The sequence below is a fragment of the Danio aesculapii genome, chromosome 10 (assembly GCF_903798145.1).
Source record: "Danio aesculapii chromosome 10, fDanAes4.1, whole genome shotgun sequence".
NCBI classification, from domain to species: domain Eukaryota; kingdom Metazoa; phylum Chordata; class Actinopteri; order Cypriniformes; family Danionidae; genus Danio; species Danio aesculapii.
The window spans coordinates 17,880,059-18,024,237 of record NC_079444.1 but is presented as its reverse complement, the minus strand read 5'-3'; the positions used below and the strand labels follow the sequence as shown (position 1 = coordinate 18,024,237).

Below are 144,179 nucleotides of genomic sequence, written 5' to 3'. Positions count from 1 at the left end.
ACTTTAAATGTCTGAATAAACAAAAATAAATCTATGCAAACAATCTAGCCTTTATAAACAAATTATTTAACACAAAAAATGATTTGCATGACGTGTACAAGATGGAGATTGTATAAAAAGTGAATTTGTTTGGAAGTTTGTGAGACGGAAGTTGTACAATAATAAACCCAAAACGCAAGTGGTTGTAATGCGGCGTTCTCAGCCAATCATGTGTAATATCTGTGTCATCATCACAGCTCCTGCAGTCACTTTTCAGATGCTGCACCGACTGAATCAGTTGTCTGATCTCAGAGCACTGTCGCAATACTTTGATGCCACATGTGACGGTCATGTGGCGTTGGACAAAATATTGAACCGTCATGCACCGCTTTAAGACAGATTCCGATTGATCTGCGAAGAGATGCATGAAGTCGAACGCACCTAATAGGACGTTCTGAAGCACAAGTTTTTAATCCCGTGAACCAAATCACCAAACATTTAAACTTTTTTTTTTTTTTTTTCAAACTTTCATGTATTTATACATTAAACATAAATGAACATAGACAGGTAGCGTACAGAACAATCTAGCAAACTGGGAAAACATGCAAACTCCACACAGAAATGCCAAATGACCCAGCTGAGGTTCAAACCAGCGACCTTCTTGCTGTGAGGCGATCGTGCTACTCACTGCGTCACATATGTAGACAACATAAATGATTAAAAAGTAATATGTTAAAAAATGTATTTTGTTATTCAAACATCCAGTTTTTATATTGTACATCAAGCCCATTTTCATGCCATGCTCAGTGTCTCAATGTCTAACCAAGCTCCAATACTGTGCTTACAGTACCAGTGCACAAATTTGTGAGTTAGGGAGCTGATTGAGACTCTATGGGCTCTTTAATAATTCTATGGGCTTTTTAATGATACTTTAAGGATCTATGTGCATGGTGCAGGTGCTCTTGTGCCTGTCCAAATAGGATGGAAAAATTGGATGGCAAAAGTGATTGGGTTGCCCACCACATGGTCTGAAAAGATTCTCTCAAATAATTATCGGTGTGTTTTGGATATAACATGCCTTAAACCAATCAGAGTCGTGTCTCCCATTCCCTTTAAGAGCAAGTGGCTGGTGCAAATGGGCACAAATGAATTTCCTATTTTAACAACATGGCACAGGATGTGAAAATTATACCTGCACTGGGCTGAAATTAGCCAAAAACACTTGTATCGCACCTGGTGCAGCATTAAGCCGGGTGCTTGATAGGGTCCTATGTGGTTATTACCAATTTGTAATTTGGGTCACACTTTATTTTGATGGTCAGTTTGTTGAATTTAGGTTACATTGCATCTACATGCCAACTAATTCTCATTAGATTATAAGTAGACTGTTAGGTTGGTGTTATGGTTAGTGTAAGTTGACATGTACTTGCAAAGTCTCTTATAGTCTGTTAAATGTCTGTCTGTTTAGCAGCAGTATCAACAGATATTAAGCAGACAGTCTACTCATACTCTACTGGACCATCAAAATAAAGTGTTACTGTAATTTGCAGTCACACTAAGAAGAATTCCATCAATTTACTGGTCATTTTACAGCTTTTCATTCCAGAAAATAGGCAGAATACATTTTTGTGTGTTTTAAATAGGACCTGTTCACAAATTGTCTCTTTGTGACAATGTACTTTTAATTTTCCAGAAAACTGGGGAAATGTAAAAGGGGCTAAAGTCATGATAAAACAGCATTACTGTTCTGTTATCATTGAGTTTACATGTGCTGAGGAAGAGCTGAATTTCAGGTACAGTATGGTCCAGGGTTTGGCTTTAAACAGTCCCTGTAATGCCTACATTGTAAAAAAATCTGTAATTTTACAAATTACGAATAGTTTTTTTTTACAGTGTAGTTTACACTTTTGGTTTTTAAGGCCGGTGTCAGTCCAATTCACAAGTTTACAAGCTTACCATCAGATTGGGCTGTGATCATGAGAAAATCTGTGGAAGCTCGGTCCTCTGCAGTCTGTATGTGCGAACTACCAACTAATCCAGACCAGTTGGATGACTCAACCCCACGTGAGGTTGGATGTAGTATGAGTAACAGCCAATGAGAGAGTAAGTCATGGGCTGAATGGCTGTTGTGTTCAGGAACTTAACAGAAATGTCTGTAATTGACCAGAATGGTTTCAAAACCTCCCTTGAATGCTTTTAGAAAGACTTGAACGCTGCATTTCAAGGATTTCATCAGCACACAAGCAACCAGTAGTGTTCTCATTTACGTAGTGTTGATAAGTGTGAAATACCACATTGATTTAAAGAAGCAAAATCAAGTCATGTAGCCTGAATGCCACAGCGATCTGCTGATGTTTAAAGTCATGTAGTGTGCATTGGTTTTCATGGTATACCAGTCAAAACAAACCGGACAATCTGACCAATCAGGGCAGAGTAAATTCTTCAAAAGGTGGGTTTACAGAGACCAAATCCTTGGAATATATTGTATTGTATTGCTGGATACGTTCAACACTAATTTTGAAGCCTTTAAATTGATTTAAGTTGAACACAGTCAGTTTTAATTTAATTAGAACTACACCAGCATTCTATTACTACATTATTATTCAGCACTATTCCTGTCTGACTGATGGAATGTTCAATCTGAAATATTGTGGATTTTTATTCTCTTTTCTTAATTTATATTAAGCTAGTTTGGTGGAATTTACATTGTGAAAAGTGCTATAGAAATAAAAAATGAATTGAATTGAAAACAGCTCTTTAGGGGCACATTCACATTCAAAGACACTTTAAGGGAGTGTCTTTGTTCTCCCAAGGTCTGAATCACATCAGTATTCATGGACATTGACACTCCCTCATACAGTATATGGCCTTTCCAACAAAAAAGCTGTCTCATAAAAGTTAAATCAATATATTGCTTTATGTAAATAAGTGTGCATGATGATTTACTCTTCAATTTGAAAAAAGAAAAGCCTACAGTCTGCCAAATCCAGTACTCAAAAGCAATATGAACAAATTTTAGCATGTGGTTTATGGTTACTTCATGTTATTTTGTCTGATTTTACACAAGCACAAAAAACAGATCTAAATTTTATGCACACATGTAAATAAACCCAGATTTTTTTTTCCAGAAACTTTTCAGATCTGGTCTTAAATCAGAAATCAGTGTTAAAAATCTAAAATAGCTGGGCCTAAACACTCTTATCTGATTTCCCTTGGAATTTTGAACTATTGCAAAGGAAGAGCGACACGTTTGCATGCAAAGATAGTTATTGTTGTTGTGTTATGAATACTGTATTATGAAGCAGATATGCTTCTGTATTACAGCTATTGAGTGGGAAAATATGTTGGCAGACGCAAAGGATAATTCAGGAGCAAAGAACATTCTAACCTTTGCTCTATGAATTGTCGGAAAAAAGCTTCTCTACTGAAAGCTGCATTATATTTCTCATCGATTAAGTTATAACTTCTCTTTTATTCAATTCTTTACAGCTTTGTAACAAATAGATGATTTAGATGCAGGTATTTCATACACAGAATCTCTCTCTCTCCCTCTTGTTTTATTTTACTTCAGAATTCTTGATCTGAAGTAGCTATAAAGTAATTAAAAAATCACTGTTCACTAAAAATTAACCTTGCTAATAAGTAATCACTCTACCACTCAATATTCAATGTATAAATAATTATATTAATTTTAAAATGTATTGCACCCTTTTAACTATAAAGTGATCACCAACAAAATAATTTTAGACAGGAATTGTATGTACACAGATATCCGAAAGATATGCAATCTCGAATGTAAGCTGCTGAGACAAACAATCAAATGTATTCACAGTATCATTTGTGCATTAAAACACTCAATGTAACTTTTTAAGTGTAGTCTTAGTTCCAGGTAGATAAATCTGCACATTTTAAAATACAAACTTGTACATGCAAAATGATGCTGTTTTAACTGTTAACACACCTCTGATCAGTTATTCATTAGTCAAGAAAATTAAAGCGATAGTTCACGCAAAAATGGTGTAGGAATGGGTTTTAAAACCACAGCGGTTCGAACTGTAGTTCTGCCGAATGACTAAAAAGTTCTCAGTATTGATGGTAAAAAACTGTACATTCTAGTCAAACCATTCTTCTGCAATCTTATACCAGTATTAATAGCTATAAATGTGGGAGAGCGTTGATATTATGTGATTGTATTGTATTGCAATATGGAGCAATTAAGTGTTGATGTTAAATCAAAAGTAATTCACAAATACTTGAAAATGAAATGATTTAATGACAATAGTTCTCTATGGTTACAACTCAATTAGTTACAAAATAACTGTATAAAATGATCAAATGTGAAATGATAAAACATATGATATAAATTTTACCCAGCTTAAATGTAAAATTAAAGTTACCAGAGGTAGAAGGAGAGACACAGGGGGAGGGAGAGAGAGACAAAGAGAGCAGGCCCAGAAGTTAGCCTGACTGCAGTAGAGTCAGAGAAGATTCAGAGGGGGAGAGGAGCAGAGGAGGAAAGCAGACCAGGAAAGACAGGCCAGGAAAAGAAAAGAGACAGAGCAGCATTTTACCACCTATTTTGTATCTTTCTTGACCATGTGACTAAAGCCCAAATGTTGAGACTATCAAACTGACCAATCAACATGTGACCACATCGTAAAACCCCCAAAGTCCACATACCAAGCCCTGATCTTATCAGTATCTGCCTTTGGAGTCAGTATGGACCTTCTTGAGTCAAAAATATATGTTTTGTCATGTAAACAAACGCATATACAATGGTTTGTATACAAACGCAAACTCTTACAATGGTTTGAAATAAGTAAAGGGTAAGTAAATGATGACAGAATTTGTATTTTTGGGTGAACTGTCCCTTTAACTAAACTATATAGCAAAATAAACATAAGAGCCCCAAATCTCATGTGTATGCATCACTATGGATTATAAAGAAAGAATGAGAATATCTATTAATTTTCCATTAATCACAGGAGATCTGAAAGCTTTATCCTGAATATTCTGTATTCCTTTGCCTACACCGTTATACTGTTATCCTAGTAGCCACAAGTACAGTAGCTCAGCCACATTTTTTCTGTAGCTTGACAGTAGCTACTTAAGTTGAAGGTTTTCTGGTAGCTAACTACTTTTTCATGCAAGTACAGAAGCAGAGTAGCTTGACAACAACTGCTTTCCATTCAGTGAACCTGCAATGATCTAAAGCAGCACAGTGTCATTTTACAAGATCACATACTACCAGTGTATTACAGAACACTAGAACTACCGAGGTGACCATTTTGACCGTTTTTAACTTTTGCACATTATTAACTTTGTTAAAATAAAATGCATATCTATAAATCTCAGACTTTTCCTAAGTATGTGTATATTTCTTTCTAACTTTGTTATTTTGGTAAAGTTGCAAAACACAAAAGAGCTATGAGTATTTCTTCCTCTTAATTATCAGTCAAAATGGCTGCATACATTTCATTGTCTGCTATTTACCCCAGTGACTTTAAGTATGCATGCCTCTGTTGCCTGGCAACTTCGTGCTAACAAAAACATAATTTTCTGTAGGTAAAAACATAACTTTACTTCAGATATGTCTTTCAGAACAGCATAATCAGTGCCATGAAAACGCCTTCTCCCCTGCTTGTGAACTTGAAAGACTAAGGTGCAGACATTCACGGGTGGTCTAGTACAGGGGTTCTCAACCTTTTTCACTTCAGGACCCGCTTACTGTATTTTTCCAATCAATTTTTGAAGGCCTAACTGTCTGACATTTTCTCTAAAAATGTTTGTATGAAATGCTTATTTAAATCTTTATTTATTAATGTTTTATTATGCGCGTCCATTATAAAACACTCACAGGACATTAATTTGGACAACTATGGGAATATATTAAATAGAGACTTTTACTTTACACAGTTTGTGAATAAACAGACTGATGTGGACTACTTGCAGATGCAGTCATGAGGCTGTTTTTGCGCCGAGTTTGAAGCAATCAATCAAAGAACAGGAGAAAGTGCATTACTTCGATCATTTTAATATCGCAATGTTATTAATGAAATCCAAAATTATAGTATAATATTGAGAGTTAATTTTAAGCTATCTCGCTGCCCACCGGTTGAGAATCCCTGGTTTAGTAGCCTAACTATACATTTTTAAGCTGTATTACCAAAAAGATTTTCAAGGTGATGACTTAATTAAATATGACGACATATTCATTCAAAGTGTAACAATATAGAATGTGCTGGCAATGTAGAGTTCCAAGTGCAGCTTGATATAAAGAGAATGGTCAGGCAGGCAGAGGTCAAAACTGGACCAAACAACAATATCAGAATAATCCACAGAGCGTAATCCAGATAAAAGGTGACCGGTACGAGGCAGGAAGCTAACAAACATATACAGGAAACCAGTGCAAGAATCACAACACGAACAGGACAGGGAAACCAAGAACGCTCAGATTTGCATACTTTACAGATAAACAAGAAATAGTAGTAAGTAAGTAGTAAGACTTCGCAAATAGAGAAAGTCGCTGAAGGGTTTATATAGTCTGAGTAACCATTGAACGTTTGTTTCAACAGTGCGTGTGCGTGATTGTCTGGATTGTTGTGGATCGAAGCATTCTGGTAATTGTAGTTCATGTGGTGGCATGTGTGTAATTCTCCAGCAATCTGCAAATGCTCAATCAATGGTGACTGCACCAAAGGCTCATTCTGAAAAACGTAACTATATACATTTCTGGAGATGGTGAATTATGTAGCAAGAAGTGCATATGGCTGCATTTCATTTTTTAAATGAACGCTACATGGCGGTATGACGCCGTTCCTTTTCAGCTGGCCGCTTACCTCCATATGGACGGCTGTCTCGCTGTTACCAGTTTGTCCAGTTAGTTCACAATGTATGTCGGTGGACTAGAGACACAGAGAGGAGATGACCACGACGACAGGGTTCGAGTCCTGTGAAGAACGGTTCCACTAAGCAGGTAAAACAAAAACAAAAACTAACAAGTAGACGAGAACGTGGTAGGGTGAGAACGTGGTACAAATCAGGTGAGGGCTTTTCTTTTCTGAATTGCTTTTTAAATTTGTCGATTTGGGTTTAGGGAAGTGGGTAGGTGGGTCAATCTGTGCTTTTTAAAATATTATTGGTTGGGTTTAGGGAAGGGGGATGGTGGGTCAGTCGATCGGTCACTCAGTAGGTCAATCAGTCAGTCAACTGCGGCCTCTGGTGGATTTATTAGAGAACAGCAGGTGCAAATGGCACTCACGAGAGAAATTTGAAATCTCAAAAAGCATACACAGCAGCCTCTAGTGGATTCGCAAAAACTGCAAAAAAAGTATCTCCTGGGATGTATTTGGTGGTCTCCAGAAATGTATATAGGAGTACATTTTCAGAATGAGCCTGGGTTGGGTGATTGTGACACAAAAATTACACAAAGCTTAATTTTAATATCTCAATAGAAGCTTTGAATATCAATTTGACATCTTATATAAGAACTGTCAGAATGACCTCTATAGAATTCTAGTAATTCCAATGTTAAATGTTAACGTTAGCTGCTAGACCAATATGAAGGAACATGAGAAGCACTGCCTAATGTCTTCTAATGCGGATAAATTTTACCAGTGTCTATGTCTATTTAGCCTCGGCTGTATTTGATGAGCCAAAAACCCCTGGTCGTTGGTCCCCAGGAAGCCCAGACCAGGTCTGAATAAATCCTGAAAGTGACAGTGGACACAAGACTGGTTCTGGCACACTCACTTTAGGCCCGACAGTGCAAATGGAGATATTGTTTACAAGTAAATGAAAAATGTCCCAAAACCCTCTTCAGACCTCAAATGATTAATGCATTTTGATGAGCATTTCATTGCGTACAAGCAAGTCTATCGAGGGGGGGAGGGGGGTGAAAGTTAAACTTACTCAAAGTGAAGATTTTGCTTTGGTAGTTTCCCCAACACTGGACCATAACAGTAAAGGAATATGATTAGATTTAGCAACAGACACAAGACAAAACAAGCCTCTTTCAAAGCTCCTGCATTTCCGTTATGACCCAGAGGTCTGGAATAAATGAGGCCTTATGGGGCAACCAAACTCCACATATTCATTTTTATTCCGTCGAACACACACTGCCTCCCAAAAGCGTCTCCCTTTCTTCTTCTTTGACTGCAGCCTGTGCCATAGTAAAAACATAGTAAACACTCGAATGACCTTCGAGCTACTTCTTCACAAAATGCATTGGGGAACTGAAATGAGTTTAATTGTTTCATCTTCTGCCAGCTGGGTAGTCATTTCACTCTCGTACCAATAGAAAAACATCATCCCTCACCCTTTTCCTTGGTGTTTGACTCTGCTTTTTATGGTCTTGGTCATGAGGAACTTTAAAGGTTGCTTAGTGCTGTATGATGATGGTATGACTTGACTGCTCTTTAAGCCAAAGCCATGTAGTTTTAATGAGCAGTGTGCTGAATCTATAGCCTGTGGCGAAGTGCTAAATGTCAAGTAAGTGCAAATCAAAATTAATTGATACAGGAACTTATCCATGTCCATGGCACTCTTGGTTTTGTCAAGTATATTCAGAAGCCTAAAGGAGGAAAATGTGATAACGAGAAGGCCATTTTTAATCAAAATAAATATTGCTAGTACAAAATTTAACCTAATTATGGGCCTCTCACCCACACGAAAGGGAATGCCAAATTGCTTGCATCCAAGTTCGGTTTATGGGGCCGTCTTATAGCAATGAGAAGGTTCAACTAAGGTCTTGTTCATTCCTTATTTATTTCTTGATCCTGAGAGCCTCACATCAGTGCAGACGAGTTGTTTTGGTCTCTAGATTTACACCGAAAATCTGTGAAGAACCACGTTTTCTTTGCATTCTCAAAGCTCTCAGATGTAATTGATTTCATACCTTAAAGCAAGACATTACACACAAAAATACTGTTTTTTCATGCCCTTCACCATTGATTTTGCTTCCATAGCATGTTTTATTTCAGACTAGTGGAAAGAAAAAGCACTGGAAATACACATTTAAGTTCATATTAATAGTGTATCTTCGTTACTGTATATGCTGTCTTGTTTTCAGAACAACTATCTATTTACTTTAAAAAAAAAAATAAGTAGAAAAGAAGAAAAAAAATCTGCCAGTCAGGTAGGAAAAATATTCATGCATTTATTCATTTTCTTTTCAGCTTAGTCGCTTTATTAATCAGGGGTCGCCACAGCGGAATGAACCGCCAACTTATCCAGCATAGGTTTTATGCAGCAAATGCCCTTCCAGCTGCAACCCATCACTGAGAAACACCCATACACTCTCATTCACACAATACACTATAGACAATTTAGCCTACCCAATTCACCTATAGCACATGTCTTTGGACTTGTGGGGGAAACTGGAGCACCCGGAGGAAACCCATGCGAACGCAGGGAGAACATGCAAGCTCCACACAGAAATGCCAACTGACCCAGATGAGGCTCGAACTAGTGACCTTCTGGAAAAATAAGTTTATCATAATTTTTATCCTGTCTGTTTTACACACAATACCATTTTTATTATCTAACGCTAATTTAAAATAAATCCTTAAAACACCTAATATTTTAATGTAACATTAATGCCACTTTATTATATACAACTTATTGGTACCGGATTGGACCCCCAAGTGTCTTCAGAACTGCTTTAATCCTTTGTGGCATATCTTCAACAAGGTACTGGAAATATTCCTTAGAGATTTTGGTCTGTATTGACATGATAGCATCACGCAGATTTGTTGGCTGCACATTCATGATGCAAATCTCCCATTCCACCACATGCCAATGGTGATCTATTGGATTGAGATCTGTGGACTGTGGAGGCCATATAAGTAAAGTGAACTCATTGTTATGTTCAAGAAACCATGTCTGAGATGATTTGCTCTTCATGACATGGCGCGTTATCCTGCTGGAAGTAGCCATCAGAAGATGGGCACACTGTGGTCATAAAGGGATGGACATGGTGAGCAACAATACTCGGGTAGGCTGTGCTGTTGACACAATGCTCAATTGGTACTAATGGGCCCAAAGTGTGCAAGAAAATATCCCCCACATCATTACACCACCACCACTAGCCTGAACCGTTGATACAAGGTAGGATGGATCCCTGCTTTCATGTTGTTGACAACAAATTCTGACCATACCAACCGAACGTCGCAGCAGAAATTGAGACTTATCAGACCAGGCAATGTTTCTCCAATATTCTATAGTCCAATTTTGGTGAGCCTGTGTGAATTGTAGCCTCAGTTCTTATCTGACAGGAGTGACACCTGGTGCGGTCTTCTGCTACTGTAGCCCATCCTCAAGGTTCGACGTGTTGTACATTCAGAGATGCTCTTCTGCATATGCTGGTTGTAACGAGTGGTTATTTGAGTTACTGTTGCCTTTCTATCAGCTCAAACCAGTCTGGCCATTCTCCTCTGACCTCCGGCGCATCAACAAGGCATTTGCACTCAAAGAACAGCCGCTCACTGGATATTTTCTCTTTTTTTACCTCTTTAAACCCTAGAGATGGTTGTGCGTGAAAATACCATTAGATTAGCAGTTTCTGAAATACTCAGATCAGCTTGTCTGGCACCAACAAACATGCCTCGTTCAAAGTCACTTAAATCACCTTTCTTTCCCATTCTGATGTTCTTCAGCATATCGTCTTGACCATGTCTACATGCCTAAATGCATTGAGTTGCTGTGATGTGATTGGCTGATTAGAAATTTGTGCTAACGAGCAGTTGGACAGGTGTACCTAATAAAGTGGCCGGCGAGTTTACCTATGTATCCATTCCATCTGTTATTAGTATTCAAATATGCCAGAATTTGACCCTGTTTACAAGTAGCATCTTGCTTTAATCAATAACTACACTTCTGTCATTCCAAAAAGGATGGTTGTATGTAACATCTTGTGGACATCTTGAAATGTGACTAGAGGTAATGAATGTGCAATGCCAGGAGAAACCCTTGAGAATGCCCTGTTCTCTCCCAGATAAACACCCCGGCTGAATCAGCGAGCGCAGATGTTGTTGCATAACTGATCTGTTTCTTAATAGCCGTGTAATGGATGTGACATGTTTTCGAATCAAAACACGGACTTTCTGATTATCTTAACACTGCAGGCTTGTGCGCCATCTGCACCATCAAGCTTTAAGGCAAGACACTGCAGTTAAAAAGGGTAAAACAAACAAATAAATAAATAAACTAATATTTTATCCTCCGGTTGATTGTTTGCGTTTGGATTCCAGTTCTTCTTAAATATGTTTTATTTTTGAAAATGATGCATTATTTCATGTAATAATTTCTAATGTGAACATTGGATGAACTGGGAATCCCTTTTTTACTCTGTGATTCAGAAAATACTCTGAACAGACATTAAAAAAAGAGCATGTTGCTCCTTTGGGTTTGCAAAAAATGTTGTATTTAAGAAAACACAGCATGCCAAGAAGGTGTATTGCTTTCCAAGATTGGTTGAGGAAATTAACACAAGATGATTTGAAATTCAAATATGGAAATGGTTCTGATGTAAAGATGTTTGATCTTAACAGCGTGAGATTTAAGGGGCGCAACAACAAATTGAAAATGTGTGTGAGGAGCATTTCAAATATACGGTGGGATGTGAAGGTGAACAATCATGAGAGTGATGCAAATGACTAGACTGCAAATATGTCTCCTTTCTAATTAAATCTGTTTTTATTGATAGTTTTGGTATTTTATGTTCATTTTAATTTATTCTTAATTCAAGATTGTTCTTGCCATTTTTTCATATTCATTTTTAATATATACACTAACTGACAAGTCTTGTCGTCTATTCAAGTATTAGGAACAACGCATAATAACTTCACTTTTAGTTGATCATTTGGTATCAGAAGTGGCCTATATGAAAGGCAAAGGCCTCTAGATTACGCTTATTTTACCAAAATAAAAAATGATCATACCTTAATTTTTAGTTATTTAATTGTGGTCAGTAAGGTCTGACTTTGCATATAAAAAAGTCTTGTCACTTAACATTAATAATGTATAGAATAGAATATAAAGTCATGGGGCAGTGGAAAAATAACTAATATTGTGTATGACTCCCATGAGCTTGGAGGACTGCATCCATACATCTCTGCAATGACCCAAATAACTCATTAATAAAGTCATCTGAAATGGTAAAGACAGCATTCTTGTAGGACTCCCAGAGTACATCAAGATTCTTTGGATTCATCTTCAATGCCTCCTCATTCATCTTACCGCAAACATGCTCAATAATGTTCTTGTTTGGTGACTGGGCTGGTCAATCCTGGAGCACTTTGACTTTCTTTGCTTTCAGGAATTTTTGCTTTAAGGAACTTTGCTTTTAGGAATTTTGATTAAGTACTATTATAATCTTCTATGTAAAGCTGCTTTGACACAATCTACATTGTAAAAGCGCTATAGAAATAAAGTGAATTGAATTGAATTGAATGAAGTATGAGAAGGGGTGCTATCATGCTGAAGAATTTGCCATCTCCTGTGGTTTGTAATGTAATGGGCAGCACAAATCTCTTGAGACCTCTGTTGATGTTGCCATCCACTCTGCAGATCTCTTACATGCCCCCATACTGAATGTAACCCCAAACCATGATTTTTTCTTTACCAAACCTGACTGATTTCTGTGAGAATCTTGGGTTCATATGGGTTCCAATAGGTCTTCTGTAGCATTTGTCATGATTGGAATGCAGTTCAACAGATGATTCATCGGAAATCTACCTTCTGCCACTTTTCCCAATGATCAACTAGAAGTCAAGTTATTATTTGTTGCTCTTACAACTGAGATAGACGACAAGACTTTTGTCAGGGAGTGTATTTAAGTTGTCATTTGATGTCTTTTTAGCTAAAATAACATGTGTTTATGTAAAATAAAGTAGCATTTTAATCTGTAGTCACATTAGCAGAGATTATATGAGTTCAAAATATGAAAAATATGTCTGAAATAACAGTGTTTGATCCTAAAACTGCATGCGTGACAGCCATTTTAAAATGAACAGTGGGATCCGGAAGTCTGAGATCTTTTATACTGAGTATAAGTTGACATCTTTATTGTCAAGTCAACTCATCTTTATTTCTAGCTCTTTACAATGTAGATTGTGTCAAAGCAGCTTTGCATGAAGAAAGAAAAGAATAAAAAAGCCTTAATATTTCAGATTATGGAAGAATTTACCATATCAGACAGCAAACAGAGCTGCTTGTTTTTATACCTTGTGTTTATATATTAAATCTCGCTATTCCAACTTTATATTGCAATTCCCCTCATATATCCCTGTTTATTCATTTTGTTTTATTTTCTGAACTCTGAATCAAATCTGTCCAACATTTGGCGATCCCATAAACATTTCTGACCATGCCATGTTTTCTGATCTTCTGTACTTTCTTTTTCAGTTGTTGTATGCCTAGGCCAGTGACACTTTTAATGGTGTCGAGCCAGTACATATTTTTTGCAGTCTTCTTTTCTGGTACCAGCATTGTGCTCAGCATTATTGCAGTTTCCAATGCAGCTGTGGCTAAACACATGGCTAAAGCAGCTGAAGCATAGTTTGGCTATATTTTTCCTTCATGTAGAACAATTTGTACCAAAAGTGAATATTTTTAGTGTTTTATATATTATTTATTGATGTTGGTGTCTTTTTCGTTGTTATAAGCATATATTTTTCTCTCCTTTTCTGGGTAAGAATCATTGAAATATTCATTCATTCATTCATTTTCTTTTCGGCTTAGTCCCTTTATTAATCTGGGGTCGCCACAGCAGAATGAACCGCCAACTCATCCAGCATTTGTTTTATGCAGTGGATGCCCTTCTGGCTGCAACCCATCACTGGAAAACTCATTGAAATATATATATATATATATATATATATAAATATATATATATATATATATATATATATATATATATATATATATATATATATATATATATATATATATATATATATATATATATATATATATATATATATATATATATATATATATATATATATATATATATATACAGTACTGTGCAAAAGTTTTAGGCCACTAGAATCTTCACTCTCCCCAAAAAAGTTTTAAAGTTGGTTATTTCTATATTTTTCTGTAGCATGTCAGTTTGAAATATCAATTTCCAAACATTATTTTTGTCATTAATTGTAATTATACAGTGAGATTATTGTCTGCACAAGGAGTCTGACAACAGCCAGTGCTCCACGCAGAAATCTGATCTGATCATCATTCAGTTTGTCTTGAATGACATGAAGAAACAGAACAAACTGAGACAAACTAAATGCAGAAGAACTTTGGCCACATCTCTAAGATGCTTTAAAAACCTGCCTGCAAAGCTGAAAAACTTTGGGCAAGCATACCAAGTGTTTAAATGCAAAGTGTGACCGTACCAAGTGTTGAGTTAATTTATCATTCATTCATTTTCTTTTCGGCTTAGACCCTTTATTAATCTGGGGTCGCCACAGCAGAATGAACCACCAACTTATCCAGCACATGTTTTACGCAGCGGATGCCCTTCCAGCCACAACCATCACTGGGAATAATTTGATTTAGTTAATATAATTTAATTAATAAATATAATGTATCTGTGCATTATTTAAAAAGCATTCTCTGTTTACAGCATTTTTACACAAGTACCTAAAACTTTTAACAGCATCTTAGAGATTTGGCCAAAGTTCCTCTGCATTTAGTTTTTCTCAGTTTGTTCTGTTTCTTCATGCCATTCCATATATGTAAACGGCACATATAATGGCATATGTTTCCTTCACCAATATTATTGAGTATATTCCATATTCTATTTTAAATCATAAAACCACTTACAAAAAGCTAACATTTATTCTAATCTCATATATAAATCCTCACGTTAACGGTTATAATTTATAGTAGGGTATTCATTAAGGAATAAAAAACAATAAAAAATAGGTGTAGTTGCAAGCGTACAAGTTTTCTATGCATTTTGTGACAGATTTGGGAAATGCCAAATCAACAAACTATGTTTGTAACAACGGAACTTTCGTACCTAAGTTGGCTAGCAATGATTTTCGGTTATTCAAAAAAAAAATAAATAAATAATATAAATATATATATATATATATATATATATATATATATATATATATATATATATATATATATATATATATATATATATATATATATATATATATATATATATATATATATATATATATATATATATATATATAAATATATAAAACATATTTCGAACTGACATGCAACAGAAAAATATAGAAATAACCAAGTTTAAACCTTTTTTTTGCTGTGAAAATACTAATAGCCTAAGACTTTTACACAGTACTTTATATAGTGAGGGATGGCATGGTGGCTCAGTGGTTAGCACTGTTTCTGTGTGTAGCACATTTCTGTGTGGAGTCTGCATGTTCTTCCCGTGTTCGTGTGGGTTTGCTCCGGTTTTCCGCACAGTCCAAAGACATGCGCTAAAAGTGAATTTTAGCGCATGTTTCTGTGTAACACTGTTTCTGTAGCACTGTAGCACTAGTAGCACTGTTACTAGTGCTACTATGACAGCACTAGTAGCACTGTTTCTGTAGCACTAGTAGCACTGTTTCTGTGTGTAGCACATTTCTGTGTGGAGTCTGCATGTTCTTCCCATGTTCGTGTGGGTTTGCTCTGGTTTCCCGCACAGTCCAAAGACATGCGCTAAAAGTGAATTGAATAAACTAAATTGGTCATAGTATATGAGTGTGTGTGTGTGTGAATGTGAGTATGGATATTTCCCAGTACTGGGTTGCGGCTGAAAGAGCATCTGCAGCGTAAACCACATTTGCTGAAATAGTTAGTGGTTCATTCCGCTGTGGTGACTCCTGATAAATAATGGACTAAGCTAAAGGAAAATGAATGAATGTATATAGTGAAAACTGGGTGAAGAGGTTTGTTTGCCCTTACGCTTTATTTGTATCTACCATGAAAATATCATACTTTCTATTTTAATAATCATTAGTATCACAAGCACATCTGTGGGCAAATCTCACTTTTTTTTTTTGTTCCTTCAGATCATTTTCAGTACACGGTACAACAATATTCAGCACGTCTGTAATATTGCTTCGGAAAGACTTGTTTTGAGTTCTTAAGGGTTATTCATGGTCTACTGAAAGTCATTCGTTAATTCTAATAAGTAGCCTTTTAATATTGGATGGATGAACTGTGAGGAGAATAACAGCACATCATTAGACTCGGTTTTTAAAACACATCACTGATCACTGTTCACAGTTTAACAGAAGCTACTCCCATCATTTGCGTGATGCATCATGCATGGGACGGGTCGTAGGTAAATTGGGTTATATACAGTACAGTTAGCCACTATGAAACCATACTATACACAGCTGTCTGTGTACTTGAAATATATTTAAGAGCTCAACCCTTTGATGTTGACTAAGCTGCAGAACTGTGTAAAGCGGTTATGCGCAGCACGTGTGGGGCTGATTCTGAGTCAGTGTGAGAGTGGGTGGACATCAGCCTACCTGCGGCCCAGGATCTTGGCTCCGTGCTGAGCAGATCTGTAGACGCTCTGAACGGTTTGCCAGTCATCAGTGTTGAAGTTAGTGCATCATTATCCCTTCAAACAGCGCTGCTAATGCGAAGCAAAGTGGGGCCTCTCCCACACTGCCTGTTACGCCACAACAGAGCTAAAGCTAACGGCTGGCTGGGAAGAGGATTTGGGGTCTCGCTGGCTCGGTTTGACACAGTGATCAGGATGAAAGACAAAGAAACACTTAGTCACATAACCCATTAAATGAAAACCAGTGCAGAGAGAGCTGTGCCTTTGAGATATAAAGAGAGGGAGATTGCGAGAGTTGTAGAGTGAGGCAGGAAGGAGATTTATTCATTATCAGACTTGATTTTTTTTTTTTTTTTTCCTCAACTTGTAGTGCAAAATTAATTATTCATGTTGGAAATGGAGTTCTGAATAATAATGTTATGTTTCGAATAGATGTTTTTTTCATTGTAGGGTTCATTTGGACTAAAATTCCTAATCTGCATATTGTCAATAAGTTTACTTCTGACAATTCCAAGTTTGCCTTTTAAAATTCCAAGATTACAACTCACAATTTCAGGCTTGAATCTCACAATTCTGAGTTCTTGTAATTCTGAGTTTACATTTCACAATTCCAAATTTACATTTTGCAATCCTGAATTTAAATCTCACTATTCCAAAATTAAATCTCACTGTTGCAATTAAGTTTAATCTTACTATCCAAAGTTTACGTCACAATTCCGATTTTAAATCTCACAATTCTGACTTTGAATCCCAATATTTCAAGTTTAATCTCACAATTCCAACTTTACATCTCACAATTCTAAAATTAAATCTCACAATTCCAAGTTTTAATACCACTATTCCACTTTTAATCTGAGTTTACCTCTCACAATTTCAAATTTAAATCTTGCAATTGCAAGTTTTGATCTCACTATTCCATGTTTAATCTGAGTTTACGTCACACAATTGACAAGTTTCAATCTCACAATTCCAAACTTAATCTCACACTTCTAAATTTGCATGTTACTGTAACGAGGAGACTGACACGGAGGGATCCATTATGCAGTATTTAGTAGTCACAGTCAAACACAAACATCCAATACGCACAGGCATAGATCAGTGGCAGGCGGAGTGGTTCAGAATCCGTTAGACAGGCTTGGGTCGAGGGCAGGCAGCGTGGTTCAGAGTCCGTGTATAAAGCAAGGGTCGTGGGCAGGCAGAAGACAACTCGGAGTCAGAAACAGTCCGGGGTTATACTCAGAAGATCAGACAGGAACGACCGCTCAGTAATGCTGGCCAGGGCTAAACAAGACTTCGCAATGAACTGGTGTTTGAGTGTGGCTTAAATGGGAAGCGTGGGTCGTTAACTAGATTCAGTTCAGGTGTGTGCACAATCAGTTTAGATGGATGATGTAATGCTTAAAAGTCCGGGGATGGTGACCTCTGCTGGCCAGTGAGGGGAATGACTGGGACCGAGTCGGTAACAGTTACACTTCCAAATTTACATCTCACAATTCCAAGTTGAAATTCCACTATTTTAAATTTAATCTCACAACTCCAAGTTTGCCTCTCACAATTGCAAGATATCAACTCACAATTTCAGGTTTAAGTCTCACTATTCTGAGTTTACATCTTACAATTCCAAATTTACATCTTGCTATCCTGAATTTAAATCACAGTTCCAAGTTTAAATTTCACAGTTCCAAGCTTGAATCGCACTATTTCAAGTTTAATCACACAATTCTTAGTTTACATCTCACAATTCTGTTTACATCTCACAAATCCATTTTAGTTTTAATCTCACAATTCCAAATTTAAATCTTGCAATTCCAAGTTTAAACCTCATAATTCCAAGTTTCAATCTCACTATTCCAATTTTGAAAATCACTATTTAAATCTCACAATTCAAAGTTTAAATCTCACAATTTCAAGATTAATCTGAGTTAACATCTCAATTCCAAATCTAAACATTACAATTCCGAGTTTGAATCTCACTATTCCTATGTTTCAATCTCACTATTCCTAGTTTAATCTCACAATTCCAAGTTTACATTTCTCAATTCTGAGTTTACATCTCACAATTCTGCATTTAAATCTCACTATTCCAAGTTTACCTGTCACAATTTTAAATTTACATCTTATGGTTCCAAATTTAATTTCACAATACCAAATTTACAGCTCACTATTCCAAGTTTAAATATCCCAATTCCAAGTTGAAATCCCATTATTTCAATTTTAATCGCACAATTCCACGTTTACATTTCAAAATTCTGAGCTTACATCTCACAATTCCAAATTTAGATCTCAATATTCTAAGTTTACATGTCACAATTCCAAACTTACACCTCACAATTTAAAATTTACATCTCATAATTTAAAATTTACATGTCACAATTCCAAATTTACATCTCACAATTTAAAATTTACATCTCACAATTTCAGGTTTAAATCCCAAATTTAAATTTCACACTTCCAAGTTTAAATCTTAGAATTCCAAGTTTAAATCTCACAATTTCAAGTTGAAATCTCACAATGCCAAGTTTAAATCTCACAATTCAAAATTTAATCTCACAATTCCAAGTTTAATCTCACAATTTCAAGTTGAAATGTCACATATCTGAGTTTATTATGGTATTACATCTCGCCATTCAAAGTTTACATCTCACAATTCCACACTGTATTTACTTTAGTTCCGAGTTTAAATCTCATAGTGCTGATTTAAACCGTTCAAGTCTGACCTTGTTTCTCAGAAAAGTTAGATAAAAACTCACTTTAAATAAAGTTTGAATTATAAGTTGCAATTACCTTTTTCTTTTCTTTTTTAACATTTCTGTGCCGGAAACAAGCTTCCATATGGAGCAAACTAAAAACCATATGGAGCAAACAAAATATCACTGAAGTTTATCCAACCCAGGCTCATTGGAATATGTGCCTGTAGAAACAGTTCTGCAAAATCACTGCCAAGTTAAAATATCTATCTACTCTTTAAGCCTTATTTACCAGGCTCCATGTAGGACATGTAGTGGCCCCTGAAGACCTCACCTGGCTTTATTTCAACATATAACACGGTGACATCAAGACATGTGTGGGTCAGCTGTCTGAATGCTTTTTTACAGACACCTTGTATCCTAAAAACGTGTATGAAACGCGAGCACACTGAGACTTGCTGGCATGAATCCTGGAAAGATCACTTCTCATTAAATTATGATATGGTTTAAGGCAGGAGTCTAGCTGACTTCATGCCCACATGGGTTTAAAATAGCTGTCAGGGAATAAAGAGTAAAGAATAATGTTGTTATATTCGAGCCGTTTAAATTGCGCGTGCCTTTTCATACTAGCACGTTTGAATGACATAGAACTGATGATTCATTATCGCACTAATGTATTAATTTCAAAGAGAATTATGAAATCAAGTTGCTCAGTCTTTTTAATTTGTTGCAAACAGATGCCAACCATGTTGTTTAATGAACTGCAAAAAATAATTCAGTCCGCAACTGCTCAAATTATCATCCAGCTGCTGCTGTTGCTTATTTCAAACTTTGGAACATATTAAGCATTTGTTATAAAGTGTTTTTGGTTTTCTTCTTTGAGCTCTCCTTTCTTTCCCTTCACCTTCAGAAGAAGAAAGTGCTGAATTTATAAAACTGTAACTTGATTGAAAACCACTGGGTTGTATTGTAAGTGCTGAATTGCATATTGTAAAGCGGAGTATAGAGATCACAATGGCCTATTGTGCGCCGGAACATCAGGGTTGTCTCTAAAATATCTGTAGGTGGTCTAAATGATTTTTCTGTAACTGGGGCTTTCGATCGTTGATAATGAAAGAAATGAAAGTAAATGAACGAAAAATGTCTCCTTCTGAGGGATCAGCTTCTTAAAATATAAAAACAGCTCTGTATTATTAAGTTTAAACTGTTAAAAGTTGAAAAACGTTAATATATTATTATTTGAATTATTGTTGGGTAACACTTTATAATAACTACACAAAATAAATCATTTATTAAGCATTAGAAAATGAATTCATCTGTTAATCATTACCTCTACATTAATAGAAGCAGTTTATACAGTAACTGCAAATACAAATGCTCTATTCTTGACTTACAATCATGTATAATATGCTTGATTGGGTTTTTCATTTTGCTTCATTTACCATTATTTGAGCAAAGTTGCTGGTTTTTAAAGATTATTCAGTGTGTAAGTAAATTATTATATATCATATTATTCAGGCATATACTAGTAGTTAATTTGAATGTTAATAAATGCATTATTAACTCAATTTTATCCAGTTTTGTGGCTTAATCTATAGTGAGGACTGCAGGTATGTGCCAAAAAAGGTATGTGCCAAAATCGAGGGAAAGTCCATTTATTTAAAAAATTTGATTCAAAAAGTGAAACTTGTGTGTTATATTAGTTCACTACACACAAATGGAAATAATTTAAGCCTTCATTTGCTTCGATCTGAATGATTACGGATTAAAGGTGAAAAACAACTCAAATCCAGTATTTCACAAAATTAGAATATTTTATGTGACCAATAAAAAGAATCTTAAACACATGTTGGCCGTCTGAAAAGTGTGTTTATGTACTGTATTATGTCCTCAGTACTTTGTTGGGCCTCCTTTAGCATTAATTAATTCAATTCAATTCACCTTTATTTCTATAGCGCTTTTACAGTGTAGATTGTGTCAAAGCAGCTTCACATAGAAGATCATAGTAAATTACTGTACAACATCAAGGTGGTGTGGCATGGACGCCATCAGCCTTTGACACAGTTGAGTTGTTATAGTACTCCAAGTTGCTTTGATATCAGCCTTCAGCTCATCTGCATTTCAGGGTCTCTTCCTCCTGACAATAGCCCATAGATATTCAATGGGGCTTAAGTCAGTTGAGTTTCCTTTGACTAACTAAAAGCAGGAATACCATGGACCTTTGGTAGCTTTGGCACTGTGTCCAGTTTCCAGGTGCTGCTGAAAATAAATTCATCATCTCCAAAAAGCTTGTCGGCAGAAGGAAGCATGAAGTGCTCTAAAATGTCCTGGTATAGAGCTGTGTTGACTGTAGACTTTAATGTCAATGGACCCACACCAGCATATGACAAGGCTCTCCAAACCAGAACTGACTGTGGAAACTTCACACTGGACTTTAAGCAGCTTGACTTTTGTGTCTCTCCGCTCTTCCTCCAGACTCTGGGAACTTGGTTTCCAAATGAAATACAAAATTTGCTTTCATCTGAAGAGAGGACTTGGGACCACTGCGCATCAGACCAGTACTTTTCTCTTTAGCTCAGCATAGACACTTCTAACGTTGTTTTTGGATTGGGAGTGGCTTGACACATGGAATTCTACAACTGTAGCCCATGTCATGCAGAGGTCTGTAAGTGGTGGTTCTTGATGCTCTGACACCAGCCTCAGTCACCCTTGCTTGACAATCCTCTCAAGGCTGCGGTCAAACTTGTGCACCTTTTGCAGTCACATTTTTCCCTTCTTCTTAACACTCTATTAATATACTTAGATACTGCACTCTGAGAGCATCCAGTTTCTTTTACAATTGCCTTTTGAGACCTTTCCTCCTTATGGAGGGTTCCAATGATGATCTTCTGCACAACTGTCAAGTCAGCATTCTTCCCTATGATTCTGAAGCCTACTAAGCCAATCTGAGACAATTTCAAGGCTTTGCATTAACTAGTTGACTAGATTGAGACACCGCGAGCCTACAGTGTTGAACTTTGTCATGATATTCTAATTTTGTGAATACTGGATTTGAGTTTTTTTTTCATCTTTAGTCCATAGTCATGCAAATTGTAACAAATGAAGACTTGACATATTTCACTTTGTGTGTAGTGAACTAATATAACATACAAGTTTCACTTTTTAAAACAAATTATTGAAATAAATGGACTTTCTCTCGATATTCACATTTTTGGCATATACCTGTATTTATGCTTTAGAACAGTGTTTCCCAACCCTTTTCCTTGAGGCACACCAACAGTACATATTTTGGATGTCTCCCTTACCTGACTAATTAACTTCAGGTTTTGGAGTCTCTTTGTATGTTCTAATTAGGTGATTCAGGTGTGTTTGATTAGGGAGACATTGAAAATGTGTACTGTTGGTGTGCCTTCAGGAACAGGGTTGGGAAACACTGCTTTAGAAATCCCTTATAAATGACAATTAAAGGCTCAGTTAAATTCTAAACATAGAAAATAAATCATTTCAAGATACATCAATTAAACTGTATTTAAAGAAAAATACATCTTTGCAATCTTGACTAAAGTAAAATTACTGTGCATTTGTAATATTGCTAAATGACATTGAAATGTTGTATCATAATATATTTATTTAATAATAATAATAATAATAATAATAATAATAATAATAATAATAATAATATAAATTATTACATTGTTGTTGTTTTATCCAATTTTATGTAATATTTTGACACTTTTGTTATTCGGCAATGTTTAAACTTTACAGCAATTTTACTTTTCAAGATAAGATGGCAAAAATATATTGTTCATTTGATACTGAGCCTTTAAATGTCATTTATTAGGGATTTATAAAGCATAAATAGTCCTCACTATAGATGTTATAGTTGAGTTAATAAAGCATTTATTAACAGAAACAATTAACTATTAGCATATGCCTGAATAATAATGTATAAATGTTGATTTGAATAGTTTTCTAATCATTTACTAACTCATTCTGAATGATTTTAAAACCACCAACTACTCTTAAATATAAATGATTTGTAAATAATGTGATACCTAATTTAGCCATGGAAATTTAATCAGTAACAAAGTGTGAAAGTACAATTATTAAGCATATTTTAAATGTACTTACAGTATAAGTCCAGATTAGAGCATTTGTATCTGCAGTTATAAACTGCTTACTAATGTAGAGCTAATGCTTAACAAATAATGAATTCACTATTCGTTAATGCTTAATAGATGATTCATAGTGTGTAGTTATTAAATGACATGTATATTAATATAGATATTAATATATTATTGTGATATATGGTTAAAAGTATTAAAATAATAACATAAAAATCGGTGGTATTGATAAATATGTGTATGCATGTACAGCAATTTATCATATTTAATGATAAGTGCTAATATTATGAATAAATTGAAATTAAGAATTTCCATCAAAGTATTAAATAAAACTGTATTATTGTAGATATTGCGATATTGTAACATTAAATATTGTTTATATTATTATTATTTAAAATTTATTATATTGAAATAATCAAAACAACTCCTAAAATACATAATTGGATTTAAAGTGAATCATTTGAAATGTTAATAAATTATTTTGCAATTATGTATATTCATATTAAACATGATTCATATTTTAAATAAACAACAACGTTTAAAAACAGATAACTATAAATTATAATAATAATAATAATAATAATAATGATAATAATAATGATAATAATAATAATAATAACATTTTATCAAAGAGTATACTTATTTATTTATCCTAAATTCTTTCTGTAACCTACAGCTCAAATAAAACAAATCTCCAGCTTGCACAATCTGTATGTACTTGATCACTTTTCCTTTTCTACAAAAAGGCAGCTGCTATTTGTCAGCAAGTCCTGTAGTAAATATACAATTTCAGATAATAATGCTTTTTGGTGAACAGTGTGTTATTTTCATTTACACACTGAGAAAAATTGCTATCCTGTCCAAGAAAATGGCCACACACTCATAGTCAAACACACTTATGCCTATAGACTAACTTGAAACTTTTTACAAACACTGGACTTAATAGAATATCACATTATTTCTCAGCAGTGAAGAAGCACTTTATGTCCCAGAGCTCGCTATAAGCGTTAACAAACATGAAACCCTGTGATTGAATTTGCCATCCTGATGCTCATGAAAGCACTGACTATATGTATAGGCTTGTGTCTAGAGCTCTTAAACTGATTTGTTTGTTTTCTGCTACAATTGCTGTACTGATTCCGCTAGGAGCAAGTGTAAAATTAAATAAATAAACAAATAAATAAAGGGAATGGAGAAAGATGAAATTCCAGCCATACGTTTCTCAAAAGGCTTGCATGAATATTCAAGCACTGGTGCGGAGGTCACCCTATAGTGCGCTTTTCTGCATATAAAGCTTTATTGATCTCATGATCTCAGTCATCTCGTATTCAGTATGATGTTTGCCTACATTTCCACAAAAAGCAATTTTACAGCACAACTCGAAATCAACTTAGAAAACTTTACTCTCATCATAATTACAATCGCAGAATTTAATCAGTTTAATCACCTTCATCTTGCTTGAATACATTTATTACCTGCTTTATTGTATTGTCATTTCTGCAAAATGTACTTTGCAGAATATCTTATTGACGTAATAACCTCTAATAATAACCACATTTTTAGAGTGTCCACATAATCCTAAGTATAATAATAAATCTTTGATTTAATCATTGTTTTCATGATTTTTATGATTTTAAATAAAATAAACTTCAAATGTATCCAGAACTCATTGTTTCTTATCTGATCTGATTTGATCTGATGGTGTCTGTAGAGCTTGCTGCTCATGGCCTCTGTACTGCTTTGTTCATTCTGCCTCTGGACTACTTTGCTCCTTTTGCCTCTGGACTGCTTTGCTCTTTCTGCCTCTGTATTGCTTTGCTTTTTCTGCCTCTGTACTGTTTGTTCATTTTGCCTCTGCACTGCTTTGCTAATTCTGCCTCTGGACTGCTTTGTTAATTTTGCCTCTGTACTTCTTTGCTCTTTCTGCCTCTGGACTGCTTTGTTCATTTTCCCTCTGTACTACTTTGCTCTTTATGCCTCTGAACTGCTTTGTTCATACTGCCTCTGGACTGCTTTGCTCCTTCTGCTTTTGGACTGCTTTGTTCATTTTGCCTCTGGATTGCTGTGTTCATTCTGCTTCTGGACTGCTTTGTTAAATTTGCCTCTGGACTGCTTTGCTCTTTCTGCTCTGGACTGCTTTGTTCATTTTGCCTCTGGACTGCTTTGCTCTTTATGTCTCTGTACTGCTTTGCTCTTTCTGCTTCTGTACTGCTTTGCTTATTCTGCCTCTGGACTGCTTTGTTCATTTAGCCTCTGGACTGCTTTGTTCATTCTATCTCTGGACTGCTGTGTTCATTCTACCTCTGGACTGCTTTGTTCATTCTGCCTCTGGACTGCTTTGTTCAATTTGCCTCTGAATTGCTTTGGTCATTCTGCCTCTGGACTGCTTTGTTCATTCAGCCTCTGGATTGTTTTGTTCACTCTGCCTCTGGACTGCATTGTTCATTTTGCCTCTGGACCGCTTTGTTCATTTGCCTCTGGACTGCTTTGCTCATACTGCCTCTGCACTGCTTTGTTCATTCTGCCTCTGGACTTCTTTGCTCATACTGCCTCTGGACTGCTTTGTTCATTCTGCCTCTGGACTGTTTTGTTCATTCTGCCTCTGGACTGTTTTGCTCTTTCTGCCTCTGGACTGCTTTGCTCATTCTACCTGTTGATTGCGTGGCCCTATTATTGCTGCTTGCAACTATATTTATTATTGTTGTTATTATTATAGTGAATAGTACTCAATTAACTTTGCTGTGGTCACATTGAACCCTAGTTTGGCACTATTCACAGCCACTGTATGCATAATATCAATCACTGTGCCAGCTCTAGCCATGGTACTGCAGCAATGCTCTTTAATTATTACTCTGGAATGAGAGTTGTTCCTAGGCTTATTGGCTTATAGCAACATGTAACGTTCCATCATTTTTAGTTTATTCATTCATTCTTTTTTTTTTTTTGTGCAGTCCCTTTATTAATCAGGGGTCGCCACAGCGGAATGAACCACCAACTTATCCAGCATAAGTTTTACACAGCGATTGCTCTTCCATCTGCAACCCAACACTGGGAAACACCCACACTCTAGCATTCACACACATACACTACGACCCATTTAGCTTATTCAATTCACCTATAGCGCATGTCTTTGGACCGTGGGGGAAACTGAAGCACCTGGAGGAAACCCACTCGAACATGGGGAGAACACATTGCAGATCAGTTGAACTTTTGTCATATCAACTTTATCTCTGTCAAACAACGCCGTCTTTGATATTTAGCTTAGTGGTATTTGCTGTGGTGGCATGTGGAAGACAGTGGAGAGCTTCAGCTTCAGACATCCTAAAGCAGGTTGCACACCGGAAGCGCCGCTCGGAGCCGCAACACGGCGCGCACATGACAGTTAAAAGTATCACACACCAGACGCGCACATTCGTATGATATTTAACATGAAACTAATCAGATGTCGCTCTGTGGCGCAGCAGAAAAATGAACAGTGTCCTGAGTCGTGGCTGGGCGCCGCGGACAACCTCTGACAGCCGCCGACTTGTGGGTCTGGTGTGTGTTCCCTGTTGAAAAATCCAGCTTAAACCAGCCTAGGGTGGTTGGCTGGTTTTAGCTGGTTGACCAGCCTGGTTTTAGAGGGGTTTTGGCCGTTTCCAGGCTGGTTTCCAGCCATTTCCATCCTGGTCTTAGCTGGTCATGCTGGAAAGTGACCAGCTAAATCCAGCTAAAACCAGCTTGACCAGCCTGGTTTAAGATGGACATAGCTGGTTTTGGCTGGGCTCCCAGCCTGGCTAGGCTGGTCAAGCTGGTTTTAGCTGGTCATTTTCCAGCCTGACCTGCTACGACCAGGCTGGAAATGGCTGGAAACCAGCCTGGAAATGGCCAAAACCCCTCTAAAACCAGGCTGGTCAACCAGCTAAAACCAGCCAACCAGCCTAGGCTGGTTTAAGCTGGATTTTTCAGTAGGGTACCCTGATAGAAACATATGTTTAGAATTCTGAAATATATGCCGCCGTGTTGCGCTGCGTGGGCGCTGCGTGGCGCTGTGTGGCACAACATGGCGCGCCACCGAGCGGCACTTCTGGTGTGTGACCTCCTTTAGAATGGCAAGCCCTGGATAATGATAAATATTAGCTTAATAATGAGTGTGTATGTTTTCTGACTACCTCTAGACAAAGCTAATGGGCAAATCATTGCTTGTGTGTTTTGGTTGATCTGTTGCAATCACTAACCAGCATTTTGGACTGTATTTGAGTCTCTGCTAAAAGCCATGTGTGATCAGTTTAAGACCAAAACCTAGTATGGTAAAACCTAAAATTATTCCGACACATTTCTTAAAACATTTCTAACATTATCAACATTTTTGCACTATAACGTAGAAAATAGTAACAAAATATGATGAACTCTGAGTTAAACTGTCACAGTTTTGTTAAATTCACACTAATAATGTCAGATAACATGCAATAAAATGCAGAGTATATAATGAATTAGTCAACCAAAAATAATTCAGAAAGCTCTTAGTATGACAATAATTACTGAAATATCAGTATTTTTGTTGATTCACCCTTAGCCTTGATGACAGTCTGTAGGCATTGCTGTCAGCCAGCTTTATGCAAAACTGAGCTTCAATATTTTCCTGTTGAATTTCAGTAGATGATTTATTTATTTATTTATTTATTTATTTATTTATTTATTTATTTATTTATCTACTTATTTTTTGGTTGGTTTGTTTGTTTGTTTACTTACGTTATTATAATATGTCACTGTTACTTTATTTTGCTATCCTTGTTTACATAAATGAACTATAGTGACAATGTAACAATCATCTTTATCCACTAGCTCTTGCAGAATCCTATTGCATATAAAGGTAATGATCAGACCTGTTTTGTGAATCCTGTGGGTGTAAACCAGACATTCACAGCAGCCTTCTGGCGGTTTCATCATCATGTCAGCAGTGTGTGTGTGTGTTTACTGTGTTTTAGCGATCTTCTCATAAGACAATCCCACTACATGCTGCAAAGATTAATATCTGTGGGTGTTTGTAATAATGGTGGCTTGTACTTGGGGTTGTCAAATAGAGACATTTTTGGCTTATGTGGTTACAAGATAGTTGTTGATACTTGTTTTATTTATTTATTTATTTATTTATTTATTTTTACAGCATTTACAGTTATGGTGATTTTGGGTATTTTAGCCAGATTTTTGTTAATTATAAAGATTAAGTATATAGTGTTTATTTATTTATTGTTACAAAATATTACAGATTTTATATATATATATATATATATATATATATATATATATATATATATATATATATATATATATATATTATATATATATATATATATATATATATATATATATACACATACATACATACATACAACTGTCTGGTTCTTATGATCGGCTGATAGCCATGCAATATTCTTCACCCTTGCGTATTACTTCGCCCACATACAGCAAGGACACTATACAGTTTGACAAATATTGCAGCTGTTGGACAACATAATGTACTTTTGGGGCTTTTTTAGTCAAGAATGTAGTTCAGATTGTTTTCAGTTTAGATTGCAGTTATGCAGTTTATTTATAAGGATAGTGACTATTTTAAATATTTATAATTTCGAAGCATCGGATGCAGTGCATCAGCCACAATCAGCCTGTCTGAGCAGACCGAAGAAAGTGACACTTGACATTCCGCCATAAGGTGGCAACAGAGACCGCATAGTAAGTCTTTAGAGGGAGATAAAAACAGCATTTTCTCAGCAAACTACAGTTGAACAAACCATTATAAAGGTAAGTGACGTTCTGAATCGATCTCTCTCTTTTGTATTTTGTATTGCTGTATTTATACCACAGAAAGTGGTTGTGTTTGCTTTACTCTGGCTTTTTCAGGGTTAAATGTGATCTCTTGATTGCAACAGAGAAATACTGGGAAATCTCTGCAGGCTGATGGCATTTCATGCAGTTCAGCCTTATAATCTTACAATGTCAGCAAAATCACCTGTTTTGTCTTTACTTTAGACATTACGCTAGAGAATCATTCAATTACTAGCTCTAAAGTAACATTTGTAAACTGGCAACAGTTTTTGCTGTTCTTACGTCAGCTGCAGATGTGAATGAATGGCGGAAGAAAGTAGTTCCTCATACAAAAGGGTTTTTAAGACTGCGTGTTTGATTTTCTTTTTTATACACACGATTATGCTGTCGAACTGTTGTATAAACGCAGGATCACACTCGTAGCATTTCTATGTGGCTGTATATCGGCACTGGTGGGGGGCACTAAGGCACTCAGCCTGTGGCCTCAACACAACGCACACCTCACACCAAAACCGATATACAGCCACATAGCACTAGTACTCATGTGATATTGCTCATATACATACATACAGTGCATCCGGAAAGTATTCATAGTGCTTCACTTTTTCCACATTTTTTTATGTTACAGCCTTATTCCAAAATGGATTAAATTCATTTATTTCCTCAAAATTCTACACAAAATACCCCATAATGACAATCCAGTCTTTATGAATATGATGCCACAAGCTTGGCACACCTGTCTTTGAGAATATTTGTCCATTCCTCTTTGCAGTACTTCTCAAGCTCTTTTAAGTTGGATGGGAATCAATGGTGTACAGCAATTTTCAGATGTTCAATAGGATTTAGGTCTGGGCTCTGGCTGGGCCACTCCAGGACATTCACCGAGTTGTTGTGAAGCCACTCCATTGATATTTTGGCGGTGCGCTTTGGGTCTGAGGTCAAGAGTACTCTGAAGCAGGTTTTCATTCAGGATGTCTCTGTACATTGCTGCATTCTTCTTTCCCTCTATCCTGACACAGCATGATGCTGCCATCACTATGCTTCACTGTAGGGATGGTGTTAGTCTGGAGATGAGCGGTGCCTGGTTTTCTTCAAATGTAACGTCTGGCATTTACTCCAAAGTGTTCAATTTTAGTCTCATCAGAGCAGAGAATTTTGTTTCTTGTGGTCTGAGAGTCCTTCAGATGCCTTTTGGCAAATTCCAGGCGGGTAGTGGCTTCCGTCTGGCCACTCTACCATGCAGGCCTGATTGGTGGATTGCTGCACAGATGGTTGTCCTTCTGTAAGGTTCTCCTCTCTCCACAGAAGAACGCTGGAGCTCAGACAGAGTGACCATTGGGTTATTGATCACCTCCCTGACTAAGGCCCTTCTCACCTGATCACTCAGCTTAAATGGCCGGCCAGCTCTAGCAAGAGTCCTGGTGGTTCCAAACATCTTCCACTTACTGATGATGGAGGCCACTGTGCTCATTGGAACTTTCAGAGCAGCAGAAAGTTTTCTGTAACCTCTGCAACCTAGACAGGTGTATGCCTTTTCAAATCATGTCCAATCAACTGAATTTACCACAGGTGAACTCCAACTAAGCTGCTGAAACATCTCAACTATGATCAGTGGAAACAGCATGTACTGTACCTGAGCTCAATTTAGAGATTCACTGCAAAGGCTGTCAATACTTATGTACATGTGATTTTTTTTTTAGGTTTTTTATTGTTTAATGAATTTGCAACAATTAAAAAAAATCTTCTTTTCGTTCTACATTGTCATTATGGGGTATTGCGTGTAGAATTTTGAGGAAGTAAATTAATTTAAAGCTGTAACATAAAAACTGTGAAAAAAGTGAAGCGCTATGAATACTTTCCGCATGCACTGTACATCCATTACCTGAAGGTTAAGGAGCACAGCTGACATCATAATGTGATTTTTATTATTTATTTTTTGTTCATAGCTATCATTAAAGTAGCAAAGCCAAGATAAACCCATACTTGATGTAGCAGGAAAATTGGAATCTAATATGATATAACAAATATAATATGACTAATGAAATAAATAAATGATTTGGCTGTAGGATACTAATGAAATCAACATTCTGTATGCTTTATAAGCTTTTACACACACACACACACACACGCACACACACACACACACACACACACGCACACACACACACACACACACACACACACACACAAACACAATGATTAATCTACCCTATATGCTTTATCCTGAAATGGCTAACAAAGGAGCAATACAAAAATAAGATATTGATATAAAATAAATATTAAATAGCACCATAAAATAGCACATTAAACAATACAAAAATACATTCTCAACATAGTCACTGTGAACAAATTGTCAAACAGATAATCTGTGTTCTATAAAGGAAAATTCACAATTCATTCCTCTTGTAAATATAAAGCAAGTTTGCTGTGGCTTGTAATGTGAGCAATTCATTATCGTAAACAACACAATGTGGCTTTTTTACCCAACGGGATACAGTAACAAATGAAGCAAGCCCATATAAAGCAGTTTTTTCAGCAATACTTCTAAATTATAAATGCTGTTCAGAGTCTCGTATACATTAGCAGCACATGCGGAACGTTCACCGCAAACCTATAATGTATTTCCACGGTTTCCAGATCCCCTTTAGACCTCAATCCATTCACCCCTGCCCTTCACCGAGGACGAAATGTGTCGTGTAACAACAGTTAGGCCATTTATTAGACATTATTTTTGGACCTGCCACCTTTGAATGTTAGCAGCACTGTATATGGAAATATTGAATGGCCCTCTGCAGAGTTTGAAGATTGTGCTCTCAAACGGAGAGGTCGAAGGATCTGAGAAAGTCGCCTCAAGGGGAGCGTCTGATGGCAAACACTGTCTCTTCCATAGTCATTAAAGTAAAAGAGCGCTGCTGTGGGTAATGTTAAGCACAGGAAAGAGCCCACAGGAGAATAGTCTCACATTGTGCCACACTCTCAAGACACCCTCTGATAACCCCCAGCATGTTATCTATAAACAGTGTTTATCCAAGTGTCAGCAAGGCAAGGAATCAGAAGCAGGCATCATTTTCCCTGTCATCCATTATCTGGCTGCCAGGCATTGTCAAAAGCTGAGAAATCAATTAGTACGGAGCATCTTGACAGCAGGCTCCTCTGGCCCTCATGATCGGCCTGCTGATGGAGGGAGACAAAGTGTAAGTAATGAAGACAGCCACCCACGACCCTTCCGTGCCTAGAAATATCTGTTTGCAGGCCAGCGGAGCTACAGGAGGCTGGATCAGCGGACTGGATTTACAATCAAAATCTAGCTGCGTAGCAAATTTAATTGTTTTTTTTTTGAGTGTGTGTGTTTGACATGGAAAAATAAGCATGTTTTACTAGAAATGAAAAGTTTTTGCAAAAAGTTTGTGAAAATTGTATCTGATTTTTTTTTCTTTTAAGAACTATTTACTAAAAGGTTCTTTAGCTAAACATTTTAATAATTGTTAACCAAATTGAATGTAACTAGCAAGTTCTTAGTGAAAAATGTTTCTCTACCATCTTACACTAAAACATTATTAGTTGACTTTACTTAAAGTGCCATGAAACCCCCCTCTTTTGGTTAAAATCTACCCCAGAATTTTTTCAAAAAATCTTTCATAATAGGTGTGGAGCACTGTGAGCAGAGGGAGGAGTGGGCGTGGCTGCAGAGCAGGGTAAAAAGAGGGGAGACTGCAACTGTTGTTAGTTGGCTCACAAATTGAGAGACAAACCATGAGGAGATGCTTGATTTTATAGTTTACAAAGTAAAATGCAAAGAAATAAACAGTAAGTAATTTAATATCCTGCTACATATGTTAATAATTTCATTTACACATAACCACAATTTGTTGCATCATTATGAAGATAATGACACTATAAATGAGGAGGCCTTCTCTCCTCTTGAATCCCCGTGTCTGAATGCAAACACAGTGGATAGCAGTATAGCAGGTCTCTTTTCCTGTCTATTTCAACCATTAGTTCTGCCAGTAATCCAGAGAATTTAAAAAAATAGGTGAACACAGCAGCACGGCAATGTGTCTGAAGGGTAACAAACTCAACTGATAAAAGACAAAGTCCACCATTCTCCAATTCTCATACAGCTCTCTCGACAAAAAATGTTTGCTGCAAACCAACAGATTTGCTGTATCGGTCCTGACAGAATCACACGGAAAAACATGCAACAAACCCTGTAAATCATGGAAACAAAAACATAAGACCCTTCCTGAATGGCTAAATACTGCTTGCTGGGTGCAGGTCTCAAAGTTTGACAGGACTGCCTTGCCTTTGGATAGCATGTGCTCTCATGAATAATTAAGAAGCAGGGTCTTCTCATAGGATAAGAAACCGACGTGTCATCACTCCACTGGCAGATTCACTCTACGTCACTGATTTTGATCCTGTCCCAAAAATTAGTTTAAACCCGGATGATGAAATGATCCGACAAAAGCTCAAAATAATCCAGTTTTTTTTTTCCCACAATTAAAGCAGACAGGTGCTAACGTTGTCTTTATTGATGCTCAACACACACAAATCTGTTAAAATTTCTAAAAAAAGGTTCAAAAATGTCTGTGAGAAGTGAGAAAACCCATTGCTTTTTATTGTGGGAAAATATACAATTACAGTAGCTAAATTTTAACCAATAGCCCCATCAAACAACTCTTACGTACGTTTGCCTGCAGTTTCTGGCTAAAACGAAGACTACAGGCTGCTATGGTGTTGACAGCTCCTTTTCACACTACAATGTGAAATATTTACAGGGCCACATTATAAACAAATAAAGGACTGTTTTCACATGGTTGTATGTTCGGCATGAATAAATGCCAGACAACAACATTAATGCATCTGTGATCCCTAATTGTCTCTCCTCACCCACTTTTCCGGAGTGGTCAATTTGCTCTTTAGCTCACCTTGTACTTGAAATGCAGAGCCAGAAACTAGGTGAAAAAAAAATGATAAAAGTGCATGGCTCGTGTTTGATTCTCATGCTTCACATTTGATTTTGGGTTTAGGGAAGGGTGTGGATTAGTCTCTGAAAAAATAAATGGAAAACAATGTATATATGAGAAAACATAGCCCAGTAACATATTTGAGATTCTGAAAAAAATATAAAGAGTGGCTACTAGTAGATTTGTAAACAAACAAGCTGCAAGCAAATGTTGTCAGAGGAATGCCAGAGTTTACAAAAAAAAAAAAATGTAGCCCTGGGTCCAAAGAGCCTAGGTTGTTTTTAAGCCAGTAAAATGAATCTAACTACACTGAAGCAAAGGCCAGTTTCTAATATTAATGCTGAATTGCTGAATCCTCAACCCCAACTAATATGAAATTATAAAACGTTACAAAATCAATGAATTTACATATCAATGCAGATCAAGAACAGCAAACTGTGGTGAAAATTCATACAGGCTCACCAAAACTGTACAACAGAAGATTGGAAAAATGTTGCCTGGTGTCACAGCCTACTGGTCTTGTCAAGCTTGTTATGGCTACAGTGTATACATCTTGTGATGCTTCTTCCCCGCAGGACAATGTGCTATGACACACAGATCAAAACATCTCAATCTAGATTGCTGAACATGACAGTGATTCTAATAATGTAAATGTGCTCGATAGTCATCAGAACTCAATCCAATAGAGCACCTTTAGGATGTGTTGAAACAGGACGATCACATCGTGGATCTATCTAAACAGCAAACTCATAAATGAATACTGAAATATCCAAGGAATGTTTCCAGCTCCTTGTTGAATTTGTGCCATAAAGACTTAAAGGAGACCTGTTATACCCCATTTTACAAGATGTAAAATAAGTTTGATGTCTCAAAGTACCACGCAAATAATGTTTTATAACAATTCCCTTTTTGCCTTTGATCCTAATTATGGAATTTTGGTGACCGTCACTTTAAATTTAAATGAGATTGTGTTTCCAACCCCTTTTAAATGAGAGCAGAGCTACAAATGCATGTGTGTCAGCATAGTGGCAAATTCAGAAACAAGACTAACGTTATACAGTATGCTAATAAGGGAGAGATTGTCAGTAATGTAAGGGACTTTCTCCCTCCTATGACATGCACAAAGGGAGAAAGTGAGATAAATACAATTAATACATTTTTACCATTATAAGCTGGTTAAATTCACAGACTGTTGCCCCACAACTTTGTTTAAACCCCTTATGGAAGGGATTTTTTGCATAATAGGTGCCCTTCATGGCATTTCCGAAGACAAAAGAGAATCTAACCAGGTACTAGCAAAGTGCAGTGACCATTTTTGACTGAATCTATATTATTTAAGGGAAAAAAAAAAGTTTATTCCACGCTACTATAAATAGTGTTACTGTACATCCTGAATATGATCAGAGAAGAAGGATTAAACATTTCCTCCAAAGATTGCAAAGACAAAACATTTCTATCTTTACTTTACAACACCGGCTGATAAATGATGCACAATAAGACCAGAAACGTGCATTAGGGAAGTGGAGCAGGTCAATTTTGATGTCATGTTGACATCAAATCTCATGAGTATGAGTGCAGGTTTCTTTTTTAGACACGTGAACTGAGGCTCCTTAGAGTTAACGTCTTTATTACACATGCGCCTGGTTAGATCCATATCTATAATTAAGTCCTTTAGCCACATAAAAGGTCGAGTCACGGCACTGTTATTCTTTGTGCACCTGCCGTGACTTTAGAGTTGAAGACGGCCATAAAGTCCTGTGTGTGTAGTAGATCACAGTAGCTGGTCCCTAGGGTATTAATGTAATAGCGGAGAGTGCAGACTGTATTTGTGTGTGTGTGCGCGCATGTTACTCAGTGTTTGTGAAGACACAATCTCAGCATGATGTGCTTTTTAAAAATTCCTCCTCCAGCTTCATGCCTACCTTTTCTGTTGCCTTTTAATAAGCTGTCTTTTTCAAACTCAAGGACGAGCACTATATATTGTTACATTACTGGCACTGAACAAAACCAATAGAGTTTATGGTGTTTTTAATTTATTACACTGATAGAATTTATCAGTAATAACCTTCCTCTATTCTTGACTGTGATAAATTGGTGTGATTTGTTGTGTAAAAATCTGAACAAGATGTGTCTTGCTTACAGGACTGAGAGGCTTTTTTTTTAAAACATGCAAAAGGAGTTCAATCTATCTATAAATACAACTAAAGCTGACTAGATTAGCATCCACAATATACTGCTGTGTTTATTATGAGCATGTGCTGCATTTTTTTTTCATTAACTGCTGTAAATCCTGAAGTGCTTTAAAGAATGATGGATTCTGATTGGCTGCCAATGTTTTTTATAGTTATTTAGCTGGGAAAAGTGATTCAGACAATATTGTTCCTTCAAGCCGAGTGACGCAGTGGCGCAGTGGGTAGCGCTCTCGCCTCGCTGGGTCAGTTGGCATTTCTGTGTGGAGTTTGCATGTTCTTCCTGCGTTCGCATGGGTTTCCTTCAGGTGCTCCGGTTTTCCCCACAAGTCCAAAGACGTGGTACAGGTGAATTGGGTAAGCTAAATTGTCGGTAGTGTATGTGTGTGAATGAGAATGTATGGGTGTTTCCTAGTGATGGGTTGCAGCTGGAGGGCATCAGCTGCTTAAAACATATGCTGGATAAGTTGGCGGTTCCCAGATTGATAAAGGGACTAAGCCGAAAAGAAAATGAATGAATGAATGAATGTTCCTCCAAGCCATAAACATTAGTTACACCGTGGAGTCGGATATTCCTTTAAATTTAGAATGAAAAACCCCAAAAAACAAGGTTACCCCAAAAAACAATTTAGTATTGTGACAAGTCTAACTTGAGTTTGATAAATGGCATCTAAAACGTGTGTTTGGGAAAGTTAACTAGTGCAATTTCCCTTAACTTAGCTAAAAAAAACAGGTCTGATATCCCTTTTTATTTTTATTATCCATTTGGAATGGACCTTCGGGTCATTCAGAAAGGGGTGAAATTATAAGTTTCACTTTCTCTTCGCTGATAAGATATACAGCAAGGTACACAACATTCCTGTGTGACTCCAGGCGATACTTCTGGGTTTCTTTTCACCGCAGCCTCAATTTTGCTTTTGAAATGGTGGCCACGTGAAATCAGTCCAGACAGTTCTGTCCAAACAGCTTATAAAAGTTGATTTTCATCATAGGTAACCTTTAAAGTCTATGTGAACCTGAAGTTGCTCAAACTTTTCTTTCAATATGTTGATGTACCTCCAATGGAAACGGAATATTAATTAGGGGGCATGGCTTTCTTTTTGGCGCATATTCAGTCGAGAAAGGGGCGTGGTTAAGTATATTGTGGCTGAAGTCGTCAAACTGACATCATCAGAGAAGCAGCCAATCCAACACACAGAAGTAAATAAGGGTAGCAACCTCTCCCTCATTCAATATGTAGACAAAAAAAAATTCAGCAGATCATTACAAACTTATTTTTTTAGCTTAAATATGGTTCTTTTCTGTCTCTTCGTGGTCCATTTGTGAACACTTGGGGTATAAATGGTGAAGTTCTACCCTCAACGGTTCAGAGTAGCACTTACTCATAGTACCATGTAAGGGTAAAAAAGTACAAATAGGTTCCCAACTGTCAAAGGGTCCATGTTTGGACCATTTAAGGCACAAACAAAGGTACAATCACTTGTATGAATAAATGAGCAAGTCAACGTGTATGAAACGGTCATTCATTTATATCAAGATAATAATTGTCATGAGTTGTTGGTTATTTGAATGAAATACACAAAAAACTGTACATTAACAATAAAATGATTTAAAGGGGTGGTCCAGAATGTAATTTTAAGGCTTGTTTGTGTTAATAAGATGCAAAGCAATGTGTGCTCATGTTTCACTTGAAGGAAATCACGATATTTTTTCATAAATCTCTCTCTCTCTATATTACTCAGCTAACATGAAAACGACTGATATATTTCCTTGTTCCCCTGAGAGGCCCGCCCTCAAGTGACCTCTGATGGTCATAATGTGCTGTGATTCGCGGATAGGCTCCACGTCACGCCCGTACAAGCACACGCGTTTTGTGTAAACAGTCAGTCAACCTCCTGCTCGCTCTCTAAATTAACATCTGACAAGTGTCTGTAATGAGTGAAAAATGGAGGGTGCGGCTCCTTTAAGAGAGTGTGTGTGTGGCATTGTGTGTGTGTTTATGTGTGTGCGTGTGTATACTATGAATCTGTAGACCCGTGTAACACGAGAAGCGCATGTTCACCGGAACCGATTTTTATTTTTGTCTGATGCTTGGATTAAGGTATTTTCTGTAATATACAGTAGAGTAAAGCACAAGATGTGGATTCGACCTGTGTGAGCCTTGATTATTTTCTGCTGCTACATGAGTTAGGCCGAGCTCTCCTGTATTTTTTTAACTCAACACGTTACACGACGTCTTTCACGTATATTCGGAATATGCATGTGTAAGTAACATGAATCATTCACATATCTTTTTGCGAGTTCATTATCTGAGATGTAAACTCATGAAAAAGCTGCCTATAGAGAAACACTGCAGTCGCACACACATAGAGTAGACACGCACACGCGCTGGTGAAGTGTGTGTGTTCACAGCAGTTTGACTGATAAAATTCCTTTAGCCAAAATTTGGTAGCTAAATCGTTAGCGGTGTCGAACATCATTTCCCATTGGTTAACATCTTTGCTACAACATACCGTTAAGGCTAGACACTGTACATGTCATGATCAATTTTAACAAATAAAAACACTTACAGGTCGTGGCTCAGAGTTCACAGCGTCTGCTTGTTGTAGGCTGCTCCAACTTGAGGAGATTTTTAAACCGAATCCTGCACTGAACTGGGAGAGGATTCTGGAAGCTGTGCTTTGTCAAATCATGCTTGCTGTGTATTTTATAATTCTCTGGAACATATTCATATTGAACTGTAAGCACTTTCTGTCTCTGTGTCGTGTCCTTTGGAAGCCCCAAATACAGAAACAGAGAAGCTCTGTGGAAATAGCAGGATAGCATTTTCCTCCCTCTGCTGTAACGTTACAGCGCCTCCAACCACGGCCCTTAGCTGCGCATGTGTGTGCGCGGTAAAAAGTACGTTTGTGATCTCACAAGGCCTAGAAGTATTTTTTTTGTAGTCCCCAAAAATTCGTTCATTGTAGGCTTTGCTAAGCTAACTCTGTAAAAACCAAGGTCTCCTTTTGCATTAAACTTTGAGCATTTACATTCAGAGATGCTGTTAATGTTCACACAGCTACATTACACATCAACTAAAGTATAAAATATGATATTGTAGAGGGACCACCACCTTTAATTATATAAAGCATGGCCTTATAATTAATATTATAAATTATTATTTTTAATTTAAGAAAATGTAAACATAAATCACCATAAATGTGAATTAAAATGGGTTATTACACACAAACCTCAGTCTTTGATTGTCAGATTTAATAAACTACTACAATGTGTATAAAGTACAGGATGTATACATTCATTCATTCATTTTCTTTTCGGCTTTGTCTCTTTTATTAATCAGGGGTTAATAGATGCCCTTCCAGCCGCAACCCAACACTGGGAAATCCCCACAGAGTCTTACATTCACACACAGAAACCCATGCGAAGAACATGCAAACTCCACACAGAAATGCCAACTGACATAGCCCCGGGCTCGGACCAGCGACCCTCTTGCTGTGAGGAGATTGTGCTTCCCACTGCACCACCATGATGCTCACAAAATGGTATACACTAGGAAATAAAGATAAGCAGATTGGTAAACAAAAACAGAGTACAACAGGGCAACCTAATAAATAATTTAACTAATAAGACAAATATAAAACGCAACAAAATAACACTGCCAAAATAATACACCTGAGTACAAATAATAGGTTTAAAAGACCAAAATCTGGTCGTTAGATATACACAGGATGTATTAAATATCATGTGTTAACTAGATGAAATCCAGTGGCAGATCCGAGTAAAGCTGCAGAATGAGTCTGCATTCACTGAAGCACATCATCAAAGACGCACTATCTTTGTAAATAAATTGCAGATTCTCGCCTTAAATTCTCGCACTACATTCTCACCTTAAATATTCATAAAACTACATTTTGTTACACATTAGATGAAAATTAAAAAAAAAAAACTTGTGGGTCTGCAGCTGGACAACCTGACATGGTACAAATTTTGCACTTTTTTTTCTGACAGTGTTGGTAATTTATAAATCGATGGCTTCTGACACTTTGAAAAAAATCCATATACAGGCAAAACAAAGCCAATAAGATGATTTCTGATGATATACTGAGGTCTTAATTTAACTGAGTAAATTAATTGCAAGAATCTCAGCAAAAGTATGTAATTTAAACCGCAAACTTTAAACAAGATGTAAATTGGGTGACACCATTTAGAGTAAAAAAAATCTTTAAATTAGATAAAATTTTTAGTACAAGTAATTGGATTCAATGTTGATGTCCTACCATGGTTTCTACCTCTTAACTATTCTAGTCACTGTTTTCTTTTTTGCTTAATAACTGTAAACCACAAAATGGCTATGGAATGATTTGAACCAAATTCATTAGTCTGAACCAAAATAAATCATCAGCTCTTGGATTAATTGGCTCTCTTAAAAAATGCATTTAGCTCAGATATCCAAATGCCAAAAGTGGTCATTCGGCTCAGACCTTGCAGAAATGATATTTCCGTGAGGTCATATTGATCCCTTTAGAAAATATAGCTCAGTTTTAAGAATAAATTGGAAAGTTGAACTGTACCCAGGGAAAGTGGCTGTTGTTGAGGTGCGACTTTGCATAATGTAAGATTAATGGAACCAAAAATATACTAAACAAGTTGTGAACTGTTTAGGCTCTGAATGTCCTGAACAATAAATCTCCATGACTGTTCCATGATATATCTAGTTCGTGCATGCATTCAAATGTAAATTAAAACAAATTAAATAATATTAATTTCCTGCTGAAGACATTTATTTCAAAGACATTTAATTATAATTTTTTACTATTATTAATTTAATTATTTTAATTTTATGGATTTACAAAACATTTGCAGACCTGGATGTCACACTTTTAAAAGTGTCTGATACTTCCGAGATCCAGTGACATCTGACAAATAAAAAACTATAAATCAATGATGTATTTCAGCAAATATGTTTTGAAAGGCTGCATTACATTATAATGGATGGATGGATGGATTGATTAGAGATTGTCCCAATCAGGTTTTTTTGTTCTTGAGTCAGAGTCAGGTACTTTTGAGTACCAAAACTCAATCCGATACTTAAGAAACCCATGGTTCTCTACAAAGGTGAATGGCAGGTCACTCGCTGTGATCATTTGTGCTATCTTGGCTGTGATGTCCTGTGCCATTTTTTTCTCTCTTTTTTAAACTCTCCAGCAGTGTGAACTGCCTCGTCTTTGGTTGGGTTGCCTGGGTAAACATGCTGTATTTTGTTGGGTGTTTGTTTTCGAGGTGCTTTATCAGGTTTGGTTGTGTTAATTGTAGATTTTTCCTTTCCACCTCTTGCAATTCCAAGTTTACATATCTCACAGTTTGCTATGGCAATGTTGTCATCATCAACTTAATAATACCTCCAGACCGCAGACATACTAACACTTTCCGCTTCAGGCTGCTTCCGTGTTCTACTTTGTCGGCATTTAACAAAGTGATGTCATGCCGCACACATTATAGATCTTTTGCTGCATGGAGGGCTTCATGGTGACCAGCGCTTTCCGGTAGGATGCTTAGAACTTCCGTTATGTATTGTCATCAGCCAGAGCAGTGTTTATCAACTGGGGGTCAATACTGTTTTCAGTGGCTTACGTGTGTTTAAGCCACTGAAAACTTTAATTTTGAAAAAGAAAGACATGCGTTAAAGCTGTTATACTTCTGTCAGACGCTGAATACTTCTCTCTTAAGTGCGAGAGACAAACGCTCCCCTAATTCAGTGTCTACCGTCAGATCAGATGCTGAAATATAGCGTCAAAATTCCCGACCTGTCAGCTGTTATAAATGTACTCCGCGGCACTTCAATGCACACACGCACAGACACACACAAACAATACCTCAATGCATTATAAAGAGCAAGCCATAGTACTGGCATGAAACTAGCAGGTATTTACGACATGCAGTTTTTCAAAAAAAAGACCAATAAAAGTATGTTACTGATACTGTGTTGGCTGATTTGCATGTGATTCTAACTGGGAGCAGTAATGTTTCATTGAGTTAGTTTGTGTTGTGTAGTATTTACCAGGGTATATGCTTTCTGTCATTGTCATTTATTTTCACTTTGTGCCACTTATTCAATCAATGTGTTAGTGGGACAGTACAGTATGTGTGTGTCAAACATTTTGGATAATTACATTTGTTTGGGTTGGTTATATATATGAAAATAGAGAAAATGTTGACTTTAGCAATGACAAGGCTTCATTTAAACACCACAACATGCCGTCTGACAATGAGTGTAAATTGCCTTGCAGCAGTTGTTTCCATCCCATTAGATTGCATTTTTTAAATAATCAGTCCAGGAGGTGGCGCTGATTGACTGCAGTATCAGTTCAAAGACATTAAAAACAAGTAAAAAAGATTAAATCTATCATTTCGAAGCTATCCAAATGTGACTCTTTATACGCATCGACCAGACCGGAAGTTCAAAGCATTCTCCTTACGCATACACACAAAGCATAAGGGTCCTTTGCGTTCTAAGAAAAAGGTCTATATACACATATATATTTGAGTCCTGATAGGAAGGTAATGTCCAATTACGATCGAGTCTGAAACCGCATGATCGGGCCCGATTTCCGATCACATGATTGGATGGGACTTTCTAAGATAGATGGATTGGATGGGATAGATAGATTTGAAGGTTCCCTCTCATTACTAGGACTATAAAGACACGTCATTTCACACCAAGCTTTGCTGAGATCTTGTTATCTGTAAGAGAAGCATTTCCTTGTCCGCCTTTCGGTGTTTCATTGACCTTTGCTTTGTTTATTGTTTTATGTTGTTTTTGCTTCCTGTCTTGACTATTCGCCTGCTTTTGGGTATACTCTTTGGATATGCTCTAGTTTGCCTGTTTTGACCATTGCCTGTTTAATAAAGCTGCACGTGAGATAGAAAGAAAGAAAGAAAGAAGAAAGAAAAGAAAAAGAAAGAAAGAAAGAAAGAAAGAAAAGAAAGAAAGAAAGAAAGAAAGAAAGAAAGAAAGAAAGAAAGAAAGAAAGAAATTAAAATCTACCTAAAACATGAGAGATTGTGAAATATTTTCCAGTAGGTAAAATGTTGCATATGCTGTTTCACATGCAATATTAATCAAAAACAAGAAGCTAAACAAATTCTGCGATGCCCATTGAATGTCTTCATGTTTAATAATGATTCTTTAATAATGAATGTTGTTCTAAATTATTTATTTTTTTATCCGGGAAAAACACTTGCAGTATGTTGTGGAGTGTGCAGCTTTTTATAGTTAAAAATGACTAAACACTTCCAGTGATCAGAATTCAACATCCAAAACAGCAGCTATTAGCAGTCACAAGCTTTCACTTATTCAAAATACAACAAAGTGAGGGACTGTGTGCTTGACACTGCAACAAAACAACTGTCAAGTGCAATTTCTATCAGGATTCTTTTCGTAAATGACTCTGACTTGTGTCCTTTGGAAGGTCACATGCATGCCTTTCGTCCAATTCCAAATGAATGCATTTACCTTTAATGACCTAGACCCTTAAGTACAGCACACTCCAGGGAAGGGCCTGCAGAAAGACAGCATTAGTGATTAAACCTTTGACAGGCGACTATTAGACCATGCACTGGTGCTGTCTCTTTGCTCTTTTCACATTTGTTTTCCATGCTTATATCTCTTCTCCTATTATTTGATTAGCCTCCAAGCTATTTCTCTCCCAGCGTGGTGTGTCGGGTGTTATATTTGGTTGATCAATACATACAAGACAGTGACAGCGCAATGCAATTAATGTCTTCCCTGCTTTTTCTGCAAGCTGTTGAGAGCTGTAAATATCCTCCTTTTCCCGCTGCCAAATTTAGTTACCCCTCACTGCCCATGATAATTTGTGTGTGAGCTTGAGCATCTTTGTGAGTCTAGGTGTCTTGAATCTGTGTTCTTATAGCACTTCATGCAGCACACTCCGATGAGCCAAAACATTATGACCATCTGACTAATATGCTGTGCTGTCAAAACAGTGACCCGCCACACTCTGGAGATCTCTGAAGATGTCTCTTAATATATCTCACTAAGACATAAGAAGCAGAGGTCCCACTTTATATTAAGTGTCCTTAACTACTATGTACTTGCATCAAAAAATAAATACAATGTACTTACTGTGTTCATAATGTATTTGAGAACACTTGTGGTGCTCTTGAGTTGGGATAGGGGTAGGGTTATGGACAGGTTTGGTGGTATGGGTAGGTTTAAGGGTGGGTTAAGGTGTAAGGGATGGTCAACAGTGTATTTACAAATGTAATTACAGAAGTTAATTACAGATGTAATTACATACAGGTATTTAATCAAGCATAAGTACACAGTAAATACATGTATTTACACAATAAGTACCTTGTAACGAATGATTAATTTCTGTGTAAGTACATATTAATTAAGAACACTTAATATAAAGTGTGACCGAAGCAGATCCTGTGAGATGAAATTGTCGTGGATCAAACTTGTTGGTCCAGGACAGGGGTGGGCAAGTTTGGTCTTAAAGAGCTTCAGTCCTGCAGTATTGCACTCCAGCATTGAAGATAACTTTCTACTTTCTTGGAAATAGGCGAATTTTACCTTCCCTAGACAGTGTTCAAGCTATCCTGTGGCCTTTGAGGGAGCCCAATTTTTTTTTATGAAGGGGAGGGGGGTCGATCTAGAGTGTGACAGTGAGTACGTTTACATGGACACCAATAATTCGATCTTAATGCAATTAAGACAATACTCTGATTAAGAGTCTGCCATGTAAACAGCGATGTTTGATAAATTAAATCTGATTATGTCATAATCGAACTAAAGAGAAATCGAATTAAGACTACTCCAGATGTGGAGTATGTCGATTTTAGTCACATTATTAAAGTGCAGTACAGACATGTAAACACCTTAATCAACTATTACCGTCATGTAGGAATTTTCGCCGCATTTTGCGACAGGATAGTACAACAACTTCCATTAAAACTACACTCTTCCAGCAGATCACAGTTGCAGCCAATATCTCGTTTGTTATGGGGGCATGCATGAAATGTTCCTGAATGAAAGTGAAAGTGACAAACTGCAGTTAAAGTCGACAAATTAAAAATGAAACACCCAAAATTACATGAAACTCCTGAGGAAATGCGGATAGCGCGGTGTCGCAATGACTTTAAACAAATGATATGCTATAACATGTTAAATGGGATCATGAAAGGAACATCCAAAAAGCAACTCATGTAAACACCTTAATCATATTTGTGTTAATTAGATTAAGGCAAAAAATTTGATTACTGATGTCCATGTAAACGTATTCAATGATATACAGTATAACACACCTACATGGGATTCCGGTCCTTAAACAGCTAAATATAAACAAACATTATAAATATAAAGCAAATATGCATAATATTGTAACAGAGTGTTTTCACGCCTGCCATTACCTGATGGATCAATGGTAATATTTCCGGAAGAAGAACCTGTCGCAGTTTAGCTAAATTAATTCACGCCTCCTCCTGAAGTGACTTGCAATGAGCCTTTGCCGTTTACAATACGTTTTCAATTCTTGAAATGCATAGTTTGTCAAAAGTAATGTATACAAACTATATAGTATACTATGACCAGGGATACAATCAAACATGCAGCGCAGTCGTTCCTCTGTAGTAAAAAGCGTCATTTTGTGTCTGCCGGTTTGTTTACTTGTGGGAGTTCCATTGGGATTTTCCCGCACGTTAATTCTGACTAACCGAAAAGCAGTTTAGGAAATATGTTCAATAACATCTGGCCAATGAGTGATGTGGATTTTGTCACATGACTGCATTTTGGTTCAGTCAACTGGTTTGGACCAAAGCAATCAGTGTGAAAAGGACCCAAAATTGGCAGAAAAATGCTACAATGTATAATTTGTTGCCCTTGGTCTGGACCAAATGAACCAAACCACAGATGTAAAAATTACAAAATATTACACCTCAGAGATAGTTTGAGATCCCTTTCTCACTAAAAAGCGAATTTTTTTTAACCATTATAAACTATTTTTGAACCTTGAAAATGTCTTTTTAGGGGTTTATTTTTACATGTACAAACAACAACAGCAGCCTTAACAACAGAACTTGCGCTGCTTGTGTGAGAGGAATACATTCATTTATGTAAAATCAACAAATTCAAATGTTTCACTTAACGACAACATTTTTTTTAAATTACCTCGCCATTTAGCCTATCATTTCTATAATTTTTGACGCACTCCATAAATCATGGGATGCCACTTTTCACTCTGGTAAAAGTACACATAATTGCAAATTCAAAAGTGAAAGAAAAAGCATTCAAAAGGGTTCTGTTTTGTCAAGTTTTCCCAAGTTTACCTTTCAGCGTTATCTGGCTTGTTTACAGCATTGCTACGGTGCTAGGGCGCACTAGAGTTAAACAGTTTAGGATTGGATCATTAGTGTCACGATCACCCGCAATCCATCCTGTGCAGATTGCTGGAGAATTACACATCTGCCACTCTATGAAATACAACTCCCAGCAGTCTTTGCTCTCACACACCAGTTCCTGATTCCCTCTAATTACACACAGTTGGAAGCTGATGGACTGATTACTAGGACTATAAAGACACTTCTTTCACACACAGGCTTTGCTGAGTCTTGATTATTGGTAAGAGAGTATTTCAAAGCATTTCCTTGTCCTGCCTTTCATGTTTCTTGTCCTTTGCTTTGTTTATTGTTTTATGTTGTTTTGCCGCCTGTCCTGACAATTCACCTGCTTTTGGCTATGCTCTTTGGATATGCTCCAGTTTGCCTGTTTTGACTGCCTGACTATTCTGTTTAATAAATCTGCACGTGGAGCCTCAGCTCTGTTGTCCCCAACTCATTACAATTAGCATCTCACTCAAAATAATTTTTAATAAGTTTCAATAATTTTCCTTTTAAAGCTTGACTCTGGAGTAACATCTTGTACTGAGACCAACAGAAAATGAAAAGGTGCTATTTTCTAGGCTGACATTGCTAGGGACTAGTCTCTCATTCTGGCTTAATAATCAAGTAACTCCATTGCCGTGCAGTGCAATAATTACTATTTTACAATTATTTAAAGCGGTAAAGTTGATTAAACAGCTGATTTGTTATGTGGATGTAATATTTGTGACATCAGACTTTATTTGGCATATATGTTTGGTCTCCTATTATTTGCATTAAGTGAGCAATTATTTTATGTGAATTAAGAGTACAATATAAAAACTATTAAATATAAATATTAAATATTATACTATATAAATTTAAAAACTTATTATTCAAATTTAGACTTTTCCATCACTCGTTTCTAATGCCATACTACAAAATTCACATTAACACAGGATAATGGAAACTCATTATTATGAAGGAGTGTACCTGGACTGCAATGTTTTGGTAGGTAGGATGCCAGCAAAACATTGCCTAGAGCATCAAACTCCCTCCACAATCCACGTGATGTAATAATAAACAGCAGTCATTGTACCTGGAGACCTTCTTCCATTGCTCCATAGACCAGTTCTGTCATTCACATGTTACCACTTAGGATTGTGGACTGGGATTATATAGAGACTGCTATTGGCCTGCGGCTACAGAGCCCCATACACAGCAGTATCACTGTGTTGTGACACATTCCCCCATAACATCATTAAAATTTTCATGGCCTACTACACTGGTCACAATTGGGTCACAATTGATCCATTTGGGCCAGAGTGTAATGGTCAGAGAGTTGAGCTTGTAACAACAGTTGCAGGTTCAATTCCCAGTACCAACAAGGGTTAGATGAAGGAAATTAACAGTGCACTTTTCTACTTTCGCTGCCTACACTGGAGGTGCCCTTGAGCAAGGCATCAAACCACCAATTACTACAAAGTCTGAATATGGGATATTTGGCCATCACTCACTCACTTTAGAGATATTCTGACAATTTGCCCTTCATCAATGTACCTTTATTCCTGACAATATTTCCTGCATCCAGCAATTTGATTGTGAGATCTCTTTTTTTGCCAGCCGTCTAACCTATCTATATAATAGCAACAATTTTATCACTTTATCATTTGTAGTTTCCACAGACTGTGCTTTAGTGTGAGTAATAATAAATGTTATAATTGTGAGTCAGTCACAGTAATCGCAAATTGTTCAAAACGCTGATTCATTTATCAATGCCACTACTCTTGTGTGTATAAACAACAGTTCATTCTGCTTAGAGTTTTTGTGTTTGTTTGGGTTTTTTTTTTTCCAAAATATTTTCATTGGATCATATTGACAACTCTTATAAAAAGAAGTATTCACGTGTGCTACCACTTCTTTTAAACTAAAAATAAGAAAGTATACTTTTAGTCTAAGTTTTATGTACTTTTTTAAGTACTTTAGGTACTGTAATTGTCATAAATGTACAATTTTGTTTTTAGTAGATGTTTAATAGACATCTAAACAAAGACAGCTAGGCTAAAACAAGGCTAAACTTGGGCTGTCAGTGAAAATCTAATAGACATCTAAGAATAGCCCAAAACTAGACTATTCATCAAATAGACAGATATATAATATATAAATAATATATATGATTTACATAGACAGGTATATAATAGACTTTATATGTGTAGTTATTCATTTCTGTATATTTGATGACTAGTCCAGTTTTAGGCTATTCTTAGATGTCTATTAGATTTTCACTGACAGCCCAAATTTAGCCTTGTTTTAGCCAAGACGACTATGCTTAGAAGTCTATTAGACATTTATTAGACATCTTTTAAAAACAAAAACTGCTTACTGGGAACCTGGTGGTGGGGAGGATGGTGGGTGAACGTCCGCATCAGTATCTGCAACCAAAAGAATTAAATGCATAGACAGCTTATACATTCCTTGTGTCTTGTGGCTATTGGTTGGAAATGATTGTGATGAGTGACATGAAATTAGGTGATTATTTCCTGGTAGAACCATAGCGCTAAAAGCTACATTCTTTTAAGTATATTTGAAAGTATATTTGGCCTATACTAGTTCTTTGATAATGACTTACAGTAGTCTAGGTGTACTTGGCCTGTAGTTGTGGGCTTGTAGTTGTTTTGGTTTATGTTTTCACGTAATATTACATAGTCCCCAGTTTCAGACAAATGGCTTAGTCCCAGACTAAATTGTATGTTTGAGCTGTCTTAATTGAAAATAACTTTAAATGATAAAAGTTGAGTAAATACACTAATTTAAGGCCTATACCCTAAATTAAATGTCTATTTTAAAGAATTTAAGTTATAGTAAAGCACTGTTAGTGTATTTAGTTTACTTTTATGTGGTAAATTGGAAAAATTCCAAGTCTACTTATGAAGTACTTTAAGTATATGCCTGTAATTTAGTTACATGCTTGATTATTGATATTAAAGTTTGCTTTATTTATATTAAAAGTTTATTGATTCATTTATTTCCTTTTCAGCTTAGTCCCTTTATTAATCTAAGGTCGCCACAGCGGAATGAACCGACAACTTAGCCAGCATATGTTCTACGCAGCAGATGCCCTTCCAGCTCTAACCCGAGGGAAACCCACGCCAACATGAAGAGAACAAGCAAAACTCCACACAGAAATGCCAACTGACCCAGCTGGGGCTTGAACCAGCAATCTTCTTGCTGTGAGGCAATAGTGCTACCCACTGTGCCACCGTGCTGCCCATTAAAAGTTCATTACCAATTAATTATAAGTGCCTTTGTCAAATGAGTCACTTATATAATGCAAGAGGACTGTTGCTATGTGGGTAGGGATTAAGTGTTTATTTACATTCATAAAAATAGAAAAACAGTCGGCGCCAGTGGTGTAGTGGTTAGTCACTAACCGTTAGTGGGTCGACGCATGCACTACGGTGCTCACGGTGACCTGAGTTCGATTCCACCTCGCGGTCCTATGCCAATCCTTCCTCTATCTGCTCCCTATGCTTTCCTGTCAATACTCTCTACTGTCCTGTCTAATAAATGTGAAAAAATAATTATAAAAAAATGTAAAAACAATAAAATAATTGCACTTGTATACACTGACTGTTACACTCTCAGAAAAAAATTGTACAATGTTGTACCAAAGAAGGTACAAACCCTTACACGAGAAGGACAGGGGACAGCGCTGGAGGAAATGTGGAGAAGACATGGCAAACCACTTTCACATATTTTGGAGTTGCCCAGCCATTCAGTCATACTGGCAGGACGTAATGCAAGTAATACGAAATATTTTTGGTGATGATGTGGATTTTTCTTTTACAACAATTTATCTGGGAAATATTGCAGCCAACTTAACGGTAAAAGACAAGTATTTATTAAAAATACTCCTAGCAACCAGTAAGAAAACTGTGACTCGAAAGTGGCTACAACTGGAACCCCCTACAAAATCTGAATGGTTGGATATCATATCTAATGTTCACAATATGGAGAGGATGACTTTTTCTTTAAAACTACAAATGGACAAATACCTACAATATTGGGAGAAATTGATTGTACTTATGCCTTTACACAGTGTAATCTGATTTTTATATGTATTTGTTAATGTGACCTGTAAGGAAATATGCGACCAGTCAACTGTTCATTTAATTTCCAGTGTTTTATTGTACTACTTATTTTATTTAGTATTATTATTATTATTTAGTTATTTATTTTTTTAATCTATTATTTGTTTTTTTTTTCTTGTTTTTTCTTTTAAAAAAGAGAAATAAAAATAAAGTATAAAGAATTATTTAAAGGCATTTTGCTATATCCAAAATGCGTCAATTTATTTTCAGTAAATATAAAACATCAAATACATTTTTGAACAATGTTTTTTTTTTACATTTTTTTTGTGTAAATGCACCTTTTCCATTTACAATAAAGAATAAAAAATACTTCAACATAAATCAAAAGATCTATTTTTTGCTAAACATTTCACAACACTTTATACAAAAATGTTTCAGAAATACATTCTCCCATGTACAATATAAAACATTTTTCTCCAGTTTTCACGCGATACCTTTGTAATCTCTTAAAAGTTCACTTAGTTTACTTAATTTTAAAATAGAAATAGAAATATGCAAAATTATTATAACGAGATATGCACAATGTTTGATTAGCTTTACAATAGTAAAATGTCCGCATGAACACTTTGCATATGCAGGACTTTTGCAAGCTCACATGCGTAGTGGAAAGCAAACACCAAAAGATGCAGATATCAATAATGAAAATGTATTTCTCAGAAAATGCTTAACAAATGTTTATTAAAAATTGCCTTAAATGTTAACTTTACAATAGTTTTGTTTTACCCGTTGTTTTGTTTTATAGAACTTAATAATTGTTGTTCATGAGTGTCTTCAAACATATGCTTTTAAATGATGATTCATGTTTTAATATGGAAACTATTCATACAATCACTTTGCCTTTAATATTTATTTTCATAGATATTGTAATAAAGAAGTAGTTGTCCAATACATATTTACTTTTTTATGAGAACAATTGTGTACCTTCATTTCAGTTGTACCATAAAAGGTATAGAACAGTATCATAGATCAAGAGGATTTTGCTGTACCATATCAGGTACAACTTTTACAAGGATACAAAACTGTTCTTTAAGGAACATTATTTGTACCACTGTGTACCTTTTTTTCTGAGAGTGTATTTACTTGTGCTATAATTATGATAGTCTTCAAAATATACAAGCAACACACCATATATGTACTATTTCTGAGTAAAAAATATGCCCAGTTATAACTTCAGCTTGTTAAATAGGCTACTAAAATTGCACACTTTGTCTTGAATAAGAAACTATCCCAAATGGAAAAAATATGGTAAATACACTTGCAGTGTAACACTAGAAAACTGCTAAGAGTAGACGCACTTGCAGTAGATACAGTACTTGCAACTTCTAGTTAACTAAGAGCATACTAAAAGTGTGCTTTGTAGTAGTCGCCACAGTAGCCTTGTGTTTAGTGTGCTGACATATAGCACTGCAGTTCTTGTGGTGACCCGAGTTCAAATGCTGGCTCAAGGTCTTTTGACGATCACATTCCCCTCTCTCTGATCCCCATGCTTTCCTGTCAGTCCTCTACTGTCCTCTCACATTAAAGGTGTAAAACCGCTAAAGTATAACTGTAAGAAAAAACCTAATAAAATACTCATAAGTTCACTTGCAGTACAAATGAAAAGCGTAATTGTGGACTACGGTTACCCTTATAGTTCACTTAAAAGTATACTTTTATACTAAAGTGTGGCAATTTAGTTCCAGTTGTATGCAAGTAGCATACTCACAAATATACTACTATTAAATAGATGTTAGTAAAACTTTAAGTAGCCTGTATTTAAAATTATTCATCAACAAGTACTGTATATTTCATAAAATGAACTGGATGACAGTCATGTTTATGACAGATTTATAATATTATAATAAGTTATGCTGTATTGGTGATGTCGAGTTGTCATGACAAAGACAGACATATTTGTTTATGTCAACAAAGACACCTCACACAATGTGATCATTGCGTTTAAATTGACATAAGTGAGTGAAGGACATATAATGACAGTTGTTAGAAGCATGCATAAAATCTCATTCATATTTATCATGTGTCATGTCATGCTTATAAAGCTTTCATGACTTATGAACAACCCCTTCAAGTAAAGTAATCAGATTAATACATTACCCCCAAAACCTGCATCCTGGGAGGCATTTACATGCAAAAACACCAACAAAAGCTAATGCAGTCCACAGAGTCAGAGAGAAGGAGGTAGAAATACAGGATTCCCAAAAAGAAAATTACCCCAAAATTGCACGATACAAGCACTTGACTACATGAAAGCTTGACTTTGGGTTGTTATGAGCTGTTGAGCTTGGTAAAACAGCAAATTCCCTCCAGATAGAGGACTATTACAGGCAATCAATAAAAAAGACAACTCAGGCCGACCCTGCATGTTAAAGTTCTGAATCACTCAAATGGAGCAGTCCAAAATCACCAGTTATGGAAGATTTCCTTTATTATGTTTAAAATGTCACATGCTTATTAAAGATATGCCCAAGGGAATGCACCTTACTCGCCTAAACAAAGAATATCACAACAGGCTAGAACTTTTTGTGAAGCCCAGCATGCAATTTAATGTGTGAACCTCAATCCAGAAAGCCTGTTATGACGTTTCCATAATCATGAAATATTTATGATGCCCTGGGAGAGATATTGAGAGCCATGTAATTGGCTTACATCAGAATCGCAGAAGCTTTTGCTGTTGTTTCAAGACAAATGGGTGACAATTGGTTTCTATTCAGGGCTCAGTTTTGCTTTGTTTCTTTACCTTTTCTTTATCCATAATTCACTCATACACACACACACACATACACATATATATATATATATATATATATATATATATATATATATATATATATATATATATATATATATATATATATATATATATATATATATACACGTCTCTTATGTTTGTAGCATGAGCATATATATATATATATATATATATATATATATATATATATATATATATATATATATATATATATATATATATATACACACACATACACGCGCACACACACTCAAAGGCCACTTTATTAGGTACACCAGTATCAGCCTTTTGAACCCCCTCTAGACCCCCCTTTTGCCTTCAGAACTGCCTTAATCCTTCGTGGCATAAATTTAACAAGGTACTGGAAATATTTCTTTCATATTGACATAATAGCATCACGCAGTTTCTGGTCATTTGTTGGCTGTACATCCATGATGCCATATCCCACCATATATGGCTAAAGGTGCTTTATTGGATTGAGATCTGGTGACTGTAAAGGCCATTTGAGTACAGTGAACTCATTGTCATGTTCAAGAAACCAGTCTGAGATGACTCGCCCCACCATGGGAATGTCGCAGCAGAAAATGAAACTCATCAGACCAGGCAATGGTTGTCCGAATTTGGTGAGCCTGTGCAAATTGTAGCCTCAGTTTCCTATTCTTAGCTGACAGGTGCCCTATATATATATATATATATATATATATATATATATATATATATATATATATATATATATATATATATATATATAAAATATTATAGGAAAATATGTTTCCAAAAATATTAGAGGAAATACTGTAGCTACCAGTCCTATTTGAAAGAGAGATTTAATAATTCCAGAATTTACATTTTTGTGTTTTTAAGTTACACATTAAATTATTAGATATTTTTATATGCTGAGACACTCTCATTGCTGTCAAGAATTTTTGTTAAATGTATTAAGGTTGTCAGTAGTTTAGTTTATAAAAAAAGTTAGTTTTTCTTCACAGTAGCACAATTATAAATTAAGCTGTGCTCCTAGCAGTAACCTTGATTTTGCCTTCGTCCATCCTCACATTGCCATCGGCTATTGCCTGTTTGTACTTAACTATTTGCACTGCTTAAATTGGATAATCCCCTGTTAAAATTTATTCCATTGCTTAAAATTATCTGCATGTCTTCAATGCGGCAAGAGATCAAATAAAGCCATAGCATCCTTAATCCACTCATATCACGACTGCCAAAGTTCTGAGATATTTTCCATTACGAAAATCTTGTCCAAAGTAGACAAGATGGAATTCAAAATAATAAAACAGCACATAGTCTTTCTTGTCCTTTCTACTTTCACATAATCACATTGATTTTTAAAGCATAAAAAACGTATTTACACCTTGTTGAGAGGCCATGATAAAATAATTGACTTGCAGAGCATAAAATTGGGTAGATTCACAGGTGAAAAAACAGGAATAAAACTCATCAGTTTCCGTTTCATGTGCAAAACCAGCTCCATGTCATTTGATTTACCCATAAGGAAGACAGTCACAAAAATTTGAATAAAATAATAATGATTAGAAAATTGTTTATGTTCTAATATTGACATTCTTAAGCAGACGGTATTCCTTAGTGACTATTTTTGCTCTGCTTTCAATCATATATGGAAGACGAGCCAGTCGGATGTCAAGAATAGCTTGGAGCAAACCTGCTTCTCAAACCAGAAGATGAATCAGAACAATTGGTTTTCAAATATCGCATCAGTGTTTTCTGAGTTTCTGAGTCACATACTGTTCTGTGTTTATGAAGACATGGAGAAATGAGTGCTTCAAAGAAATTAAGCAAGAATAGCAAACTGAGTGAAAACCTCCACTGTTTTAATCATTACACTGGAACTCATATACCCCAATTTGTCTCTATACGACTGTTTTTCCAAACACGCCATAATTAGGGACTTCTAACAGCACCATGGAGGACTGAAATGGAGATTCTTCCTAATTTAGTTGAATTTGTCTCAATGTTGCTTATAACAAACAGTTTATTTTAATATCTGAATCTAAAAATGTTTCCCTCAGTGTGCAGCCTAGTCGGTGACTAAGGGCACTTTACATAACAAAAACTTATGCTGGCAAAACAAAATTAATATCACTGACTCTTGACAATACATTGAGGTTTAATGAGACAAAACCATTGCTCTGAATAATTTTTAAAAGCTTTTGTGGAAAGATTATGAGACATACATATGATTTTTATCATATTTCTCATGTTAACATACTGTATTAATTACGTAAAATGACTTCTCCAAGTTTTACTAAGCTTAACTTAAAATTATTAAATTAACGTTCTTGTTTTCAGCATGTTTGCATTAGATTATAAAGAAAATAAATGTGTATGTTTTTGCACAAGATTAACTTAAACTAGTCTTTAAAGTATATTGGAATTTACTGATGCTTCCAATATCTGGAGAGTTACCATTGTAGTGACACTACTAGTATTTATTCTGTGGTTTAGTTTAGGATGGGCTAAAAAATTATTTAAGACTTTTTTAGTTACATGAACACAAGTTATTGCCAATTAACACTATCAAAATGATTTAAGTTAAGGATAAAGTACATCCAGAAGGTTGTTATCGCAGAATAAAGGCTTATTGGCAGCCCTATGCGAAGTGGGCTTTCTGCAGAAATAACCAGCCTGGATGTACAATTATCCTGCGTATTACATGAAAACTTGCCACAAAACATAAAAATTGCACACAAAACATTATTCTGAGCAATAATAATTTAAGAATTCTGTAATTATACTCAAAGCTGACAGAAACAAACTCGGCTGAGTGAAGCATAAGAACCTTTGCATTATTCAGTCACAAGCGCCAAATGCCAAAATTGCAAAGCTAACCGAAACAAAACCAGTTGGATGATACTAACTTATGTATTATTCATTCACAAGACGGCACCAAACAGTCAAAATCAGTGGCATGACAGACAAGTATGAATATGAATGTGAATGTAAGTATATAGGTGTGAATTTTCAGTGACGGACAAAGTGATTCAAAGTTTCCGAATGAGTCTGCGTTATTTATCAGTTGTTATCTCAGGATAAGATACCTTGGAATGTCACGACTGACCAATCAGAAGTGAGTATTCCAGACAGCTGTGTAATAATGGGAGTTCACTTTGCGTTTACTTTGATCCGTGAAAACTGAGATAAAGTTTTGAAAACGCTAGACCCTGTTTTAAACAACTCAGGCTCATTCTGAATACCCCTAAATACATTTCTGGAAAGAGCCAAATACATCTCAGGAGCTACGTTTTTTGCAGTATTTGTTTTCGCGAATCTGCCGGAGGCCGCTGTGTACCCTTTTTTAAGATCTCAATTTTTCTCGCGAGTGCCATTCGCTCCTGCTCTTCTCGTGTAAATCCACCAGTAGCCGCTATCAACTGACTGACTGAGTGAATGACTGACCCACTCTCTTCCTTCCCTAAACCCAACCGAAAGTGTTTTAAAAAGCACCGATTGACCAGACCACCCACTTCCCTAAACCCAATCGCAGTGTTTTAAAAAGCAATCCAGAAAAAGAAAAGCCCCCTGATTTTTACCACATTCTCACCCTGTTATTTTGTTTTTGTTTTACCTGCTTACTGGAACTGTTCATCACCGGACTTGAACCCTGTCATTGTGGTCAACTCAAATCCTCAAATCTTCCGTCATACAAAGCAAGCCAGTGGACAAACTGGTAACAGTGGGAAAAAAACGTCTATACAGAGGTAAGCAATCAGCTGGTAAGCGAGAAAGGTGTCATATCGCCCTATAGCGTTCGTTTTAAAGATGAAATCCATACATCCCTCTGGCTACATAATTTGCGATCTCCAGAAATGTACATAGAGGCACATTTTCAGCATTACCCTATGTAAAATACAGTTTCAAAATGAAAATGCCTCTTGTTAAACAAGCAGGGACTTTTCTGTTTTCTTTTTTTTTTAAGGCTGTCAAAAGCTTTCTAAAAATGTATTCTTAAATGTTAATTAACTGTTTAACTTCCAATCTAAGATTCTTCTTACCAATTTTTTGGGGTTAATTTGTGTTTCTGACACTACTATGAGCAGTTTTTTTTCCAATCCCAGTTAAATTGTTAAATATGCATATTGTTTCTCAGGTTTGTGAAATATTTGACAATTAAAAAAAGATCTGCCTTTAATATTGAAAGAAATTTGATTTGGCATTTATCATAAAAAACTACCATTCATTTAAACTTATATGAACATTTTTTTATAATGATCAATTTTTGGCCCTATCGATATTGCCCAACCCAACCTTTTGATTCCCTGAGGGCCAGTGATTTTTTTTTCGTTTTTGGGTAAACTATCTCTTTAAGGCTCAAGTTGAAGATTACTTCATTAAATCAGTTGGGTTTTAAATACAGGCAACTGTAGAGGTTCTGTGTATCATACAGTACTAAGTATTAAGAATATAAATCTCCAAAACATCTTTTAGGAAAAACAATTAAACACAAAAAGCTTATTTTTAAATGTTGTAACATTTCACCTTGATTCAGCAACAGCATTTTATTTTTTTAACTGAGCATAAATCATATTATAAACTGTCATATTGCAATTGGTTGGAGTCCATACCTTTATGCTATCCTACACCCACTCGATCTCTCTCGCTATTGTACAGTGATTAGCAGAGTGGCATTTACATTCATCATGAGTCTCGGCTGGGCAGCGGGTTGGTTGTATACTGGCATTCTGCTAATGTTTACCGCAGCAGGTTTGCCTCGGGTCACCTTTATTATGACTGTGGAGGACCTGAGGGCGGGAGCGCGCAATCATCGCGGGCTGTGATATTTCTCAGGGACGGAGCTGCTAAGACTCGACTGCGGCGGCGAGCACAGTTGCTCTCACGCAAAGCCTCCAAGACTCAGTGGTGTTTTTTTTTTTTTGGCTTTGCTTACCTCTGGAACCTCGAGTCGATAAGCTCCGCATGATTTAAGCATCACTGCTTCAAAAATGCGACCCAGAACAACTTTTGCCTGCATCTTCAGACAGTTGCTTGCTGCGTAGCGAGAATCCATTCGTATTCCATTTCTTTGAACGACGGATGCCCATCATGGTAATTGCTGTTGGATTTAAACCGGTTTGCTGTGATGTTGGATTAAGCAGAGGAGGCAACGCGTTTTAAAGTGTTTTGCGACATGGAGTCGAATCGATAATGATTTTAGTTGGGCTGTAATACTGCTCGGACTAAAGGTAAAAAGTGTTTGTTGGAGTGGATCCTAAGAGACTGAATATCTGTGCATTGTCCGCAGGGATAAAACGCGAGTGGAATCAAAAGCGCGCGGCTGATATGGGTGAGTATACTTGGCATCCTGGGATAAAGTTTATCCATTACTTTTCATGAGGATTCGGATAATGTCATCTCTATATGTATAATCGACATTTTGATAGATTTGATAGATATTTGGCAAATTTAAAACAAGAGTTGGTCCACTTATGTGCAGCATGACACAAGGTTACAAAAAAAGCTTTATATCTAAAATCGTTATATATGAAAAATGCAAAACACCCTTGTTTCTAGTATATTCGCTATAAGTAGTGTAAAATGAAAAAAAGTTCTAAAATATTGCATAAAACTGGTTTGTATTTAGGACACATAACTATTTAGGAGATATATTAATATCTTGCACCCATAATTCAGACATTAAAAACAAAAAAGTAAAACAATAATCAGAACCTAAATATTATTAGCATTAATCAGTGCTACCATTATATGACATCTAATGGGAAAAGACACAAAATTGGAATTAAAAAAATAACTCCATCACCTAAAACTGCAGTGTACAATTTACTATTTAACAGTGTGCTATTAAACTTAGTATTCCATTAGTAGGGTACTTGGTTCACCCTAAATGCTTTGGACTTTTTTCCTGTTAATCCAGATCACCATGATTTGTCCAATCACTGATTCAGTTTACCCCTGTTTAGACTTGATTCACAGGCATGTTTGTTGAATCAATTGGAAGTGGATGATGCCAAATACATGTGTGAATGGAGGCTGCAACGTTTTGAGCTTGGAAACTTTCAGCCATTTCCAGAGGCAGTCAGAAATATATTTTGGTCAGATGATTTTCATAGTGTAAAACCTCATACAGAATAGTCAAATTCATTTAGACTGCTACTATCAGCCAGCTCACCTGATTCTTTAGTATTACAGTGTATGTTGTTGTGTCCAGCCAGATGGGAGTTCAACTTTATTATTTGAAAGCGTACGTTTGATTTGAAAAGAAAAAAAAAAAAAATGTAAATAGCACAATGTTATCTTAACAGTTCTGATTCTAAGACAGTGTGTAGTTGTGTTGCTATTCAAGTTGAAACTAAAACTCCTGCTCCCTGTATTGTCATTTAAAGTATATTATCTGAAGAATCTTAGCCATAAACATACTCATACATCCAGTATCACTTTATTTTGATGGTCCCTTTAATGCATTTTGTTGAATTTAGGTTACGTTGCATTTATATGACAACTAATTCTCAATTGATTATAAGTAGATTGTTAGGTTGGGGTTAGGGTTATGGTGAGTGTTAGTTGACATGTACTTGAGTTTCTTATAGTCAGTTAAATGTGTTGAAGGAGCAGTATCAGCAGACATTAAGCAGACAGTCTACAAATACACAAATGAGAAGTAATTGGCATGTAGTTGCAACAACTAAAAATGTGCGATAGGGACCATCAAAATAAAGAGTTACCATACATCCTCCTGTCAAAGAAATGAAAGTGGATGAAAAAAATAAAGAGCAATTAAAACATCAGGTGTAAACTAGAACAGATCTGACTCATCTATTTGTGAATAACATCTTAAAGTTTTTTTTTTTCAAGTGAGTCTTATTATAGAAAAGTACAAACTCAAAAGAAAGATTCACAAACCACTACTTTATTATAGCTAAGGTGCAGTTAAGATACTATGAAATGAGATGAAGCCAGAAAACTGAATATTATAAGCATACTTTATTTCTCTTCCAAATACAATAGGAATTGTCCCAAATATGTTTAGTTCATTGTAGCATAGAGTGTGATTTGTGTTTGTCCCATTTTTCATGCCCTTAAAAATGTACACAAGAAAAATGCTGTGATCTTATTGAGCTATTTCTATCTCATATGACCATTAAAACTGTATTATTAATTTCATATACGTTGTATCCATGTCATTTTGATATAGATTATCTGACAAAACAGTTTAACAGTTGTAGCCTGCGGGGGAGATGGGGGCTAGTTACACTTTTTATACTCAATTGAATAGAGTATTTCTCAAGGTGAGGTTATTTTTCAAAAAGTCAGGCTGTATATAAACTCATACTTTAACGGCTGGGCTACAACAACCCATTGAACATTTTCACCATTATTGCAGAACAAAAAAACATTGACCTTTGTGACAACATAACCCAAGAGTATACAATTATAACATAAAGCGCATTGTGACATTTGCCCTAAGTTGACATTTATGAAGAATAACTTGAGCACACAGTTCAGGCATTTAGTTAAACCTACGTTTTATAAATGTCTGACCCTTGACTGAACTTATGTGAGCATGGTTTCATTGTGCACTGTAGATATTTCTGAGATATCGGCAAGTTCTTTTAAGATCCTTATTTCTGTTTTATATAGCAACTAGTGAATTGGTTTGAAGTACTCACGTGGTACTTCATGTTTTAAACATGTCTGTTGTACTTGCTTCTTTCCAACTCTGTATGCTGCATGTATATATCTCATTCAGTGTTCTAATCAGGCTAAGATGATTTCATATTTATTCCTGCTGAATGAAGAGTAGATATGGTCCATTACAGGATCGGGATGATGGATTGCACTTAGAAATTGGCAGTATTCTTGAAAAAGCACATCTACATGCATCAGATCCATATTTTGTGCCCATTACATTAATCACTAAATCTACACTTATACACACTTTGAGAGCCTATAGGGAAGGTTTATATTAAAAGTACAGTAAAGCACTTCATCATTTCTCCATATATTGTACTAATATATTGGGCCTTGCATTCAAAGCATTTAAATCCAAGAAGAGGCTCTCTTTTCTAAGATAAAATAGCCTTGAGGGATGAAAGTAATACATTTGTGCTTGACATTCATTATACACTCTCTTTCAAAGATTACAAACCTCGAAAAAAGGCATACATACTGTATTTTTACTTATATACACTTTTTTTTCTGAAGAAAATCTCACTTAAAATGGGACTACAATTACTTAGTCACCCTTACGATGCTCCAAATCTTTCTTAAGTGTACTATTGATGCCATTATAAAAGTTAACTCTGTGGACAAACAGTAAAAGCATTCTTTAAAATATCATCTTTTGTGCTTAACAAAAGAAAGAACCACAAACAGGTTGGAAATGACAAGTGCATTTTCATGTCTGACTAAACCTTCCCTTGGCATCAACCAATGGAAAAACCAATGGCATGGCAATGTATACAGCTGGACGGTATACAGTATGCAGAGTGCCTGGTATTAATATTGCATAAGAAAAGATGACTGCCCTCAGCTTGCATGTCTTTACATTTATGAGTTTTCTCTCATATTATTGGAGCATGTTTAATTTATTTATAAGCATTCGCTACCGGACTTTTTGGATTCTTAATCCTTAGCATCATCATGCGGCTTGTTACTTACATTAAATGTATATCTGCCTTGCTGAGTGTTCTGTAGCACACTTTATTCAGCGTGGTGGATTAAGCTGGTTTTACAATCACAATTGTGCCATAAATAATGCTTTTAGCATAAATTACTCCATTGTTGTGCGCTCCACATCGTGACCAAGGCATAGTTACAGCACTCTTCAATCTCACAATTAATGTATGTTGAATAATGTGCCTTAAGTGTGCAGGAGCACAATTTCAATAGTGCTGCTTTGGTTTGACCGGCTAAATTATATGCTTGAGCTGTGGTCTCGTATGGATAAAATCCAGCTTCCTATCTCTGGGATAAGTGGAGAGCCGTTACTATCTCTTGTTAAAAACTGGATGGAGTCCATGCTGCTGAGTGATCTCTTATTTAACCACCCTAAAATTTCATTATCCTAAAACTTTTTATGATCTTGGAACACCTGAAAGAGCAAGTCGTGATTTTGTCATGGGAGAACCACAGTGTGCTCCATCCAAATTAAAAGAGTCTCTCCAAAGATGTTCTTTTGGGGTCTGAAAATGTTTTAAATTATTGAAGAATGTCATGTCCCTGACAGTTTTTTCTATTCTGTTGTCACTTATTACTAAAGATGAACAATATTTTCCCCAACTCTGATGTAATGTAATGTAATGTGTGTATTTATATAGCACATAAATTGTGTATGTCCATACACCTAAAGCGCTTCATCATGAGAGGGGGGGTCTCTCCACACCACCACTAGTGTGTAGCATTCACTTGAATGATGCGACAGCAGCCACAGGACAACGGCGCCAGTGCACTTACCACTCACCAGCTATAGGTGGAGTGGAGAGACAGTGATACAGCCAATTCGGTGGATGGGGATGATTGGGAGCCCATGATGGTTAAGGGCCGATGGAAGGAATTTGGCCAAGACACCAGGGTTATCCCCCTACTCTTTACAAAAAGCGCCATCAGATTTAGAGAGTCAGGACCTCGGTTTAACGTCTCATTGGGTTGACCGGTGGGGTTGAAAATCCTCTTAATGCAACAACACATAGAAAATGCACTGCAAATGCTCACCCACATGCACATTAGGAGTGCACTCACACTATGCTATCCAAACTGTGCCCAGGTATGTTTCCCGGTTCGTTTGACAGGACTGAGTGCTCTTAATTGGGCTCAGGCGCAGTTGGTCGGCCCTGGCCTGTTTGGAAGAGGTGTCCTAGAGCAAGGTTTGGTTTGGCTTTAGCGCGGTACACTTGTAGTGTGATGCCTGTTTCACATCGCAAGCACAAGCAGAGCATGAGCAGCCTGTGCGCAATATGGTAATATTGATATTTATACTTGATCATACTAGTGTGCAACTTAAGCAACACTGATACTAAAATTGTTTTAAATTTGGTAGTTCGGGCCCAGATAAATATTTGTTGCTGTTTTTAATCATTTAAGTTCATTTGATTGAATATATAATAATCAGTGGATATTATCGATGTATTTATTGGTAAAATTGCTACTTTTTACTGTCATTCAATGTGTTTTTGGTCATTATCACTTAGGTCACTTAGGGCTGCACGATTCTGGCAAAAATGTGAATCACAATTTTTTTTGCTTAAAATCAAGATGACAATTCTTTCTCACGATTCTGTAAATGTAATATAAAGGTTAATATGATTAGCCTATTATTATTGTTCATTCTCAAACATATGGGAAAACAAAAATAACAATAAAAGGCCTATGTGTAGGTCTACTGTTGCTTAAAATGCTAATTTTGTATAGTCATTATGGTGGACTTGAACAGACTTTTAATATGTCCTGTTTGTTAATTCACAGTAAAATGATGACATCAGAATATAACTATTCATAATTCTGAAGTAAACATTTATTTTCATGCACAACACTGTGTTCGCTTTGAAAGAAAAAACGTATCAAATGCTTGTCGTAATCAAAACTCTAAAATGCGATATGATCATTTATACAAAGTACATATTTTATACACAGTTGCAATTTTTTTTAGTGCCAATTTAGTATAGTCAATTTACTTATATTGTGTGTTTTTGGATCGTGAGAGGAAACCGAGGAACCTGGGGGAAACCCATGCGAGCACAGGGAGAACATCCCAACTCTGCACTGAAATGTCGAGTTGTCCAGAAAGGACTTTTAATCAGTGTCATTCTTGCTGTGAGGCAACAGTGCTAATCACTGGGACGCCATGTTGCCCAATCTAGAAAAAGGAGGGAGGAGTAGGGGTGGGAGGGGGGATTCTTCAAGACGAAGATACTCAGGTAAGAAACTCTTGTTAATTGTAGTGAGCTAGGAATCGTCTGATGGTGGTGAATCATGGGTTGTCTAATGTGGGACCAGCTGTGGTCAATCATAAGTGAGCGATCCTCTTGAAACTAGTTTATGTATATAAACTAAACTTAAATCTAAAATTGTATTAGAAATTTGATTGTATCGTTGTCCGTTCCATCATTCGCCTACTAAAAGGGCATAAACCATTATTAAAATATTCATCTTCATTCATTTATTTTGACCTAATATTAACGGTTAAAGAAGATTTTTAATAATGTTAAAATTATATTTAGTTGACATTTAGCAGATGCTTTTTGTCCAAAGTGCCTTACGATTGAGAAGGCATTCAGAAGAGGCAATACACACAAGAAGTGCTAGTTGAGGATATTAAGATAATTTAGCTATGCTGTGTGATAACATTTCAGTTAATTGTCAGTTTATTTAGCTTAATGATATGAAAAACAGAAAGGAATTGTGTAATCATGAAACAATAATAAAAAAAAAGCTCATCTTTGAGGTCACCTACAACTTTACTGTCTAATAAGCGAATGCTAGCCAGGTCTGTCACTTTTTCAGTTCATCCCTTTGAAACAGTTCCGTTCTGGTCATGATAGTTGCGTGTGTTGTGAGAATTTGCAGCATGTTTTCTGTTTGTTTTTGCATTGTGAAGATTTGCAACATATGTACCACCCCCAAAATTGTTTATGGAACCAGAACTAAACCCCTCATAAAGATTAAAATATAATATATTAAGGATAAACAGTTTAGCTAATTTTTGTCAATACCATTTATTAAATTTATGTAAAGTCTTCATCATAGGCCTAAACTAAAATCCTGGAGGGCCGCAGCTCTGCACATTTTAGCTCCAATCCCAATCAAACACAGCTGATGCAACTAATCAAGGTGTTTAAGACTACTAGAGACTATTAAGCAGGCGTTAGTTTGAAGTGGTTGGAGCTAAACTATGCAGAGCTGCGGCCCTCCAGGAATTGAGTTTGAGACCATTGGTCTTCATCTTGAAGTCAATCGTACAATATTTCACCTGATCCAAGTTGAACTAGTTGATAAATGTGGGTATTTTACTTTAGATAAGAAAAGGCAGCTGCATAATACCATTGTGTGATATTCTGAGTTTACATCTTACTGTTTTGACAGTTTTATAGATGGAGCTGAAAATCAATTTGCAACCATCCTGGTCTCTCAATTCATTAATTTAATGAATTTAGATCTAATAAATATGTTCGTATCTGATAATATTGACCCATACTGAGACAAGGAAAAACACATTTCATGGGTAGATACCTCCAAAAATGCTGAACAGATTGAACATTATTCCTTCAAACATAAATTTTTATTTCTTCAGTTTCACAGCCCGTCTCACCCCAGTTCTCAAGAATCAGTGTTATGAAATGGTTTAGGAGTCTCATTACTAGTATTTGTGTAGCTGTATTTTTATTATAATTGGCACAATTACCTTGCCCAAGGGGCGGATCCTATAGAGAAGCCAAGTATTTGAGAAGGAATTAAATCAAACATGACTTATTTTTCATCATAATTACCCCATCTGAGTGGTGGGTATAATGATATGGTTTTCGGGTTGAATAATCATTATTTTTATTTTAATAATAATATGCACATTTGCATTTCCTGTACCCATGTTGGACTCATTAAAGGACCTGTGCTTTTACTTTCAGCTTTCTTTAGTGCATCATATTGCTCTACGAACATGACAGATAGCTGCAAAGTTCCAAGCACTCCCAAAATTTCTTCCAGTAATGTGTCATATTACCTAATTAAACCAACACTATGTAAGTTTCTGATAGGGCTCCCCTTGTGGTTGATAATTGCAAATACCTGTTAAAATGTTTATGGGCAGTGCAACTAACATGCATTTTTTGTCTAATTTGACTAAAGCTGCATAAGCTGACAGCTTACGACCAGGTAAAAAACCTATATTCAACAAATATCACCAGTTGGCAGCCAATTGCCTCTTTCAGATTGTGCCATCAAGTGTAAGCCCATTATAAATAAGCTCAGGACTCTCAGATCATTTCATATCACAGTTAACTTTTGGCTAACTAGACCTAGGCTATGAAAACAACATGTGATGTGTGCCTTAAAGCAGATCATACTTTTTGCACTCATAGGAAACTGTATGTCCATGCTTCTGCTGGCAGGGATGGGCAAGGCTGTATGATTTCAGGCAACAGGAAGAAGGTCTGAAAGCCATAGCAGTAGATTCATCAGCAATTTACACTTTTTAGTATCCGATCAGGATTTTTGTAGCCGATACAGAGTACCGAATCTAATACTTAATGCATAAAGCACGTTTTCCCTATGGTACGTAAGTGGAGATCTCGCCTTACCTAAGAGAATAAATTAAGGATGCTGCATATAATCTCTTAAACACATCTCTTTTAACCATTTAGGTCTGACCATGTCATGATCAGAAGCAGCTTTACAGAAAATAATATAACACAGATATAAAAACTGCTAATAAAATTGACAAACTATGCAATTTGGAAACATTGCAAATCATTAAAGAAGAATTCAACATGTCTCAATCAAGAAAAGTTGGAGAACATATTTGATGCATAAGAAGTTAAAATGCACACCTATTGACGAATTACCAACCTACGTCACATGATGTAACACGGGTTCCCGGTTGCAAAAGTGACAGGTTGCAATAGCAAACATGTCGTGTTGTGCGGTAGGATGCCAAATTCGAAAATAGAAAACGTAACTTTTACCGTACACCACACTGCTTCTTTAACGCCAACCGCAAACGTCATTGGCTAAAAGGGAGCTGAATGGAGTGAGGACCTAATTAAAAATGCTATATCAGGTAAGTTCAGCCAGGCTGTGCTGAATCATACCCATTACTCGTTTTTGATTGCAGCAAAGATTTCAGCAAAAACAGCTACATATGGTTAATTAAACAGCGGACACTAAATGCTAAGAATGAAATGTGAAAGTGTAAGTTCACATACCCTGTCGTACAGGTGCAGTTTGCTGTCAAAATTGCAGTTGTTTTGCTTGTTGATCATTAATTACCCAGGCCGTATAGTCTCGTCTTCTTTCCTTGTCTTTGGCTAGGCAGATCCTCGGTTTTTAGCACTACAAAGTTTTAAATCTGGTAATCATGGAACATTATTTCTTGCACATGACCACACTGAACAAAATTGTTGGCATCCAAAGAGTTGTAGGCCTTTAACTTCTCTCTAGCATAATCACTTGGAGCTTCAATGAGATAGTTGTATATTTCGGGCTGGATGCTTGGCCATTTCATCTGATTCAATATCCATTGGGTGGGTACTATCACAAATGGACCTGTCAGATGAACGCCGCTCACTTTAACATTAATTTTGCAGAATAACTGTGCTTATCACTGGATGACAAGCCGTTATATTGTGCTGAAAGCATTATATAAATGATATATATAATATGTAATCAATATAACTTATTTCTAAGACAATACCAAACTCTGTACCGCATCGGATGTCATTCCCCTGGTTTTTTTCTGCAACCTCGCTGTGCTCGCAATCTGAATGTTTACAAACATGGTAATTCGTCTAGAAATCCGTTACTTCTTTACTAAAAGAAAATAGGCCTACTGTTTATTGCAATACTCATACTACAAGAAGCTATATTATCAAATATTCATGTTAAAAAATATATATTTTAAAGTTTTATTTATCTAATTCTAGCCAGCTATTAGTGAACAGGCAATATTGTTAAAACACAGAACTTTCAGCTGGTATATGTAAACAGGCTTAAATACATGCAGGACCATTCAAATATTTTGCTCGTCTCCAACTATTGACAGCAGATCGGGAGAGTCTCACAGCAGCTCGATAGCTCTATGACAGAGAGGTGGATTTACACTCGCATCTTTACTGGTCTATTCATTTAATCCAGCAAATGTAATGCTTAGAAAATAGTCTGTTTTCTTGCTCATTCACTCTCGGCGCCATGATTTCCAGGTATTTTAACTCATTTTTGGGGATCACGGAGCTGGTAAAATATATACAAGACTAAGAGACTTGCAGAGCTTCCGGGAGAGGTCATATAGTTGGATGAGACACTAGATAGGGGTGATTGCTCCGCTTGTGTCACAGCAGCTCAAAACACTGGAAATACAATGGTTGCACTTGCAACAAAGAGACTGTCACTCAAGCGAGTCGCACCAATAGACTGTATAAACAAGACGCACCGCATCTGTATATATTTTAGCTGTTGTGATGCGCATCAATCGCTCACGCCTCCACACATCATTTACCTCCTTAGTTGTTGTGGCTGCTGTTGGCTATGGATAATATACAAGAGTGCACGTGTGTCTTCCTCTGCTTGTAAACTCATAAACAAACACCTGCAGTTTATGAGTTTGGCGAGTACCAATCGAGTCAGTAAATGTGATTATAGGCCGATAATCGATCGGAACATCCCTACTTTTTAGAGATGTTATTAAAAGAGATAGTTCAACCCTAAAATGAAAATTCACTCTATTTATTCACACTTAAGTAGTTCCAGATTTTTATGAGTTTCTTCTGTTAAACACAAATTAAGAAATTTTGAAGAAAACCTGTAACCATTGACTTCTATAATACTTTTGTGTTCAACAGAAGAAAGAAGTTCAAACAGGTTTAAAAAAAGTGACTAGTGAATAAATGATGACAGAGTTTTAAATTGCTATCCCTTTAAGTTTGAATACGTACATAGTGCTGCTTTAACTAATTTCCTTCCAAGGTAGTGAGGTCTGTTTGAGTTGTGCTTGTAGTGTGTTATCATCATCTAGATGCTGTTTCACAGATCTAACATACTGAAACATATGCAAATTATTCCCCAGCTGTTTACATGCACAGATATAATCGACATTGTGCAAACACTTGAGCCCTGCTTGGAGTGATAGTTGTGGATCTGGAGGGGTTACATATGTTTGACTTGTTTGTACTCTGTATAAGAAGGAAAGTTTTGTCTGTTTCCACACAAAAAGAGGCATTTGCACTGGGGAAAAAAATGGTTGAAGTGGTTTGAGCTTAAACTACAAAAAACCTTCTAGGAAAATCCTGAAACTTACCTTACATCATGTAAAAACTGCATAATTTGACCAATTTAATCTTACATTTGCTCTCAATTTTCCACTCAGAGTTTATTTTGGAGAGATAGGGAATTTTAATATGGCCCAGTAAGTGCAGTTCTTTCATTAAACATTTACCCAGTCTATCACACTACTGACATGACGTTAAAATTAGTGGGGACTTGACAGCTGAGCTAGATGCAAGCAGTGGGATATGGGTTATGGATATTTTAGAAGTTTTGCTCTAGTGAGACTGATATAAAAAGTCAAACCTATGAGTTAAAAACCAATTGATTCCATTTTGCTACAAAAGTTCACATTTTATCCATGTTTTGCCATTACTTTGGCACTTTGGGTAATAGCCTTAGCTTCAGCGTAGCATTTATATGAAATATCAGATTTGTCACCGTGCCAAGGAATACGACAGCTGACTCTGCTGTACAGCGTGTGCCAACTTCTTCCTAACCATTAGAAAAGGCTCTGCCATAGTTGTACAATGTTTCAAAATGAGTGGCTTTTAAATGAACTAACCTTGGATGAGCTGTGGATCCATGCATGGGCCCCTGAAAGTATTTTAGCTCTTTGAGTAAAAAAGTGGTGTCCGGATCGATTTTTAGCCGCAGTATTACTCACAGGTGGCACACGCGCCACCACGTTCTGCCATAGATCTCTGATTCATTCTACGCCGAATGACATTTGCAGTCGAATACTGACTGTGCTGGTGCATTTGTAAGTGCCTTGTTAGTTATTCTCTTGGTCAAAGTCTGAGTTGTGGTTAAAGAGTATTGTAAACGCTTACATTTAAATGCTTTTGACTGGCACTGCATTAGTAGATAAGGATCCCACATTAGAGACTTACTGCTATCATTCCTGAGTAGCTCACAGTTTGTTGGGTTGAATATCTAATGTCGAATATAAAACTATTCTTGATATCAAATTGCTGCAGAATGTGAAATGGAGACAAAGATGCTTTTAAAACATTAAACACAGGCTATATATTAATGCAGACTGCACGATTTTTAAAGTAGTCGTGTCACAGATGTTTTCACATTGCATGGCTATCTGGGCTAGCGTTCTGTCGCTGCTGTGTTTACTCTGTAGGATGGATCGGCGACAGGTGGTTTCACACTGTATGACATTATAATAGGAAGAATCGTCGACAACTAGGTCACTGTCCACAAACTACGTTTCATAGCCAAACACATGCGAGAAGTGACATGGAACCAATGCAAGGTCACATATTATAACTTTTGTTATTAATTACGTAATGAGAAAGAAGCCTTTAGTGGGGTAGAAAATGTTCGTATTTTGCTCACCTGGCCTTTTAAGGGAATTAGCAATTTCTCTCAAACATTCTTCTGTTTCGACCCAGTATTGGTATTGCTCAGATGACACATCAAACAGACACAGGTGCTGCTGCCAATTGTACACTAGAATACACCTTAATTTCTTGGGTCTAACAGTTCGAAAAGAAACCCTTTTAAATTCTCCCCAACCTACCGCTGGCCTGCAGATACCCATACTAGTGGATGCTGCTCTCTTGTTAGCTGTAGGTGATCGCCGATGTTATTTTTTTAATCAGAAAACATTTCACACGGCATGATTTGAATCGCCGACACCTACAGATATTTAGCATGCCAAATATCTCACAGGCATCGGCGACTCACCTGCGATTCTTTCAGATCACGTCTTTGATAGTTCACACACTGTGTGATTGTTACTCGCGTGATCGAGCACTGATTTGCCTGTGATTTCTCAATTTTTCGGCGAGTCCAAATCATGGCTCAAATCATGCAGTCTGAATTTAGCATAAGTCTAGCAAATATAAATGTAAACGTTATTTAGAAAAAAGGGTAAAGGAAACCTGTAACCATTGATCAACACAGTATTTGTTTTACCTATATGGCATTTAGGAGCTACAGGTTTCTTATATTTTCTAATACATTCTTATATCAAAATATCTTCATTTGTGTTCAACAGAAAAAGGAAACTCATAAAGGTTAGGAACCACTTAATTGTGAGTAAATGGCCAGTAAATTTTTATTTTATTTGTAAAAAAAAAAAAAAAAAAAAATGAACAGACATGCTCACAGACACATACACAAAATGGTTGGTTGTTTTAACAGGTTTGGGTAAAATTTAGACAAACCTAACTACATGATCAACATTTAATTTGAAAATGCAACCTACTGCTTGGGTTTGTCTATATTATACTCATTGGGTTAAAACAGCCCAGTATTTTTAAAGAGTATATATATATATATATATATATATATATATATATATATATATATATATATATATATATATATATATATATACACTTCAAGAGTTCACACTTAGCTGACAATTTATAATAAAGCATGTTTGGCATGCTGTCCTGGGAGAGAGCCCTGAACTCAGAATATCTTCGAGCCCTGGGCTCCCTCTTGTTTGAGAGGTGAGTTTGAGCTCAGGTCGGTCTCGAGAACTCCCCTACTTGTGAACGTGTAGGAATAGCTATATGGCTGGCTTAGAGTTTGTCTTGGAGTAGTCAATTTACTTATGATGTACTGTATGTGGGAGGAAACCCGGGGAAAACCCATGCGAGCACAAGTAGAACAAGCAAACTCCACACAGAAACACCAACTGGCTTGGTGAGGGGTCAAACCAGTGGTGTTCTTGCTGTGAGGCAACAGTGCTAACTACTAGACTGCCATGCCACCCTATCAGAAGAAGGGGAGGAGTAGCCGTGGAAGGGGAGATTCTTTCAAGACGAAGATGACTGAAGTGGAAAACTCTGGTTATTTATAGTGAGTCAGTATTCATCTGATTGGCGCAATATGTGGAGCTGATGTGGGACTAGCCATGCTCAATCATAAGCACGTGATCCTCTCGAAATTAGTTCATAAATAAACCACAAGTTGCACAGCATTTTCATTGTGGAGTGAAACTTGTATACAGTGGGGGAAAAGCATTTGACATGCCATGTTTTTTTTTTTTTTATAAAAAAAGATTCTAAAGGACCTGTTGACATAGAATTGAACCAGATTTTGGTTAAAACCCAAACAATACAAACTATAATCTGAAAAATATATAAAAATCTGAAAAAATATGTGTAATAAGAATGGAATGACACAAGGATAGTGTACTGAACCACTAATATGTATTTAATACTTATAAAAGTCTATTTTGGTGCTGGCAGCTTAACGTAGAAGTAAAGGAGTCAGTCAAGTTTACATTAATTTGTAAATTGGTTTACACTGTAAGGAAAATATATTAAACAAAGTCGATTAATGTAACGATTTTGCAGAAAATGCCATGTTTTACTATAGCTTTTAGTGCAAAGGCACTGCCATCTTGGAATATTGCTGTGTCTGACGTCATTTGGTTGGTTCTGTTCCCTCAGCTGAACAGATACAGTGGAAGTAATGGACTGAACACGAAAACTGTAAAGCCTAATTTAACCCCCAAAACATGGAGATGAAAAATGGTGACGTGTTAAATACTTGTTTCCCCCACTGTACATGCATTGTTATATACATACTGTATACTAACAATCTGATCATTTGGGGAAACATAAGTATTTTACATCACTGCTAGTATGACAAATGGGTAAATCAAATCATTGCCTGATATTGGTAATTCTTAATATCCAAATAATATTTATGCAACAACCTAAGACTCTATTCCTTTACATATTATTTAATAGGTACACATAATCAATATTATAATATAGCTTGCAGGAACAATTATAAATATCTATTCCTTGCCATATTTATTCCTTTTTTATCTAATTTGATTCAGCCTGGTAACTCACCTCAGGTTTTCTTTTTTCTATAATCGCTGTCCTTGTTAGGATGGCCTTGTTTGGAGATAACAGGGGCCAAACCATGACCCCTTGAGCTAACAATGTCTATTACTGTAGCATATCAAAACAAGCAAGCCAGTAAATCTCCTGCTTTTTCATTTGTGCACAAAGATGGGTATTTTAAGACTACATTTGTGTTGTTGTACCTATAGTTGAGTGGACAGTTGAGTGTCATTCTCGATAATCATCGTGAGGGTTAATCATCTCTGATTCATTTCTGTTCCTTGAAACTCATGGATAGTTAGGAACACCTTAGGAAACGTGGGCCTGAACATAATGCCACTTCTCAAACATATGTCCTTGTAAAGAGGGTAATAATATGTGTAATGGACTACCAGTGAAGCATAAGAATCAGTAATAGTCAACAAGTCAGTTGGAAACACAGAGAATTGCCCTGGTTGTTTTCCCCCCTGCAAAGAGCTTTAGAGTAGTAATGGTTGGTTTGAAGGTTTCTTTCCCATATATTTACTAGGAAATCTATACTGAGTCGCAGCATGTTATCAGCAACAGAAGACGATTAAATGTAATTTTGCGGTTCATTTCTTGAAATTGGTCTTGTCACCATTATGCCCATTAAAGAAACTATTGGGCTGTGCTATTGGAAGGTGTAGTGATTGATATTTTTCCTCTAGCTTTCCTCTGAAATTTCCTTAACAGCACTAGTAGGATTAGTTCAGTGAAATTGATGACTCTGTGGTTTTCTGTGTATGATTGGATGGCCTCTTTTCTTTTTTTTAACAGTAGACAATGAGTTCATCGTACACCCAGTGCAGATCTTCAACCGCACGGTTATACATTAGGACTTCGATCAATTTTCTTGTCTTTGTTCTGCATTTTGCTGTATTCTTTTTCCTGGCCAAGAAAACTCCAGTTGCACTTAAAAATCTATGGGATGCAAAAGATTGTAATGGAATTGTCCATTTTGCATCATCTTTTCTGGCATGGATAACATAGTATGAAACACACTTTAAATAGCGGAGGTAATAGCTGCAGAGTAATTACGTTTGATGTAATGATTCAGCTTTAAATTGACTAATCAATTTCCGCGGAACAGTATAAAATATGGTTTTAAAGATATTGCCGGACATTAATCACATCTTAAAGTTGATTAGCGAATAGGTGATAATTACTAAGCTTTAAAAATGGTTCCTACTAAATTAATCCAAATGACTCCCCAGAGACTTTTATGCAATTCTACTCAGATTCAGAAGAGAGTGCCAAAACTGAAACAACAGATTTAAAGAGCTGTGTTGTATGTCAAAAACACTCTAAATGCTGGGTGTTATGTTATTCAATAATATATGTGTACTGCAGATGTCATGGCAGCTGGATGCTTTTTTGAGACTCCTCTAGAACATGAGATGTATTTTAAGTCAGAGTCATATTGAATATGAAAATGAGATCTCTCATCTTCCGAGACGGATGTCAGCAGAAAACCAATCAGAGGTATTGGCGCTGTGTATGCTGATCTTGACAAGGAGTGGGAAGGTTTTATTTCATGAAGTGATCTATTGCCTTACGTGGAGGGATGAATAAAACACATTCCAATCATACAGTAAGCCAATTCTGTAAAAAGTAGGACAGGCAAAAATTTGAATATATTTATTGAACTCTTTGTCTGAACTCTTCATACTATATACTGTGAAATTACTGAACTTATACACAAGAGCTTGAGAAAAATGCTCCTTTTAGAAGAAAATGTCATATGGCATCATATTTATATTTTGCATCTGAAATCTTTATAGGGTTATCATTGGATATAAGGTGTAATCAATGGATCTCCATTCATTAAAGGATTTTAAATGCACAATGCAGTCACTAGTACTGCACAGTGCAAAGTGCATTTAAAATTCTTTAATCTATGGAAAGCTGTTGATTATCCCACTTATTCCACAGATATTTTTTATGTTTTAGACAATTTAAAACAATTTTTGCAATATTTGACAGCATTGTTGTCAATTACGACACGTTAGATCTTATAGCCCCTGCTTTGAATCAGCAGTCCCTGGCAGACAGAGAGGGAGCGCAAGTGTGAGAAAGAGATTGTCAGTGTACATGTAAATAAAACAAGCATGGTCCTCAACCACCGGGCCGCGGACCGGTACCAGTCTGTGGATCAACTGGTACTGGGCCGCACAAGAAATCATTAATTATTTCCATTTTATTTATTTATTATCTGAGCCTGAACGATCTTTTATTTTGAAAAATCTTATATTTTGAAAAATGACCATATTCTCTCGGTTATACATTTCGGGCACTTGAGCAGCCAAATTTAACGGACAAGTAAAATAAGTAAGAACCAGACTACTTTGGAAAGTTTTTTTTGCTAAGGGGAAAAGGCCCAGTGAAGGACCCGCAAACTGCCAAGGAATAGGTCTGCAACCCATTTGTCAAAAAATAAGGTGAACTCACCATGTCTGTGCAAGAAATAGATCAACTGCTGGAGATCGCAAATGACCGTGACCATTTAGGGGCCGTTCGCATATCGCTTTTGTAGAGTTCGTGCAAGTTCGTTATTTCCAATGGAGGGGTGTGGCTTGTGCGTCCTTCCAGACACACACAGTTGAATGAATACCACGAGCGCACCGTGAGTCACGTGACAAGAACTGACTGTTCGGCTTCATACACATTTCGGTAGACTAATTCTCTACCTCGGTTGATGGATGCCTAGCAACCTACGAATCACTCAAAAACCACCCCATTGGCTCTATAGCCTAGTGGTTAGCGTGCTGATATGTGGTGCAGTAGCACTTCAGGTTGCCCGAGTTCGGATCCCGGCTCGGGATATTTCCTGTCCTTACTCCCTCTTTCTCTCCCACTATGCTTCCTGTCTGAAATACTGTCCTATCCACTTAATAAAAAGCCAAAAATAAATCTTAAAAAAAAAAAAAAAAAAACACAACCCCAATGGTCTGTGGTAAAATTGTCAAGTGTTGACCTGTCCAGTTGGGGCCACTGCAATAACTAAATACTAAGTAACCAGTTAGCTAGCTCTTCACAAATATTATTGAGCATATTGGCTCTCTGGTGAGGACACATCAGTGTCCTTGAGATACTCAGAGGAACGAAGGCTCTAGCAACTGTCACTGAGTTACTATGGTTACTATTAAGATGTATCTAAAAGTGTGTATAAGTATAGAAATTTGCAACAATATAAAACAGCTAGGGGCGACGCAGTGGTGCAGTGCGTAGCACTGGCACCTCAAAGCTAAAAAGGTCGCTGGTTTGAGCCTCGGCTGTGTCAGTTGGCATTTCTGTGTGGAGTTTGCATGTTCTCCCTGTGTTTGCATGGGTTTCCTCCGGGTGCTCCGTTTCCCCCAGAAGTCCAAAGACATGCGCTATAGGAGAATTGGGTAAGCTAAATTGTCCATAGTGTATGAATGTGAATGAGTGTGTATGGATGTTCCCAGTGATGGGTTGCAGCTGGAAGGGCATCCGCTGCATAAACCATATGCTGGATAGGTTAGCGATTCATTCCGCTGTGGCGACCCCAGATTAATAAAGGACCCAAGCTGAAAAGAAAATGAATGAATGAAACCGCTAAATGATTGCAGATTTTTGTAAATGGCAGCATTTCAATGCTCGATGAAGTCACTTGATTACATTTAATTAGCACTAATCTCAATCAACATTGTTTGTGATTATACTTTGCTTTTCTTTTATTAGCAAATTCTGTGTAAGTGAACTAATTTCAATTTATCATGTCCTATCGTTTATTACATTTTCTAACATAATAGATCAATTATTAGAGCAAGGTATGTGCGTTTAGGGGCAATCTTGTAGCTCTTACAAAGAAAGGATGATCAATTATGGTTGTCATTCTAATACCTTCCATTCTAAATATAACAGCAAAAATAACATTTGGTATATTCAGGTATGAATGGTCAGTATGGCTGCTATTGCCATTCTAGTAGTTACAAAAGGTTCTCAAGGGCCATGGAGTTTATAGAATAGCATGAAATTTTAAAAGGACTATCTATTCCAGACATTGAAAATCAGGGAGTTGTATACTGTATATTTGTGTCCAAATAATGGAATATAAGGGTTTTTGCTTGTGATTTAGTGTTTTATTCCACTGTGGCGGCCCCTGATAAATCAGGGTCTAAGCTGAAGGATAGTGAGTGAGTGAGTGTTTGCCATTTTCAATTGTACTTTCTCTTTAGCAAACTGCATTTTTTCAGTGTCATTTAATTCCTTTCTTCTTCAACAATCCCGTAAGTCAAATACTGTCACCAGGCTGTTAAAATACTGTCTGTGACTGTTATTTTTTTGCCCGCTTAGTGCTCATCATAACAATGGAAATTCAGCTTTGTAGTAAGTGAAAGTCTAAGAGCTTGGTGTGTGGCTTAGAGTAGGAACCCTGCATAATTCTAAAGTGAAACTGATGTCAAAATAATTAATGACCACAAAAATACTGTAGGCGCACACAAAATATTATAGGTGTGGTTAGAAGCAAAATTTAATCAAATGTACCCTGATAAGAAAGTATTTTATTATAGAAAATGTGTCTTTAAATTAAACATGATAAGCTGACCTTGTATTCTTTTTTTTTCTGCAGGTTCTTTTGCGTGTGACATGAGATTAGCAGGCCTCCTCCTGCTTCAAGCCTCCTCTCTCCTGCTGTTCAGTTCTGGGGAACGAATGTGCCCCTATAGCTGTCATTGTGAAGGAAAGATTGTCCACTGTGAGTCGTCTGCCTTCCAGGACGTCCCAGAAAATATTTCAGTTAGTTGCCAAGGTCTGTCTCTGCGCTACAATGACCTGCACACAATGCTCCCTTACCAGTTTGCCCATCTTAACCAGTTGCTTTGGCTTTACCTGGACCACAATCAAATCATGTTCGTGGATAGCCGTGCTTTCCAGGGGGTGCGGCGATTGAAGGAGTTGATCTTGAGCTCGAACAGGATTTCACAGCTCCACAATGTCACATTCCATGGAGTACCTAACCTTCGCAGCCTCGATCTGTCCTACAACAAGTTGCAGGAGTTGCAGCCTGGCCAGTTTTATGGTCTTCGAAAACTGCAGAACCTGCACTTGCGCTCCAATGGGCTTACGGCAATCCCCATCCGGGCCTTTCTGGAGTGCAGAAGCTTGGAGTTTCTAGACTTGGGCTATAATCGGCTTCGGGTTCTAACTCGGACAGCATTCCTAGGTTTGTCTCGACTTATGGAACTCCACCTGGAACACAATCAGTTTTCACGAATCAACTTCTTTCTCTTTCCACGCCTTGCTAACCTTCGAGCCCTCTACCTACAGTGGAACCGTATTCGAGCTGTCAACCAAGGCCTTCCTTGGAGCTGGTATACCCTGCAAAAGCTTGACATTTCTGGCAACGAGATACAGGTACTAGATCCTGTAGTGTTTCAATGCCTTCCCAATCTTCAGGTTCTCAACTTGGAGTCTAACAAACTGGCCAATGTCTCTCAGGAAGTTGTGGCTGCCTGGATCTCCCTAACAACCATTAGCCTTGCAGGCAATATGTGGGATTGTGGTCCAGGCATTTGTCCTCTTGTTGTCTGGCTCAAGAATTTCAGAGGCACCAAGGACACCAATATAATCTGCAGCAGTCCTAAAAACCTTCAAGGGGAGAAGGTCATTGAGGCTTCAAAGAACTACATTGACTGTGATGATTATGAAATTACCGCTCAATCACCTTTGTATCTGCAGACCTTTGATCCAAATTACGACCTTGCTCTTGAACCAACTGAACCAACAATGGCTCCTACCACACCGCCACCACCCCTGCCATCCCCTGCCTCAGAGGCACCTTTTCCTCCTCCCCAGCCTCGCCCACCTCATCGCCCCACCTTTCCCAGTCGCACAAACACAGATCCCAGAGACTCCCATCAACGGACACCTTCATCTTTTGACAGCTCATTCGTGACACCAGTTCCTGAGCAAGACAACGTGTCATTTCACAAAGTGGTTATGGGTGGTGTGGCACTATTCTTCTCAGTGTCCCTTGTTTTGTCAGTAATATATGTCTCCTGGAAACGTTACCCTGGAGCCACTCGGCTGTTGCAGCAGAGTTCTGTGGGCCGAAAGCGAAGGAAAAAAAGTCAGGAGCCAGAGCAGAACCTGAGCTCCCAGCTCCAGGAATATTACATGAGCTACAACCCCGCCGCCACACCAGAAGCCTTGGAGGTGCTGGGAAATGGAACAGGTACCTGCACCTGCACCATATCCGGCTCCCGGGAATGTGAGGTATGACATGTGAAAGAAGCCTAAAATCAAATCACATCAAAACAAATGAACGCCTCAGGAAATAGAGGTAAATTCTTTATTGTGCATGGTGCAAATATTCATCAGAGCAAGATTAAGCACCCTTGACTCCTTAGGTAGTTCATAATGCCCTAAGGGCATGGCATATAAAGGGAATTGCCTACATTTTTTGGCTCCACAATTTTATTGATAGACATGTTGTCTAGCAAGGCACCTACAGTACATGGCCAATTTATGGTTGATACCCTTACAGAAAAAGAAATATAAGCTTCACAAGGTTCACATGTGCAGTCACGTCTTAAAAACATTAAAAATAAAAATAAACTTTCCAAACCCAATTTTCACTTATGTTTCACTTTTCATAGGTGATCCACTTGTGTTCTAAATACTCCACATTTGACTGTAACAAGTGAATGTAAATATGAAACTTGTGTGTTTTTTTCTGTAAGGTTACTGATAATTATTATATTTAAAGCTAGATACTATTAGGTTGGCCAATATTAGGGACACTTAAATGTGCAAAATGACAAATAAATCATAATAAACATGGAATTTTTTAACTTATCACACAGATATTTATAACATTAAACCATCAAATTTAAGATTTAATACTAATATGATTAAATATATGTACTGTGGTACATCCCTAATGTTATTAAATCTAAACAGTAAACCAGGAGTCAATGGTTCCTTTACCAAAAAGCACTGCCCTGCCACACGCATCTGCATCTTGATTTCGGCCTCCTTAATTTTTGTTTCACTTTGTGAAAGGCTTATTCACTTTTTACCCTAATGATTCTTATTAGTATTCTTTGTGTTTGTAACACTGATATTTAGTTGAGATATAAAATGAAAACCTCAGATTTTTGGATGATCTTTTAAACAGTTAGAACCCAGCCTGTTTCATTTGTAATGTGTTTGCATAATTTAGTTTCTAAAAGTAAAGCTGGAATAACTTTTTAAAAAGACATCTGTCGATAATTAAAATTGCAGAGAGAGCTAATGATATATTGATTGTCATAACCCATTAGAGCATGCAAAATGATTCTTTCCTCACTCTCTAATGCCATGTGCTTAAAAGCATCTAGCTCTCAAAGCTGCTTTTTATTTTAGATTCTTTGGAAGATTTCAAATGCTACATTTCCATTTTTTTTATTTTAAATGTCCTTCAATGACAGTAACTGTCATTCAATCAGTTATGTCTCTTTTAATCACATTTGAATTACATAGTTGATGACAGCCAGGGAAATAGTATATGGGGGGCAAATGTTCAGTCTTAGACATAAAGTAACGATGCTGTTTTTAAGAGTCATGCAAAATCCCATGATGCATCTCTACTTCAGCTCAGCCAGGAATAGTCAGTAAAAATCTGTAAAATCTTGACTTTCGTCTTCTGTGCTTTGATGTTGTAAAGTGCATCTCACCGCATAGAGATAAATCTTATCAATGGCTGTGCACCAGGCATGTTTGAACAAAAGGTTTATTTGCACTTAAAAGAGAAGCTGTATATGACTGGGAAACATAAATACTCAGCTGCAAGTAATCTACTTATTCAAATTAGCTAATGGAAGTAACCAAATATCTGTGAAAAGAAAAGCAATTAAATGTCTCTCTAAATATTTAGCTTGAGCAATGAACTTCAGACAAGGAACATACAGCATAGAATTAACTATGAGGTATGCTAAAAATACAATACCACATATGCTAATGCAAGTTTCCTTTAAATTGGTGTTTCAGAATTTTGCTCATGATTTACAGATTATATAAAACAACACCTCTATAACAAGATTTTCGGTGACATGGCAGGTTCATTTGCAACTTGTCAGTGCTCTTGGTGTTACCTCAAGAAGAGGCTTTATATGCTGCATTGTGAGAAAGTACGATAACGTGTTATTGTTCTCGCAAGGAAATTTGACTATTGCATTAGCTGGACTTTTTTATAGACATATGCAGCAGAGCAAGATGCACAGCTTGATATCAGCAGGGAAAGAAGTAACTCCATAGAGCCTGATGAGATATGGGTGGTTTTCATGATTTCTGAGAACCTGGATAGCATTGCCTTTAGCCATTACCCGCAGGGGACTGAGGTTTGGTTTTAGACTGAGGCACTTTTCTTGAGCCTTATTGTGGCACCTCCTGCTTAGGTGCTGCAGGCCCTTTCGAATAGACTTCCTGTTTGCTGCCCACTCTAGTTTATTGACCGGTTGGACCCCAGGTAGGCCTATACCTCCCCAGGGTCTTCCCCATTTATGGTGACATGGGTACAAGGAGTTATTTTCTCACCTGAAGTTACCTGACCATTTCTTAGAAGAAGGCTTAGAAGAAGATTTTGAATAGGTTCCCATGGAGCTTTTCATATCAGGATTTTCACCTGCTGATAAACAAGAATTTCCTTAGTGAGTGTATAATTTTTTTTTTCTTGGTCCACCAATAAAATGTGACAGACATAGAAATGTATAGAGCTAGATGTCCAGAAAAACGTATTAAAGAATAACGAGCTGTTTGTAGCAATGTTCGCATTCATACTTTTTCTACATTTTTGCAGGGGTTACTTCACCATTATGTTGTTCCAGACACATTCGGATTCCATTAATCTTTTTAAGACGTATACTCTATGAGTTTATATACCAGAAATACAGTGTTGGAAAGCTACTTAAAATGTAGTAAGCTAAGCTATTAGCTACTTTACTTAAAATGTAGCTGAACTAAACTAAAAGCTACCCTCTGGGAAATGTAGCAAGTTGAGCTTAAAGCTAAGCTATTTTTGCAATTTTCTTTTAAATCGAAGCAACTTAAATCCAAGTCAATCGTATCTTAGTGATCAATAAAACTGTCAATGAAACATATGAGGCATAATTGTTCGCAAACAAAAACAAATTATAGTATATAACAACAAAAACCGAGCTGCACGGTGGCACAGTGGGTAGCACGTTCGCTTCACAGCAAGATGGTCGCTGGTTTGTGCCTCGGCTGAGTCAGTTGGCATTTCTGTGTGGAGTTTGCATGTTCTCCCCGTGTTCGTGTGGGTTTCCTCTGGACTGTGGGGGGAAATCGGAGCAGCCAAAGACATGGGGTACAGGTGAATTGGGTAAGCTAAATTGTCTGTAGTGTATGCGTGTGAATGAGAGTGTATGGGTGTTTCCCAGTGATGGGTGGCAGCTGGAAGAGCGTCCACTGTGTAAAACATATGTTGGATAAGTTGGCGGTTTATTCCGCTGTGGCAACCCCAGATTAATAAAGGGACTAAGCCGAAAAGAAAACGAATGAATGAGTAAACCCGTAATTTACTGCATTTGAGTCCTCGCTCGTTTTCCCCACCCTACACCCATGACACAAATATGTGATTCAAATTTTTTCTTCATTGAGACATGTAGAATTCTTCTTTCATCAATTGCAACGTTTCTAAATTGCATTGTTTGTCATTTATCTTACCATTTTTTTTTTCTTTTTTTTCTATTGTTTCCTATTATTTTCTGTAAAGTTGCTTTTGGCATGTCCACAATAAATGTATATAAGAGAATTGTTTAAAGGATTATGTGCAACATCCCTAATTTATAGACAAATTACCATGTTTGTAAACATTTAGGATGCGCGCGCAGGGAGGTGGCAGAAAAAAAACGGGAGCGCTAGCATTTACAGCAAGGAAATGAAATGAGTTATATTGATTACATATTATATATAATATTTACATAATGCTTTCAGCGTATTATAACAGCTTGTCATCCAGTGATAAGCACAGCGATTTGGCAAAATTAACGTTAAAGTGAGCGACGTTCGTCTGACAGGTCCATTTGCGACAGCACCCTCCAAATGAATATTGGATAAGATGAAATGACCAAGCATCCAGCCCCAAATATACAATCTCATTGAAGCTCCAAGTGATTTTACAAGAGAGAAGTTAAAGGCCTAGAAGAATTTCTGATGCCAACAATTTTGTTCAGTGTGGTCATGGTCAAGAAATATTGTTCCATGATTACCAGATTCAACACTATGTAGTGCTAAAAACCGAGGTCCTGCCTAGCCAAAGACAAGCAAAGAAGACGGAAATGTATTAGCGAACTGCACCTGTGCGGCAGGGTATGTGAACTTACACAGAGGTAAAGTTGGTTTTATATTCGTACATTCGGACTTTCTCCTTAATATAATTTCATATAATTAATATAATATAATTAAAAGTATAATTTGCAAACTCTAAATAGTGAAATCATATTAGCAGCCAATGACTATCAAAGTACAACATTGTTCACAGTCATATAAACAGTGTTAATGTTGTTTTCAAGTCACACTTGCAGGTTATTTCAGACCAAATATTCAAAGTGCCATGATAAACAATATAGGGAGTGTGCCACAAGTTGTCACTGAATGAGTGTGTGAATATAAAACCAACTTGAATAACTTACAATTTCACATTTCATTCTTAGCATTCAGTGTCTGCAGTTTAATAAACCATATGTAACTGTTTTTGCCGAAATCATTGCTGCGATCAAAAGAGTAATGTGTATGATTCACCATAGCGTGAACTTACTTGATATAACATGAGTACTGCAGAGTCGAGCATTTCTAATTAGGTCGTCACTTCATTCAGCTTTCTTTTAGCCAAAGAAGTCTGCAGTTGGCATTAAAGCAGTGTGGTTTATGATCATTTTTAAGTTTCCTTTTAAGTATCCTTGAATTTGGCGTCCTACCACACAACATGACATGTTTGTTGTTGCAGCCAGTCTTTTTTTGCAACTGGGGACCCGTGTGACATCATGCGTGTTGTTGGTAAGTCGTCTATTCGCTTAGGTAAGAAGAAAGCTCCACTTCAGTATCATACTTTGAGGGAAAATGTGCTTTATGCAATGGCACAATTATAGCTTGAAGATTCAGAATCAGTACTCTGTATCGGCCGATCACCATGACAAGGAATTGACAATCAGTATCGGCTGTAAATATCTTGATCAGAGCATCCATAGTGTGTATTTATATATATATATATATATATATATATATATATATATATATATATATATATATATATATATATATATATATATATGTAATATATATATATATATATATATATATATATATATATATATATATATATATATATATATATATATATATATATATATGTGTATATGTTTGTATATATATATATATATATATATATATATATATATATATATATATATATATATATATATATATATATATATATATATATATATATATGTATATATATGTATATGATAAAGCATTGATCAGAGAACAACACTGACAACACTCTGACAAGCTGGCTTGATGCACAATCTGGCTTGGCAGAACCAATGAGGGTCTCTTGTTTTGTTGTCGCTGTTGCTTTCAAATTTAGCGTTTAGATTCCAGCAGCCTTCAAATTAAATAAAAATTCTATTGGCTTTTCTTAAGGAGACAATGGTTAAGTTAAACTGGTCATCCTACAAAACACTGCATGACTGTGCAATAATTAAAAAATTATTTGTCTAATACAAATTACACCTAAATTACTTTCGTTAATTGAATACATTATTATTTCATCTCTTTTTTTTCCACCAGTTTTTGTGCTGCTTACCTTCTGTAAAACTAATATAATTACAATCCAAAACAAAGTACTTTACTTACAGGTTGGCTCATGTTGCTATTGAAGGTTGTGTTTATGTGTTGCACCATTTGTTTACTGTGTAAAATTAGAGTTTCATTTAGCCCAGCGCTTACTCATTTTATTCTCGGTACGAATAGGCCATTTATTGTGAAGGGGAATTTAATTTTAGTCTAGGTATCTTTTCAGTCAACTTCTGGAGTCTAATGGGTTCAAGATCAAAATATCTCATTATATTTGTCACTAATCTTAATGAGAGCAGGACTTTTAAAGAATATTTTTAAAGAATGAGCCTACTTAATTTAAAATGTCCTCATTCTGGTTATCAAAATGTGTGAGAAAATACATACTTTAAATACCCGTACCCATATCGCTTACCTTTCCATTCTCCGTTTCAGAAGAATCTTTAGATTTTTTTTCCTCCACTTTTGTTATTGTACCAGTTCTGGTGATGTTTAATAATACAAGAGCAGGCGTCCATTCTGCTTATGCAAGCACAGTGTTGCTATGCCGGGTTCAGAGCTTTTCATTTCAGGCCAAGCACAGTGGAGGCCGTCCCTGTGGATGCTGGTAAGACGCACTGATCATGAGCAGTACCAGTGTATCACAGTGTGTGGAGGCTTTCGGTCTGTAATGGAATCTGCAGTGGTGAGGAGGAAGTGGAGAACGAATAAAAGCAGAGGCAGCCTTTTTGGACTTGAATGAGCTTATTCATCTGCTCCTTTCCCACAGAATGCATTAGTAGGATTCAGATATGTTGGCTTTGAATTGACAGTGCATGAAAGTGAAAAATTTGGCTTAGGAACATGCTTCAAATATCTGTGCGATATATACAGTTAGGTCTATTAATATTTGGACATAGACACAATTCTAACATTTTTGGCTCTATACACCAATACAATGGATTTTAAACGAAACGACCAAGCAGACCGTCAGCTTTAATTTAAGGGTAATTACATCCAAATCAGGTAAACGCTGTAGAAATTACAACCGTTTGCATATGTGCCTCCCACTTGTTAAGTGGCCAATAGCAATTGGACAGAATAATAATCATAACTCAAACTTTTTAATACTTGGTTGCAAATCCTTTGCAGTCAATTACAGCCTGAAGTCTGGAACGCATAGACATCAACAGACGCTGGGTTTCATTCCTTGTGGTGCTCTGTCAGGCTTCTACAACAACTGTCTTCATTTCCTGCTTGTTCTTTGGGCATTTTCCCTTTCAGTTTTGTCTTCAGCATGTGAAATGCAAGCTCAATCGGATTCAAGTCAGGTGATTGACTTGGCCATTGCATATCATTCTTCTTCTTTCCCTTCAAAAACTCTTTGGTTGCTTTTGTAGTATGCTTTGGGTCATTCTCCATCTGCACTGTGAAGCACCGTCCAATGAGTTAAGTATTTGGCTTATTATGAGCAGAAAAAAATAGCCTGAAACACTTCAGAATTTATCTTGCTGCTTTTGTCAGCAGGCACATCATCAATAAAAACAACAAAACCAGTTCCATTTACAGCCATACATGTCCACGCCATGTCACTACTACCACCATGCTTCACTGCTCATGAGCAGTTCCTTTCCTTCTCCATACTCTTCTCTTCCCATCACTCTGGTACAATATGATCTTGAAACCTGTCCATAGGATGTTGGCCCAGCACTGTGAAGGCTTTTTTAGAACTTTAATCTGGCCTTGTAAATTTGTGCATTGTATACAATCAGATGCTTTTCATGGTCTTAAATAAAACGATTGGAACTTTTTGCATATTTTGACTATTTTATATATAATCAGTACAAATATTTAAACAATGAAAAGGATTCAGAAGAGCTTAAACTAAACATAATACTGATACTGGATCCTCAAATTGTCTGCAAAACATATAAAGGTTAATTATTGTAAGGCAGAGATCTGAAACAATTCAACTGCACACGATTTCAAGAATTTCAGTTTTCAAAAGATTTCAGCTGTATCCGATGGAGATATTTTTATTGGACAGTTAGAATTTTGCAGAATATAGTCAAAATTGCAGTTTAGCAGCATTTAAATGATCAGTGGCAATCGTGCAAATATACAAACTTGAATAGACACATTTTTGAAAAAACATACATGGACAATTTTTTTTTCCTTTAAAATATACAGTTACAATTTTGCCTCATTTAAATGGTAAATAAATGATTTTGCAACTTTTAAATGAACAAAGTTACAATTTAGCAACATCTTAAATATAAGTTGTACAAGCTAATTTATTCATTCATTTTTTTCAGCTTATTCCCTTTATTCATCAGGGATCGCCACAGCGGAATGAACCACCAACTTATCCAGCAAATGTTTTACACTGTGGATGCCTTTCCAACTGCAAACCAGTACTGGGAAACATCCATACACACTCATTCTTACACACACACACACACACACACACACACACACTCATACACTATTGCCAATTTAGTTTGTTCAGTTCATCAGCTGTAATTTTGCAAACCTTAAATTGCAAACTTACAGTTTTGCACTTAAATTAACATGCTTTTTTTTAAAACAACCTCTTAAATGGCCAATGTTACAGTTGAAGTCAGAATTATTAGCCCCCCTGTTTATTTTTTTCTCCAAATTCTGTTTAACGGAGAAAAGATTTTTTCAACACATTTCTAAACATAATAGTTTTAATAACTCTGCTCTAATAACTGATTTATTTTATCTTTGCCATGATGACAGTAAATAATATTTGACTAGATATTTTTCAAGACACTTCTGTACAGCTTAAAGTGACATTTAAAGGGTTATCTAGGTTAATTTGGTTAACTAGGTAGGTTATGGTAATTAGGCAAGTTATTGAATAACAATGTTTTTTTCTGTAGACTATCGAAAAAAAGTAGCTTTAAGGGGCTAATAATTTTAACCTTAAAATGGCTTTTAAAAAATTAAAAACTGCTTTTATTCTAGCTGAAATAAAAGAAACAAGACTTTCTCCAGAAGAACAAACATTATCAGACATACTGATATTATCAGACATACTGTGGTATTTTTTTGTTTTGTTTTTGCTTTGTTAAACATCATTTAAAAAGAAAAAAAATTCAAATGGGAGCTAATAATTCTGACTTCAACTGTACAGCATCAGAAATATAATAGTTAAAAATAGTAATTACTTGGAAGTGCATTTTTTAAACCCTAAGCTTATGAATTAAGGAAACATCCATTAGGAAACATGTCAAAAACATGCTTAGTTTTAAAATAAAATTATCTAAATAATTTTGTGCAGATAGAATGTATGATGATTCATTTTAAAACTTCTTGAATCAAATAAATGGGAAAATAATAAAACACACTGATGCATGTTGATTGTTAATAAATTTAAAATTTCAGTGACAAAGTCTTCTAAAATGGACTTAACTGTATCCTGACATCATAATAAAGCCTTTCTAAAAAAAATTATCAGGGCGACTTCAGCACAGTAATATTCTATAAATGCTAATGTTGTATTAATTGAAGGAGTGGTGAAAAGGCTCTTAATCTATCATTTGCCGAACACCTCCATCCAAACTGCCTCTGCACAGCCCTGCATCTTTTATAAACTGATATTTTTGCCAAATTTATTCAAGGACAGAGTGCCCACATACAATACAATAACCTTTATAACCTACAATAACCTGGAAGATGATGAAAATGGAATGCAGTGCATACAAGTTTCCATCCTCCAGCAGTATTATTGTCCATTTTACATATAGTTTCCTGGAAATGTTTCAAAATATATAGTGTAAAATAAGTGTTATTAAACCTATTTTTCTGTATTTTATATTATCATTATATCTCTATATTGACCAGTCAGAATCATGTATTCCCAAGAAACATGCTAATATGTTAAATTAAGTGGACAATTCATTATGAATGTTGCATCTGTCACCACTTGCTAAATATTCTCAGTGCTTTAATGCATTTAGCAGATGCTTTTATCTAGATCAGAGATGCCCAAACTAGGGCCCGGGGGCCAAAGTTGGCCCATGATAAGCTTTGATTTGACCCACCATACTCTCTCAGAAGAGAGGGCATTTTGGCAAGGGTTGGGATTAATGCCTTTAATACACATTTGCATTTCTAATTTAATGTAATTTAATTGGTTTATTTTATTGTTAATCTACAAAAAAGCAAATGTTTCAATTAAATGTTGTAAATGAATCCAGTTTTTTTTTTAATGAACATACTGTTGCTCGATGTATAGACCACAATTCAGAAGTCCTCAGTGAGCAAATCAAGGCAAAGGCAGCTTGGCTACTAGTGTATTCAGCATTAAACCCCATTGTGTTATAAATGGAATTATGTTTTCATTATATTAGGGTCATAATAAAATGTTATATATATATATATATATATATATATATATATATATATATATATATATATATATATATATATATATATATATATATATATATATATATATATATATATTATAACTATTAAGTTATTTTTTCATAAGATCAGTTCAATTCTGATTTAAACAGCACTCACTCGCCCAACATTTTTCATCAGTACATACACATTGAGGGTAATAGTTGATGGTACTCTAGTTTTACATGGAGTGTAGAACCCACTGTGCTGCAGCAGCTATCTATTGTGTGTTAAAATCAGTCCTTGGCAGGCTGTCAGCCCAATAATATGCAAGGACAGTGACATATTTTTCTCTCTAAAACGCGAGGAGTTCTAAATAGATTCTGCCAGACTTCATCTCATGAACAAAAGATGGAGCTAAGTCAGTACAAATGAGCACGACTCCCTTATAAAAAACATGGCTCTGACGTGAATAGACATTTCTGATAAACAGAAAGTTCTGTACATCTTCTATCATTGAAGGCCCAGTGGAGCAAAATAGCAACTTGTTTAAAGCAACTATATAATACTTTTGTTGTTGTTGTTGTATGCTGTATATAATGGCAGGTGAAACTTTGACGTGTAGCTCAGCAACAGTGTGGCAGGAATAATATTCGTTGTCATCAAGATCACTGTTTACTGAATGATATTTTCATTTATGGATTGAAATTAAGTGAATAAAGTGCAAAAAATACATATTAAAGTTGCACGATATTGGAAAAATCTAACATTGCGATATTTTGTTATTCTGCAATATTTATTACGATATGAATACAATTTCACCAGATTATTATTGATTATTTCTATTTGGAAAGAATTTATCATTTTAGATTGGTTGGAATGATTCTGTAGAGAGTGTGTCTGCATAAAATCTAAACAAATCAAAAGCATAGATAAATACAATAATGAAAAGTTACAATTGAAACAAACAGGGTTTTATTTTTTTATTTTTGTCTAACAGTATTCAGGTACAGTAATTGAATAATAGAAATAAAATAATAAAAATATATCATTATTTAAAGTTACTTATGGTACAATTTCTTATGCCTGGATGCTTTTAAAATCCCCATACAGTCAGAGGCCTCAAAAACACATGCAAATGATGAATTATATTCAAGACTCAACATTAGAAATCCTGCGGTGTGACTGATAGATGCTGAAACTATATATTGTGCCCTAATTGTAACACTGGGACGCTGGGAGCAAACTTGCAGATCTATGTGCAGTTTATTAATCAAAGTCATACAGTCAAGGGTCATAAACAGGAGCAAAACAACATCACAAGGGTAATCCAATAATCATGGTGAATATACAGGCGAGGTGAGACTAGGCAATGAGTCAAGACAGGAAACAAGGCAAGGATCAAAACACACAGGAAAACAACCCAGGAGAACCGCTTCGTAATGTTTATGATAGAAACAAGACTCAGCATGTGTGTGTGCATGTGCGTGTCCATGTCCGTGTCCGTGTGTGTGTGTGTGTCCGGATTGTTGTCAGCTGCTGTAGGAGTTGATGAGCACAGGGAGTTTTGGGAGTTGTAGTTCGTTCAGCAGAAATCTCCAATAGAGAAGTAGGACACAACACCACTGGCAATCACAACACTAATACATACTGTAAATATCTTTCCTACAATTTTCTCAATTGTTTTAAAAAATGCCATTTTGGGCATTAAAGAGCCCCTATTATGCATTAACAATTTTCACATATTGGTTTTGGGGGGTCTCCAACAACAGTCTGATATGCATGCAAGGTCAATAAACACTTTCATTGTCTTTTAAAATGCCTTTATTTTTACCTAATTACCCTGACGACTCCCATATAATTCATTTAGCGACTCATTTGTTCACAAACCCCTCCTTAGCGCTATGCTAATCTGCGCTGATTGGTCCGATGGCCCAGTCTATTGTGATTGGTCGACTCCGTTTAGTGTGAGACAGAGAGAAATGCCCACCATAGCTTATCAACAATTTTAAAGTAGTCAGAGTGCAGAGTGTATGTGTGAGCCCAATGCAGTTTAACACTAGCATATTGCTCTATCCTTAACCATAAGTAAAAACAGTGACACACATTCAGTATTAATCCACACAGCAGCAAAAGCTGAACTATTTTGAAACTTGACCACTGCACGTGTGTTGGAACAGCTGACGGTGGCCATAGAAATGACAAACGGCAGTGGATTGCAAGCTTACAAACGCATTTAAATCCGTAAGCAAAGCGGCACACAATGCTTTTTTAACGTGGTTTTAGACGCAATATGAGAATATAAAATACCAGATACAGTACAAGCGGTTACAAATAACAAAACAAAATTAAATACATAGTTTGCAAGCTAGAGAAAACAAGGAGGCATCTATTTTAATTGCACTTACACTTGTGAAATGGAGGAAGGAACTGATCCATTAACTGTGTACTGTAAAGTTCTTGTCAAGCTCTGACAAAGTCCCATACATCAATAGTCTTTTCTTTAACAAACGGCTGACAAATCCCCTGTTGTAAGCATGTAGATTGCTGAAGCACTCATCAGAAAAATGACGGGAACACAGCACAAGGCTGGAGCTGTAATGCTGAGGTATGATTCATTTGAACCACTATGAGTTGACTCTTTTATAGATGAATCAATAGTTTTAAACACGGTGCACTTTCAGATTTAAGCCATTGCTGGATATTTCACTTTACCTAGAGCTGTGTAACACACTGCATGGAAGGTCATTTTCAAAAATCCATAATCCATTATCAATATTTTAGTGTTATTTACACAGTAGCATCAGTACATTCTTTGAAATAATTCCTAATATCATTTTTTTAAACTAAGTCTGTGAAATGTAAGATGTCATGGTGTGTTTCCACTGTCACTTTAAGAGTGCAGTGGAGCGAGTGTTTTCAATTCATTCAAATATAAGATTAGTGTCTGTCAACGCTCACGCATTGCATTATGCTGAACTTTTATATGAGCAAACTGAAAACACTCACTCCGCTGTGCTCACAGTGTGCCAGTGGGAATGCATTATTACATGCACTATTTTTACCATTGGATGCACCATAATCCAATAATCTTGCATATATATCTCTCTAATTTGTGATTTGTAGGAATATTCCAAAGCTTCCTTAATTCCAGCATCTCATCTAGCTATATTATAGTGGATAAAGTTGTCATTTTGTAGTGCTTAAATGGAAAAGCTACCGTTTTGCTATGCTTAAATAGACAAAGTTGACTGGACAACTGGAAAAATGTATTGTTTCACAACACTTAAAAGGACAACTTAAATGTAACACTTACAGTAAAAGTAACTATTTCACATCATGGACAAACTGCAACATTTACAGTAGATAGGTTTTATAATTAAGTAAACAGAAGTTACAATTTTACTATTACAGCACTTTAATAATGGTCAATATGGCAAATGAAGCCCGCCTAATAGTACAGGAGTCAATCATCGATCGATTATTTGGGGGAGGGGCTCAGACTAGATGTGAGTTTCTGCAGATTTTGTGTGATTCAAATGTTTTGAAATGAAACTAAAGAGACAGTTGTTTAATTTTATTAGTTATTCCTAATATGTAATGTAAATGTAAGCTTGGCAAGCAATTTTGGAGAATCTGATATTTCCCCATTCAACAGAATGCCTGAGCATACTGCCCGAGAGGCTTTTCAAAGATGGCCGCTGAGTGAAATGACTTGTCTTAAAGAGACTTTGGTTACACTTTTATGATCGATAAGTTGACAATTTTTTTAAATGGAATTTTTTTCAATCAAAATACTTAAACAAATTTTGCAGCATCTTAAATGGGCAAAGATGAAACTAAATCACTTAAATTGTACAATTTTACAACAGACAACTGTATCGTTTGATGTAAATGATAATATATTGAAATAAACGTGTAGATACAGTTTCGCAATGCTTAAGGACAAAGTTTAGCAACATCTTAAATAGACAAGGCTGCAGAACACTGAAATGAGCAAATTTAGAGTTTTGCAACATTTAAATGAATGAAAGTACAATTTAGAAAAGCTTGAAGGTATTGTTACAATTTACCAGCAACTTGTTTGGACAAAGTTGCAATTTTAAAACACTTCAATTTTCGAAAGTTTCAAACTGCAGAAGCCTAAATGGACAGGTTGCTGGTTCGAGTCTCAGCTTGCTCAGTTGGCATTTCTGTGTGGACGTTTGCACGTTTTCCCTGTATTTGCATGGGCTTCCTTTGGGTGCTCCAGTTTCCTCCACAGTCCAAAGACATGCGCTATAGGTGAATTGAATAAACGAAATTGGCTGTAATGTATCAGTGTGAGTGTGAATGAGTGTGTATGGGTGTTTCCAAGTACTGCGTTGCGGCTGAAAGGGCATCCACTGTGTAAAACATATGCTGGAATAATTGGCGGTTCATTCTGCATTGCCGACCTCTTAAATAGAGACTAAGCCGAAGGAAAATTAATAAACCTTTAATGACACCATTAGATTTTCTTACTTGGAGACAATAAGCACACATGATTAATTCTTCTCTTGTGTCAGTTTTACGGCATCATATGAACCAGCTGCAGAACATGGCAACTGATTCACATGGCCTCATCAGATTAAAATGCCCATTATATACTTAATACCTCTAGATGTCAAAGAGGCCTCATTATGACTGTTTTTAAAAGTTATGATTCATTATGTTTTTAAAAGCTGTTGCGCCAAGGCCAATTTTTCAAAATATCCATTAACATATTAATCAATCATCTGCAGAGATTAATTGTAGACTGGATTCATAAGGCACTAGAGACAGTAAAATTGTGCAATGAAAGGGTAAAAATAGTCTAGTTCAAAGGTATAAAGAAGTAGAACACGTCTTTCAAACTTCTTTTTCTCCTTTTCTCCTTAATCTGCAATGCCACCTCTTCAAAAATAAATGCAAACTAGGTCAGATAAGGGGAAATTATTATGAATTAAACCAAAAGCAAACACTTTCTCTTTCTAGTGAAGCAAGCGTGATCATCTTAACTCAAATCCTCTTGTTTAGTTGCTGTAAATGGCTCTAGGCTTGCCCTAAATGGACACGCTATTGTATAAAAGGTCTTGCATTTCATTAAAAACCCCAGCTGGAGCCATGTAAAGTCCTGAGGCAAAGACAATGGGGAAGTCTTATTCCCTCCCACTTTCCTTGTTCTTGTTTTTGGTAGAGCATTAAAATAAATGTGAGACAGCAGCAGTTTGAGAAAAGAAAGACATAGATGCACTTGATCAGCGGCGGTGGCAGAATAAACATCAATATGAATAAATTGACACGCTTAAAATATTTAAATGTCTTCAAATAGATATTTAAAATATTCATTCGATGAGTATACATAATCAAGGATGAGGATAAACACTTTGTTTATACACTGCAAAAAATGTTGGGTTCCACACAATCGATTTGTGTTGGGACAACATAAAGAAATTAACTTGGTTAACTTAACTAGTTTAATTTAATAAATTTAAGTGGATTGAACATAAAAAACATGACATTTTGATCTCTCGTCTGGAGCAATGGGTGGGCTTCAAGGGCATAGCACTGCAACAGTTCAGGTCCTATTTAAAAAAGGGCAGACTTTCAGAGTTTGTTTAGCAGGGCTCAATTTTAGGACCTCTCTTTTTCTCTCTTTCTCTGCTCCCGTTTGGCTCAATAATAAGGAAGTATGGTTTGTCGTTCCATTGTTATGCAGATGACAGTTAGATCTATGTGCCTTTTAGAAAAAAATGACATGGTCAACTCGCTCCATTATTGTCTAAGTGAAATGAAGGCTTGAATGGCTTTTAATCTTTTAAGTTTTAATGAAAACAAAACAGAAGTAATGGTTTTTGAAGGTACCGTTGAGACCCCTCTGGTCAGTTTGGGTTCATTAGCTCAGCATATTAAGCCTACAGTCACCAATTAAGGGGTAAAATTTAACTCAGATTTTAAATTTGACTATCAGATTAGAGTGGTAGTTAAATTTAGCCTTTTCCGATTAAGACAACTAACAAAAATAAAACAATATATACCAGAACAACAGTTTGAGACTGTAATCCATGCTTTTGTGACCACTCAGTTAGATTACCGAAATGCACTGTATGTGGGGAGTAGCTGGTCGGCTGTTGCTCATTTGCTAATAGTACAAAATGCTGCAGCATGCCTGCTAACTGGATCTCATAAATATGACCACATTTCCTGCATGTTAGCTGGTTGCCAGTGCATTTTAGAATACAGTTTATTTGTTTTCAAATCTGTAAATGCTCTTTCCCCACGTTATTTCTCATCTCTGAGCTGATACACCCCTATAAGCCCACCTGTTCTCTCAGTTTAAGTTATAATTAAGATGTCCCCCCCAAAAAAACTTAAGAATTGTTGTTACATCTCATTTTAAATAAGTAGTTTGAACAAACAGTGTATTTAATAATATTATTTAATAATATTTAAATAATATTTAATAATACATTTTTTATATATTTTTTTCTGTACATCTTTTAGCAAACATTAAGCTGAGTGTTGCACACAAGAATTTCTCTTTGGGATCTTTGGTATTCTTCTCAACTGAGTCTCCAACCATGCGTCAAAAGACTAAAGCACTAAATCTTTACCTATAAAAGCTTTAGTGGATAGAGTACAGAGAAATAAGAAAGTGAATTTAGGATTACAAAATTGTAGTGCTTTTGTGATTGACTGTAGGGGTTGTTGCACTTTTGAAAGCAATACTACACTTGTAGGCTCGTTGTACAAATCACCTTGACTTAAACAGTTAAGTTTTATCATTTTTGAATCCATTCAGCAGATCTTTAGGTCTGGCATGAGCACATTTCACAACTTAGTTTAGCATAAACATTGAATCTGATTAAACCATTAGCATCTCACTCAAAAATATCTCATTTTCAGGAGTTTAAGTATAAAGTCATTGCGCCTGCTGAAGCGATGGTACTGCAGATAAGTTCCAGCAGAATAAGATTATACCTCTAAGCCATATCAGCCTAGAAAATAGCAACTTTTCATTTTCAGTTGGTATTAACACATGATGTAACTATAGAAGAGTCTAGCTTTAAATCGTGAAATTATCTTTGTTTTTAAGCGAGATTCTAATGATCTAATCCGATTCATTGATTGATCTATGCTAAGCTAAGATAAAAGTGCTCCCTCCCACCAGAGATGAAATACCAGTGATATAACAAAGATCAGCTAACAAATACTATTGGCTCATGACACAGATTCAGTTTTTCCAAACAAACATAGATAAACGTATTAAAGTAGATTCATTGAGCAATGGTTTTAGATATTACAGGTCAGTTCAAAGTCAACAACTTGTAAACTTTTGTTATTTTATTTAAATTGATTTAATGTATTATTCAGAGGAAAAGGGGGCTAAATGCTATCATTTTTAAACAAGTAAAAGTTAAGCATGAATTACTAAACATAAATAAAAGAATCCATACAACTAAACAAATAGAAGCAGTCTGGAATTATACTTTCTATATTTATTATTTATAAAAAATACTTATATTGATTAGTAGTCATATTCCTTAGAGATACCTTTCTGTAGCTTTATTGGCAAATCTGTAAATAATTTAAGGCTGTTGAGCAGCACATGCTTGAGTTTTGCCCGTGGGCTCATGGAGGCATGTTTCACATATGGAGACTGCAGTCCAGTGAAATGAAACAATCCACATTCCTTCTCTCTCTGTCTTTTTTTCATATTATGCCACAAGGGACAGAAGTACTTTTATGAACTAGGGTTTTTTTTTCCATTTTTCTCACACAGAATATGATTTAAACACAGTTGAAATTACTAATAGGAAATAATCCAATATTTCTGTGGCTCCATGACATTCATCTGTTTATTATTATAGATTTATGTGTTTGGTGAGTCATTCTACTGTGTTTGTTTGTCTTAAGGGTCAACAATTTGAAAGCCACAATGTGACTGCAAATCTATTTTCTCTCTTTTACTTTGATTTATATATGCAGCTACAGTATTGCTCTTGATTAGATCTCCAATGATTTTCATCAGGGTGATTTTCTTAGAAAGTATGTTCATATTAAGTGCTTTAACATTTCAAAAAAGAGGCAAAAGAAAAAACATGTATAGGCTTGGATTGCTGAGATATTTTAATACTGTCAATAATAATTTGATACATTAAAACACAGGTGTCAAATTCAGTTACTGGAAGGTCGCAGCTCTGCAGAGTTTAGTCCAACCCTGCTTCAACACACTTACCTGTAGTTTCCAAACATAACTGAAGGACGGCTCTCCAGGAACTGGATTTGACACCTGTACATTAAAATATAGGACATTATGACAAGATACAGTTGAAGTTAGAATTATTAGCCCCCCTGATTTCTTAGCCCCCTTGTTTATTTTTTTCCACAATTTCTGTTTTACGGAGGGAAGATTTTTTCAACACATTTCTAAATGTAATAGTTTTAACTCATTTCTAATAACTGATTTATTTTATCTTTGCCGTGATGACAGTAAATAATATTTTACTAGATCTTTTTTTAGCTTAAAGTGACATTTAAAGACTTAACTAGGTTAATTAGGTTAACTAGGCAGGTTAGGGTAATTAGGCAAGTTATTGTATAACGATGGTTTGTTCTGTAGACTATCGGAAAAAAATATATAGCTTAAAGGGGCTAATCATTTTGTCCTTAAAATGGGTTTAAAAAAATTCAAAACTGCTTTTATTCTAGCCGAAATAAAACAAATAAGACTTTCTCCAGAAGAAAAAAATATTATCAGACATACTGTGAAAATTTCCTGGCTCTGTTAAACGTCATTTGGGAAATATTCAAAAAAGGAAAAAAAATTCAAAGCAGGGCTAATAATTCTGACTTCAACTGTATGTAGACATTTTTGGATCACTTGCACAAAGTTAAACAAATTTAGCTATATTTAGACAAAGTTGCAATATTATGACACTTAAATGAGCAAAGTTTCAATTTTGCAACAATAAATAGACAAATTTTCAATATTTGAATAGTTAAAGAGGATAATCACATATTAATCTTGAGTACCTGTAGAGTAGTACCTCATCCATCTTTTCTTCTTTAATTATAATAGAACAGTATAGAGTGACAGGAAGTGAATTTGGAGAGAGAGCTGACAAGCCTTTAGTTTTTTAATACTTTAGACAACTCACTCAAAAGTGTGCAAGTGAACATCTTATTATACAGATCATAATAATACAGGGGAACAACTTTGTTAACAGGTGACAAAGCCTTGGCTGGGTCAGTTGGCATTTCTGGGTGGAGTTTGCATGTTCTCTCCATGTTCGCGTGGGTTTTCTCCGGGTGCTCCAGTTTCCCCCACAGTCCAAAGACATGAGCTATAGGTGAAATGAATAAGCTATATTGGCCGTAGTGTATGTGTGGGTGTGAATGCAAGAGTTTATGGGTGTTTCTCAGTGATAGGTTGCGGCTGGATAGGGCATCCGTTGCGTAAAACATATGCTGGATAAGTTGGTGGCTCATTCCACTGTGGTGACACCTGATTAATAATGAATGAATGAATAAACTTTGTTAACATAACCCTTGACACATAAAAGCAGTGTGATCAGTCTTGGCTGGTTCCTGGAGTGAATGATGTGTTGTAAATCCAGTAGCTCTAATCTCCACTGCAGTGTATGGGGCTGCATTGAATGATGCCATTATCCAGATGCGTTGTCATGGAATTATTCAAGTCATTACTTTCTAAGTAACTCGTGAAGAGGGCGCAGCTGAGGTATTAAAAACATACATATGAAATGACTGAATTGGCTGAATAAGATCAGCTTTCCCTCACATCCCACTTTTTTGGACTTATTCTGAGCCAAATCCCGTGTAGATCTATTGCAGCTTGCTCACACCGTTCACTCACATGAGAGGCAGCCATAAAAGGATTTCCCCCCTCGGTTACGTAACCAAAAACCTTTCACTGAAAAAAATTAATTGTGGAACTAGTCATGACCCCCAAGTAAAATTTGGGGAAAAGTAATCCTGACGTGATCACACATCCTTTTTTGAAACTTGATCCATGCTTGAGCAAGAAAGTCTAGCTCTTTAACTGTGGAAAAAAACTCGGTAACACTTTAATTTAGGTCTCAATTCATGCTATTAACTACTGACTTAATAAGATATTAACTATTCTTTAGTATTTATAAAGTATGATCTAATTCTGCATCTTTAATCCTACCCAAAACCTAAACCCAACTTCTACCTTAGAAGAATAATTAGTAGTTTATTAAGCTAGTAGTGTTAGTTAATGGTTTGTTAATACCATGAACTGTGGCCTAAACTAAAATGTTACCAAAAACTTTAAATGCATAGTATTAGACCACCCTTTAAATAGACAATGTTATAATTTTGCAGCTCTTAAATAGACAACTTTTACATTTAGCTATTTAAATTGACAGTTTTGCCATTGTTTGCCAATTTGTCATGGTTTAACTGAGCAAATAATAGTTTCTGAGACATACAGTTCTACCTATTTGACCTATGGTTGACCTATTTACTCCAATGTTGTTAGTGGACGAAATTATGTATCTAGTTGTTATTATACCAATCCTCAGCACTAATATTTCAATATATGGTGTTCCTAAAGATTAGGAATGAAAGATTAGCAATATCCGTCTTATGGTGAATAATGTGTCCGGGCTTCAGATGTGGCTCAGCAGTAATGATCTCAATAATGCAGAAATAAATAAAGCGAGCTGTGGGGTTTGAAGAGACCAGGCTGTCCTCAGATCAGAGAGAGTGGAGGCTGGAAATGCCCTGTGTAATGTGATTTGTCACAGATCCAAGGGTACCAGTGCAGAGTGAACACTCCACTTCCTCTTATAAGACACTACTTCAGTGATCTGCTGCACATGCATGATGTATACACTGGGATACTCTGAGCAACACTGTGTGTGTGTGTGTGAGTGTGCGTGTGTGATTTTTATCTTTGAGATTTCCTGAGAAGAGTGTCATTCAATTAGTTTCATGATCCTTCCCGATGATTTAGCTATTAAACAATTTATTAGATGATTCAAACATGTTTATGTAAGTTCACATCAGTATTGTTCATCAGTATAAAATTTGCTTCAATTATTTAGCTATTAAAATGATTCTGTTGATGATACATGTAAATGATTGTGAAAGCCCACATTGCTATTGATATTATTTCTAGATTTAAATCTTTGATTCAGTTAAATTGCTCTCAAAGGAATCATTTGATGATTCATTAAAGTGAATGGAAGTCTCTAATAGTAAGCTGTCAGTCGATTTAAACTCTTAATTAATAATTCAGCTCTCCAATTATTGAAATCCACATTAGTACTACAGATATTTACTAAGTTAATTTTAGTAACTGACATACAGTCAATGTAAAGCACTTTCAATTACCATTGTTCATTACAGACAGTGGTGGAAAGAGTATTGAAAAATCATACTCAAGTAAAAGTACCATTACTTGCCCAAAAATGTAGTGCAACTACAGTTAAAGTGGCTGTTGTAAATATTACTCAAAGAGTAAAAAGTAGCCTTTGAAAAGTACTCAAAAGTAATGAGTAGTGGGCATTATGCTAGGAAGTCTGATGCGTTTACATGCAATTTGTGCATGTGTGAAAACGTAATGTTCTGTAGTGCATTTAGTGATTGTTTGTTAAGTCCATTTGGCAATTTCAGTCATTATACAATAGGCATCCATCATCTTCTCATCAGTGACATGCATCTAAACCAGGAGTGTCCAAATTTTTTTTGTATGATGGGCCAAAAACCAAATTTCATTGAGAGCCATGGGCCGAAGATAAATATACCAAGCTATTTTACATTAAAGTTGCCATGGTTAATATCCTACAGTAATTAATTTCATAATATTTAAAAAATAAGTAGAAAACATTGCTTTGAATCATGTTATGCATTATAACTTTTTAATTATAACCAGTGGTGGAAAGAGTACTGAAAAATCACACTTAAGTAAAAAACCATTACTTGACTAAATATGTAGAGTAAGTGGAGTAAAAATATCTGTGGTAAATATTACTCAAAGAATGAGTAAAAAGTAGACCTTTCAAATGTACTCAAGAGTAGTGAGTATTTGGTGTTGATATTTGGCTGACTTTAGGTTGGACGTTTTCTAATCCCCATAGATAAGAAAAAATAAAGTAGTGACTGCAGGTTGAAGGAAAGTAGTACCAATACAGCACTAAAAATTTACTCAAGGGAAATTAACACATTTTAAAAACTACTTAGTAAATTACAATTCCTAAAAAAACTTCTCAATTACAGCAATGTGAGTATTCTTAATTTGTTACTTTACACCACTGATTATAATTTATTGCAATGTAAACAAAAACAATCACATTTATAACACAGTGGAGTTGAATGCTGAATACACTAGTCAAGCAAAATCTGCCTGTGCCTTGATTTGGTCACCAAAGTCTATGCATTGTCCTCTATCAGGTGACAGTATGCACATTTTAAACTAAACTGCAGTATTTAAATTGAATTTTTTTTTTTAGAAACTTAACAATAAAACAAACGATTAAAAGGTTACATAAATTTGAAATGACAATGTCTAAACCATCCCCATCATTCTCCCTCTCTTCTCAGATGCGGTGAAGGGCCAAATCAAAGGTTAACATGGGCCAACTTTGGCCTGCAGTCCCTAGTTTGGGCATCTCTGATCTTAACAGTCTCTGGGTCATTGCGTGTAACAATCTTCTTGGACATTTTTAATGCTTCCAATCGATTTGCTGCATTTAAAAAGCGCCCATGTCTTAAGCATGATGTGATTTACTGTCTATGTGCGATTTGATTGGACAAAAATCACATATTTTTCTACTCAGCCAATCCCTATAGACAAGAAAAAAGTAAAGTAGTGACTGCAGGTTGAAGGGAAATAGTAGTGTAAAAGTACTGATACAGCACTAAAAATGTACTCAAGTGAAAGTAAAAGTACACATTTATAAAACTACTTAATAAATTACAATTACAGCTAAATCAAAAGGTAAAATATTAATAAATAGTACATGTGTGTGATAAAAAAGACCCATATGTAAGTCCAAATATTGGCAAAAATTACCATTTATCAATGTTATTGTTATATTTTTTATATAAATCTGGTACCCTAATCATGGTTATTAACTAGATTTCAATGTGTTTTACGTCTTGCATTAAACATTTTTAATCGGGTCAGCTCAGTTTGACTGTTGGATGCTATGATGAATATGAAAATATTGCCCTTTGGTTATTTGAGAAAACTCATCATCAAAAGCATTAAGAAATATTTTTAGCCATTTTTGCCATGCCAAACCTAAAAAAATCTTTTTTGGAGAGAGAGGAAAAAAAAATCCCCCTAAAATCAATTATCAGACATGCAGGCATCACGAAAGAGACTCAGTTCAAAGGGAAGCGACTGAACAAGAGCAAAAACTCACTGGAAGGCTGGAGCTCTTTTTCAAAGGCAACCTTTTCCGTTCCATCTAAAACTTCTCTCATTTGCTCATTCTTTCATGTTTTTTTGCGGTTGGTGGAAAAGAAAGCAGGAAAGCCCGTACACAGCCGCTGACCTCCCGTTGTTTGGAAGACACAATGGGATAATTGGAGCCTCGGGCCAGAAACTAGAAAAACAGCATGCTTTTACTGACAGGTTGAGTCTGACATATGTCTCACTTAGCACTTCACATTCCCCAAACAATACTGGCTAATTACTACATATTTCTGCTCCTAATTAAACCTCTCTAATATAATCTAATTACCGCTCTGCCCACGAGGAAGTGAGGTTAATTTTACTTTCCGAAATAAAGGCTGAACGTGGTGTAGGTAATCACCCTGGCCTGTAAAGTGGAGGTATATAAGCTATTATCTATTATTTAACTTGGCTCTGAAGCTTGTGTGTTGTAATAATTGGAGGTTCGGCTGCAGGTTCAGCCAAGTGAAACTTATTAACACACTAATTAGTTAAGTCAGTTTTACCACAGGGGGTTCGTGAGCACTTCTTGGTTTGTGATTTAAAGCCTCGCTGATCTCTAACCACGTTTCACCTCGTCAGATTTTTTATTTTTTTTTCATGTATTTTGTCGATATTTTTTGCTGCTTTGTTTTTTTGTTTGGTCTCTTGTCAGCTTGTCATCTTTTCCCTGTTATTGTGTCTGTCATAACTCAAATAAAATGTTTGGAATTACAGGCTATCGTTCTGCTTTCACAAATATGTGTAAACAAGCTGTTAAAAGTGTTTGGGTCAGACAGATTTGTTAATGATTTTTTTCACCAAAGGTTCTATTTATTTGGTCTAACTTGTGTACGCTGTGCATCTGCATTTACTATATCTGTACACTTTCCAGGTACATTTGGACCAAATGAATTGTTATTTAATAAAACCTAATACTTCTCAAACAAAACTGTTTTGTGTTTAAATAGCAACTAATGAATGTCGAAAAACTGATTTTGACAATGTAATTAATTAATTCAAGCACTAAGTGTATTTTTTTAAATTTGGGTTCGGGTTTCTTTTTCAATTTTAATTTAAAAAATCTTAAAGCCCAAGATATCCAAATGATTTACAGCCTGTTGATGTCTTACCTGTAGATAGTGAGAAAATGGCCCTATCATACACCTAGCGCAATAAGGCGCAAGACTTGCCATTTTCAGACCAGTGCAGCCTTAATTTCCACAACATTGTTTAAATAGTAAATCCATTTGTACCACTTTGTGGACTCATGTGTGTTCCAGTCTAGAAAAGAGGTGTGCTAAGGCGCATTGCTATTTTGAGGAACTAAAATAGACTGTGCAATAGACCAGCTGAAAGCAGGTCTAAAGTCCAGCACAGGACACGTTAGTTGTGCGCCTCACTTACACATTTCTTAAAACATGCAGGATGTACAGCAATATGCAAATATCTTTACAAATAAAAAGAATTAAAGAAATATAGTATTATAAAAATGATTACTTTCTACATAAATATAAAAACCACTGCCTTCATCTCGCGAGACTTTTTTCAGTTTATTCACGACAACTTGCTTTTGTATAATGTTATTATTACTAGCATTACTATTTATTATATGCATATTTGTATTTGTTTTATTAAAAACAAGCTTAGATTTGTCCACCTGTCAGGTTGTGGACCATATGGGGCATAGCATGTGTATTTGGATATAACTCGACAAGTTTTTTGACCACGCTTCAATATTATTGTTCATTTATTCATTTGCTGGAAATTAGAACTGAATTTAGAAATAGTTTTGAAACAAATCTTTGCGCTTAACAAACAAAATAAATTATGAAGGCTAATGGATGTCTTAGGGCAGCACGGTGGTGCAATGGGTAGCACAATCACCAAATAGCAAGAAGGTCGCTGGTTCGTGCCCCGGCTGGGTCAAACGTATGCTGGATAAGTTGGTGGTTCATTCTGCTGTGGCTACCCCAGATTAATTAAGGGACTAGGCTGAAAAGAAAATGAATGAATAAATGCATGTCTTATTCAGTGGAGTGTACAACACTGTTTCTTTATCCAGAAAAGAGAGAAAGAGAAAGTAAAGGCCGATTGGAGGAGGCTCATTCTTTATCCTTGCGCTGCAGATGGTCTGTTTAACTGTTTTCTCGCTAGTGAAGCATTTAATTTTTCCACTTACAAAGTCCGGCATGTAAATAGCGAATGCTCCATGGCGTGACACAACTGACTCTCAAAGGGAGTGGGAGATGAGACTCTGATTGGGTTATTCTCAAAACACATCCATAACTCAAGAGAATGAGCACAACCCTGCTAGACCATGTGTCGCACCGCAAAGCATATTTTTCCGTACTTAAAATAGCAAAAGTGGACACGCCCTTAATGCTTTTGTGCCCTGTGCTTTAGACTTTGCGCCTAGATCGTTAAATAAGAGCCCTTAGACTCACTGATTCAAACGATCCATTCAGAGTGAGTCTGTAGTCACTGATTCAATGATCTGTTCAGAGCAGGTCTTCAGCTAATGATTCACTGATTCAAAAGTTTCAGTCAGAGTGAGTGATTCAAATTATGCCAAAAAAAAAGAGAAAGATCACATAAAATATAAGTTATTATTATTTTTTTAATTTTAGGATTAATTATTGTAATCGAAAATCATGTTAATAAAAAGTGATTGTACTCTATCTGCTATATTTTCATTCTCTTATATTATTGCTGCTGTAACACGAATTAACAATGAACAATATGATTCATTAACATTAACAAAGTTAGGGTCATAATTATTAACCCTACTGAATTATTAGCCCCCCTGTTTATTTTTCCCATTTTTAAACATAATAGTTTTAATAACTCATTTCTAATAACTGATTTCATTTATGAACAGACATGTCTGTTTATGAACAGACATGAACAAGACATGATGACAGTAAATAATATTTTACTAGATATTTTTCAAATTATTAGTATTCAGCATAAAGCACAATTCAAAGGCTTAGCTAGGTTAATTAGGTTGATTAGGCAAGTTAGGGTAGTTAGGGCAAATCGTTGTATAATGATGCATTACATTTGTTGAGTAGACAATTGAAAAAAATATTAAAAAGCCTTAAGAAGTCTAATAATATTGATTAAAATATTGTTGTTGTTTTTTATTAAAAACTGCTTTTATTCGAACCGAAATGAAAGACTTTCTCCAGAAGAATTGTTTTGAGCCACTGTGTCACCCGATTCAAAACTTTCATTCAGTAATTAATCTTTTAAATGATTCATTGACTAATTCATTCAATAATCAATATATTTGGGAGGCAGATACAGTATTAAAATGGCATGTTCAGATAAGAAGTCGAAACTAAAGATGCATCACTTATTACAATGTCTGATTTGATTATTTGTATTGTTTTGTTTAGTTTTTTGAAGTTAAAAACTAAAAAGACTTTATAATTTTACGATTTCAGCCATATTGGTTTCTAGAGAGAAATTACAATAAATATACACTAATGGTTCCTGCGGCAATGTAATTAATTACCCACCATATTCCTATCTAAAATTTTGCTTAACTTGAACCAGAAACAAAATTATTGTATAAAATTTATTGTATAAAATATACAATAAATCATATAAAAATAACTAAAATTATTTTGAGCTCGGCGACGCTGTGGCACAGTGGGTAGGGCATCCACTGCGTAAAACATATGCTGGATAAGATGGCTGTTCAGTCTGCTGTGGCAACCCAAGATTAATAAAGGGACTAAGCTGAAAAGAAAATGAGCTCTCAAACATATTGACATTTATTGCACTAATTTTATGTAACAAAAAAATTAATATTTATTCAAATTCAATCATATGCTTTGTGTTTTTTAAATAATTCTTACTTAATAATGTTTGTTGGTTTTTGCTAAAGAGAGCCTTAAAATTCAAAGCATAAAGTTTTTACACATACACACACACACACACACACACACACACACACACACACACACACACACACATATATATATATATATATATATATATATATATATATATATATATATATATATATATATATATATATATATATATATATATATATATATATATATATATATATAAAGGATTCTAGGTTTTTTTTTTATCAATTTTAATTCAAAACCTTAAAGCCCAATATCTCAAAATGACTTGGAATACAAATGGAGCTTTATAATCCCATGGTGGCAAATATGTCCTATATGTACTCTCCTTAAAGATTTCAATCTAACGCTCAACCTCGGAGGCTGCAAATGGAATGATATTTATCAGGGTTCTGAACTCACAGAGAGAGCGATGAAATAATCATCTATTCACACCCCAAAAATATGTCATCTCTTGTGCTATGTCTGTTTTTAGCATTCTAGAGTGTGCATCTGCTCCAAGCATTTGTCTTGAGTGTCTTGAAGTGCCTGCTTTTTGTTTTAATTTTGCATTCCATACATAGCAGGTCTCTTTCCTCCACTTTTCAGAAGAACTTCTTATTCTAAAGTTAAAATGAAAAATGAACATCATTATGTCACAATTAGAACTGTCAGGAAAAAAAATGGACATATGGAGGCTTAGAAAAGAGGATTACTGTGGCTTTAGAAGTCAATATACAGTATTATTTATGGATCACCGAACAATTGTTTTTCCTTTAACTACTGTCCATAGTAATGGAGATTTGACTTCTTTATCTTTTATCTTTTTTATCTGTGTGCTAATCCATGATCTAACTAACCACTATGTGAGGGCATGGCTCATGAATAATTAATGAGCTGCTGGACAATCTCAAAAGGTTACATGGCAACATCTGCATGATCCTATTAATATTCATGCAGTCTTCTTTAATTTTGCAATGGTGCTTTTAATGGACCAAAATGCACTGTTGAATCATTTTGTGCATATAAATTCAGATGCATTAGAAAGCTTTATGATGTTTGTGCAATATCAATTCTGATAATTGTACAAGTGTTTGTCTTCCCTATTGTATTTAAAAACTTTTTAAAGTATCCCATGAGTATTTTTACTTACTTTATTTACTTTACTACACTTCAAAACATGATATTGTAATACTTTTTACCCCATTACCTATCATAAGGTCTCAGAGATGTGAAAGTAGCGTCCTGCTTGTGAACAAGCTGAAACTTATCAGTAATCTGTTATATCAGTTCACAAATTGCACAGAAGAGTTCATTTGTAAATTGTACAGTTCTGATTTCATCAGTCAGAAGTCAGAAAGGTGATCCATTCAGAGAGAGTCTTCTGTTAAGGCCAGTGTTGTATCAAAATATGAGTCTCAAACTAATCTGACTTGCCTTTGTGTGCACCTGCATCACTCAACGCCTGCAGTTAAACTCACAGCAGTTTGTGAAAATGAAACATACTAACTGTTTTTAAAATTTCCTTTAATGTTAAAAAATGGTGGCCGAGAGGGTTTACCATGCTGCAATTTAAGAAAACACATGCAATGACAAAAACGCTGCATTTATTAAATCGGCTGCATACTATTAAAACAACGTTTCACATTTAATCATTAGTTTATTTAGGCTAATAATTTACAAAAGACTATAGAATCATGTAATCAGGATATTAAAATAAAATAAAAACTCACCTTTATAAGAGCACCAACAACTTCACTGAGCAAAAGTCATGTCATAATAACACATCTATACCTTAGCAAGGTCCGTCAGGTTTTTGGGTCCCCTTAAAAACATTTCCATTGTGTTACGTGGATATTTGCAAGTGTTGTGACAAAATGCAGTGTATTTCTTCATTTGTTTGTGTTGTGACAAAATGCAGTGTATTTCTTTAGTTGTCTGTGTTGTGAGAATTTGCAACACGTGTGCTGTCAAAATGATGAACATCGTTTCTTAATTTGTTGGTGTTTTTAGTAATTGCATGTGTGTTTTTTTATTCCAGTGCATTAAGCTCTCTCAGCCACCGCATGAAACAAAAACATTAACAGAAAGATTATTTCTTTCGAATTCTGATACAACAGCATTAAAATACACAAGTTTCATCAATAGTGCGAAATGATTTAAATGTACCCCCCCCCCCCCTACAAATACAGGTTTAAAAGGTCACATATAAACCAAATGTATGCCTATGTCAAATCTTGCTTTATAGAGTAATTTCGCTAAATTATTTGATTGTAAGTTCATCAGAACAGGTTTTTCAGGAAAGGGGAGTCAGATTTGACCGGGGAGTCAGATTTCTATACAACACCAGGAGATACCAAAGCGATGGTAAGGCGTTGGGTTCTATCTGTCAATGTTGGTCCAGCTAGTTGGTTGAGTGTGTTCTTACTGCAGCCTGTAGCCTGATGATGTACTGCATCAGATCCGATACGTAGTGGGGACATGCATGCGCCAATTCTACTCCCAACCCTCACAATTATTAACATCTACACCTACCCCAACCCTAAACCCAACTGTCATAGTAGCATGGGCCTTTATAGTGGGTGTTACAATGTCCACTATGTATTGGACCTGCTTCAGTACGTGATTGTACTATCCAGCAAGGAACAATGCAAAGAACAGAATAGCAAGGAACAGGATGTCTTGAGTTGCCTACAGTAGTTGTTTGTCATCAGCTTGGTGTGTACTGGCCTTTAATGACTCACTGATTCAAATGATCCATTTAGAGTTAGTCTGCAGTAACTGATTCTATTGATTAATTCAGAATGGGTCTCCAGCTAATGATTCACTGATTCAAATGATTCCGTCAAAGTAAAGTCGCAGTCACACTGCACTTTTCACCCTATAGACTTTCATTCATACGCATGCAAATGGGAGAGACTGGAAACGCAAGCAAGTGTGGCAAGTTTCACAGCTCACTGTGTTGCAAAGTTCAAGCTTGGCAAACTTTGACCTGCGAAATCACATCACGTGATTGGGTGAGACCAATAGAAGATCAAAACATGACCTCTCTGTACAGAAATTAAAAATATGGACCAATCGCTCGTTTTTCTTAGTAACTAATCAACATGTTTAATACTGCCCCTTTTTGCAGCACTGTACAGCAGTATTTCACATGCTCAAACTCTAGTGTGACCGCAGAATTAGTCTCTAGTAAACTATTTACTAAATTTACATACTGATTGTCCAAAAGAGAATGATCACACACAATATAAGTTGCTAATTCTTAATTTTAGGATTAATTAATGTAACAGAAAATTATGTTAATAAAAAGTAATTGCACTAAATCTGCTATATATTCACCCTTGTGCATCTATTCGTCCTCCTGCATCATTGCTGCTGTAGCATATACTGTACTGTAGATAAACAACTAGAGGTTTTGTTCGGTTACACTTAGCAATAAGAGTTAATGTTAGTTAGTGCATTAATTAACATTAGTTAACAGTGAACAAAACATCTGTTAAATATGACTTAATCTTCGTTAATGTTAACTAATTATATGTATAATATGTATGTTTAACATCGGTGTAACATTGGTTAACATGAACTAATGCTGAACAGTGACTTCATTCAGCATTGCATACACTTTGTTAATGTTAACTTACTCATTTTCTAATGCATCTCTTTACATTAACAGATTAATTAGTTCATGTTTACTTCTACATACATTAATGCAATTGTTCATGGACCACATAGCATGACCTAACAATAATCAGCACATTTATTCAGCAATTCTAATTCTGTTATGCAACATAAAGATATATTAATGTGTTATTTAATGCATTAATTAACATGAACAAAAAATTACCAAATGTTAAATAGCACATTATAATGTTGGGGTAGTGTACACATTACAGTAAGGTTCCTAATTTCCTCAACAGATGCTTTGTTAATGATAAATAATGTTAGTAAAGAGTTAACAAACATGAATAACATGCAAGCTGAAGCAGAGGAAAAGCTTTTTAATAACCATTTATTTAAATTATTCATGTTTGTGGACTCTTTGCTAACATCATAATGCTAAACATCATTATGGTTATTTCTGAAAAGGTTTTATAATAAAAGTAAACATTTTCTTGCAAATTATATAAACATCCTTCAAAAGTTTAAACTATTAATACTTAAGTACTAAAATCAAGTACTTTTGTACTTTGACTCAAGTAAAATGAATTGAATGCTTTTACTGAAGTGTAAGGGCTTGATTTGTGTACTGTGTCCTCCACAGCTCTTAGTAAATTTTAATAGCAGAACCTTGCATAAAATCTTTTATCTTTGTAGAAATGCTTTCAGCTTCACTAAATGTTCATTTCAATTGTAAGTCAGGGCTACAGCTTGTGTCAGCCAGTTTGACAAAATCAAAGCTCACCCTCGGGCACAAACGTCTCACAATGGTGCAAAATGCTGCCATTTTTAGCTTTCCTAGGTGCTAAACACAAAGCATGGCTCCATACCTAAAAACAGATCCCACCACGAATTGCTTTCCGAGATCATCCTGCTTAATAATCTGCTGTTTGATTTATGAAATAAAAAAAACATTCCATTAATAATTTTTCTATTAAGAGGAGTAGAATCAAACTGCTTATCAACTAAAAAAAAAGGAGCTATTTAGCAGAATCTCCAAGCTACACTTTATCATATAATGACAGTAAATGGGGACCGTTAAAACGGGCTGCACTGAGACTTTGCAGTTTCTCTGAAGTGTTAGAAAGGTGATAGATATCATCATTGGCTGTATGTTACGTATTTGGATGAAGCGAGAAAGATTTAATCCATTCAACGTTGATGATTCTCATTCTCGTGGGTAGAAACTCTTTTGTCCCCATTTTATCATGTAATTACTCCAATCTTTGTCTTCAAGTTGACTCATTGGGCAGTATAGCTGCTATTCCCTTGGTTTTCTGAAAGAACCTTAGTTGAACTTGAGGATAATTGAGATAATGACGATTGTGCTCAATGCATATTGCTAATTAGCATTCGTGGCAGTTTGCTTAATCCATTTAAGACCAAGTGCTCATGACAGCAAGGTCACTCGAGCTGAGTAAATTCAGTCGTCTCAAGTCGAATTAACATCCTAACAATGAAGGCACACAATGTGCTGCCATATTTCCATTTCTGACTTTCTTTACTGATAGCTGCCAAATCATCTAGCGCTGCTTCAAAAAGGGTTTCTTTCCAATTCATTGGACATGCATGAGAGTTTCGTTTCACACCAAAATTGCTTGCTGCTGTACTGATGTGACTGTATCATTATGTTGATGTTTCCACATATTCAGATTTCTTTTTAATTAATGTCGGCATTTCTAAAAGCAGAAATTGCTCAGAAATGTCATTTAGAAATGTAGGTTTTGTATTCATATCATCTATATGGTTATGAAAAGCTTGTATAACTTTTTCAAGGTTTGGTTTGATTTCAGATTCATCTTATTTGTGGAAATCATTGCACCTTAAATGTTTAAGATTATTTTAATTAAAGAAATCAATTCGTTTTCAAATGCAATTTTAAGGTATTTTTTATGCAAAAATGATGAAATATAAAATTATAAATATTGTTATTATTTTTGGACATTTTATTTAGAATTATTAGGTAGTAGTTTTGTTGAAATATTTGTTTCTTAAAACATTTATCAAAAAAGAGAAAACATTTCAAATCTGTTTGTTCCTCAAAACAAAATCTACTTGTGTAAGCTGTTTGGACAGAACTGTGTGTATGTATAGTGTGTTCACTGTCAGATTGGAGTGATATAAACCCAACAAGTCTCTTTTTTATTTCCTGACGTTAAAATAGAATCCAAATCCCAGTGATTTTGAAGCCCACCACAACATGATGTAGGAGAGTAGTTTTCCCTGCCCACCGAATTGATTGACAGACACCATGGGCCCTATCATACACCCGGTGCAATGTGGCGCAAGGCACGCCGCAATTGTTGTTTGCTAGTTTCAGCTTGGCGCAAGAGTCGTTTTAACGTTTTGCGCCACGCTGTTTAAATAGCAAATACATTTGCGCTCATATGTGCGCCCATAGGCGTTCTGATCTAAACAAGGAGGCGTGTTGAGGCGCATTGCTGGCGTGTTGCTATTTTGAGAAACTTTAATAGACTGTTCTATAGAACAAAGCTGGTCTATTGTCCAGTGCAGAGCATGTTAGTTATGCGCCTCGCTTACACATTGCTTAATACAAACAGGATGTACAGAAATACGCAAATATCTTTACATATGAAAAATAATTAAAATATTACGGATATATATAGGATATAATAAGGATATAAATATATGATATAAATATAAATGATTAAAATATTACAAAACATATTATTTTCTAGCCTACATAAATATAAAAACCATACTTTCATGCCTTTATCTTGGGGTGGGGGGGCTTTTTTTAGTTTATTCATAACAATTTGCTTTTGTATAATGTTATTATTATTAGCAGTATTATTTATTATATGCATATTTATATTTGTTTTATTAAAAACAAGCTTAGATTTGCCCACCTGTCAGGTTTTAGACCATATGGGGCATAGCATGTGTAGGATATAACTCAGTTTTTTGACCACACTTCGTTATTATTGTTCATTTATTCGTTTGCTGGAAATTAGAACTGAATTTAGAAATAGTTTTGAAACAAATCTTTGCGCTTAACAAACTAAATTAATTATTTATAGGCTAATGGATGTCTGTGCGTACAAGAAGTTTCCCTATTCACGAGAGTGAAAGCGAAAGTAAACAATGAGGAGGCTCATCTCTCATTCTGGCGTTGTAGATGCTCTGTTTAACTGTTTTCTCTCTAGTGAAGGGTTCAGTTTTTACACTTATAAAGTCCGCCATGTAAATAGCAAATGTGCTCTGGCGCGACTCAACTGACTCTTAAAGGGATTGAGAGATGAGACTCTAATTGGTTTATTCTCAAAACACTCCTATAACTCATTTAGAAAATAAGCTCAACCCTTTTAGACCATGCGTCACGGCACAAAGCGGATTTTTCCGTCTGTATATTAACAAAAGTGGATTCTGACACACCCTTAATGCGTTTGCGACCTGCTCTGTGCACTTTGCGCATGGATCGTCAAAATAGAGCCCCATGTCTCCATAATAACATGTATACACATGTCCACAAAACATTTTTTTTTTTTTAAATAAACTTGGATTCAATTATTTGCTACACCTCTCTGTGATTTTTGAATAAAAGGCTTGAATAAACTCCACAACAAATACATGAAATAAACTCACTTGGTAATTTTGACTAATGAGTTGTATTTCAGATTCATCTGAGTCTGTCTCTGTCACTATGCTGTTTATCTGTTGTAACACCTAATGAGAAGCAGACACACACATGGGAACGGTGGGCGGAGAGAAGCAGCTCATCTTCATTTAAAGCCACAGGCTACAAAAACAGCTACAGTATACTCAGAAAATGGGTGGCTGGAGGCTATAATAAATTATCTGATATGTTGAGCTGAAATTTTACAGACACATTCTTGACACACCAAAGGCTTGTCTTAAATCTTGGAAAAGAGGTCAAATCGGTGCCCTTTAATATATCATTTTCTCATAATAGCAAATGTCTATTCAGGGACTTTTTATATATGATAAATGTTTGTTAATATAAAATACAGAAATAGAGGTGAAATAATTTACACTGTAAAACTGCTGGGTTCCACACAATTCTTTCAAGATGTCCCAACACAAATCAATTAAGTTAACGTAATTGTTTTTACGAAGTTCAGTGGATTGAACATACAACATTTAAGTTGGCTAAAAAAACCTTAAGAGTTGTGGTTTCAACTCATTTTAATTAAGTAGCTTAAACAAGCAGCAAAAATAATTTTTTGAGTGTGCCATTGTCATTTGGCATAACGTAACACTTACATGTATGTCAAATCAAGCAAAATACTTATTCTGACCTGATTAAAGAAAGGCAATCAAATAAAAAAATGTATTATACTGTAAAAAAAAAAAGGGGGGGGGGGGCTACATGGTGGCTCAGTGGTGAGCACTCTCGCCTCACAGCAAGAAGTTCGCTGGTTCAAGTCAGCTGGCATTTCTGTGTGGAGTTTGCATATTCTGTGTGTATGGCTGTTTCCCAGTACTGGGTTGCAGCTGGAAGGGTATCCGCTGTGTAAAAAATATGCTGTATGAGTTGGCGGTTCATTCCGCTGTGGTGACCCCTGATGAATAAAGGGACTAAGCCAAAGAAAAATGTTATACAACATTTTTAATATATAATTGTATTATAGAAAATGTTAATGTTTGATTAGTAGAAAAAAGGTGGCATGGTGGCTCAGTGGTTAGCACTGTCATCTCATAGCCAGAAGGTCACTGGTTTGATTCTCGGCTGGGCCAGTTGGTGTTTCTGTGTGGAGTTTGCATGTTCTCCTCGTGTTCACGTGGGTTTCCTCTGGGTGCTCCGGTTGTGAGTTTGTATGGGTGTTTCCCAGTACTAGGTTGCAGATGGAAGGGCATTCGCTGCGTAAAAGATAGTTAGCGGTTCATTCCGCTGTGGCAACCTTTAAAATAGAAACTAAGCCAAAGGAAAATGAATGAATGAGTAATAGAAAATAATGTAAAACGGTTTAAACTGACAAGTAATATACTGTGATGTTTAAATAGAGTTGTCTAATATGTTATCACATTCATTTACATCTAATTAAAATGCTTTTAATATATTTGTCAAATATATTGTCATCTGTAAGTTATAATTATCCATTTTATTTTTGATTTTTCTGGTTTAAAAAATAAAAACTGAACAGGTCACAATCTAATGTACAGAAATAATGATAAAAAATAAAGTTTATGTATTACAATTTTATGATTTTGATGTTTGGAAACCTCTATTCATATTTCCCCCATATCCAATATGATTTGCATTTACAAAATCTATTTTTGAATAAATTAATCCATTTATAGGAAAAAAAAAACCCTTCTTCATAGCTCAACCTCATGATTTTGTCCCCTATTATTCATCCGCCGTCTCGTTTGTGCTCCACAGAATGAATACTCGTGTCCCAGACCATTACCTGGAGCTTGGATTGGAGACATCCCCACCATCCACTAAGGGGAATGTTTTTGTCCCGCTAAATAATCCACAGGCGGAGGATTTGTGCCTACCTGCATTTCATCAGTCGCATCAAGCTTTGTTCTCATGATAGCACTCACGCCGTCTGCTTCTTTGATGGATTGCGGTGGATATTCCTCGAAATCTGCAAACAAACATCTGAGAGACAAACAGGACGGATGCCTCAGATGTGTATTTTACTAAAACACAATTGGATGCCTCACTAATGCACCTGAATACATATGTCAGGTGGATGTAGTTGATTCGGGACGCCTCCAATGGAAGATACCAATGAAAGTTATCCAGCCTTTGAAGAAGTGTGTGTGGACCTACACGTGACAATGAACTTTGTTAATATTCCCTCTGTTTTAAAACAGAACTTACCCTTTCCTTTGTTATTTAATGTAAATCTTTGGAAGATTTGTGGATCGGAATAACAAAATTTAAAATATATATATAAATATAAGACTGAGTTAAAACCTTTATCTTTGCTGCCTAATACTGGATTTGTTAGGTTTTGTTTAAGTGGTTTCTGCAAATGTCTTTGTACAGTTTTATTTTGGGAGATTCTCAAGTTTACATGGCCCTCACTCTCTTAAAGGTGAAGTTTTTGTTTATTTTTATTGGCATCAGTGGTTCTCTGTTAAAGGGTTAGTTCATCCAAAAATGAAAGATTTGGAAAAATCCAAACCCCTGAGATGTTTGTGAGTCTTTGAAACGCAACAAAGAATTTTAATAAATCCCAAGAGACTTCTGTTTCTCTATTGAAACTCTGTTCGTCCAAGTTTCAAGATATTCAGAAAAACATTGCAAGAGTAAACTGTGTGAGTTTTATTAGTGTTTAAAGAGATAGTTCATCCAAAAAAGAAAACCCGTAATTAGTTCTAAATCTTTGAGGCTTTTTTTACTCTGTTGAACACAATAGAAAATATTTTGAAGAAATCCTGTAAACACTGACACCCATAGTAGGAAAAGCAAATACTATGGAAGTTAATGGATACTAGTTTTCAGCTTTCTTCAAAATATCTTCTGTTTTATTCATTAGAATAAGTGAAGTTTCATAAACTAATTTCGAGAGGAGCACGTGATATGATGGAGCACATCTGGTTGCTCATCTGTAATCAGTAATAATCCAATCAGAGTGATCCTAGTTTACTATAAATGGATCATTTTCTCCCTACTTTTCCATCTTCGTTTGGTAGAATCCCCCCTTCCACCCCATCTCCTCCTTTTCCTCCCTTTTCTAAAGGGGCAGCTCTCGAGACCTACCTGATCTCGGATCTCCTGATATACTTATCGACCGGGCGGGAGCCCTGGGCTCAAATATCTCCGAGCTCAGGGTTCTCTCCCGGGACAGCATGCCAAACCTGCTTTATACGCCAAGCATATCTAAGTGGGAACTCTTGAAAGAAAGGTTTGGAACATGTTTAGGGTGAGTAAATTAATAATCACAAATTATTTCGTTTTAGGTAAAATATGCCTCTATTTCTCCAATTTATAAAGAAACATATATGCTTTTTGTGTGCTTTAATGTTTTTACTGACTAAATATTCTTGCTCCGCACAGATATCTGACATACATCCTAAAGATATTTGTGTGTGTAAATCAGTAACTTTTATGCACAATACTCACATTTTTTTTTAGTTTCTTCCAATCTGGAAATGTACATTTGTGCATTTTAATTAACCAAGACCCTCACATTTGAATTTGCATTTGCACTAGGGCTGCACAATATTGGAAAAATCGGATTTGTTTTTTTTTATTATTGTTCTACGATAAATATTGCAATATGAATACAGTTGAATAGCAGTATTTGACAGATTTCTGGTCAGTCAAACAGTATTCAGGAACAATAATTGAGTAAATCACAATACAAAACATGATTTTTGCTTTGTCTTGTTTCTAATCCAAATCAAAAAAAAAAAAAAAATTAAGATTAAGTAAAAATATTGTTTTGTTTTCAACTTGAGAAGAAATGTCGAAATTAACAGTTTTTCCCCTTAAAAAAAAGTAAAATTGTGTGCTATAAGTAAAATTTTGTAAAATAATCTTACTTTCACTTTGAAATGTAGATATTTTGACTAGAAATGACTACATTTCTAACAGAGAAAACCTTTTTTTGCCATAAATCATATAAATGATGTAAACTAAAAACAATTGCGTAGCTCCTGGTCATCTATAATTCAGACACAATCTTGTGATGTGACTATTGCAGATGTGCACATTCATATCGATGATAAAACAATATTGTGCAGCCCTAATTTGCACATATGCGAATATACTTTGGTCCGTTTGCAGAGGTCATGGATTAAAGATATTAATATTGTAAATAATCGTCTGTTTCTTGCACAGACCAGTTATTTTGCTTAAAAAACCTTAATGAATCATCAGGAGTCACGGGTATTTGTCAGCTGTGTACTTTGTTTACTGGTATTTTATGAATCACCAAGGATTATAGTTTCAGCTAAAACCTTGTGTGATGGTGTGATGAAAAATATTCACCTTATATCTTAACCCTTATGTACTGTAGGGGATGTTTTCATCCACTCTGGGGTGATTGTGAGTCTTAATTTGGCCATAACTTCCTCTGTGTTTCAGCTAGCAGAATCATTTTGGTGCCAAATCTTATTTTGAGAAAATGTTTTGAATTTTCTAAGAAACTAAACAATACACTTTGGGCAAATTTACTTATTTTCTATGTTCAGAATGAAAACATCCACTACAATAAACTGCTGGAAAAATTATTAATTTTTTTTTTTTATAAATCTGTTAATCAACTGCAGTCCTGATCAAAACTATTTAATTGCTTAGAAAATTATATAATTTTAAACCTTTAATTGCCAAATTCATAAATGATGTCACTGATTTGGTAAAAAAAAACATACAGAATGACTTAAATTATTATGATTAAAAAGTAATTGTGTTCTGGATTTTTTAAGCTTTTATCGCAGTCTTTGACATGTGAAACAACTTTGCCTTTGATGCATTGGTTTTGATTGATTTTCAATTTTTTCTCCCTAATTTACCATTGGTGGCTGTTTTTGCCCCATTGTATTCCATCCCATACATTTTATTGATTGCAAAGCCATGACACCATATAATGGTTGATTGTTGGTGGATTTCCCTGTTGTGAAGAGGTAAAATTTGTATTTTTACTGTTGATCATCGGTTGGCACCATTAACCCTTTAGGCCTGTGCAAAAAAAAGGTTTTTTAATAGAGTAAAACAGCAAATTAAAGTGTGTGTATGTGTGTGAGAGTGACCTTTGCACACTTACCTTGATGTGTCTGGAAAAATTGAAATATGCATCTCAGCTCTCAGAACTACATGAGGTAAATAAAAGCAAAGATTGTGTATTTATGCACCATCGAATGTGGCAAAACAGCCACCAATAGTAAATCAGGGAGAAAAATGTTAATCAGTGTTGTTACTAATCATTTAAATGTCCAAGACAGTGATAAAAGGTTAAAAAAATCCAGTCCACAATTACTTTTTGTGTGGTTTATTTATAAACTAATTTCGAGAGGATCACGTGCTTATGATCAACACGGCTGGCTCCTCATTAGCTCCGTAATCTGACCCATTAGATGATTACGGAAGCATTATAAATAACCAGAGTTTTTTCACTCCAGTTATCTTCGTCTTGAAGCTTCCCCCTCCTTCCACCCCTACTTCCTCCCCCTTTTTCCGATAGGGCGACACGGTGGCCCAGTGGCTAGCACTGTTGCCTCACAGCAAGAACACCGCTGGTCCAACCTCCTATCGGGCTGGTTGGTGTTTCTGTGCGGAGTTTACATGTTCTCCCCGTGTTCGCGTGGGTTTCCTCCGGGTCCCCCGGTTTCCTCCCACCGTCCAAAAACATAAACAATAGCCAATCGACTAAATTATAACCGAAAACAACCCTAGTTTACACTTATCACGTGGCGACAAGCAGGGGAGTCCTCGAGACCTACCTGAGCTCGAACTCCGCTCTCGCCCTTCTAACGGGAGGGAGCTCCGGGCTCGAGGATATTACGAGCTCAGGGCTCTCTCCCGGGACAGCATGCCAAATACGCTTTATTAATTATCAGCTAAGTGTGAACTCTTGAAATATTGAAAATACGCAACTAAGGAGTTAAAATCCTGTTATTCTCGAAGCAGAGAAATACTAGTAGTTTTTAACAGATTAACAGATTTATGCAAAAAGAAAAATATATATATTTATCTGATGCATTTTAAAGCAGTTTAATTCAGTAGATGATTTCATCCCGAACATAACAAAAGGGTAGTAAATTTGAACAGTGCACAAGAATTTAATGACCTGAAATTAACAGCAAATTTTCACTTTTGGGTGATCTAACACTTTAGTAACCTTTAACATTAATATAACTTTACCATCATTTTCCATTTTTTTTGTACCTAAAAAAAACTTTTAAAAGACTCTTTGGAGGACCCAAAGAGTTCTTTTAAGACATTACTATGAGGAAAAAATGCTTTGGAATCATTGGTTTTTAGAGTGATAACAGTAACACTTACTGAAACATGACCTCTGCTCTTATTGACTATGCCAACACTGACTCAATGTTTGAAATGTGTGAGTGTACATTTTTTAAAACAGTGTGTAAGCAAATGTCAACATGTTGAAATACCCTTGTACCATACGATTTGTATTTGGTGCCGCTAGCGGTGCAGACATGATACACATCACTTTCAGAAACGTGTGTATCAGAGAAGAGTCAATGGAGACTATGTGTTTGTGTGTGTGTGTGTATTGGGTATTGATCTGTTCAGGTTTCACCTGCCCCTCAATCTTGAAATATGTCATTTAAAAGTGTCATTTATTTATACTGTATGCCCCCACACACACACACTTTAATTTAATAATTGAATTTTGTAACAAACTGTATGAATTGTACGCCACCAAGTTTGTTTTATAATGAGAACGTTGTCAAAATCAATGGTGAGAAATATACCGTGCTCAAATGGAAATTAGTATTGATCAACTTATTACATTTTTTATGAATTTATTATGATGTTATTTAACTATATGGATTTTCCAGGAGAAAATGGCAAAAACTACTGAGGAGAAATCATTTGTTCAACATGTCTAGTAGCTCTTTTGTGCATGAAATTTGAATGAAACAGCTGTAATTAGGTATAAATCTTTTATTCTCACCATTTTTTAATTCTTTTTTTCATGAAAATGGTTATGAGGTTTCACGTTTTTGTGAAAACCAAGTGTATGATGGTTTCCACAAATATATGACGCAGTACATTTGAAAAATCTAGCTTTGCCATAAATTTTAAAAGTATATTTAAAAATATATATATATTTCACAATATTACTGTTTTTTTTACTTGGTTTTTAATTCAATAAATGTATCCTTGGTAAGCATACGATTCACCAAGGTCTTAAAATATTAATTGATGTAACTTTTAACTTGTGTAAAGTTAACATATTTAGTTTAATTATTAAATATGTATTATAATTAGACAAAAATCTGACCTTTAGAAGTCTTGAGTCTCAAACTTTGCAATTTGTTATTGTGTGACTAAAAGGGCTGCTCACATTGATCATGATTTGCAGTGACACAATCACCGGAAGTCATTCATTCTCAATGAGAATTAGCAATTTCTTTTAACATGGGTGACAACAATGTTGGCATATTTTGTTTCTCTTTGGCCAAATGTACACCACCAGCGGCATCATCTACTACAGACCAAACTTTAGCAATTAAAATCTCTGTCATTGTGACCGGATAACAAGTCAGCAAAACAAAGTTCAAGCTCCTCGGCTATACCCGCATGCTGAAGGAGATGCCCTTCCACACATTACCTCTTTCAGATGCTGTTAGATCAATACTGGCCTCTTAACCCTGAAGGAGAGCCTTTCCCATTTCTGCCAACCCTGCCCTTTCCAACCAAGCGAAGCCCTGGAAGTTCAAATCCCATCCCTGAGTGTCATAATTACAGCTAAATGTGCCATTTCTCAAGAGGGGGTTAACATGAAGAGTTCGAGTCCTCCAGGAACACGTCAAGCTGTCTTATACGAGGTCCAGATGGCAAATCAGCTCCAGTGTTTTCCTATGGTGTTGTATCTCTCCCCTTCTCTCTCTGGCCTGCCCAAGCGACAGCTAAACAGACACAGCACTGTGTTCGACGGAGCTCTCCCAATGAATTATTCATTTCCCCCCCATCCCATCTCGTTCGGAAAGGAGTCTTGACATTTCGCCCAGTCGACGGCCTCCTACTGGAAGAGTGCTGTGTTCCGAGGACCCGACTGCATCCAGATATTGGCTGTTGTTTGCTCTATTAACCTCAATCATGATATCCCAAGGGTGCTCGGGACAAAAGACCAAAAAATCGTTTTTTTGAAGCAGCCCAAATAAGTAGAAATGCAGTATGTGTGAAATGTCAAGCAAAAATGTGGACTTTATAACAATCATTTGTGCATCGGTGTGATTTATTTTAATAAGCCAGGTCTTTAAAGATAAAACTATGTTCCATTACTATGGGAGACCATCCCAGTGGGATCCCTGATGTCAAAACGGCATCAAAAAACATGTCGCTACTAAGCTAAGTTTTAACTTATGCACTGCTGTCGCAGCTGCCCCCAGGTAAGTTCAGTTGTGTTCCCTGTAGAGTTTAGCTCCTACCCTGCTGTAATTAAACGTCAACTGGCCAAGCTAATCAAAGCCTTTAGACTCACAACATACTTACAAGCAAATGTATCAGAGTTTCTGAAGTACATAGGACTTACAGCAGCAGGATTGGACACCCAAAGACTCAAATTCAGTTTCTACAGGGCCATGGCCTTGCACAATTGAGCTCCAACCAGCTTCAACTTAGTCCTGCTTGAAAGTTTCTAGTTATGATAAAATACCTTGGCTGTTTCCAAAATTGCCCTACTGTATATAATGCAGTATTTGAGAGAGTAGTTTGCAGTGATGTCCAAAACGTTAGTAGATTTTCTGAAGTGCACTCAATCAAACCCCCAGAAATAATAATGATGTACACTCAGCGGCTAGAGAATCCCTACAGTATAATCCAACGTGAGAGTTGAGAAATGAATTACCGGTTCAGATACTAGATGGCATCTGTAGTGGCACATCTTTCATGCACATCCTTATGTACTACCTTTGGCAGCTAGTCAACTCTGAAATCTGGACTTTACTAGAACTATGTTAATCTGCTATAATTTATATTGTGAAAAGTGCTATATAAATAAGGATGAATTGAATTAAATTGAATAGTCCAATAACTGGTATTTGAAAGGACACAAGTGAGACAGAATCTGAAGAAATGCAAAACGAAAATACAAAGTTACAATAGACTCGATATAGCTCAGTCAAAAAAAAAAACTGTGTTGCTTTCAACGTCCATAGCTGTAATCTGACCTAACGTACAAACTAATGACATCATGACTTATTACTGTCGGAAGCCAAAACATACACCCCCCCTCCCCACCCCCCCCCCCCCCCAATTTTTTTAACATTGTATTAATTATTATATATAGCTGCGGTCACACTGGACTTTTCACCCCATAAACTTCCAATCATACGCACGTGAATGCGTCAGACCGGAAACGTAAGTTTGTGCGGCAGGTTTCGCACATCGCTGCATTGGAAAGCTTGGTGAACTCTGACCTGGTGAACCTCATATGATTGCGTGAGAACAATCGAGGATCAAAACAGGACCTCTCTAGACAGAAATGTAAAACATGGACCAATCGCTCACTTTATTTAATGTCTACTATAATGTCAAACTGTATTTAATGTCAAACTATAATGTGACTGCGGCATAAGGCATTTTAGATAATACAATCATTATGACTTCGTATTACATTTCAATATCAATTTTCTCCTTGTTTTAACCTTTTTAACAAAATTATCATCCCAAATGAATTACACTTAACTGGCTCTTACAGTATCCACAGTGGAATCCTATCGACATATGTTTCTAAATAAATTCTTATTTAGTTGTTAAATCAACGTGGCGGTTCATTCCGCTGTGGCGACTCCAGATTAATAAAGGGACTAAGCCGAAAAGAAAATGAATGCACGAATGAGTGTTAAATTAACGTTTGTATAAATGACAGAAATCAAAATGCTTTGTATCATTACTAACAGACAACTTGCTAACTTCTGTATCAGAGTCTGACCAATAAGTTGAAGGTTTAATACAGTGGTTCTCAAACTGTGCTTCCTTCTAGTGGTAGGCGGAAGAATTGCTGAATAATTAAAGTAAAAATAATGAACAAACTTTTAACCCTTTAACGCATACAATAACACAGATGTGATCAGTAAAATGATTTTAATAGGCTAAACCTTTTATTTTCAATTTTCTAATGTTTATGTTTTCTATTATTTGAAGTCAATCTCCTCCCTATATTTGTAACGGTTGTTGTGGGGCATATCCCGTATTTTTATATCCTCATGTTGACAGGTATTGTGGTTTAATGACTTGCTTTTCTGACACACAAAGCCTACTCTAACAGGCAGTAAGCAGATCTAATTTCTTAAATATGTAAATCCAAATTATATATTTAAAATACAAGTTAATGTTTAGATTTCAAAGATATACAAATAAGTCATATATACATGCAACATCTATTTCAAGAGTTTTCAAAAACATTTTATATATGAATATAATGACATATAGCCTATATTTATGAGGTCCAGGGAACATTTCCAGGTTTTGAAGAATAGGCTGCTATATGTTAACACTTTACATTTAAATAAAGCAGTTTTATTTTTATTTTTTAAGAACAGTGCCATTTTTAATTAACTTTTAGAAGCACATTTTATTTTAAACATAATTTTTTTACCAGTATGCACAGGGCAGTGTTATGTTCAAACTATTTATAATGTTTAAAGTGGCTGACAATAATAAATATTCATAATAATAGGAATTAATCTGCCTCGTTTTTGAACTGTGCAGAGCTTTAACTGCTTAATTAGGCCTGCTACGCTACTGTATTTTAATACAGGTCATTATGGTGGTACTTGGAGAGACAATTTTTTCTCAGGTGGTACTTGGTGAAAAAAGTTTGAGAACCACTGGTTTAATAGATCTAAAAGCTTAATCGATCACTATAGTACAATCAAAACAGCATCTCTTCCGGTGCACTCTGTGGTCAGATTTACTCACTTGTTTTCCTTCACTCCTTTAAGTGCACTATATTAGTGGACTAATGTAGGGAATAATGAATGAGTGTATGAGGGTAATCGCAGATACAGCCCTTGATTTGCTAGATCAAGTGTGCTTAATTAAGGGAAATTTGTGTAAAGCTGTGGCATTTCTAGAATCAATGTTGAGACCAATGTGCTAGACCAGGTATGGGCAACTTTGACCCTGCCTTTAAGTTTTGCTCTGACCCAAATCAAACACATGCACCTGAACAAGCTGATCAGTGTCTCCGAGATTACTCGAAAGCTGCTGTACACGCATTAGGAATTTATCTAGTCCACCTCAGAAATAGATTAGGGTATTTTGGAGTAAAAACAATCATGGTCGTAATAGTGAAGTGTTGTTCTTAATCGAAGTGCTCAAAACTGCCTGTTTCAAAGGGCCATTCGGAAGACTGATAGACATGATCCCTTTCACAAGTAAGTTGATTGGTGTCACAGAAGAGCTCATCCCTATGCCCTATGGAAGGAGGAGAAAAAACAGCAGGAAAAAAATGTTATGCTCTACTTTGATGACATTTTTGTGGCAGCCATGTTTCAGCTCAGCACAGCTGGTTGGTGAAGCTTGCTTGCTCTCAATGGCATTTTAAAATGTTTTCTGTAAAAAGATACTGATATACTTCAAGTGAGATGAAAGAACAAACTACTGTGGTATATATATATATATATATATATATATATATATATATATATATATATATATATATATATATATATGTGTATATATATATATATATATGTATGTGTATATATATATATGTATATATGTATGCATAATGTGTGTGTGTGTGTGTGTGTATATTCACCGGCCACTTTTTTTAGGTACACCTTACTAGCACCTGGTTGGCCCCTTTTACCAACCTATATTGACATGATAGCATCACGCAGTTGCTGCAGATTTGTCGGGTGCACATCCATGATGCAAATCTCCCGTTCCACCACATCCCAAAGGTGCTCTATTGGATTGAGCTCTGGTGACTGTGGAGGCCATAGTTAGAACAAAATATCCCCCACACCATTACACCACCCCCACCAGCCTGAACCGTTGATACAAGGCAGGATGGATCCATGCTTTTTTATGTTGTTAATGCCAATTCTGATCATACCATCCAAATGTAGCAGCAGAAATTGAGACTCTTCAGACCAGGCAACATTTTTACAATCTACTATTGTCCTATTTTGGTGCAAAGTGCAAAGTGTAGCCTCAGTTTCCTGTTCTTATTTGACAGTAGTGGCACCCGTTGTGGTCTTCTGCTGCTGTAGCCCTTCTGCCTCAAGGTTTGAAGTGTTTGGCATTTAGAGATGCTCTTCTGCATGCCTTGGTTGTAACAAGAGGTTATTTGAGTTACTGTTGCCTTTCTATTAGCTCGAACCAGTCTGGCCATTCTCCTCTGACCTCAGGCATCAACAAGGCATTTGCACCCACAGAACTGCCGCTCACTGGATATATTCTCTGTAAACCCAAGAGATGGTTGTGCGTGAAAATCCCAGTAGATCAGCAGTTTCTAAAATACAGCCTGTCTGGCAACAACAACCATGCCACATTCAAAGTCACTTGAATCACCTTTCTTCCCCATTCTGATGCTTGGTTTGAACTGCAGCAGACCGTCTTGACCATGTCTACATGCCTACATGCAATGAGTTGCTGGCATGTGATTGGCTGATTTGCATTAACGAACAGTTTGTCAGGGGCTGCAGTAGGTAGCACATTCGCCTCACAGCAAGAAGGTCACTGGTTCAAGCCTCAGCTGGTTCAGTTGGCGTTTGTGTGGAGTTTGCCTGTTCTCCCCATGTTCGTGTGGGTTTCCTCCGGGTGCTCCGGTCCAAAGACATATAGTATAGGTGAATTGGGAAAGCTAAATTGTCTGTAGTGTATGTGTGTGAATGAGAGTGTATGGATGTTTCCCAGTGATAGGTTGCAGCTGAAAGGGCATCCGCTGCGTAAAACATAAGCTGGATAAGTTGGAGGTTCATTCTGCTATGGCGACCCCAGATTAATAAAGGGACTAAGCTGAAAAGAAAATGAAAGAATGAATGAATGAACCGTTGGTCAGGTGTACCTAATAAATTGGCCGATGAGTTTATATATATATATATATATATATATATATATATATATATATATATATATATATATATATATATATATATGTATATATATATATATATATATATATATATATATATATATATATATATATATATATATATATATATATATATATATATATATATATCTGGTTGTTTCACTCCACTTGTTTATGTTTGTTCCCAACAGATTTGTTCCAGCGCATAATCAGTGAACATTCCTACTGGTTACACTCTTATGCCAGCATGTGCCAACCTGTGACGTAATGAGTAAGTAACTTCACTATTCATTGAAGCTGCTCCAAAATGCTAATATACAAAGCACTTTCTAATGTGCTCAATTAATCACATATAAAATGCTTCATCAAATGCTGCTAAACCTTTATGGAACAATTTCCTTCAGTGGAGGCAGCAGGCAACAAGTCTCTACAAATTAAGTTATTTAAAATTGCAGAGTTCAATTATCGAGCAGTTGTTCACATTTTAATATATAACTGAACTGAAAATATCACACTTTGGTTAAAACTGGATATAGGGATAGCATTTGTGTAGGTGCTTTTGTATAAACCACTATTAGTTTAGTTTAAGTTTAAACTTTATTGTCCGTTCTGCTTGGCACAGAAAGGAAATTTGTCTTCAACACTGGACCCAAGAAAACAATCGCATACATTCAACGATCACACAACAGCAACAACAACACTCATCAAGACAACAACACAAGTTAAAAGATTTAAAACCAAGTTAGCCCCATACAAACTGCAGATCATTCTTGGCAACCACCCCACTCACCCCAAACAGTAATCCGATTTAAAACAACAACTGCCATTGGGATAATTGACTTTCTATAAGCATTTCTTCGTGCTTTAGGAATTCTAAACCTGCGTCATGATGGTAACAATTTAAATGCTGGGTGAAGGGGATGTGTATTATCTTTAAAATCGCAAGTGTTGTTTTTTCCATAAAGGAGTCAAATAAAATCTGCAGTGAAAGGTGTTTATGACCACACTGTAAAAAATAAATCTGTAAAATTTACAGTAAAAAAACGGTAGCTGTGGTTGCCAGTATTTTACTGTTAAAAATACGTTACAAACCGTAAAAGTAATTTCAAATTTTTACAGTAAACTACCGTATTTCATTAATTTATAGAGGTAATATGTCTGTATTTTGAATTACCAACATCTACACATCTTACACAGTTAGACACGTTAGCACACCCATATGCAGGTGGTGATGAGAAAGTTACATGATGAACCAATGATCATCACAAACAACTTTTCCCTCTAGCAGAAAAGTGTATCAGTGTGTAGAATGTGCTCAGAGTCTACTAAACACCAGTATGGTAACACACATAAAATTAAAGTCATAAAATAAACATTGTTTATTAACATTAGATGTAACATAAATCTCTAATGTACATAACTGATGGGGAAACAACTAAAAGATCCACTGTAATGTCAACAAAAAGCATAAAAAGTGATGTGCCATGCAGGGAATTCATGGAAAGTCAATTTACGGTTATTTGCCGTATATCAAGGAAACATACTGTTAACCAGGTTACGGATTCTTACCGTATAGCATTTTTGCAGTTTTTTTTACCGTTGAAATCACGGCCATTTTTTACAGTGCAGTTATCTTATTTGCCTGATTGATAGTTTGCGATAATTTCTTCTTCTGTTTAAGTGTTGTGTTACCAAACCATGAAACAATATTATATGTGAGGACACTCTCTATCAATGATCTATATTCCATGTTTAACTTGGTTCATTTATGGTATGTAATGCAAGAGCATATTTCTATATGTACTGTAATATGTGTTCAAATACCTGAACAAAGGTAAATATGTGGCTAATCTGCATGATTTAAATGCTGTGATAAAAATGCTTTCATTCGATACAATAGACAGACATGATCATGGTTTAAAAATACTTCTTATTATGGATGGATGAGATTTCAGGGTAACAAAAGCGGGATTGCATCACAGATGATTGGCAGATGATCTTACAGATTGATGTAGGTGTCAAATGACTGCTGCTGGGAGAGATTGGGCCTCATGGGGATATTTCTCACAAAGAAGAAAACTGCCCCATTTTTGATCTTTAGCCACCACATGGTTCTACACCCTCCAGGGAGCCCGAGGTTGGAAAAGCAATGCAACACCCAGCCACAAACCTTCTTTCCAGAAGACATCTCCTGGCTAATTAAAAGTTGAGAGTTGATATAGACTGACCAGTTCACCCGGCTTTCCAGTTCACCCACACAGTAACAAGGTAACAAGAACCTGTTAATTGGTCTGCTTTATCCACAGGCCAGCAGACAAAGCGGTTGAAGAAAGATGGGATACCATTGGGAAATTAGATTCAAATTTCTGTCATCATTTGCTCATCTTCATGTTGTTTCAACTCATTACTTGCTTTCTTTGGTTTGAAAGCTAAACAACAATATAACATGCTCAAATCTTTTATTAATTCTACGTAATTTACCTGTAAATTATTCAGTAGCTACTTTAGGCTAATGAGGATTCCCTCCTGACACAATTTTCATAATGTAACAATATTCATACTTCATAGCTGAATTAAGGTTTTATTTCAACAAGCGTCATTAAAACAAACTGACTCAGCAGTACTTTCAGAAATCGTATTGGCACTCAGGAGCCTGTTGGTGTACATATTATATTTGTTTTGAATTTAGTCATAGTTTGAAAAATCGGTTCATGTGCTTTTAACCATGTTAAAGTGTATTACAGTTTTTCTCAGTGGCTTTGGTGCATTTCTCACAACACTATTTACATTTGCACAACAGTTAATGCATTTCTCAAAACAATCAGTCATTGGTGCACATCATAGTATCAGTTTCTCATTCCTTCCATCAAACTGCAAATGCGTTCGGACATGCATCAATTGCTTTCACAGCTCTCTGCTGTTTTATAACATTATCATTTGCTTATGTCATGTCAGTCAAAATGAACTAAACTTGTGAATGCTGAATAGTCATTCCATATGAAACTAATAGTCCTCATTTAATTACTTCAGTCAGTACATACAAAAATGTTGAACTAGTTGTTAAAATCCATTAAATGTAAGATTTATTAAACAATTTTAATCTTTTTTCCTGAAAATGTCTTCTAACTTGAACAATTTCATGAATGATTTACAGATCTGTGTATGTTGTAGGGTCAGTTCCAATATGTACTGCAATATTGTTTACAGTTGTGCACAGCTCTACACAAAGGAAGTGTATGTTTGTTGTAAATAAGGGTGTATTTATTCTTTTGCACAATGCTGTGAATAAATTAGAAATTGTACAGAGCATATGCAGTAAAAATGTGAAACATACATATTCAGTGTCTTGTACTCAGATACCTCACTAAATGCAGTGATATCTAACTTTACTGTAGTTTTCAAATGGCTGTGCAAACAGTGTATAGTGCTGTCTTGAGCATTTTCAGGAAGTGTCACCAAACTCTGACTTTTTTGCAATTACAGAGTAAACTGTCATAATGAAAACATGACAAAACCATTTGACTATCTTGATCATAAACAATGGTGTCAGGACTTTTCATCTTGATGACACTGACACTTTCATTGACATGAATACTTGCTTTTGAGGAATGAGCTATCCATTTTGAGCAAGTGACATGCTTTTGCAGGTTATCAACTAGGTTTTGCAGTTTGGACAAATTGTTTTGAGAAATGTTGTGCAAATGTAAATAGTGTTGTGAGAAATGCACCAAAGCCACTGAGAAAACTATATAACTATATAAATTATAGTATCTACACCACTTTAATGAATGCTACAGCATAACTAAATTGAACTGATAATAAACTCTTAGAAATATTTTAGTTTCTACTTTAGTTAAATACTTTACTTTTAATAAACTGTTAAAATTTATTTACCATCAGCTTAGTCCCTGATTAATCAGGGGTTGCCACAGTAGAATGAACAGCCAACTACTCTGGCATATGCAGTAGATGCCCTTCCAATGCAAACCCAGTACTGGGAAAATATTGTAGCACACACTCATACAACATTTGAGTACAGTGAACTCATTGTCATGTTCAAGAAACCAGTCTGAGATGATTCATGCTTTATGACATGGCACATTATCCTGCTGGAAGTAGCCATCAGAAGATGGGTACACTGTGGTCATAAAGGGATGAACATGGTCAGCAACAATACTTCAAGGTTTGATGTGTTGTGCGTTCAGAGATGCTCTTCTTTATACCTCGGTTGTAACGAGTGGTTATTTGAGTTACTGTTGCCTTTATATCAGCTTGAACCAGTCTGGCCACCCTCCTCTGACCTCTGGCATCAACAAGGCATTTGCACCCACAGAACTGCCGCTCACTGGATATTTTCTCTTTTTCAGACCATTCTCTGTAAAGCCTAGAGATGGTTGTGCGTGAAAATCCTGGTAGATCAGAGGTTTCTGAAAAACTCAGACCAGCCGTCTGGCACCAACAACCATGCCACATTAAAAGTCACTTAAATCACCTTTCTTCCCCATTCTGATGCTAGGTTTGAACTGCAGCAGATTGTCTTGACCATGTCTACATACCTAGATGCATTGAGTTGCTGTTGACTGATTGGCTGATTAGAAATTTGAGTTAACAAGCAGTTGGACAGGTGTACCTAATAAAGTGGCCGGTGAGTGTAGTACACCCTATAATTGTAGAAAACAGTGCTGGGCTGCATGTATTACTATAGTTGCTTTATTACCATAGCAACTGTATAATTACCACAACAGATTCATTAAAGTGTTTAAAAATAGTAGTTAACAATATAGTATTTACTGTAAATTGCTGTAGTACTTTTTTCATGTGGGTTGCCTGTAGTCACTAGCAATTTCAGTCTTAATTCTTGCAGAAACCGATATAGGTTTATAGGAAAATGCATAATGCCTTGTGTGGTTTTCAGTGGAAGTCTGCAAAAACATCTTCTTTAACCCTCAAGCACTGTAGTTGCAGCCGAGGCCTTGGATTTTGTTGTTGACACCTTGCACTTTGCTATAGTACAGTAAAACCATCATTACTGTCCACATCATTGTATTTTAAAGTGCTGAAGAACAGCTTAAACTCAGATATGGTAATGCATATTTGGATTCTGACACCGAAAGCAGTCAACCAATCAGAGCTGAGCAGGCTCTCAGAAGTTCAGTGTATAAAGTAATCAAAACTTTAGTTGCAGTGTATTTTGCGAGTACATTCAAAGTGGTTTTTGTTTTTACCTTGGATGGATGTCAACCGATCAAAACAGTTCAAGGAACCCTTTAAATAGCACATCATGGGTGCTTTAATCAGATTTGAAGCAATTATTTAATGTGTTTTTCTTTTAATTGAATGCACTGTCAATAAAACTACATGAAATCTGGTTCCAGTGTGCAATGCATCATACTGAAATATGTGATCTGAGCGATAAAAGAGTAACCTTGAGTAATGAATGTTTCCTCAGGTTTTCTTTACCAAGTGTGCATGTAAATTCAGCTAGGAGAGCATAAGAGGTTTTTTCAAAGACCTTCAAAACCCAGAAACTTGCTAGAAATCAGCTGTGCATCCACTGAACATGCATTGCATCAGATGTATAATTTATGTTAAATCGCCTTAATTTATATACAATTGAAGTCAGAATTATTAGCCGCTTTTGAATTTTTTTTTCTTTTTAAATATTTCCCAAATGACGTTTAACAGAGCAAGGAAATTTTCACAGCATGTCTGATAATAGTTTTTCTTCTGGAGAAAATCTTATTTGTTTTATTTCGGCTAGAATAAAAGCAGTTTTAATTTTTTTTATTTTTAATCCAGCTTAAGGTCAACATTATTAGCCCCTCTGAACTAATTTTTTTTCGACTGTCTACAGAACAAACCATCCTTATACAATAACTTACCTAATTAACCTAGTTAAGCCTTTAAATGTCACTTTAAGCTGTATAGAGTGTCCTGAAAAATATCTAGTCAAATATTATTTACTGTCATCATGACAAATATAAAATAAATCAGTTATTAGAAATGAGTTATTAAAACTATTATGTTTAGAAATGGGGACAAAAATAAACAGGGGGGCTAATAATTCAGGGGGGCTAATAATTCTGACTTCATCTGTATACAAACATACATAGTACTTCTTTTCATCGGTCTTGCCAAATGGAATTTCTTTTTTTTTTTTCTGTCTTTTTTTCCACTTTGTCCACTATTTAGACATACTTTGTGCAAGAGCAGCAGCTTTAAGGGGTTGCTGTCTTTTCTGCAGTGAAACACATGGAACATTTCCAGATCAGCCATCAGCTCCCTGTCAGAGGAAAAACGTCCTGGTTTGCAAGGTTAGTTTAAAAAAAGAAAAAAAAAATGGCTGTAGGCTCTTTTCTGAGAACCAGCTCTGTCATTTACATTGGGTCTTTTGCATCTCAATGATATATGAAGCTATGTGAAGAATTAACCATGAGTTATGGGTGCATTATGGAAAGACTGGATGTCTTTGAATGCTGCAGTGTAATGAAATATTCATTTGAAATATTACTTTGTTCGAATACTGTTGATGGAGCATCAATTTCCAGCTTAAATATAAATGTTAATTTTTAATTGCATTGCATGAAATATAAGAAAAACCTAAAATGCAATTAATACAACAAAATCATTTGGTAAGATTAAAGTGAGGTTCACCCCCACAAAAAAAAAGAAGAAAAAATTAAATTCTCACCATTTACTCACCCTTAAGTGGTTCCAAATCTTCATGACTTTATTTTTTTTTTGTTGTTGAACATACAAGATGTATTTTGAAGAATGTTGATAGCTCATAGCTATGGCTGGGCGATTATCACAATATAATATTTCATATCATTCAGTATCGATAATAATTAGGAATATTAGGATATTTAATTTATTTAACCAATTTATTTTAACTTGCCAACATTACCAAGGCAAATAGTTTTACAAACAAATCTAATCTCTTATGTCTCATAATAAAATAAACATAAGTGTTAAAGAGACTCTTAAACTTAATAAAAACCGTTAGAAAGTGTGCAATGAACAATCAAAGCAAACTTTAAGGTAGATCTGTAAGGTGTCAATAATAATGATTTAGTAAACCTCGAACTCTGCAAACAAAACAAATTATGATAATCAAATCTGAGCTCAAGTAAAGGAACCAACCATCATTATTCAAATACATGCTGAACATAACAAATTGTGAAGTTTAATGACTACATACCCCTATGCTAAAAAAAAAAACTTTTAGATGGGGTGCTAGTGGCTGGGATGCACAAGAAAAGAAACCAAAAAGCCACTCTGCTGACATCCTTACATCCTTTATTTATTTACAATCTTTTTACTGCTGCTCATCACGGCACTCATTTTCATGTGTGGTTAATCTGACCTGAGGTAGCGATGATGAAACATATTACATAACGGAGTCCGTACACATATTGCATCTAAAAGCATGTGAAAAGCTCAAGCGCATAGATTCCTTCAACTTTTTTCAATGCACTATGCGCTCATGCTCCTCTGGCGTCACTCTTAACTAGGTGACCATCAACCGTTTTCTCAGAGGATGGCAAACCATTACAAGTTTGTATTTATGAAGAGAAGTAAAAAGCACTGCAGTGTTTGGACGGTCTGTGTTTGTCTGAGATGATTAGCTATTTGCGGTGTGCACGCGGCATTCTGGAAAGTTGAGATGTTTTCAACTAGATGCAAGCTGTGCGCCTCGATTAGAAATAACCCTAAGCTTATTGGCATTCCTTCCAAGGCATGCTCAGTAGCCACATTTTAATAAACTATAAGGCTTCATACTGAAACTTCAAAACCAAACTTTTTTTTATCGTTATTGACCAGGGGGAAAAACTACAGGTTATTTGTTCACATTGTTTGTTGCTAGTTCGTGTTAACTAACGTAGTTCACTGATGTTAGCAAAGGAAATGTGCATCACTCAGCACTGTGTGGGATTGACACTCTTTTCCACATGTCCGGAGTGTCAGTGACACATCTTGATCTCTGGAAGTGAATACGGTTCAGTTTAAGCCCCCCAGACATTAGTATGTCTGTCATTGTGAATATTACAAAAACCGCCATGTGGTGTGATACAGTATCTCAAGATAAGGCCACAGAAGATGACCCTGCTCCATCATTTTATGCATTTCTCCCCAGGAGCCGGCTTCCATCTTGGCACTGATGCATCTAATACTGGTGCATTGCTTTGGATCAGACATATTCAAACTGCAAACCGACACAGGCGATCTGCCAAGGGACTAAGCTGGTATTGAATTAAATAATTCTGGAAATAATTCTTGGTTGTCAAGTACTTACTGTGGATTGAACACATAATACACTTTTTTTCTGCACAAAAATGTGCTTTTGTAGTCTGTTGGAGCTAGTTTTTGCCAGTTAACCATGGTAAATCAATGCCTGCCAAACTGTAAAATATTTGAGAAACTCTGTACTGTAATAGAGGTGGCACAATGGCTAAGTGGTTTAGGTCACTGGCTGGACCAGGAGACTTTCTGTGTAGAGTTGCATGTTCTCCCCATGGATTTCCTCAGGGTGCTCAGATTTCCACCACAGTTCAAAGGCATGTGGTATAGGTTAATTAGATAAACTAAATTGGCCATAGTGTGTGAATGAGAGAGTGTGTGGGTGTTTCTCTGCACTTGTCCCAATGCAAATGTGTAAAACAACTACCAGAGTTGTTGATGGTTCATTCTACTTTAATGACCCCTGATAAACCAGGGAATAAGTCAAAGGTGTGTAAGTTTAACTGTAATGACTTGTAAAGGGTTTCTCGTTTTATCTTCATGGGAAGTGGATGCCCCTTGATTCTTCTGCTGTCTTGCAGGTTGGCTATGGTTAGGCTAAGCTATAAGGGACTAAACCCTAAAAAGAAATCCGGATCCATCTGATTTTGGGAATTAGTTACAGGTAGGTTCAGTGGTATGGATTAGGTATGAATTATATTTTTGGACAAGAATAATGTTCCAGGATCAACATTGATGCTAATCCAGTATTGTATCCTACTTGGCAAAATCAAAGCCACCCGCTGAACAAATTGAACAGTTTTCAGAGTAACATTGGTCCGGATTGGTCTTCGCTCGGGTCAACAAGGACCATTACTTTATCTTGGCCATCATCTATAAGACCATAAGAGTGCACTACTGATGGAACCTTAAAAAATAAAATTGAGCGATGAACAACATTGCCTTCAGGACTTGGAACATCAAAACAAAGAGAAGGAAAAGTAGGACTCTGCGCTTTCATGCTCAACCCTCAAACCCAAACTAAAGAAACAATCTGTGATCAGTAAGAATCAAGGCAGGGTAGTATGTCCTTCAGGTTGAAGGCTGCAAACCAATCCTGAGGATGGACGCATTTGTGGTAGTGCTTCTCCATTAGCATATTGACTGGCATCCTGAGAGGGGGGAAACTAAATGGTAAACTCTAAACTCCTATTGGGTACAAATGAAGTCATGCTTCGACAAGAGGACAGCCATCTTGTTCTGCAAGATAGGAAGCTGTGGAATCCACAGTCATAGAATAGACACCCCTGGTAAAAATGAATGCATACCCAAGTTAGTTTATCCAAATGAGCCAATGAGATGGTCCGCACTAATTAGGCTGCCTGTGCAGCACTAATGAAACAATTTCTAGTTGATCATTTGGAAAAGTGACAGAAAGTAGATTTTTCTGATGAATCATCTGTTGAACTGCATTCCAAATCATCACAAACAATGCAGAAGATCCATTGGAACCTGCATGGACCCAAGATTCTCACAGAAATCAGTAAATTTAGGTGAAGGAAAAATCATGGTTTGGGGTTACATTAAGTATGGGGGTGTATGAGAGATCTGCAGAGTGGATGGCAACATCAACAGCCTGAGGTTTAATACATTTCTGCTGCCCATTACATTACAAACCACAGAAGAGGGCAAATGCTTAAGCAGGAGAGCGCTCCTTCTCATACTTCAGCCTCCACATAAAGTTTCCTGAAATCAAAGAAGGTCAAGGTTCTCCAGGATTGGCCAGCCCAGTCACCAAACATGAACATTATTGAGCATGTCTGATGTAAGTTGAACGAGGAGGCATTGAAGATGAATCCAAAGAATCTTGATGAACTCTGGGAGTTCTGCAAGAACACGTTCTTTGCCATTCCAGATGACTTTATTAATAAGTTATTTGAGTCATTGCAGAGATGTATAAATGCAGTCCTCCAAGCTCATAGGAGTCACGCACAATATTAATTGTTTTTCCACTGCACCATGACTTTATATTCTATACATTATGTCTGTTAAGTGACAAGACTTTTGTCTAAGCAAAGTCAAACCTTACTGTCCTAATTAAATAATTAAAAATCAAGAAATGATCATGTTTTATATTTGGTAAAATAGGCGTAATCTAGAGGCCTTTGCCTTTCATTTAAGCCACTTCTGATACCAAATGATCAACTGAAAGACAAGTTATTATTTGTTGTCTCTAAAACTTGCATAGGCGACAAGACTTTTGTCAGGTATAGGTTCCTAAAGAGGGGGAGGTAAGTGCAATCCAACTCTTACCTGGTTGCCAGGATCTTGCGTCGTGGCTGGATTCATGAGAGAAAGAAGCCTGTTCTCTGTGGGTGGCTCCCTGACCTCTGATGAATATGGGATCCAGGACTGCAGGTGAGGAAGCAGCACAATGCCCACAGGCAGCACCCAATATGTCACACCAAGGGACTAAGGAAACCGCTCTCCTTCTCAAGGAATTAAAAAAGATATTTTTAATGGTTAGATCCTGGCCCTCTACCAGGGAATGCACTCTCAACGGACTCTGAGTGTCTCATCTTAGGGATACTTCACAGTCTTCTGCAAGATTTAACAGCAGCCTGAGACAATGTTATAGCCTGCCTGAAGCTCTATGCTGCATGTGTATGCATAAAAACTCACAGGTGAGTATATTCTAGGTTTTATTAAACTGAACTGAATTTAATTCAATTTAATTCAAATAACCAATTAATTTCGCAGTTTGTTATTGAACTGAAATAAATAAACAGTGTTATCTTCTATAGAACTGCTTAAAGCTGGAGTCTAATTCACATGATTAATTTTACAATATTACTTAATAAACTGAATTGAATCAAAATTGAATCAACTTGAGTTGATTTTGAACTTGAGTTGAACTAATTGAACTGAGTCTTGATTAGAGCTGCTTATAGTGGAATTGGATTTTCATAAACGATGAACTTTACAGTTATTCATCTAATCTAAATTAACATGGAACTTGAGCTTAATAAGGAGACTATTGGCTTTATGGAACTGCTTTACAGAGAAATGGCAGAAGAGTTTGCATAACTGATTCTGTTATCTTCCTGTTCAACACTAAGAATCTGCTTTTATTTCAGCATTCTAGAAATAAAGGTGACTTAATTTTACCTTTTTCCACTTTGCTTCAGCTCCTTGGATCAGACATCTTCAAACCGCAAACCAACACAGGCGATCTGCCAAAGCCAGAGACAAGACAAGTTGTTACATCATGCAATCTTTCAGAGGCGGATCCTTAGAGATGCACACAGCTGCTCGTGGGATGTCCAAAATAATAGCCAATCCACACACCGAAGTAGCTCTAAATGAAGACTTGTGGTCGTGGAGGTAATCTAGCAAATGGAACGGAAAATCAGATTCACAATCACAAGAGACTCATCTTTTCCCTTGGCTTCAGGCCAGAAAGCATGGAACGAAGAAGAAGCAGCTCTGATGGTGTCATTTCGCCACTGCTGGAGCACACAAATTGGACACATAGGGTCAAGTCAATTAAAATAGGCTATTTTTGGTAAATAACTTATAGAAACATCAAATAAGCCACGCAAGAGGTCTAATGAATTTATTTTATTGATTAGCATGGTCTCTTACATATAAATTTATTTTGTTTAATGTGAAAAACTATATTTGTTTTAAAAATATGACCAGTACCAATGAGTAACTTCTTGAGTCACAGTACAAAATTCAGGTAAAATGAACCAACAAAGAAAGAAAATACATTTTAACAGTAAACTGACACTGTTGTCTTAAGTATGCCATAGGAACAACACAATGAACACATTTCATTAAGCAATGCAACTACAAATTAACTGATCATGTTAGTGTTTCTGCACTTGTCTTTTGTTTGCATATGTGTGCTTGTCAGATTTTTTTTTTCTTTTGTTGTATATAGGCCTAAAAACCTGTTTTCACCATTTCCACAGGAATGTATCACATTTTAAAATATATTCACATATATACCAATCGACTAAAACATGTTTTTATTGTATTTTTGATCTAATATATTTAGCATTGGTGAGCAGACAATTTTCAAATACTAAAACTGTGTGTGTGTGCATGCTGACGTTCATTTCTTTCCCTTTCCGTTCTCTCATTTTTAAAAGACTGTCGACATATATATATATATATATATATATATATATATATATATATATATATATATATATATATATATATATATATATATATATATATATATATATATATATATATATAAACCTATATATACAATTGTTTTGTTTTTTTGTGCAGTGTGTGCATGCGGCCATTTTAGCTGAAAATTGTGGCAGTCATTTCAGTCATTTCTATCAGTCATTTCTATCTAAAAACCAACTTTTTGAAGAATAAATCCTACTTTATAAGCCTAGTAAAAAACAGCCAAATTATTATGTCAATAAGTACTAAAGCAACAATTCAAAATATTAGTGATTGGCAGTAAAATGGCTAAGAAATTCGCTATGCTACAGCCTTTGGCTTATTTTACTTAATAGCCCATTTTAGCTGACTACCCTACAAAAATGAATTCCTAAACGAAAAATAATAATAATAGGCTAATAAAAACATGTCAATCAGTGCAGGATTTGATCTGGATGTGGTGGTTGTGCGGGTGAAAATGAGCTGATCCTCCCCACGATGAAGACAAATAATGCTCCGTTGGGGCCGCCGGAGGAGTTTGATCGGCCCTTCGAGAGCATCTGAGCTTGACAGGAGCTTTTCCCATCATCTGTGTAATCAAGCACTGGCGATGAAATCACTTTCACAGGGACGGCAGTGCCGTATGAATGGCTCATCCATCTCTTCAGTGTGTGTGTGTGTGGGCGGCCGCGCGTGTATCCGTGAGCGCCTGTACCGCCGTGGATGACTCTATTTCACAGCGGCATGATTTGCTCCAAGTTTCGGAGATCTGCCGTTGTCTATGGGCTATTTAAGTCTCTCGCTTTCATGTATTTCCTTCCATCTGCTTGGTGGAGAGCGTAATTGCATGTTTAACATGTTTAAAGGCCTACTTGTTGCTTTGTTCTAGTAGAGCATGAAATCAATTGACATGCTACAGACCTTTGGATCTCGCATGATCCATCAGAAATCATTGTAATGAATATTTGTTGTAATGCAGTAAATGGATAATGATAACGATAATAATGTGGAGCCAGATCAGTCTCAGAAATTATACATTTGCATACATAAAATTCATAAATGCACAACTCCAATTCTTAAATTCAAAACACAATTCATAAATTCATTACGTATGTATAGCTAGCTATATGAGTTCTGTTGGTCACTAATTCATTTGCTCCATGCTGTGCAATGTGACACAGATTATAAGAGCTGGACAGCAAAATAAAACAGACGCTAAAATGGCTAAGTACGATGAGAATATTTATGCCAGTCTGTCAAGATAAAATTGCTTAAAACCCTTTACTATGACGTTATTTTAATGACAATTGTCTAATAATACTGCTAAAAAAAAAACGTATTTCATTTTATATTATATAAAATAATGATAATTAAATGGTGGAGCTTCTTGAGTTTGTTCAGTAAGCGTTTTGATTGGTGGATTAAAAAAGGTGTGTATGCATCATGTTCTGCCAGGAAGGTCCTAAAAATTCTGCACACAAATTCAAAGGACTCCATGCTCGTGTAAGCATTTTCAAATGCACATTCAGGGGTTCATAAATACATCTAACATAATTCATAAATGCATTAGGAAAGTAATCCAAGAACTTAATTTACAGTTGAAGTCAGAATTATTAGCCCCCCCCTGTTTATTTTTTCCCCCAATTTGTGTTTAACAGAGAGACCATTTTTTTCAACACATTTCTAAACATAATAGTTTTAATAACTCATTTCTAATAACTGATTTATTTTATCTTTGCCATGATGACAGTAAATAATGTTTGACTACATATTTTTCAAGACACTTCTATACAGCTTAAAGTGATATTTAAAGGCTTAATTAGGTTAATTAGGTTAAGTAGGCAAGTTAGGGTAATTAGGCAAGTTATTGTATAATGATGGTTTGTTCTGTAGACTATCCAAAAAAAAAAAAAAAAAATATATATATATATATATATAGAGAGAGAGAGAGAGAGAGAGAGAGAGAGAGAGAGAGAGAGAGAGAGAGAGAGAGAGAGAGCTTAAGGGGGCTAATAGTTTTGACCTTAAAATGTTAAAAAAAAAAAAACTGCTTTTATTCTAGCCAAAATGAAACAAATAAGACTTTCTCCAGAAGAAAAAATATTATCAGACATACTGTGAAACATACTGTGACTGATCTGGCTTCATATTAATGGTCTTTGATAATGGTTATTATTATTAAAACATGTTGTTCTACTTCATACATTTTCTTTCCTGCTTAGTCCCTTTATTAATCCGGGGTTACCACAGCGGAATGATCCGAAAACTTATCCAGCACATGTTTTACACAGCGGATGCCCTTCCAGCCGCAACCCATCTCTGTGAAACATCCATACACACTCACACACTACGGACAATTTAGCCTTCCCAATTCACCTGTACCACGTGTCTTTGGACTGTGGGGCAAACAGGAGCACCCGGAGGAAACCCACACGACATGGGGAGAACATGCAAAGCACGATCGTTTAAATTCATCGTTTGCATGTGTGGAGTTTCCCCGTGTTCGCGTGGGTTTCCTCCAGGTGCTTAGGTTTCTCCCACAAGTTCAAATACATGTGCTATAGGTGAATCGGGTAAGCTAAATTGTCTGTAGTGTATGTGTGTAAATAAGTGTGTATGAATGTTTCCCAGTGATGGGTTGCAGCTGGAAGGGCTGCATAAAACATGTGATGGATAAGTTGGCGGTTCATTCTGCTGTGGAGAGCCCTGGTTAATAAAGGGACTAAGCCGAAAAAAAAATGAATGAATGAATATAGTCTTGGTGTGCATAAGAGACATTTTTCCTTAATCAGAAATATTACTGCTAATTATCACACAGTGTCTATGAGTCGCACACTTTGCTTGAAGTTGCCATTGCCTATATAACCTCTAGCTTTCCTTTGTTTTCTGTCTGTCTGCAGACAACAAGAGCATAATTTAACACGTTTGAAGGGGCCTTGATAAACCTGTTGCATGTCTAGTAGTTTTGTTCTACTAAAGCACTGAAACCAATTGACATTCCCATGGGGTTTACAGAGAGAGAAGGCACTTAGTGTGCATGACAATAACTTACGGTTATAGCTCACGGTGTGTTTGCTTCAGCCCTGCGCTTTGATGTTTGCTATTCCTTTTACAAAACATGTTAATTGTACAAGGTGCAGATTAGAAGATCAAATATGGAATTTTTGCAGTTCAAGTTAATGATTCATTAAGTGATGAGTGGTTATTATAAGCTGATTTAAAATAAAAGAGAACATTTTATTCATTTGCCTGATTTTAAAGGGGGAACCAATGTTTGAATACTGTAAACCTTCACCACAATCTGTGCATCTGAAAATATTTATTTCATTAATCCATCTGGCACTACACGGTTAAGTATTTCAGGAGTTTATATTTTTGACTTTTTATTTTTTATTAGTTTATTAATTGCTCTAGACAGACCTACACAGAAAAAAAAGGATTCATTGGATTCATTACATTTTCCTAAGGTAAGAGGTTGCAAATCATTTATATGGGCTGAATTTAAACAAACAAATTAAATTTAAAGTAATGTTCAACTTAATTTCTTTAAATTCAGCCAATAAAAATTGTTTGCAACCACTTACTTAAAAAAATGTAGTAAATCCAATGAATCTTTTTTTTTAATTTGTGTGAACAATGAGGTTGTTAACTGCAGGGCATCGTCAAATTACAGAAAATGACTCATTCATTCATTCATTCATTTTCCGTCGGCTTAGTCCCTTTATTCACCAAGGGTCGCCGCAGCAGAATGAACTGCCAACTTATCCAGAATATGTTTTACACAGCGGATGCCCTTCTATCTGCAACCCTTAACTGGGAAGCATCCATACACACGCATTCACAAAAATACACGACGGACAATTTAGTTTATATAATTCACCTATACTGCATGTCTTTGGACTGTGGGGGAAACCGGAGCACCTGGAGGAAACCCACATGAACAGGGAAAACATGCAAACTCCACACAGAAATGCCAACTGACCCAGTGTTTAAAATGTTTTAAACAGTGTCAATAATCTAATCACAGCAAAAGGTAAGAAGTCTACTAAAACAAACCAGCGTTTTAGATAAAAACTTCTGCATCTGTCACCAGAGTGTATTGTGATGGTTTTTATTGTTGTAATTCTGGAAATCAATCCAGTGATAATGTGGATATGATGCATAGACAAGTTTGGTCATGGAGGGCTGGTGTCCTGCTGATTTTAGCTCCGGTTTGATTTAACACACCTGCATGGATGTTTCTGCAAAGTCTAGTATGAGCTTGATTAGCGGGCAAGGTGTGTCTGACTGGAGTTGGAACTAAACTTTGCAGGACACCAGCCCTCCAGGAACGAGTTTGGGTACCTCTGCCTTAATCCCTTTGAAAGATTCATCACTCCAAAGGGCCCTTTGAAGTGGCCAGTTTTAAGCACGTCTGCCAGGAATGACTATATATATATACACATATATCGTTCGGAATGCACTATATGTCCTCTGTTAAAATGATCTTATTATTTACAAAATTAGTTACATTTAATAGAGCCATTTGGAATAGTGTTAATACTAAACTGAACAAAATGCATCGCCAAAAGTTTTA

General features: G+C 36.0%; 1 protein-coding gene across 1 annotated transcript; it reads left to right on the top strand.

The window, feature by feature from the left end:
* The first annotated feature begins 58,506 nt into the window (after nucleotides 1-58,506).
* lrrtm4l1 (leucine rich repeat transmembrane neuronal 4 like 1) lies at nucleotides 58,507-116,711 on the top strand. Its single transcript, XM_056466939.1, has 3 exons — nucleotides 58,507-58,894; nucleotides 77,977-79,622; nucleotides 115,876-116,711. Exons 1-3 carry the CDS (start codon nucleotides 58,891-58,893, stop codon nucleotides 115,939-115,941), a joined length of 1,716 nt encoding a protein of 571 aa, XP_056322914.1. The 5' UTR covers nucleotides 58,507-58,890; the 3' UTR covers nucleotides 115,942-116,711.
* Nucleotides 116,712-144,179: the final 27,468 nt, after the last annotated feature.

Excerpts from the sequence above, each read along its gene's own strand:
- lrrtm4l1 (XM_056466939.1), top strand. Across the intron at positions 79,623-115,875 it reads CCGGCTCCCGGGAATGTGAG|AATGAATACTCGTGTCCCAG; the intron begins GTATGACATGTG and ends TGTGCTCCACAG.